The sequence below is a fragment of the Semicossyphus pulcher genome, unplaced genomic scaffold (assembly GCF_022749685.1).
Source record: "Semicossyphus pulcher isolate SPU_LCO1_2020_fin unplaced genomic scaffold, fSemPul1.0.p SCAF_7, whole genome shotgun sequence".
In the NCBI taxonomy this organism is placed as follows: Eukaryota; Metazoa; Chordata; class Actinopteri; order Labriformes; family Labridae; genus Semicossyphus; species Semicossyphus pulcher.
The window spans coordinates 20,231,647-20,373,613 of record NW_027211748.1 but is presented as its reverse complement, the minus strand read 5'-3'; the positions used below and the strand labels follow the sequence as shown (position 1 = coordinate 20,373,613).

Here is a 141,967-nt window from a genome sequence, read left to right as displayed (position 1 = left end):
AAACAAGGTTTCTAGAGCCTGACCAATATATTGTTCTGCCAATATTATTGACTGTTATCGGCCAATCACAGTGATATCGGTATTGGTCTACATGTTTTCCAATATATGCCAATATGAAGATGATTTTTACAGAAAAATATAGTTAAAAAAATGCTTGGAGTGTTTAAAAATTGTGTCAGCCTGTAGTTTGTTATTGTTTGTTATTATTTACAATACTCTGAGCAGACGATGGGTCACATTATCTGTTTAGGAAGTACCTTTTATATAGTCCTATAGGTATGGAAGCGTATTGCTGTCACGCCAGAATAAATAAAAAAGATCAGCATCCTGTTATAACGTGATAAGTTTTATGTTATAACCTTAAACTGCTGTTTGAGTGAGGAAAGGAGTGGACGGACAAATTATAAAACATCATATAACACAAACTATGCTGCACTGAGAGGGAGAGAGCACCGGCACAGAGGGAGGGAGCGGGTGATCAAGGACTGAAGCGATGACGGGATATACAACTTAGTGAGATTGTGAAGCCTGATGATCCTCTACAGCTCTGTGTGAAATACAGCATACACAGCAGACTGGAGTCTCTGTCAACAGTGACAGACAGACAGAAAGATCCACGTTATTAACACAGATCCATGTTGTTAAACATCTCTGTCCTCCACGCTGCATTATTATAAACTATGAACTGATCGCAGCAAACAGCTCCTGCTAGTGTCATTCATCCACAACATGTGGAGAGATGTACTTTATACTTTATAGTAACTCAACAGTAACAGCAGAATCTCGCCGTGTCTCAACCCAAGCATAGAACTTTATCAAATCCTGTAAATGAGCCATATTTTTCAATTTGTCCGTCCTCGTTTCCTCACTCAAACATCAGTTTTAATGTTATAACAATATAATTGATCACGTTATAACGTGATAAGTGTCATGTTATAACAATAAATTATTATGTTATAACGTGATATGTTTCACGTTATAACGTGAAAATATCTTGTTATAACAATAAACATTTCACGTTATAGCGTGATACTGATCTTTTTTATTTATTTCGGGGTGACAGCAATATGCTTCCGTGTAAAGGTGCACAATTCATATGGAAAATGTACATTCCATTCTAGTGCAAAAATGGAGGTACATCTACCAACATATCTGTGACTTTTTTCCTCTAAATTCAGCATCAGTGTTGGTGGGAAAACATCTCTTATTGGTTGGGTTCTACTGGTTGCAGTAAATTCTACATATCCACCAGTTTTCCGGACATGTTGGTTTTGTGTCTCTAGATTAGACCTTAAAGGACAAAGGGAATAAAGAAAGATTCTCTGTGGACAAATTTAATGGTAAAAAGGACTGCACGTATATAGCACTTTTCTAGTGCAGTCAATAGTGTTGGGAATTACAGCTCTTAGAAGGGAGCCGGATCTTATGGCTTCGTTTCTTTCCGAGAACCGAACGAAGCCATAAGATCCAAGGTGAGAGAGTGGTCAGACTCGCGAACATGCCCTAAAATTTACAAGGAAACTGCAGAATAACGTAGGAACAATTAATCAGCGTCATTGATTCGCCAATCATTTATGATGCAACTCCGTACGACTACAGAGATGTCAACAAAAAAAACAACAAACCTGGCGGAGGGTTATAATGTTGCTCACCGTCGCCACTATGTTGTGGTGACATGATTCCACTGCATGTGACCTCGTATAGCAGTTGAAAAAAACTGCCTGTGGTAACTTGGTTCGCGGACGAGCCGTTCAAAAGAATCGGATCGTTCGCGAACGTCACAACACTAACGTACATTCACACACTGATGTTAAAGGCTGCTATGCAAAGTGCCAATCCCCAATCAGTGTCTAATCATTCAAACACAGTCATATGGCCATGGCTGTGCCTTCAGGAGCAATTTGGGGTTCAGTGTCTTGCCCGAGGACACGGCATGTAGACTGCAGCAGCCAGGGCTCAAACTTTTCAATTGATAGACAACTGCTTCTACCACTGCCACACAGCCGCCCCCAAAAACATTAAAAAAAACGTGTCTGATAATAAAGGTGTGGCAATAACAGCACTCCTAATAACTAAGAAATGTTATTAGTTCATGATCTAATTCAAATTTTTCAATGTACTGTTATTCCACAGCTTCTGAATGAGCACTAAACACAATTAATCTCACCACTGAAGTAAATGCAAAAGCTTTTTAATTAATATTTCTTACTTCTGAATACAAAGACACCCATGCTGCAAACGTATTCATTGGCGCTACCACTTCACAGCCTACAAAATAGATGGTTGACCTGACTATTTCCACCGAATACCACAACGTTATCTACCAAGAATATGAGCTCTTCTGACTACACTCGAGCACATAGGAAATATCAGCCTGCAACCACAGAGGCAGAGCTGATGACTGAGCTGCTGCAGACGCATCTACCTACCAACACTTGCTAACTCACTTCCTGACAGCAGAAACATAATTAGAGCATGATGCAGGTTTTAATGTGGTAGGGTAAATTGATAGCCTGGGTTTATAGATAGACAGCGTTTAGCTACAAAGGGCCTATTCAAACATTATCAAGGTTCCAGACGAGCAATAAAGAGCAGGAAATCATTTAGAAGCATCAAACATGTATGCAAAACAGCTCACACCTTTGCTACCACACTTCAACAACTTGACTATGTTAAACCATACATTTAACATGCTGCTAATGTGCACTTATGAAGAGGCATAATTAATCATACTTTAGTTTAGCAATTGGATAGGTTCAATTTTTCTTGGGTTATAAACATAAATGTGATTTTAAAATGAAAACTATTTTGATAACCTATTATTTGTTTGGCTCTTTTTCAAACAGAAATCTCAAACAATTCTTTCAGTTCTTTGTCATGTGGATGGTTAATGAAGAGTCTTTTGGTTTGGGACTGTTGGGTGGACAAAAGAAGCAATTTGAAAAGCTCACTTTAGGTTTTAGAAAAAATGTCAGTTTTTAAAGTAATAATCTTGAAGATTTTCATTGAAATAAATGTCTGTTAAGTCACTATTTACCGCCGAATGAGGTAACACAATGGTGATTGAGCCTATGCCCCATCGAAGAAAGCCTTTGCATTTGCAGTATTACAGACTGGGTGTCTGTGGTGACTTTCGCAGAAAAAAATCACAAGCTGCGCCCAGTTAGTGACGCGTTTTCCATCACCCAGCAGTGGTTGGTCTGTCAGAGAGGGTAGGCGGAGCTAAGCGGCTGCTTTTCTGGTCTCTGCAAGTGTTGCGAGTAAACAGTAATCTACTATGGCTGAACAAACAAAGAAAAGATGGATGACTACAGATACAACTTCAAAAATAAGTGAAAATCCAAAGAAAAAGAAACAAACTCGACTCTCAGATGAAGCAAACAGTCTAAAAAAGGAAAGCGACCGTCAGCGAGGAAAATCAAGAGTTACAACCGGAGCCAACCGTGGACGTCACACATGCAGCACTGTCTGGATATCTGGGAAGTGTTCTCCCGTAATTACCGCTTATCACCATAGGTGCCGCCAAAGAGAACAAAACTGAGATCGTCGAGATTACAACTTTAAGGGCTGTTTTTTTTTTTTTAATGGACCAAGTGATTATAGTGGAAACAACACACCCATGACACAATGCGTGGGCAGTATCACTTACAGCAGGAAAGGGAATTGACAGACGGGACAAAGTCAGTATGGATTATATAGGAAGCATTAACAATGAAAGTCAGTGGACACAACAGCAATTTCAGTATTTAGAGAAATCTCTATGGGCACAAAGTGGTTAAAATTATCTTCACAGGGGCGGCGGTTTAGCTCAGCGGTTAAATCGTGTGTCTCATGTGCAGAGGCTACAATATTCAATGCGGCGTTCCCGGGCATAAAAGGCCAAAAACATAAATCAAAAAGGAGAAAATAAATCTTTATATATAGTAAGAAAAGCACAAACAGATGATGGATCTTGATTTAGTCTGTGGGGGTTTTCTGTGTACTTCTCCTTCTCCCTCCGTCTCAAAAAATGGCTCTGTTCAAGTTCAAAGGAAGGGGCCTGGCTAGAAGAGCCGACAGTCTCCACCGCAGGACGGCAGAAACAACAGATGGCCACTCCTCTGAGGGCCTCCTCCCCCACATCCGTCTATCCTCCTCTGACCCCTCTATTCCTCACTCTTCACATCCCCCCATCTGCATTTAGCCGCGATCCCCCTTTTTCTCCTGCTCGCTGTGGCCTCCAACAACCCGTCATCCCTAATCCTCATCCTCCTCCCCAGTCGGCAACCCCAAGTTGTTCTTTTGCCTTCTTGCCCGCGGCCTTACTGTTCTATGATCGTGCACGCTTACCTCTATAATATGTTTTTCTTTTTTTAAACGCTGCATGTTTCTGGAAAACAAACCCTGTGTTTTTGTTCTCCAAACATTTTCCCGACTCTCGACAGCCTCTAAATCACCTTCTTCTCATTCATCCATAAACTCCTCAAACCTCCTCTCAGACACCATTTTTCACCCTCTTCATCAAAAGCCTTTTCTTCCTTCTGGTTCCTCCTCTTCTCCGCCCTAACCTCCATCGCCATTAATTTCACCACCTTTTTGTTCCTATCCCTGGCTGTCATTCTCTTTGACTTGAGGCGTTTCATCATTCTGCTCCATTTCCTCCTCTCCCTCTGTTTACCTTTGCATTCCTCTCTCTCACAGCAAAAAGAAGTATTAACACATATTTCCATTACTCAACAGGAGGTTACAGTGGAAATTTGCTTGCAAACAGGAAGCATGGTCCAAAGAAAGATGTTGTTTACCTTGATTAAGTGTGTTGAAAATGTACTTCTTTGACTTTGCCTAATTTGGCTTCGGGTCAAACTGCTTCTATTGTATTCCCCTTTACATCAATGAATAAGAGCTATTAAAGATTTGCGATCCAACTCTTAGGACACATTTTTCTCATACCCGAGTTACAAAGCGCACACATTGCTTGCCTTTTAGCTGGCCAACATCAACATAAGTAAACCAACTTAGTTTAGCTAGAATATGTTAGGCAATCATCATAACACTCCTTTCATTGTTTGGTATAGTTTTAAGTGTTTTATAAAGTAGGGATGGGGACGAATACTCGAGTACTCAAGTACTCGTTGTTGATGTCATTATTCGAGTAACGTCACATTACTCGCGCACCTGCACATGTGTTATTTTGGGCTAAAGTAGCTTAACTCAGTTACATGCACCATGTCAGCCGTGACCAGGAAAAATAATGTCTGGAAGTACTTTGACAAAAAAGACCACGCTAACATGCTGTGCAAGATATGTGCTGTTAAACTATAGAAATACTACTTCGATGCTTAACCACATGTGATTAAAGCACAAGGAGATGCCAGCGGAGACAGACAACAGGCAGCCTCGCATCACATCATTTGCTAGCCCTGTTAGCACACGTCGTTGTGATGACACCAGAGCAGAGAAAATTAGCCTGCTAATACCAGACATGATGAGGGGAGATACGCTCCCATTAAGTGTTGTGGAAGGAGAAGGCTTCCGTGAGCTGATGGCGTTTGTTGAGCTGGAGTACGAGCCACCATCACGCCGGACAACAGCTACGAGAGTGGAAAACATGCGAGTTACGTGTGAAGCAACACAGAGCAGAAGTCCATACGGTCCGCTACCGCTGTGACGTTTGACAACAGAATGTTACAATGTTAAGGTTGTTCAATGCATTTGAAATTGCACTTGCTTTCCATTGTTGGCAATTTATTTACATTAATGTAAAAGTATTAGATAGTAATGTTCTCTTACAGGCATATAGCCTACCGCTGTGCTGCTATTTCCGGGCCGGGAGGTCTGAGTCCAGCGTGTTTTTTTTAACGGTAAAAAATACATAATTTGTGAGTACTTACTTGTTCATAGGGTAATTAGATTACTCGAATATTAAGATTACTGGAAATGCCCATCCCTATTACAAAGTGTATATCAGACAGTGTTAATAAGGATGTAAATAAACAGTTTATAGTCTTAAGCTGTTTTAAGTAATGGAGAAATGAGAGTCAGAATGTTTTTAGTGTGGCAGAAAGTTGGGGACATTTTAAGGACAGCTTTTTTCCACCCCAGCAACAACAAGATACTTAAAGTGCAGTTTATAAACAGAAGCTTAACAGCCAAGTAAAATCCAAAGCAATTACTCTAGAGGTGCAACGATTAGTCGACATTGTCTAAAAAAATCGATGATAAATTTAGTTGCCAACAAATTTAATTGTCGAAAACAGTCGGTTACGTCATCGCACGTGTTTTACATGCTGTGCGCGGACATCACATCGTTTACCGGAGCTGAGTTGCTGGGGGTCGAGCCATCTCGCATCCTTACTATCTCTGCTGAGAGTTGTGCATGCAAAACAGCAACGGTGAAGCGACTGGTAAACAAAACATGGCAAAATAGCTGCAGCCGATGCAGCCGATGCGACACCATCGCGTCCTGAAACTTCTGGAAGCATTTCACCCTCAGCGCTGCAAAGAAAAGGATCGCCTGCAGGATTTGTGAAGCCGACCTTGCTCATCACGGGAGCACGTCGGTAGTGCACGAGCATTCGAAGAGAAGGCACGTTGGACTTGATTTGAATTATTTTTTCTATCAGCTCTTTGTCTGTCGTTGGTTTTAAATGGACAAAACTTGATATTGGATTTTTTTCTTCATATTTCGTATCAATAGGAGCCAAACTCATGAACACATCGTCCAGTTTTTACTCAGCCCACTAGCAGGTGTTTAAGAAAAGGAGGACACATTTGAGTAGTGTGATATTGTATTTTTTTTATACTGGATTGATGATCAAAAATAGTTCTTTTAATAATATTTTTAATTTTTAGTTTACATGCCATGATTTAAAATGTTTATCTCATTCATGCAAATGTTGATTCCTTTGTTCCAAATGCAAAAAAAATCCCATTAAATGGCCTTGCTTACAGTATCACAGCATGTAGCAATATTTCATTGTAACCACTGAATTATCAAACATATTGCGTGACCAGATTCTTGTCAATACAAAAGGCCTGCCCCCACTTAGCTGCTTTGGACAGCTGGCATACCCAGAGCTTCATGGATTACAATAAACAAATGACCTAATAGAAGTTTTATATGGCTGATTAAAATAAAGTTTAAAAAAATAAACGTAAACACACTTGCAGAAATAATATTTATTTGCAACGTTTCGGTACTAGACCAGACTTGTTTGACCTTTTCCTCTCCTACAGACTGTTTTTCAACATTGATTAAAATAAAGTAGTCGTGACTTTCATCAGTAAATCAGCCTGGGCCTTTCCTAACCTCGTGCAAAACCCTCCAATATCCCCAATAGCTGTCAGACACCATCAACAGCACAATCGATCAGCCAGCACAAGTTGTACCCTGAGAGACACAATGGAAACTGAATTTCCAACCCGTTCACCAGCCCAATACAAATCTACTGCTAACGTGCATGTGCAGTAGAGGGCTTAGCATTGTACATTAAGACCACACTGAAGACAAACTGAAGCTGTTGTAAACTATAATGACATCTGTAACGACAAATTATGTCAAAGGAAACTGAGCCTGGCTCATCCAATTTGAAAAGGCCGTGTAATTAATTAATTGGATTATTTCCCTTCATGTATGAGACGTCACAACCCTTCCCCCATACAAGTCGACTTTATTCTGTGTGTTAACGCCTTACACATGTCAGGACTAAGTCTTACATGTACACAGTGCTATTAACACAGTCCCCAACAGACACACAAGAGCTCTTAAATACAGCAAACCAACTCAGAACCAGATGCTATCAGTCTATCAAGGCCATGAGTATTTACTTCACGCAACTGCGACTCAGCTCCGTTCCTGGATGAGTCGTCCTTTCACACTGCTTATCTAAGCCAAGCTGAGCCATGCCAACATTTCACACAGTGGTGGTGGCCTTCTTAATACAGCCAAGAAGTAGGGATAAGGGAAAATACCCGATAACTACAACAGCAAACAAGCTTGTGTGACATGCGTGCCTGCAGGAGGAGGAGGAGGAGTATCGAGGTTTGTTTGTGCTTAAGTGTTGTCTTTGAAGTGATAGCAGCGTACTTGACCTAAAAATGTCCAGAGAAGACGAGCGAGTGAAGAGCAAGAGAGATCAGCCTTTGAGCCAGCTACGTGACATTAGTTTCATCACTTATGAATAACATTTACATGTAAGGTACAGGCACAACAAGTTCCCTTTTATATCTGTTATATTCTGATCCACATTATTGCATAAGAGGCACAAGCATGGTTTTGTCACGTAGCAGGGAAAAAGAAACCAGAAGTCAAATGAGTATGTGTGATCTGAGAAGCTGCCTGACCTATTATAAACCACGCTGGGATGGAGAGGGGCATGGAAAGACGATGAGATCTCGGAACAAAATTAAAAGACTGAAAGAGGCAAAGGTCAAGCAAGGGAGGAGAAAATCAGGAACAGACTGAAGATGCAAAGAAAAAATAAGCGGGAAAAACTGTAATCACAGATCTTCACCCACCTTGAAGACATCGGAGAAGAAACCGGAGCCGATCCACTCGCAGGTGAAGTCATCAAGGCGTGTGAGACAGGAGAAGGCACTGATGAGGGCTCTGTAGGATGACGGCCACACCCTGCCCACCTGGAGGAACAGGAACAGGCTGGTATCAGCAGATAGAGTCTTTATCTTTATTATGATGGGCATGCTGTCGGACCACTGCTACAACTTGCACTACAACATACACAGATTTTCTCAGGCCAAACAGACCAAAGGAAGCGTTTAGTCTTTAGGTCCAAAATCCCCCAACAACATGAATTCGAAAATATACCAAAACAATATATTTGAAGATCATTAATCAGAAGTGTTTGTGCTTATTGAACATTTACACTATATAGGTGTTGCTCAGTTATGCTATAATTTGCACTGAATAGCCTAAGCCCACTTAAGTTATATACACTTAACAAAACATAATCAATATGAGCGCCTGTGACCACTAACAGTTTTCTTTTGCTGGCAGTTAAGCTTTTTCAGCGCTCAGTGTCCTCGGTGCAAAAACGCCCTCCCCGTTAGCTGTTTTCTCTCACTTGAAAATACTTTTGGACCACAGCCGCGCTCCTCAATGTCACTTCTCACTCACCGACCAATAAAAATCAAGAAGGGACAGGACTTACGATATCAACTTTGTCACCAACAATGGCGGAGGAGAAGCTAATCCTTTCGTTTTTCGAGGGTACAGTTTCCAGGTTTATAGCTGCTGCTCATGCCAGGACACGATTCCTTTACATTGCTTTTCTGTTTTCTTAAGCAAGTATGCAAAGCTGCAAATATTTATCATACAGAGCAATTTAAAACAGACTTAACGGTCACTACCGAGGACCGCCAGACACATTTGTAACCTAGCAACAGTAGGCACCGTGAGAAGCGCTCTGAAATTGAGGTTGTGGGCGCTGCCAGCGCAAAAAATGCCATTAGTGGGCACAGGCCCTTAATGTTATATAGGAACTAAGACAGTGAAACCTGGATTAACTATGTCACAAATAGTAATAATCTAATAAATACACTTTCACAACAAATCTTTGACTAATAAATGTGATCAATCATTTTAGTTACCCTGTCTAAAAAAATGCTAAATATTTGTTGGCTCTAAATTATGAACTAAGTTGCTCATTTGATGATAAACCGAATATTTTTTTATATAAGACTGTTAGTTGTTGTCCAACCATCGCACACTGCACTATTTCTCCATTATTTGCTGTCTTTGGTCAGGACGCAAAGTCCTTGAACCTAACATAATGTATGACTGTGAACAACAACAGGCCCAGACTTGAACCAACTCTCCAACTTGTCCTGATCAGACCAACTGATAATTAAAGTAGAACCTATGATGATGATCATTCCATGTTCTTCTTTATCGAAAGATGTATAGAAAGTAAAAATATAATGAAGTATCAAAACTATTTTTGTACTATTTGGAGCTGCCAGTGTAAAAATGAAAGAACGATGACTGACCTGTGGTGGGGGACCCATGCCCATCTCGCCGCCCCCTACCCCTCCGACACCATCTCTGTCCTCGCTGACGCGTTCTGTTCGCGTAGGAAACCCAGCGATGGAGTTGCGCTTATTCCGATCCATGGTGATGTGAAAGATGGCGACACCAGTGAAGGTAATGTGGGCCTTTTCCTGTAATGTACCCTCATGACAAGAGGACTAGATTGTTTTAATGATGCCAAGGGCTCCACGGCAGCAGGGAAATGACTCAGTTTGTTTCCTGGGAGAAAATGCCACAAATGCTTCCCAGCTGGATCCGAGTTGTTTCCCACTCGTCCAGCTCCTCACTGCTTGTAACTGCCGAGGTGAGAGGGTCTTCACATGTTTAAAAGATGTGTAGTGAGACCTTGGACACCTAGAGAAAGTAAAGGGAAAAAATAATTCAGAGGTTTCATATTAGGAAGTGTATAACTGAATCATTCTTCATAGCGCATATTTTTGGTGAATTCAATTATCAGAATCAGAAATACTTAAAAATTCCCAGGGGGAAATTCGGGTGTTACAGTTGCTCTGACACAGAGAAGCATAGAGAAACATATGGCATAAAAGAAGTAAGAAAAATGTCAAATATGTGCATTATTATCACAGAAAAAGAACCGAGTTGAAACATAACACATTACAATTCCTTTTACTTCCACTGTAGACAAAAACACTGTAACTAAATCTGCCGCGCTGTTCCCTCTGGAAAAGTTTTGGCTATCTAATAATAGCAGCTGTAGCTGAAGATGGTGCCATGCCTTACGATGGATCAGACAAGCCACTATTGCTCAACAGGCCCAAATGTAATGGCTGTAATAGGGGCCGATTGTCCAATTATGGGAGATTAGCCAAGGAATAGCTCAGGTCCCGGTCCTCGCTGCCATCCAAAACAAAATCAGCAGGGTACAAAGGGTAACAGGAAAGGAGGTCTTTGAGTAAAGGTCTGTTATACACTCGTAAACAATGTGGCTTTCATTTCTAACTTCTAAGAAAACTTCATCCCAGAGAAACATATCTTTGGTTGATAAGATATGTGTAGTGTGGTTATGAGGATTTTTTCTGATACTTAAAGACCTTAACCTATTTTTATAAAAGACACTTATACCAATGTTTCCACGGAGGTGACTGGTATCGTAAAACACAGAAAGTAGGATTAGATAGCAGCATGATAACATTCTTTGACCTGAAATACTCTTTGTCCTGCAATAGTGCTATTGACCTTTTTTGTCAACGAGTGGGTCCAAGTTTTGTTTGCGGATGACACGATACACAGTCCTGCCAATGGTTTCACGCTATTCTCCTGATCAACAGTTGGTGGTAAGACACCAAGATATGCAGCAGTGCCCCAGCAACGACAGGGAAGAAAAGGACTGTAAGCTAGTGAACATGGCTTTCAACAATCCTGGATTTAAAATACTTAAAGACCCCCTCCAGTGAAAATCAAGTGTTTAACCTTGTAAACATCTCCATGTGGTGTTCTTCATGTGCTACAAGACATATCAGGGACAACATAAGCAGTCATCTCCATGGCTGGGCCTGTCTGCTTTTAAACTGCAGTGTACCAAGGACAGGCTGAACAACACGTTTTCAGATTGGCAGGTTTGAGACGTCACAAACCTAAGGAGCCAATCCCGGTAATGGACGGGGTGACGCTATGCATATCATTATGTGTAACCTATGGCAACCACTCCGGCGATGCGTGAGCCAGCTGTAACCGTCATTGTAATTTTTGCAAACTCACGTTAACGTTACTACTAATTACTACATTTCAAGCTAGCTAAGTTTCAACAAGTTGCCACTAAACGATGGCAGAGACGTGTTTTGTTTTCGCAATGGAGGGGGACATTGGAAATATGCATAGTGGGCGGGGACTATGTAGATTTTTAATAAGGGAGAAGGAGGAGATGCCTTGGGAGGATTTTTACAAGCTAATTAAACAGGAAAAACATATCAGACACAATTTATTATTTCAAGCAGAGCATTTTAAAGTCTTAAAACATGACTGGAGCTGGTTTTTAGTTTCGAGCTAAAGGATACAGACAGTGTTAATTTGTTGCTCTGATGTAGCATTAATAAGGATTTCTCTTTGTAGTTGAACTACTCCTTTAAGCACTTGTGTCCCACAATGAGCCCATGCATATCATAAAAGAGTCATGGAGTTCACACAGCCTTCACACAGTTTTTCTACTACAAAGCCTACCATTGTGTCCTCAGCAGAGATTTCCTCCCTACATACATCATTATTACACTGCAGTCAAGAAGTAGTCAGAGATTTATAATGTGTGTGCTCAATGCATAACAGGAATAGTTCATCAAAATGATTCCTATAAATGGGGAGGATCTTGATGGAATGCAGATTAGAAAGGAATACACTTAACTGGCCTACATTAAGGATGTAGAAACACAGAAGTCAATCTTAGGCTCAGGAGAGGTCTCATAAGATCAGATCCTAAAAACAGCCCTGAGATGACACAGATAAATTCTTCCTTGGTCCGTTAGCATTACATCATTAGACTCCTAGTGAGTTACTGTGGACCTACTGGTCTACTTCTGACATCATTCTTTGTCCCAGCCACATCCTTAAAAGGCTTTTTATCCTCCACTTTCTTTTTTTCACTCTTAGACACCTCATTTTCTGCCTGGTTAGAAATGGTTCGGCTGAAATAAAAGCGAACATGCCAAATAAAAGGACGCCCAAAGTGCTAGGCCTCGGTTTTTCTTTCTCATTTTAGTAGATTTCCTGTCCAGGACCGAGAACAGAGACAAGAATAGGTCCGCAAGCAAGATATAAATTCACCCTTGATTCAAAACAGCTAGCAGCAACAGAGCAGGGCTTCTGTTGCCACACACCCACGTCAGTGGTCAAAGCAGCCACTAGTGACTGAACACAAACTTCCTACACTTTTTTTCTTAATTTCCAGTGAAGTTCAGTCATGCAAATGAATAAAAACACTTCTGTTCCGTGCAAGATACTGTGGCTGGCTAAAAATCAAACTTCATTTAAGATGATCTGCCCAGCCTGAAGCAGTGTACTGACCACCTAAATGATTTTCAGCATTCTCCTCTGATGTTCACATTAAAAAAATATCTAGCACCTTTTATATAAAGATATAATCTCGAAGATTTTCATGCAAATGCAAGCAGTATTACGGACTGGACGTCGGGTGCAACTTTTGCCCAGTTAGTGATGCGTTTTCCATCACCCAGCAGTGGTTGGTCTGCCACAGAGGGTAGGCGGAGCTAAGCGGCTGCTTTTCCGGTCTCTGCAAGTGTTGCGAGTAAACAGTAATGTACTATGGCTGAACAAACAAAGAAAAGATCGATGACTACAGATACAACTTCAACAATAAGTGAAAATCCAAATTGGACGCTCAGATGAAGGCAAACAATCTAAAAAGGAAAGCGACCATCAGCGAGGAAAATCAAGAGTTACAACCGGAACAAAGGGAGCCAACCGTAGATGTCTGGTTATCTGGGACGTATGCGCCAGCAATTGCCTTTATCGCCATATGGTGCCACCAAAGAGAACGAAACTGAGGACTTCGAGATTATAACTTTAACAGTCAGAATACAGGGAAAGAAACACGAGCCATATTCACAGTCTAAAAAAAACTTTTTACTAGGAGAGTAACAATCCTTGATAATGATCAACGATTTATTTTAATAACAACAATTCAAAGCGACAACATACACCTTTATTTTGAAATTCCCATGGTCTGTGTCACTGTGTCCATCAAAGCGGCAGGTAGATAATTGCAAGCAGCCAAGAAAAGCCAGATAATTAACCGGCTTGAAAATGAATTGGCAGTGCAGAAATATTTCCAATTTCTGAGAAAGGCGGGTCAGTAGGCAAAGCACATGCAAACAATGCTGCTCTGAGATAAAATACTCAGGAAACACATTTGAACTGGCCTGCCACCTAAAAGAAACACGGCACTGACCCTCAAGCTAGCATAAGCTTTAAACTTTAATGTAAGAAATGTGGCTCAACAACAGAAGTCTCTTTTTTAAAATCTTGATTACAAAATAAACATTGGTTTGTCTGGAAAAGTTCAGTAAAAGACTTAATTTGTTTTAATGTAGCTGCTTTTATTAAGATGCCCCTGTAAAATTGTCAGCAGCCTTTGTTATACACCTCAAAAGATTGTAAAGTTGTCAATACACTCTTGTATCGTCATGAAACTTGTGCCTTACACCCCTACTTTGTACCATTAAAAATATGCTCCAATCACACAGCCCTGCTATGTTAAGCAATATGATAACCATCAATGACCTTTGCTGCTAGAGATTGTCTTGATGGACGTGATTACAAGGGGAAAAAACAGGCAAGCCACCAGTGTTCATAACTATATTTGTTTTCAAACTACTCCCTGTTGCCTATATATCCAAAGGACGTGCATTTAAAACACCACAGCAAAGGGACGCTGCATGAAAAGGGGTGGAATTTTTAAAGCCAGCCTTATGTTGAGTCTTTAAAATGTGGCCTGTTGCTACTTCAAAACAGATGGGACATCTCCCGAGCAGCCTCAGGCCACATGTTTTTAGCAGCAGTTTGGGGCCTGAGCAGTATGCAGCTGTGTCCCAGTCGATTACAGGCTAATAGAAAATGTCAACAATAAATCAAAACTTAAGTGATGTTATAATGATAGGTTGTAGAGAGACTCAGGGTGTCTCTGAAGGACAAGAGGTATTTAATTGGTGTGTGTAAATGTCTGTGAGAAGCAATTATTTGTTCATAGAGAAAGAATGCATCACAAAAGAAGAAAAACCTAAGATCTAATCGTACTGATTTAAACATTAGTATATCTGCTGATCCTTGTAAACTACTGATAACATAATCTCAAAATAATTGTCTGTTTTACTAATCTGCCGCCCTTTCATTGGATGAGTGTTGAGAGATCTCTATTCACTTAAAGAGCAATCTCTGTCAAGCATTTGAGCAAGGTCACATTCAACAAAGTTGAAAAGAGGCCTCTTATCTGCCCTCAATCTATTGTGTTAAACTGCCATGATATTCGAGCTGCTGCATACCTGTCATTTTTCAAGGGTTTAAAGTAATGAACAAGTACTTACAGAAAGCTAAGTGAAGAAAAAACTGCACATTACTTGGATGCCATAGACACCTAATGAGTAAATGCAGCCAAAGGAGCTCGATACAACTCATAGAGAAATGTAAAGTAGAGGTAGTGGGGGGGTAGGTGAAGAATAAGTGGCTCAACATGTTGGTAAAGTGACAGTGAACGCCACACAGAAAATGTAAACAAACAGAAGGAGCAACAGTCAGTATAAGCTTCTCGGTAAAGTTTAGCTTACTTACCTGATTTTATTTCGTTGAGACGTTTGCAATAAAAGTTCAAATTCGGTCCCATGCCTTTCTCGGGTAGCATTTAACGAAAACGACAAGCGCACCCCCTGAAGTTGGAAACGTAGCTAGCTCAGGGACTAGCTGACTGGCTAGTTTGTCAACAAAACTCGAGCCAAACAGAGAGCCAAGATCCCCTGACACACACACACACAACAGGAAGTTTTTTCGTCGCAACGGTTTAAAAGTCCAACGGCTGATTTCTCAAAGTGAGCTCGGGGTCTGTTTCTGTCGTGGTTCTTCCACAAACGAGCAAAGTACGATGGGTTTTTTTGTAACGCCCGGGATAATATTTCAGACGATTGTTGGTGTTTGACAGCTCCGTCGCCTCTCACCCGAGTAACTCCCACTGACCCTGCCCACTCTTGATTGGCAGATAAACGGACCAATCAGTGGCCAGAAATATAATCTGCCCTGGAGGAGCGTTTTAAATGTTCAAACCATAGTTGGTTCAAACTGTTAAATAAAAAGGATATAGATAAGTATAACATACTAAAGACTAATTAAAATTAAGCTTTAACAATTGAATAAATGTAAGAAAGAAAGAAAGTCAAAATAAAATGAATCTAAATATGTTGAATGTATTTGAAATTAGGGAAAAACTGTATTTTGCAAATGCAGTTTAAAGGTCTTCACATGGAGGAAAAAAAGGCATTAAGCAACATTACGGATGAGACATAAAGACAAGAGACTAAAACATACCTCAAGTTCCTCATTCCTGCTGCAGTCAGATTATTCAACCAAGCCTGCTCCCAGTAGAATAATTTAAAAAATTAAATCATTTCTGGTTTGTTCTTTTACATACAATACATATATTAAAAAAAAACACAATACTCATGTGCAACAATACTTGCAATGTGCATTTCCACGTCAAACCATTTCGTGTACTGCTATTTGCAACACTGAAAATGTTCCCTTTCTGAGATCAATGAAGGTTTATCTATTCTGTCCATTCTATTCTAAAATAAATACATAAGGATAATAACAACAAGATAAACATTGCATTATGAGAATGCTGAACTTAATAAAAGGGTAAATTACTGAATGAAATATTTAACATCCTTAACATTTAAGTACAGTTTGGGGCAAAATCTTAGATAAACTTAAACAATCAGGTCTTGGGGAAAAAGTTTCTCTGCAAAGAAGCTTCATAGTTTTGGTTAACAACAGCAGCCTCAGACATTTTCCATCTTTCTTTCCAACCAAAGCTCTTTGATGTGTGGCAAGCTAAAGGCATTGTCTTTTTATTTATTTATTAATAACCTATTTTCTTTTTTAAGTGGGAAGATGGCTTTAACAGATTTTTTCTTGCAAGGGCAAGCACTTTGACCTCTGCTTCTATGGTCACATGGAAATACAACATCATCTAGTGGACAATTTTAGGTAGCACAACTAAGTGGATAATTTTGGTAGTACACATCCCTCTTCAGCAAAAAATGGTCACCCACATCTGCTTTAAACATGTCCTATGTGATAACTTTAGGGGAAATTGAAATTCAAAACTTTTTTTGAGTATTGGCAGATTAAAATGGTGTTAATACAGGATTCAATCATTGATTGATGTGTCATTACTGCCACTTATTCTGTTTGTCTTGTGGCAATTTAGCATCTAATGACAAATATCAACATCACTAGAGATCAAGTCCCAGTAGTTTTTTCTCTTCCATATTATGAAAGCCCATTAAACCACTCATTTAATACAAAGTCCAGCCCACACAGTGTTCCTGTTACTTATGTCACAATTGAGATGATTTTCTCTCTTTCTCCCTCTCTTATAGTAAGCAACAATTAACTAAACGAATTCATATTCATGAATTCATAACGACTTAAAAAAAATAATTTGTTATTGGAAATTAAATCCTGATTTCAACATGATTAATAATATAATGATCAAATTATATAATATTTTTAAGTATAAGTCAGGAGACATGCTTCTTGTACTTCAAGTGGGTTTTACAGATTATACTTACATGCTTTTATATGTATTCTGAATAGTGAAGTAGGTTATTACATGGTTTTATTTGTATTCTGAATAGTGAAGTAGGTTATTAGTAATGTAGTGTTGGGTCCGAGTACTTCTTCCATTACTGGACATTACTGATGTTTTACAGGAGCTGTTATTAATGAAAAATTCATTATTAATCTTAGATTTCTGCTTACAAACTATTTGTTCATTGTTGATAAAGTTCTTACAACGCAAAATTTGGGCGGTTTGTTTTGCTCTAGAGAAATTTTGTCCTTCAATATGTACCGTCCGTCACGTGACCACCAACGTTTCCGGTTACTATTGTATTACACTTCCATGTTTTTCACCTTAAACAGCAACTGTAATGTAAACTTCAAAGGACGTGATTGTCACTTTTGGGTGATTCCTCCCACGTAGAAAGTTATCTTAACGGTTGTCACGACACTAGCTTTACAGCAGGCAGAGGTGCTGACCCCGGGGGGGCAACATGGCGAACTGTGTGGCTTTCCAGAGCAAGCTAACCTCGATCATGGAGATGTTAGCTAAAGCTGCCGTGCTAGAAATCAGTAAGCTGTGGGAGGACGGCTTCACTCTAGTTCAGGTCGAGCTTCGCCGGAGAGAGAACGAAATTGAAGCCCTGAACAGGAAGTTGATGTTGATGGAAAGTGAGCGTTTAACGGTTCTGTCTCAAACGGCTCAGACTACAAATCTGTCCTCATCATCTTCGTCCAATAGAGACCAGCAGAACAAGCTGCTGCCGCCTACCGCTGACGGTAAGTATTACAACTGACTGGAGTATAGATTATAACCATGTTATATGGTTTTATATTGTATTTAATGCACTGAAAACCTTACTTTGGTAAAAATATTATCAGTGTTGTCATTATAACTCGACCTAAAGTATCTCAAGGAAAAGTACCCTGCAGTTAAATTCTCCCTGTCAATGTTTTACTAATATGGTTCCCAACCTGGGGTCCGCCAAAGATCACTGGGGTTGCGTGGGGTGCGTATGGCTTTGTCTGCACTGAGACTGTCAAGATTAGATTTGTACATGTTAAATAAAATCCTTAAAAAAGCACTTACTTGATAATCAAAAGTCTATTCAACTATTAAAAATATATTCATCTATACATACACACAGAAATGCCTACATCCACATATTTAAATTTAAATAAAAAGGGTATTTATTATAATAACTAAAGCTAACTTTGATCAACTAAAACATCAAAGAACTATTTATCTTTGCCAATACAGATTTGGAATGAATCACTTTATTGTTTTGGTGTATGTGTGTACATGTGTGTGGGCTAGGGGGTCTCAGCCTTTCTTAGATACAACCAGGGGGGGCTCCAAGGAAAAAAGGTTGGGAACCACTTCTGTAGATACTGCTGTGCATTAGTCACAAAGCAAAACTATATTTTAAAATGTCTTCTTTGAGCTGTGTGGTATGTTTTAAAAAAAATGCACCTGCTCTGTTGTTTCAGGGCCCATAATAGATTCAGTCCAGACGTTGTCTTCTGAGCAGAGTGTCGGAGAGAAGGCGGACATCCCAGCCAATCACAGAACACCAACACCGCCTCCACAGACAGAAGACAATCAGTGTGAGCCGCTCAGGTCTGACCTCTGTGAGAACGACAACATAGATGAAGATGAAGACTTAATCGTCAAGCTAGAAGACGAGGACGACGTGCAGATTGTGGAGCAGATAGTGGACTCTGATCACTCTGTTAACGACGCAGCAGGTCACCAAGAGATGGAGCTGAACCTTCAACCCGCTCAGGTTGTGGAAGAACAGGAGAGCCAGGAGTGGTCGCTGGTGTCAGTGGGAGACAGCGACACTGCTGATGACTCGGACTGCTTTTTGGAACCAAAGCAGCTTTCACAAAACCTGGACTCAGAAATTCTACTCATTCAGAATGCATTGGACATTTTTGATAATTCAGCAGAGACAGCATACTCTGACAGGTTTGTTAGAGATCACGGACAAGGTGCATCAAGCAAATCAAGGGCTCCTGTGACATTTGACCAGGCTCAGCCAAGTCAGCCTTTAGAAGCAATAAATCAACCAGAGAGAGGAGTTTCCATCAGATTCAACAAACCACAAACTAAAAACATGTCAGCTTTTAACCCCGACAACAGATTCTTCCTTTTAAATGACCCCGAGTTGCACAAAACTATAGCGAGCCGCCGCATAAAGGAGAAATGGTTCATCTGCCCGTTCTGCGGCAAAAGCTTCGACCGTGTCAGCCATCTGGAGATTCACCAGCGGATTCACACGGGAGAGAAACCGTACACATGCGACACATGTGGCAAGTGTTTTTCTCAGAGGAGTAACCTTCGCACTCACCAGAGGACTCACAAAGAGGCTCTGGCCCAAAACGCTGTTTGATTTGATTTTTAAAGGGTGATAAAAGCTAGAAATAACTTTGTGGCATTAATGTCTAGATTAACTAACAAATTCTGTTTGTATTTTGATATTACTGAGAAGTAATGTAGCTGACGGATTTTACTGTGCACTCCTTTATTTTTGGGATAAACTAGAACTTTGACATAGCTTTGATTGTAAGAAGTAGTTTTGGTACTTCTGTATTGTTTGTAAAGCCAGCCAATTAACAGATAAAATATGATAAAACCACGTGAGGCGTCCGGCCCCAAGGACACAACTGGTCTTTAATAATTGCTAATTGATGTGAAATCAGTGTAATTAAGGAAGTTTTTGAGGTCGAACCTCTGGATGTATAACCTTTAGACCCTTCAGCCAAATATGTTGGCCTACAAATTTTCCTTTGACAGGATGGAAAAACTGAAACAGAGCCTTGTATTGCTGCTGAAACAGGGAATTTTAAGTACATTTTATTAATGATATTTTTGAGACTCTTCCTTTTGTAAAGGACAGTTAGATGTATCTAACACAAATCAAGAAGGGAAGCCTGAACTCCTCTTTTTCGACTTGCAAAGTTGCATTATATCGCCATTTTTAAAAAAGCATTTTATCATTTTTGCCTTTTGAGAGACTGAACTGTGGGATGAGGGCAGAGGACGGGAGTCGAACTGTAGCCTCTGTATAAAGGGGCCTGCTCCGCCCACTGAGCTAAACCAGGCCCCCTTTTAGCTGCAATTTTGATGTGTACTTTTCATCAAAGTTAGACTCTTATCAGAGAAACATCTTCAACATTCATCTCCTAAAGTTAATTCCTCTATAGCTCTCTCAAGGGATCCACAGGTGTTCCATTGCATGCTGGGAGATTCTTCCTCTAGGTAGCCTGACGTCCCTCGAATCATCCAAGAGTATCTGCTTTGAGTGGAAGAGCGGAAATGCACAAATTCGCTTTATTGAAGAGAGTAAGATGAGAAGATTGATAACATTCATATCTGTAACGTGCACAAGTGACCTCCTGCAGCTGTTTAGCTTAGCTTAGCACAAAGGCTGTAAATGGGGAAGAAGCTAGCTTGGCTCTCTTCGAAGGTAAACAGCACTTCTTAATTACCAGTTAGCGTGTGATATGTTGGTAATTAATCAGTACAATAAATAGTCCAGCATAGAGCCCCCTGTAAATCCACTACTTTACCTTTTTTGCACTTTAGTATTTGTATAAATTACACAAACACACAACATGTTAATTAGTGAGCCTTAAAAGGGGCTGGTAGGCAGATACTGATCCTAGAGCTAGCTAACCGTTTCCCCTTGCTTCCAGTCTCAATGCTAAGCTAAGCAGCTGCTGTCTGAAGGTTCATAAATATCCTACAGGAATGAGTTGTATCAATCGTCTCATAAAAGTACAATAAAGTTAATAATTTTTTCCCTCAAACCAATGAGCTCCCTGTCACACAAACTGAGACCAGCCACCCTGTGAAAACCCCCGTTTTTCTTCCATCCACGATTTTCATTTTTAAGTCATTACTGAGCTAATGAGGACGTAAGCGTCAGAACGATGATTATCACTATAGTCTAATACAAACGCTTCATTACGGCAGCAGCTGTGATCAATGATATCCCTTTAACCTCATTCATGAGCTTAAAGAAGCTTAATCGTCCCAGGTTATAACAAATAACAGTGACTTTGTTTTTATGCTGTGCTTTTATGAATAAAAAATTCAGCATTTACATGTCAGTTTTTTCTCAGTTTCATACAAAAACACTGAATGGATAAAAAACAAATGTACACAAAGACATATACACAACAGTTCATCTTCTTTACGTTCCACCCAGTCTGTTCACTGCTGTCCACTGATGAGTTAATGTAGACATATAGACATGGTTTAAACCAGGCCAGGGAAGCCAGGTTTGTCAATCCTTGTCCATCCACACCACCCTGGTAGCTTGGTCCATGTCTTTGTTTAGGTCCTCTGGGTAACAGCCTTTATGTAGTTGCAGTTAGCTATTACATAAACACACCGTAGCTGCTTATCGCTTCTTTTTATATTTATACAATACATACATACAGGAATGCACACACTAACTTCTTATCCACAGGTGCACCCAAGCTGAAAATATTAAAGTTTGTAGTACAGTTTGCTCTTTACATTTGAGCTGAGAAATTGTCTTTGATGTAAACAAGCAACTCTTTGCTGGCCATTAAAGGAAAACATTGAGTAACTGGAAACATTCCCTGTATGTTTAGGAAGCGAAAGGTTTTCTTATTCATATGCAATTGTGGTCTGTGAAAGGCAACTTGCAGGCCTCCTTTACATAAGGGATGCACATTTTTCTGCCGATATTTTCCACAGATAAAACGCTTTAATTATGCCTAAATCGATGATTCCCAAAAAAAAGCCAGACGTAATGCTATGACAATAACTTGGCGCAACTGTGCGTGCGCTCTGCTTGCATCACGCCTCTTCTGTCAAGCGTGAAGAAGGATGCAAGACGTCTGCGGTTTGGCAGTATTTCAAAGTTTCCGAAACAGACAGGAAGGTTGCTATTTGCAAAGGTTGCTCAGCATCTGTCATGCGAGGAGGTGCCAAATCTCATTCATTCAACGCTACAAATTGAATCTCAATAATCTGCCAGTGGGCCAATAAAATAAGAGGAGGCATGATACTAATTCCACTACATGGGAGACTTGATGTTCTCTGCAATTAGGTGGAATAAACGTGCCTTATATATCGGTATCGAAATTGGCAAAAAGGGTTGGAAAATATCAGCATATCGGATATTCGCAATAAAATCCAATATCGTGCATCCCTACTTTACGTAGTAAGAACAGATCGACCTGATGGCCATGAGTCCTAAGATTTCTGGTTCATGTCTGGTTGGAAACATCCTGTCATGTCTTATCTGTCAGCTATCTCTACTGTCTTCAATCCAGTAAAGGTATAAAATGTTCCAAAAATGTTTTAAAAGAACCCAATTTTTAAAGGATTAGATTTAAAAAAATCAAAAGGTCAGAAATTTTGGCTCCTTCTTGGGGGTTATTGCCCGCTGTGGTCACTGTAAAAGCACGCAGACTTTCTCTCTCACCTCCTGTTTTACATAAAGAGTCTGTGGTCTAGATGATCTGTCCTCTTGGGTGCAGCAGGATGGCGTTGGAGTGTGGTCTGGGCCTGAGGACCCCGTTGCTGTAGTAGAAGTGATTTGTGAGTGCCTCCGAGATCTGATAAGAGCTGCTGTCTTCATCATCGTCGTCGCGTTCATTCTCTGTCGGCGACTGGGTGGGAGCCCACTCCTCTTCAGGTGGGGAGTCTCCCTCCCTGAGGTGGCCCAGGTCTGGCTCTCTGGGCCCGACGCCTTCGTCCTGCTGGGCCTTCACGGGAACCAGGGAAGAGGGCAGACCTGAGTCCTGGTAGAAATGGATATAGATGCATTTGATGCCTCTTTCTTTAAGTGTTTAAGTTAGCCAATCAGGCCAACATCCAGTTAAGTGGATGGATGGATTTGTTTGAACATATTTAAAGTCCTCTTACTACATTTTCTATTTTCACATATATGCAAGATAATGTTATAATTTCTAAGGGACAGAGCTGCTCTGACACTTTCATAATGAAACAAATCACAGAGGCTCCTTTGTTCTTGTTTGTTGTCCTTTGCTTTGTCTCCATGACAGCGACTGCACCGATACATTAGTAAATAAAACACAATACCATATGACACAATACAAACGAAACTCAATGCATATCAAGCTAATCTCTGAGATGCTGACACATACCAGTGACATGTTGCTGCTCTTCAGGTATGACTCCACCCTCCTCCTGCGCTCCTCCTTCTCTCCGTCCATCTCTGCTCCTCTCAGGCTCTCTCTGCCGTCGTGCCAGACGACGGGACGCCCCAGTTCGTCCACCTCCACCCCTCCAGCAGGCCCCCACTTCCCTTCCAGAGTGGACTGGCTGCCTCTGTAGATGGGACGCTCCTGCAGGCGGGGAGGAGAATCAAACAGTCACAACACGGACAACAAGTGATAAACAATGACAAATGTAGATGTGAATGTCTTTGTATTCTTTTTATGTTATAGTAGACAGCAGAAAGTTAGAGAAAATAGAAAGCTGGTGACTGATGCCACTTTTCACACGGTTGTATTGAATTTGGGCAATTTCATCTTTAATTACTATATTCAGCATTTACCCCTGATATTAATTACCGCAGGGGTGGAGTTAGTTCTTTTTTTTGTTAGCTGGAGGAAAAGCCCCTGAGCTAAATTATAAGGAGACTCAATGTCTCACCTTTGTTTTTATGTAACATCGAGCAAATGTTTAATAAAAGGTGTTCTGATATCCCAGGCCTCAATAACGTCCTGAAAAGATCCTCAGAATGTTGCAGTTAAAACGTTTCGTCTTAGTTTAAGTTTTAACGTTACAAGAACATTATTTGAAATGATAAACGTCCTTAAAACGTTCTTTGAATACGTAATTAGAATCAAACGTAATTAGAACTCATAGGTAATGTTAGCCAATGTTATGGGAACGTTCCCTGCTAGCTGGGTCATCATTGCTCCCTGTGTGCTCGAGTTTGCTGGCCTGCATTGTCCGATCGTAGACTAAATCACTGGCATGTCCTTATTTATAAGGACATTCTTAATTTGCTTCCCTCTTACTTATGTAATTTATTAATCTAAAAAACGCTGGAAGCCACAGTCTTCGCTCTGTGACCCACTCGCAAGACTTAATTTTGCTATCTGTCCCCAAAGTGTGTCCTGAAATGGGGAAAAGGGGTTTTAGGTACGCTGCTCCTGCTGAGTGGAATCTGCTTGAGGATGATTTTGCTCTGGGGGAGCTGATCTCTTTAAATAATTTTAAAAGTAGATTGAAGGCGTTGGAGGAAGATGCATCAGGTTGTAGATGCTTTGATTAAAGACTTTTCGCTATCTGACCCAGAATATGTGGACTTGTTGTTTGTAAATGCTGTGTGTTGTATGTGTGAAACTTTGTTAAAGTGTGCTGCTGCTGTCTTGGCCAGGGCACAAGTTTAATCTTGTCCAAAGTGTAATTTTGTAGACAAAAAAAGACACAAGGCTCTCTTGCTACAATCACAGTGAACTCATTTCTTCATATTTTAGATTTGACTCAGGGAGCATTGCTATGTTTTCTTTTCCTTCCTATCAGAACTCTGTGTTAGTACCTAACAAGTCTATTTTAAAATGAGCTAATCTTGCTAACCTGAATCATGATGCTCGCATCAGAGCACTCTTGTTGCCTAATAGCAGATAGAAGATAAAGCCTAAACTTTTTATCCACTCTACATTTTCCCCTCTGGCCATGTGTGACCGCCCCCCTTGTAAAGACTTAATTTCAGCGGTTGGGGGGGTTTTGCCCCGAGGTCAGAAACTCACCAGAGACATTTCACTGTTCTTCATTCGGCTGTCTACTCTGAGCATGGCGTAATCTTCAGCCTGTAAAGAACAGAGAGAGTGAAAGAAAGTTAAAAAACATGAACACAAAAGATAAATAAAATGATTCACACAGAATGGGATACTAATAATAACTGTGTATAAACACTGCAGGCTATTTGTTTGAAGCTGCAGCAGCCTGTAATCATCGGCCTTTACAGTAGACATGGATCCTGAGTCGCCGGCGGCTCCACCCCGGCTACGCCCGGCCCGGGGCGGGTGTGTCAACCTGGTTTGTGTAAACCTGCGGGGTATTGTTCTCAGCAGGAGAGTGTGTTTTTCTGCGTTAGTATCTGTGTGTATCTGTGTGCGAGTGTGTTTTTACCGGCACTCTGGGGTCCGTGCTCACAGAGTTGAGTCTCCTGAAGGAGGCTTGTCTGGAGAAGCTGTTAATTTCCTCCCTGGGAAAAAAAGACAGCATGAGGATTTACCGATAAACAGTGTGTCAGGGGAGATAATCTAAAAATAGCCATAGTGTTAACAGATTTAATAGCATACAAGCAGTCATCATGATAATGGGTGTGAGCTTACGTTTTTTCATTGAGCTCCCTCTCCAGCTTCTTGTTCCTGTGTCGGTGGTAGCGGTTGACCAGCAGGACTACAATAACCAGCACCATGACCAAAGCTCCAGCTGAAGCCCCAATAATGATCAGCAGCTGATTGTCGATGGGCAGCGTTTGTTTAGAGGTCTCTGCAAGAAAGACGACGATGAATCTCTTGCACAAACACACACACATTGCAGAACAAGTTTCATGCAGCAATTATGACCCTGATTGAGTTTAATAGCCTCTTTTCATGCCTTTAATGCATCACAAGGGGGCAGCAGATCTGCTCAATTACTCCAAATCAGAAGGAGAATTTCCCTCAATGCTTTTTTTTGTTGTTTAAAACTCGAGTAAAACTCATGATTCCAAGTCTCCATCCTCTTATTTCCTCCTTCTAAAATGCCAACAAAGCACACCGTAGCAGCGCAGCTTCTCATTTTAATCCTGTGTGATCTGAACCACCAACAAAGCTGAAATTCTTTGCACTTACCTTTTACTGTCAGTATATACTCCGTCTTTCCTACTCCCACGTTGTTCCTGACCACACACTCATAGACCCCGCTGTCATTCATGCGGAGGGCCCGCCCAAACTCAAGCCGTCCTCCAATCACAGACGCCCCATCCGGCAGAGCTCCTCCCCTCCTGCGGATAATCAGAGGTAAAATGTCAGCATTAATTTGCAATGATGTGTCGCAGAGGTGAACCCGAAGATCAACAATACAGAAGTGATGAGTCACTTGAAACAAAAGCTGTGACTCATTTTTCTGAGGAATGAAACAAACAAAGTGCAAACCAGCGTTAAGGTATTTCTGTGTAAGTGTCAGAGGAGGAAATATCTGTTCTAAAACAACAGCATGAAATTACAGAAGTTATTCGGTTGATTAAACACAACACAGGATCAGGTTCAGCGCAGAGTGTAACCACCAATCTGCCGGGCTTACAGCTGGCGCCCATTGATCTGAATAGACAGAATAAATACTAGGTTTGAGGGATTTAAGCAGGTTCAGCTACAGAGTCCCACACTGTGCAGCTGAAGACATCACAGGCCGCATAATAAAGAGCCAGTTTCTGATCAGGTCCACTGAGAGGGCTCATGTTGCCCCTGGTTTCTGTGTGCTGCAGCAGCCTTTTAAATGCTGCTTCACCCCCCCTGCAAACTGGAGCCGGCTCAGATTTCTGTTCTCCAAACCCCACCTAGCTTCTCTAACCAGCCCTTTATCACGGAGTCACAGGTGGAGATTGCATCTGACACAGAGTAGATGTTGGAAAATGATAGAGATAAGGCGTGTAATCCAGCTTCAGCAGCCAAAACGATTCTACTCAATGCAAGGAGTTGCAGGTCAGCGTATTATGTTACACTTGGGCAGAGCAGATTTAAACTGTAGAGGTTTTTACTCTAGAAATGTGACACAATTTGGCATTTTTTCAGAAGTCAGTGAGTGAATTATTGTCCCATAACACCATGCACAAAGGAAATGGAGGTGGTGCAGCTGCTTGTTTTTAAAATATACTTTAATGATAAAGTTCTTATCATTGTTTAATACAAAGCTTTATCTCTGGTATTTATTTTGTCTATATTGTTTTTAATTTGATTACAAACATTTTATTGCTTTTACCGTAGTGATTTATTTTTTATTCATTTTGTAATCATATCTTTTTAAGATGATTACTTCCTTACTTCCTTGTTTTAGTCTAAAATTGTATTTGTTGTTGTCAATTTCTCTTCTATTTTTCTGTCTGTTTGTCTTTGTAAAGCACTTTGGGTTGCATGCTTGTGTGTATGAAAGGTGCTATATAAATAAAGTTGAGTTGAGTTAATAGATCGTGGATGATGGTTAAGAAAACAAAAAAGGTATTAAAATATTTAGAGAACTACTTGTTACTTGTCTTAGAATATAAATTCTCAGTTAATGTGTGTTTTTTATTTGGATCCTCAACAGCTGCTACGAACTGAACAACTAATCTTCCTTTGGTCCAGGTGTAAATATGTGAATATGCATATAAAAGTAAATTCAAGTATTACATACGGATGAACGCCCATAATACATGAATTTACATGCAAAACAGGAAACACATATACAATTCTAAAAAATTTTTATATTGAATGAATCATATAAAATTTTCTGTTTGTAAGAGAAAAGTGCAACGAAAGAACAAACTATTAATATTAGTATTTTATCATGTGCATACCAAATGCCAAGTAGAATGGATTTCATACAAGTGAAATAGGTGTCCCAGGTGGACAGTCAAGTTTTTTGAATTTGTATTAAATACAAGATACTTGTGCCCTAATAATGAGGATAAGCGCTCAGTGAAGAAACCCCTCCCCCTGTGCCCTCATCCCAGTACTTATAATTAACCTTCCACATGACCCTTAGTGCTCACCGCAACCCAAGCAGCAATGCCACAGACTCTGTTCATGCGAGCTCAATGGACTGACAGTGCCGATACTACCTACTTTACCTACTCTACCTACCACATGGCTCCTAATGGACCCCACAACCAGTGTTGCTAAGTCTGCGGTTTTCCCGTGGAACTGGGCTACTTTTGAAATGTTGCTACGGGTTGAAATTTTCGTCCGCTAGTTGGGTAGACCTATTTTGCATGCAAATAACATGAATAATATCTATAAATAAAAATCCTTTATTCTTATTCTGATATTTTAGATTACATCATTTATCTATACCTAAATCCTTTATGAACACATTTTATGTTGCACGGTTGAAGGGAAGTGGCATAATTCCGAGAGGGGTCTGGCAGCAGACCGTTAGTCTCAGGCCGGTTCCTTTGCAGGCTCCACTGTCAGGCCACCTCCACTGTGAGGACAGGAAGTGACAGACTGATAAAGAGCGCGTTTTAGCAGCTGGGGGCTGCTTTGTTGTCATTGTTTTCAATGACAGGGACGCTTTTTGGGCGCTGCTTTTGCGTTGCAGAGTGCCTCACGTTTTTCCATTCTGAGCGCCTCGAGTTGAAAAAACTTAACTCAAAGCAGAGAAGTGCCCGACGTCATTGGCGTTTTTCTGATTGTCCAATCAGATGAAAGGAGAGGCGGGCCTTCTGTCAGTTTACAATATAACGGTTAGGTTAATGACAGCTAATGATTCGGTGGTTGCCTTAACAACAGTGGAAAAAAAATGCTATTTTTTTTAACAGTAGGCTTCAACAAAAAAGACGTGCGCCTCGAGCTGGAACGAGCTCAGATCCTTTTTTTTTTCCAAACCTCACTGTAACCAGCCTTTTATCAAAGAGTCACAGGTGGAGATTGCATCTAGCAAACAGAAGATGGTAGAAAATGATAGTTATCCACCTTCAGCACGCAAATAGATTCTAGTCAAAGCACCAAGATGCAGGGGGGTATATTTTGTTACCTCTGGGCAAAGCAATGTTAACTGTTTCCCTTTGTTTCCTGTCTTAATGCGAAGCTAAACAAGTGTTAGCTGTAGCTTTATATTCACTGCACGGACATGAGAGTGTTATCAATTTGCACATATATTCTCAACAAAGTAGATAAGCACATTCCCTGTGATGCTGAAGTCTTTCTGGTTGAGGTTTTAATCCCAAATAATGTTAATATTTCAAGATATTGTCTCGTGTGAAATATTTCTCACTCAGCACACAACATTCGATCATTGTGTGTTCAGTCGCAGCTGTAATGGCTGCAGCAGTGTCTCTAATTAAAGTGCAGACCCTGTGTTTTAGCAGGCATTACAGTGATATTTAAAGCATGGCTCTATGATTAAGTGCTTAACATGTGTCTCCTGCTCTTCCTCGTGTCGCGTACTCCCTCCCTCGTGTGAAAATATCTCCCTTGCTCTTTTTCTAACTTCAAATTGCGCAACATGACACCAAAGCTTTTATTCTGCTGTGAATGGAAGTAGGGGAGAGGGACACCCATCTTTACATTCAAGCAGGTGTGTAGTCTGCGTGTACGTGTTAGCAGTGGCTTGTGTATGATTCGAGACACATTCCAGTGCCATGTAAAGAGCAATTTAGCAGCGCATATAGCGTTACAGTGGGCTGAATTAACATGTAATTGTCAGGTTCTTGCTGGCAGGCAGACAGATTTAAACTATAGATATGTGTGAGCAGCAGACAGGATGATGACGGTACCGTGTCCAGGTGATGTTCTCAGGTTTGGGATATCCTCCGCTGCTGCAGACCAGCTCAGCTTTCTCCAATCCTGCAAACCAGTCGTCTGTACCAGCGGAGATGGCGGCATCAGGGGGGTCTGACACAGAAACACAGACATATGCATGCAGTGAGACAAAATACTCATCCATTGACAGCATGTTGGAGCAAAGAGAAAAACTTGGATGTTGTACGTATTCAGAGATGGACATTAAAAGAAGTTACTTCACACTATCAGCTCCAGATGAGGCCACTTGACAATGACTATTGTTATTTCAACACTCATCTTCATTGTAACTCTGATTAAGTCTGCAAAGTCACTGTTTTGAAAGTCTCAAGTCTTGACTAGTTCACATTTAAGTCAAAGTACCAAACTTTGTGTTTTGGATCTTAAAGTTATAATGTTGAAGATCTCAGTTTCATTCTCTTTGGCGGCACCTATGGCGATAAACTGTAATTGTGGGAGCACACTTCCCAGATATCCAGACAGTGCTGCATGTGTGACGTCCACAGTCGGCTCCGGTTGTAACTCTTGATTTTCCTCGCTGACGGTCGCTTCCCTTTTTAGACTGTTTGCCTTCATCTGAGCGTCGAGTTTGTTTCTTTTTCTTTGGATTTTCACTCATTTTTGAAGTTGTATCTGTAGTCACCAATCTTTTTATTTGTTTGTTCAGCCATAGTAGATTACTGTTTACTCGCAACACTTGCAGAGACCAGAAAAGCAGCCGCTTAGCTCCGCCTACCCTCTCTAACTAACTAACTAACTAACTAACTAACTAACTAACTGGGCGCTGCTTGTGATTTTTTCCGCAAAGTGGCCACAGACACCCAGTCTGTAATACTGCAAATGCAAAGGCTTTCATCAGTGGGCCATAGGCTCAATCCCCATTGTGTTACCTCATTCGCCGATAGATAGTGACTTCACAGACATTTATTTACATGAAAATCTTCCAGATTATCACTTTAACCTTGAGCCTTTCAGAGGAAAACTTTTGACTTGACTCGAAAACGAATCTAAACTCAATCCAACCCTGTGGTTTTCAAATGTTTATTTTTTGTTCTTAAACACCTGCTTCACCCTGCTTTGGCACAAATCAACCTGTCACTGCTTTGACAGCTGTATCAGCTGCTTACATTATGCATGACAGAAAATTATTTACTTTTGGCAAAGGCTGATTTTAGGTGTTCTTTGTTACCATGCAGTTTTGGAATTTTTTATAGAGGTTAACGCAGTAACAAGGAATTATGTTACAAAACAAGTTGTATATGTACACTACCAGTCAAAAGTTTGGACACATTTTCTCATACAAGTGAATGGGAAAGTGTGTCCAAACTTTTGACTGGTAGTGTAGTTCTCGATCTTTTCTTTGTTTGTGCAGCCATAGTAGTTTGCTGTTTCTGTAATCTGCTCTGAACATAGCTGGCTCAACAATTTCACAAAGTTCCTGTATGAGAAATCTCATACAGTCACTTTCTCTCCATGGCTGATGCTGAAACACTTTGCTTTTATCTCATCTATACTTAACTATTGTAATACACTTTTCTCCAGCCTACCAAAATCAACTACTGGCAAATTACAACTTTTTAACAGATTATCACTTTAATCAGCACATGATTAATTATGTCTATTGATATATTATCATTTCTGTTTTCCAGAACTATGCGATATGCTTAGTGCACATTAGCAGCATGTTAAATGTGTGGTGTGGTTTAAAATAGTCAAGATGTTAAAGTGTGGCAGCTAGGCGTGAGCATGGCTCTAATCTGAATGTGTGCAACTGTTTTACATGTACGTTTGATTCTTCTAAATGATTCCCTGCTCTCGATCGTCTGGAACCTTGATAATGTTTGAATAGGCCCTTTGTAGCTACAGGCTGTCAATCTATAAACCCAGGGTATCGAAGGCTTTCATCAGTGGGCCATAGGCCATAACCATTATGTTACCTCATACGGCGATAGATAGTGACTTAAACAGACATATCCTTAAAGTCTGCACCACATTAAATAAGATTTCAACAGAAAAGTCAGTGTATGATATTAACAAAAATAAGCAGTGTTTTCTTTTAAATATTGACTCATCTTCGCTGTGAAATGGATGGCAATGATACTGGTGTTAAAGTGCTAACCATGTCGTCCTACTGTGACGCCAAGTCCAGTCTAAATGTATCAGAGGCATGCTTAATCTAACCCGCGTCCACTCCTCTGGTTGCATTGACACTGCATAAAGAGTAGTTGTTGCACAGAAAGAACTGAAGTTGTGGTGCCTTCTCTCCAGCTGCACCAAGAGTGACAGAGGAGGAAGCAGCATTACGCACACACTTTCCCAGCCGGGGATCCAACCTGTCAATATTGTCTAATGTTTAGCCTACTGTTACCCATTTATTTTCCCAGCAGGAAGGTTAAGCTATACAAATATCTACAGGGAAGAAATAAATGTTATTTGTTAAATTAGCAATGAGCAGGAGGAGCTTCTGTGTTAGTACGGTAGTTGTGTTCACACTATAAGAGTCACAAAACTTGGAATCCTCAGTGAGAGAGAAGTGAGAGTGCACACCATTGTCCCAGAAAGCCATGCACAAGGGAAATGTAGGTGGTGTTCACAGCTGCAAACAACAGTGTGCTATAAAGATTAGTATCTTGTGTACAATAATTATGCTGTATTGAGCTGAAGATGGTGGCGAGGCAGCTCAAGGAAGTATTAAATCTTTGGGAAAATCTTTCTCTTTTACTTTTAGCAAGTTTGATTGACATGCACATTCCAAAGTCAGATGTTTGATGTTCAACTGCAGGCGTTATTTCCGCATATTTCCTGTTAGTACAAAATGTACAAATACATTGATTTATTTCCTTTATATCTTATTTAATTCAAGTTTCCTGATAATAAATTGCACTACAACTATGGTTGGGTCTTTGGTTCTTCCCACTGATAGTTATTTGAACTACTTAGATTATGTCTGTGCCAAGACAAGTTCATCATTTAAAAAAAATAATTAAAACATCCAATCTGCTTCACTTCTTTTCCACTATTGGCCTTAAAACACAGCATCACTATCATCTGTACTCACACTGAACCACCAGGCTGTTTGAGATCCTGCGCGGCTGCTCCAGGCCGGGATGCCACACCAAGCAGTCCAGCTTCTTCCCGTTCATGCTGCGCAGAGGGTGCAGGGAGTAGTAGCTGGACACAGACCCGCCAACATTGGTGCGGTTTGTGGACTGGCCCGGCAGGTCGGTGTCCCAGGTGAGGCGGGGAGGCGGAAGGCCCACTGCTCGACAGGAAGCGGCCACACGGTACGACTGGCCCTCCACTAGTAGCACAGGCTCCAGGGAGGAGATGGGTAAAACTAAAGAGGAAGAGGAGAAACAGGTGAGTTTAGGGTTTCACGTTCTTTGAAGCGTTAAAGACTTATAGTCCCTCTTCACTGAGAAATGTGTTTTAATTATTGTTTCTTTGTTTGACGCTTCAAAGCAGTTTTCACATTCTTCAGTGAAGCAGGAAAGTTTCTCAGCTCTCCTTTAACACAAGAACATTCATTAGATGATGTTTTCAGAGCTGGTTGTGATACAATACAGAACCTCCAGTGCACATAAACTGAAAATAGACTTTCAATAAATATGTTGGTTTAGAGAAAATAAGTTCAACATCAAGAATTTGACCCTTTGCAGTCGCACCAACTTTTTGTCTTCAATTTTTTTGTAAGATTTGTATTCAATGTTGTACTTTAAATCTTTTGCACGTTGTATATAAATGCACTGTACCATAGGTTATGGTTTTCAGAGTCTGTATTCTCAAGTTCTACTAGTTCAAGTTCTACTAGTTCAAGTTCTACTAGTTGAAACCACAGTTAAAGCAGTATTAGTATCAAAAGTAGTGATCCAAAAGGCTTATGTAATCCACCTTCCTTACAATTAGGCATTGTTACTGCATAAAGACTTAATTAATACTTCCTTAATCACGCCTTAAGCTTATTTGACTTCACCAAAAATTATCTAAGGTGACAGTAATGTTTTCCATTAAGACTATTTGTGTCATTAGTCATTGTCATTTTACGTCAGGGACAAGTTTGATCGAAAATCATTGCAGCAAAAAGGTTCAGATAAGAATATTGTCATACACCTCCATGTAAAGAAATCTCTTTCATATTCAGACGTTGGGTGTGGTGGTGACGCATTTTTAGCTAAAAACATCAAGTCAAGTCATTATTGTGCAAGTTGATACCCTTGAAAGATCATGTTAAAAGGTGATATTGTGATCAACTTACACAATTCAGTTCATAACCCCGTGCCCTAACTGGTTTGACACCAAGGTGATTCACACCTCACTCATCACAGTCTTCCCCGTCGTAAACACTCAGTGCTGCCTGGTAAATTTTTCCACTGGTGTTTGGATTATTAGCGTAGAAGACGAAACAGGTAGTTAGCATTAACTAATAGCCATTATGGATTAGAAGACAAAGAAAAGGGCACCAGCTGTAGAAGCTTTATAAACAGGAACTCCACAAAGACATGACCTCACAGTATTAGAGCCTTTGAGGTGGTATATGGGAAGTGATTATATACACTACCAGTCAAAAGTTTGGACACATTTTCTCATACAAGTGAATGGGAAAGTGTGTCGAAACTTTTGACTGGTAGTGTATCTCAAACACTGCAGAAAAAAGCCCAAATGAAGCAATCTTTTAATCTGTTAAATACAACTGTCCTGTTCTGGTACCATTTTCCTTCCTAATACTGATTCAGACACCTAGACTTGAGTATTGGCTAATAGCAAGTGCTCTCTACTAGTGCGTTAAAAAAATATACATATTATAAGCATGATCTAACTTTTGTTGGCTATACCACTCACCCTGTGTGGCTATAATATGATTGAGTTAATTGAATTATAGTTATGCTCAGTACACTGAAGGAATCCTAACCTAAAAACCAGCTAGAAACAAACTAAGCTAACGTTAGCAATAGCTCATCTCACAGCTGCTTCTGATGTCCTTTGTTTATAGAATAGAACTGAAGACACCCTGATTTTTAACATGAAACTGCTTTCTTTTGTGTTTGTACTGATTTAATTATCATAACTTTAAAGACATTTTAAAAAATACAGCCTTAAAAATGCGAGAGGGGGAAAACACTGATTGCTAGCATTTAGCTAGCTTTGGCTAAGGTTACTCTCCGCTAGCACTGCACTGCTGTTATTTTCTATTGTTGTATGATAATCTACTTGATATCAGCTCTTCTTTTCTGCTCTAAAACAGTAGTTGTTAGTGTCAGCCATAATATTTATCACTGCTGTGTAGGTTTCTGTTTTGGAGAAGAAAAAAATAAGTTGATTTGTTGGGGCTTTTCTGATACTGGGGTTGGTATTGGAACATCTACTTTTAAAAAGAGATTACAGTGACCCAAATAAATCCAGATACATAAACATTTTGTAAAATTACGTGGAACGTTTTATGGTTAAATGTTTGTGGTTTAAGGAGTGGAGAGAATCCAGTGCTCCAGGTTGTCAGTTACTGGTCTGTGTATTTCTGTAGGTTTGCTCTGATCTGTGGCGTGTTGAGACAAGCCGAGCTGTCACCAAATGATGACTGACAGCAAACTGATAAAGTCATTAAGAACAGGTAACACGATTGCAGGTTTACCTTACTGCAGGAAGGATCAATTAAAAAAAACTTTCTCACAGTTGCTGTTCTGGCTCCAATGAAAGCGTGACATAATAAACGACGAAGAATGGAGAGCCAACATAGTTTGTCTGTTTTGGAAACAGGTGAGACAAATATTTGGACCTTTTCCACAGAGAGAAGGCTCACTAGTTTCTAGTGCTAACAAGAGCTTGGTAAAAGTTGCCTGACATCTTGTGTGATCCATATCTTTCATGTATTTTTGCACTGGGGCTGCATGATATGAAATAATAACCATATTGTAACTAATTACCCCGAAAGTACGATCCATTCACAATTAGTAGGAATCATTTTTTTGTACCACAATTTTATATTAAGGGGGAAAAAATGTTAAAATAATGATGATGTGACATTAACTGATGTATCTACCAAACTAACACTTTATTACATCTGGAGGACAAAATCTGTAGACCAGAGCATTTGGATATTTCCATTTCAGTTTTATTTTAATTATTTTTCAGTTATTTTTTAGCTAATTAATTGCACTCGTTTGTACTTTATTAAGATAATAGGCTGTTGTAACATTTACCATGTATGACACCTTTTGCGGTCTTTTTGTTGTTACTCTTTATTTTTCCATTTAATTTTTTCCAGGTTAAAAGGGATTTTTGGGGAGTTGACGAATTAATGCAATAAGTTAAAGAGGTACCTAAAGTGGTACCTAGCGGCACCTATGGTGATAAGTGGTAATTGTGGGCGCACACTTCCCAGATATCCAGACAGTGTTTCATGTGTGACGTCCACGGTTGGCTCCAGTTGTAACTCTTGATTTTCCTCGCTGACCGTCGCTTTCCTTTTTAGACTGTTTGCCTTCATCTGAGCGCCGAATTTGTTTCTTTTTCTTTGTATTCTCACTTATTTTTGAAGTTGTATCTGTAGACATCGATCTTTTCTTTGTTTGTTCAGCCATAGTAGATTACTGTTTACTCGCAACACTTGCAGAGCCCGGAAAAGCAGCCGCTTAGCTCCGCCTACCCTCTCTGGCAGACCAACCACTGCTGGGTGATGGAAAACGCATCACTAACTGGGCGCCGCTCGTGATTTTTAACACAAAAGTCACACCAGACACCCAGTCTGTAATACTGCAAATGCAAAGGCTTTCATCAGTGGGCCATAGGCTCAATCACCATTGTGTTACCTCATTCAGCGATAGATAGTGACTTCACAGACATTTATTCTAATGAAAATCTTCCAGATTATCACTCTAACCCTGAGCCCTTCAGAGGAAAACTTTTGACTTGACTTGAAAACGAATCAAAACTCAGTCAAACCCTATGGTTTGAACCTGTTTATTTTTGTTCTTAAACTGCTTCACCCTGCTTTGGCACAAATCAACCTGTCAGTGCTTTGGCAGCTGAGATCTAACTGCTTACGTTATGCACAAGCTGATTTTGCTTTCAGTTACCTTTGCAAACTTGCAGTTTTGAAGTTTTTACAGACTTTAAAGCAGTTACAAGGAATTATTAAAAATATTAAATATTAAAAAACCACCACAACTTCCACAACTATTTTTTTGCTTTTTCACCCCCTGAACATGAAAAAAAAACTGTCTGTGTGGAGTGTTTTGGCCACGTTGGCATACCCACTTTGAGGATGATTACAGTTTAAACATCATTACAGCAGCTCGGATTGGATTAAGTAGGAGTAGGCAAGAAGGAAGAAAAAGAGAGAGGAGGATGATATCTTACTCCAGACGGTGAGTGTGATGTGCCTCTCAAAGTTCCCGTTGGGGAAGGTGGAGATGTGGCAGGTGTAGCTGCCCTCGTCCGACTCCTCTGTGCTCGGGATGAGCAGAGCCGAGTTCTCTGTGGGACTCCCGCCCTCGAACCTCACCCGGCCGGAATAACGCCCGAACTCTGTGACACAAAGAGTTCCATCATCCTTTACAAAGCTGGACAAATAAATTAAGCTTTAAATAATGTGGGAACAATGAGGAATGTTCAATCAACGGAATTAACTCTAATAAAGGAGATCATATTATTAGACACCAGGAACGTAAAACAGCATTTATCCAATGACGTCACATCTCCACCCAACAGACAATAATCCAGCTGCAAAGCTTTACAGGCTCCAGGTATGATGTCATTTCAAATCAAACTGTACTGCAGTGTTATCAGATTCCTGGACATTTACACCTTTTTAATCACAAAGCTCTGATGCAATAATAATTTGGAGAATTAAAGATGCAACCTGACATTGCTTGCACCGATTTATTGTATTATAGCCTTAGTTTTAGCGAATGGAAGCTGTCTAAATGTTTCAAAACGTGGCTCAAATTATTAGAAATCTTCCCAAAACAATAAATCCCTTTAAGATTAAAATAAAAGAAGCCATTTATTTACATCTTTCATTCTATTTCCCTTGAGAATTTATATCGTACACCTGGAGAAAAAGTGGCACTCATTGTCGGGAAATCTTACAGTGTTAATGTCAAAATAATTGTTTTAATATTAAAAAGGAAATCAATTTCTTGGCTGAGTGGTCTAAGAGTCATGAATTAATGTACCATCCCAACCAACAAGATACTTAATCCACCTTCAGTCAAACACATCTGTGAATGTATCAATGAAACAATCTGTGGTTTATCTTGATCTTAGTGTAATTTAATAAAAGACAAAACTGATGTATGATCATCCACGGAAAGACCGCTACGTGATGGTTTTGTTGTGTTTGCTGTCACTGAGGAGGAATAAGTTTAAGTGTTTAATCCTGAAACTACAAGGTTAGGATTTAAGGTGGGACCAATAACTTTTGTTCCAGCAAACATACCAATACACGCTACCAAGGCCTGGGAATGGAAACTCCTAAATAAAATGCAGAATCATAAATAAGTAACGCCTGTGCTTCTCCAGCAGTATCAATTCCTTAAAATATCATACAATAAAGTAAAAATCATATTAAATATGATTTGGATTTTAAGCATTTAGTTGTTATTGTAACTGAGATGCTTACTAATGCTACTAACATGCTACAAATAGAAATAAACAGTATATTTGAAATTACTTCCATTTAAGAGCACAGCTTAAGAGTAGTTTTTCTAATTATCGAGATAATTTTTACTACTATCCAATAATATTCAAAGGAGTACTTGTACTAAGATATAAGTCAATTAACAAACAGTCCTATTTTAGTAGAAGAACACTGTATTATTATTTGGTTAGAAGATTGATGTAACATGTAATACTTAACGTGGCACATCTCCACATCAAAAAAGAACTCTCCTCTCTGTGAACCCTCCGTGCAGCCTACCTGTGTGTCCGTCTCTAAAGTGGGCAGTGATGATGTGCTCCTTGTTGCCGTCTGGGAGCTCCTTGAACCATGTGACCTGCACCACTTTCTCCCCGGCCTCCACCTGGTACCAACAGGGGAGTCTGGTCTGACTCTCGGCCATGGAGCGCAGGGAGGTGACGGGCTGAGGAGGCTCCACAAAGGCCCCCTGTACAGACACAGCTGAGGAGAGAAAGAGAGAATACCATCAATTGGAAGAAAATAATGCAGCTAATCAATTAATTGCTATTGTTTTGACAATAACTCATATATAGACCAAATTATTGATACAATAACTAAGGGATGAGAGTGAAACATATATTAGCTAGTTATAATTCAGTGGATAGTCAGAGATTAAATGCAGCATGTACAGCTTTAAGTATGAAGCTGTTTTTAGCTTTTACTATCGATCAGTTTTAGTACTAAAACACTTAGCTGATTACACATAATGAATCTGATCATATCATTGATTTATCAAACAATAAAACGTTGAGTCTCCAGTGATGCAGTGACTCTCTCTGTGGCTGTATAAACAAAAACGCTTTCAGCTAAATGCTAATATTAGCATGCTAACTTGCTCACTAATACAGCATCACAATGCAGATGATAGGCATGTAAAATGTTCACCATGTTATCATCTTAGCTTAGCGCGTTAGCATATCAGCATTTGCTTATCAGCACTAATGTGCAGAGGAGGCTGATGGGAAAAGAGATGGAGATATCTCGGTTCTGGTCAAAGCGTTGAACTGACAGACTCACGCTGCGAGCATGGCTAACAAACACCTGCTATCTTCTTAATATCACACCTTCTGTGGAGTGTTTTCTGTAAAGACTTAATATTTTCGCAGGTTTTGTAAGATTGTAAGTTTGGCTTTTTACGTGGGTTTTATAGAATTGATCTGAAGACGTCACCTTAAGCTCTGGGGAGGTGCTACGAGCTCTTTTATTACAATATATTGACTAAAGATTCATCAATGAAACAGTAATAAAAACTGATGTTTATACAGTAAAACAGTGTGCAGCAGTTTCCTACAAGAGCACACCTGCGATGTAATTTATGTTAACATGAGAACACGTTGAATTCATTCTTTTACTTTGAAAGAGTCCACATAGACTTTATATTGTCAAAGATAGCAGGACCCCTGACCTTATCCCATAATGCATTGGGCCAGGTGTCTGGTAAACTCCAGACAGGTTTGTTTTTCAGACAATAACATTCAACACCTGAGGGCCGTCACCACTTTAACTATCCTTATTATGTGTTGACACACAGAAATCATGCAAACTCCACAAAGGAGCTTCATGCTGCAGGGCGACAGAGCAAACAGCCCGAACAATGGTGCTTTTATGTCTGTTAATTATTTCTTTGAATGCAGAATTTGTTTCCTGTTTTTGTGAGGAAAGGTGCTTAGAGAGCTACTGTGACACAGAGGACAGATGTAATATTTCATTATGGTATTAGGGAGTTTTCAACATGCAATTGAAATTTTGTTTTATCTACATTAGATTAATAACTTTGGTATTCCTGGATAGAAAATGATTTGGTTGTATTTTTATGTCCCAAAAGGTTTGCTAAGGAAAAGTTTGATTGTTTATCAAAGGTTGAAAATATATATCAAGGTTTGAAATGAGTGTTTTTTTCATCACCTAACCCCTATTTGAACTTCTACAATAGGCGAGGCAAGTTTATTTATATAGCACATTTCAGCAACAAGACAATACAAAGTGCTTCACACAAGACGACACAAGCAAAGAAACACATTGTAAAACAAGACGTGAAAATGTGAGGAAGAATTTTCTGGGAGTTAGTTCCTGATATACGGAGCATAAAAACTGAATGCTGCTTCAGCTGATAAAAGACCTTAAATCACAAAACTCTGATCAACACGTGAGAATAAAATGAAGCATTTGCCAAATTATTTTTATGTCTTTAACAGCGAGGTTTTGCGTGAAAGTGGGCCATCCAGTGCAAAAATAACTTAAAAACAAATGCATATAGTAAATTATAAAATTTTGTATTTATCTAATGTATCTGACTCCTTACGGCCCACCTTAAGTACCTTTAAGGCCCTCCAGTGGTCCGCAGCCCACACTTTGGGAGTCACTGTTCTTGATCTTTAAATATAATTCTCCCAATTCTGCATGTGGTGATTGAAACGGGTGCTAGATATCTGTCTCTCTTTTTAAATGTTACAGCCTTTAGTTTAAATATAAAGATGCTGTTAATGTTTTTAATTTGATGCACAAAAAGAATGATTCATTGCATTACCAAAATAAAAAAATTAGGGGCGGTACTTAAAACTGTGTCCCCGGGTTTCGACTGCCACCCTTGGCCTTCGCCGCGTGTTGTCCTCACTCCCTCTATCCCTGTTTCTGACACTATCCACTGTCCTCTCTCTCTCTGAATATACGCACTAAAGGCCAAAAAATAAATGTAAACATTGAAATTAAAAATTAAATAAAATATATGTAGACTTAAGTATTCAGGAATTTAGTTTCTCTTGTACACGGAAAGAAGTCATAAAAGTTCAGCTTCCACACTCTGCCTTCGTAGTCTCATATCAGAGATCTGCCTATCAACTCTGTCATCTATGCCAGCTACAACGACTAAGACTGACTGTACTTTTATCACACCTGGTTAAAAGTCTACATCTAAGCGTGGGACAGACACACAAACGTAAGTGAAACGTGTGGAAGAGGAAAAACCAAACATTTGCCCTTTGATACCTGGGGTGAACACACTTTTTTTTCTGTGGTTACTGATTCATGAGCTCAATTAATGATTACACTGCAGCTAATATGGGACATGTCAGACTCCCACAATCCCACACAGTCAATGCAAGGACACATGGACAGAGTGGAGACACAGAGAACGAGGGGAAAGGGGTCTCTGCGCACACACAGAAGGCTTACATGTAGTCGACAAAGAGCTACAGTGCTGGTGACCTAATTGTGGAGGAAAGACAGGAAGAGACAGAGGTTAAGAAAAAGTAAGACGTATTTTAGATGAAGAACAAGATAAATAAAAAAGAGGTGAGAGTGTGAGTAAAGAGAGATAAACAGCAGACTGAATGAAAGAGTTAAACACTCCTCACACACTCACACTTTAGACAAACACAGCTTCACCTGAGCGTCACAAGGCTGCTCTACAAGCTTTTCCTGTTCACTCAGGATGACAGTAACTTAATCACACTTGTAGGTGCAGGTGGAGAGAAAAACATAGCAGTCTGATACGTGCGTTCGCTCTTTTAATTGGAGCAGCGGCGTGCTCCAGTTTTGTCAGAGTTTAATCTCCACCGAGGAAGGAAACAAAAGCAGCAACAGAATTAGTCACAAAAACAGGAAGACGCAGGTTGGGCAATACGTTCTGGTTAACGTTTCCGAAAAGTAAGAATGTGACAGAGCCGCATTCTGTTATGCTGCGTGTTTCTCCACACCTGTGGGGACAAACAGACGCACCGCGGGGTCAAAAGGATGTGGACACCACAACAATACACCCATATGTGACTACTGAACATCTTGTTTCAAACTTGTGGGTATAAATGAATGTATTATAATAGCCTTCAATCTATGAAAGACTTTCTATCACATTTAACAATGGCTGCAGATATTCGGCCCCATCCAGCCCCTTCAGGAGTATAAAGTCGACTTTTCTAATCCTCGAAGGTGTTGGATTGGGGTTGAGGTCAAAGCTCTGTGCAGGACAGTCAAATTCTTCTACGCCAAACTGGGAAAAATACTTGTTTATGGAGATGGATTAGTCCACAGGACATGGCTACAAAAACAAGCGAGGTCTTTCCCCATCTCACTACAGTCTAAAAATATCAAGGTATACTGCAGCACTTAGATGTCCTCTCCATGGGTGTTCAAATACTTTTGGCCAAAAAGGTTAAACTCTATTCATGAAACACCATTTACCTACAAAAAAAATACACCTCCACACTCCACAATGAAATAAGAATGCACAAAATCAGGGGTGTCCACAAACTTTTGGCCATATAGAGTCTAACTACAGGCAACTATAGCGTTTAGCATATAGCACCATAGCATTTCCCTGGAAATACAGGCCTCATTCAAACCAGGTAAAACAGCCGTAGACTGATGTAACAGTAGACATTGATGTCCAGACACTTTGGCCAGAAAGTGTGTACTGTATTAATGAAACAACGCCTGAAAGGTTTGGTCATTTATCTGCATAAAAAAGGAAAATAATACACTCCCACACATTAAAACATACGATGGAAACGCACAAAATCTGGAGCGTCCACATACTTTTGGCCATGTAGATCAACTAGCGAGAAAAATATTTACATAAGAACTACTGACAGATCTATGCAGTAGCCTACATATAATCAAACATGTACAATAATGGTACATACCAAAACAGACAGATAATTATATTAGAATATGTCTACCACACATAAACATAGGAATATGACAGATATTAAAGGGTTTTGTCCTTTTAAAGTACCCAATAATGACTATAGCCTTCGGATGAAGCTATAGTGTTTTTAAAGCAACAGAGTAGAATATAAAAGTTACTGAAAAACATATGTTTGCCTTTTTAAATGTATTCTTTTGTTTTCAAGTTTGCAACTTTGCTTGGAAAGTTTCTGGCTTGATTGTGTCCTTTCAGGGATTATTATAGAAAGAAAAATCATATTAGTGACTCAGTAGATCATGAATAATACTCAGGATTAAGTGTCAGACATACTGAAACTCTATTGAAGACTTTAAAGTCACTTTTTGAGGCTTTTGACAGCTTTAAAGCAGCAGCAGGAGTCTCAGAGTGACAGCACAGACAGTTGAGTGTTCTATAAAACGGTGAATTGTCATGTAAATGAATGTAACAGAAAACTCACCAATTAGTAAAAGCAGCGCCAGACACGTTGCCCTTTGCCCGGACAGCTCCATCATAAGTCCAAATATAAAAGCTGGTTCTTCTTCTTCCTCTTAAAACTTTTCTTATTAAGCTTTCATTATCGATATCTGCATTATGTTCAGACAGGCAGCACAGTTCTCAGTTCCCAGCAGGTAAGCAGGCAGGTGTAACAGGTGTTTCCTTTTCAATTCTGTTATAAAATGCTTAAAAAAAAGAAGCCCTCCACTGTGGTCAACTAATAAGAATTGAATATTGATTAGTGCAAGTTGTAAACTGCATTTCGACTGCCAACAGAAGTCCTCTGCAGCAGCTGGAAGAACGACTCGGCAGCAGATGTGAATGTAAACAGACAAACGGAAACACAAGAATGTTACAGCTAACACTGAAAAGAAAAATAAAGCGTGTATTAACCAAACAGAAACCTGTCCCGCTTGTCACGCACAGGCAGGGGTACATAAAACACAGGTTTGAGCTCTACACCTGTCCTGACACTGCCCAGCCTCCAGCGACAGCTAGTCCCGCCCACTTCATGATGCGTTCGCGTGAGGTTGTGAAAGTCGTTATTTTTACTTAAACAACTTGATTTGCTTTTTTTTAAGCATACAGAGCAGCCAAAAACAATATATAAAAAAAAAGAAAAATTATGCCGAGATTTTAATTAATGGGCAGTTTCATAAAAAGAAGGAGAAAGAAGACTCTAATTTAAAAACAATTGAGTAAAAGTAAGTAAGTCAAATGATTTAGCAGCCAACTTATATCAACTGTAAAGAGCTTTTCACAAAGCATTGGGGAAAGTGACCTGAAGAAACAAACAAAATAAAAATCTATTAACATATAGTTAATAAATCATCTTGGTTTTATAATACATTTGAGAAAATAAACTCCAACAGAAGCTTCACAGTTAAAGACCAATGAGTAAATATTTTTAAAGATGAATCTCATATAATAAACATAAAGGCCTCGTCATGGTCTTTTTTTTAAGAGCTTACAATGAGACACTCATAATTTCCACCAATGTATGAGTATTGAATGCTAGTTTTTCTGTTTATTTATGTTGACAGTATTTTCTCTTTGCTTTCTGACTGTGTCACGCAGCTTTGAACCATCCTTCAGCCTATGCAGGACATATTATAATTACAAAATCAAAACTTGGAAGCGTAGAGTTTGTAATGTGAAGAATAACAGGCACTGCACCTTGGTAGTTTAAAAAAAGTTTAGTTTTTAGTTCTTGTACCAGAGAAACTTCTGGTTATAAAATGTTTACCAGGCATTAAATTAACTTACCTACAACATGCATTTCTCCAAAATGTTTAGTGCTGAAGTGGCTTTGCCTGTTTTTACACACAACATGCGGTACTAACAATTCTTACATTAGGGAGCTTGAAGTTCCCGGCTGGGCTTGAACATAACACGGTTCCTTGTTAATATTTATGTATGGTTGTATAGATACATTTTACATGGCTTTTTCTCCCTAAACTATACAGTATATACTGCATGTTAGAGTAAAACACCTCTTCAATGGCCATCCCCTTAATCATCCTGTATGGCAGTAACAACTTAATACTTCAAATTAATCTGTGCTGAATTTTACACCATAAAATGAAACGTTCATAGAGAGTGTTCAGATAGAGTAGGTCAGATGCTCCTCAGGTAGATGAAACATTAAAAAAGTGCACTCCAGGGTGCAGAAATAATATGATGAAGTGCTCATTAGGGCGTCCTCTAGTGTAGAAAATATGATTAAGCTCCCTACAATGCCCCCTTCAGGTGGAGAAAACGCGATGAAATAAACTCATGGAAGCTATATACTGGAGAAAATGTGACGCAGGGCCATCGATGATGCCTTCAGCTAGAGAGAAAAAAATTGCTGCTAAGAGAGATGTACAAATGGAAACATTTTATGGAGTGCCAAGAAGGCGGCCCCTCTAGAAGAGAAATGTAATGAAGTTGACCTATGTGGTGCCCTCTAGTGGAGAAAACGTGACCCAGGCCGCAATAAATGTTGTACTATGTACTACATACTACATACTATTTACTATGTACTATATACTGCATACTGCGTTTGGTGGTAGTACGTAGTATGGAGGCGCTTTTCAATTCATTTTGCAGTATGCTACGTCAGGCGTAAGTAAACAATAACCACCGCTTCTTTAGCTATAGCGCCCCCTTCTGCTGGAATGCTGCTGCTGTCCGTCATTTCAACTGCTGCTGTGCCGTTCCAGCGCTTTGCATTGTGGGATACAGTAGGCGAGGTAGACTGGTCCGATGCATATTAGAGATTTTTTCCGAATCAGTACGACATCCAGGCATTTTTGGCATACTGCACATTTGCTTTTGTTTGCATTCTGCATACTACACTTTGGCCAAATCATTACGTACTGCTAGTATAGTATGGCATTTCAAACACAGCACCAGTTCGCTTGATGGTGCCCTCTAGGGGAGAAAACGTGACCAAGGTCTCTTGATAGTGCCCTCAAGTGGAGAAAACAAGATGAATAGGCCTCAAAGATGCCTATCCAATGGAGAAAATGTGATGCAGCACCATCTAGGGTGGAGCTGGAGAAGAAGAAAAATGATAGAGTTGCCCTGTAGAGAGACGTGCCAATGAAAACATTTTATGCCCACTATAGGATGACCTTCCAGTAGAAAAAACATAATGTAATGTACTTTAGGTTACTCATATTCATGGATAAACAAGATGCAGTGCCCTCTAGAAAGCCCTTCCTGTGGAAAAAACATGATGAAATGCCCTTTAAGGTGCTTCTCCAGTGGAGAAAATGTGAAGGAGAAAGCCTGATTTGTTTATATATTAAGATCCCCATTAACTTCAGTCTTTAACAGAAGCTACTCTTCCTGGCGTCGCCATCATTTCATTAACAAACATTTCATAGCTGGATTACATACATCCATAACATTTATACTCGCAATACAACAAAAGTACAACAAAAACAAACATAAATCCATAACGTTCATACTCACGGTACAACAATATCAACACAAGCTCCAAAACTGTCTTATACATGCAATCGCTCTCCATAATCATTGATCTCTTCAATAGTAGAGAAAAGAAAGCACCTTAAAACGTATTCACTAAAAAGATTGGATCAATAGCCTGAAGTCCACTTCCAACGTGCATTTCAAATCTTCCAGATCTTCAAAAGTATATAATCTATAGTGTTCTACTCGATTCCTTTAGTAAATACATATAATCTTAACTTTTTTTATCCCTTTCAAAAATCTAAAAACTTGAATTCCATGCCACCATTGCTCAATAATGTCCTCTGTATTAAACTAGTTCTACAGGGAGGCAACAGAAAACGACTCTCTGATGACTGTCGAGTAGAGTACTGATGTGTGTCTGAAAAAAAGGACAGTTGTACTGTACTGTAAAGTATTTCTGGAGTTTCAGTTATAACAATATTTCTAATAAAACACACTAAAGAATAATGTAACCTACTTTTAACACTTAACCAGGCCAAACTATTATTCACTGAACTTACTCTTGTTCTGTATGGGCAGCGAAGAACAATGCAAGCTGCTTTGTTCTGAGCTACTTGCAGTCTATTTAAGTTGGTTTCCGTTGTCCATCTTTCCATCCATTATCTATACCGCTTATCCTGCGGGGGGGCTGGAGCCTACCCCAGCTGTCACTGGGCGAAGGGCGGGGTACACCCTGGACTGGTCGCCGGTCAATCACAGGGCTGACACATAGAGACAGACAACCTTTCGCACTCACATCCACACCTATGGGCAATTTAGAGTCACCAATTAACCTTACAAGCATGTCTTTTGACTGTGGGAGGAAGCTGGAGACCCCGGAGGGAACCCACGCATGCACGAGGAGAACATGCAAACTCCACACAGAAAGGGCCCACCTTGCCCAAACCGGGGTTTGAACTGATGACCTTCTAGCTGTGAGGCGGTTTCCGTTGTGTTTGACCAAATAACTGAACAATAATCTAACTGTGATAAAACTAATGCCTGGACTAAGGCCTGATGAAGTGGACCTCTAGAACCCCCAAACCTTTATACAGGTTTCCTTCCATAGACTACCTGACGTGTTTCTGAAAAGTAAAATAGTTAATGGTTCCCTGCGTGATTTCCTGACAGTGGTGTAGTAGTTATATTAATCTGAGTCACATAATAAAGAAAGACTAAATAATAGTAAAATAATCATAAAATAAATAAACTAAAATAAATAATATAAATTCAATCTTAAACAGGGTTCGGAACTGCGTAATAGAAAGTCGTGTTGCATAAATATACAATATGACTGCATGCTGGTTCCTCAATAATGCAGGTGGTGCCCTCTCACTGGTCTCACTGTTCTCACCACTGTAGCTTCTTTTTGAGCTCAAAAGCAGAAGCAGTCAGAAAGAAAACACAAGCCAAAAAAAATGTAATTCAGATTGATTTATTGATTTGTTGCCAATAAAAAGCAGGGTGTTAAAATGGAATCTGTGATAATGACATGATATGATGATCAATAACAACAACATGTATGTACACTGGTATAGGCTTTAAAAAAAAGTATGGTTTGAATATTAAATTCACAACAATAAGGTTGGTCTGCCTGCTGGGAGAGGGAGTTTCTTGTGTCGTTTTAAAGAGCCTGAGGGGAAACAGATAACAGAGTGTGTTCTGAAGACACTTCCAGTTGCGTTTCTCTGTAAGTAAGCTGGTGAGACTCTAAGTGAGGATCCGCTGTCACACAGGAAGAAGAAGACCTCAGAGTGTGATGTCCTCTGCTGCTAAAGATGTCACTGTTACCAAAGAACAAATTCAAGACATGATAGGAACTGTCATATTTACTGTCTGGGTGCTCAAACTGAAGACTTTGATCTCTCCTTACTCTGGTTAAGTGCAATGTCTTTTGAGATGATATTAGGAAACAATTATAATGTAATGTTAAAATATTGCTGTTATACATAAAGCATGTAATTGAAATCTATGGTGAAAAAAGTGACATTTAGCAGTGATCAAATGTTTACAAAATGGAACAAACACTTTAATTAGATAACCAGCTTCACAATCGTCTGCAATAAACAATCAAGTGACTTTGAATCAACTTGAGGATTTTCATATTTTAAGAAAACAGATTTAATCCAGTATTTTCCACGTAAATCTAAGATATGTTTACCAACTGTCATGGGCTGCTTCACCCCTTAAATCACATGATTTGGACAAATCAAAACAAGTCCAAAAAATATCCATTAAAGACGGAAGAGTTACCGAGCGACTGGTCCAAACATCTGTGATTTTAAGGAAGGGGCTTTAAGATATTTTAAGAATCATTACTCATATTTTAAACCAGGATACAACATTTTAAAAAAAGATCACATTAAGATGAGTTAACACGTTGAATGTTCAAAGAACAAGCACTTCTTAATTTAACAAAAAAAAGGGAACACGTACAGGAACAAAGGACACACTTCGACTTCTGCTTTCTTAGAAGCTTGCGCACTACGAGTTGTGAAACAGAGCGCGACATGCAAGTTAACACACTGACGTAGCTTTCATTGGTAAATTGTTAAATAAAATTAGGTTTAACATTTAATGCACGCAAGACAAAATAAAAGCAGTTTTTCTACAAAAGAAAACAAGTAGAGAAAAATCACAAAGGAGGTTAAAACAACTTAATTTACAGTATAAAGCTTAAAGAGATGTGACACTGAGCTTCTGCGCTCAGCATCGTCTCTGCACCAAGTCTTCTTTCATCACACGATCGGCTTTTTATCCATCCTGATGGTCTCGTAGGTATCAGTGCTGTGAGAGGTCAGACCCTGCAGGATACACATACACACACTGTCAAAACCACCATCAGTGTAAGAGGTAAAAATACTTCTCTAGACAACAGCGTAGTGAGCATTTCTTGCCCCTCTGAGTCGATTTGGCAAAAGTCTTTCTAAGTGTTTAAATGAGAAGTCTCACCGCATAGATGCCTCCCTCTGCGGGCTTCTTCTGTAGGACGGAAAACATATAAAGGAATTATCATGAGAGCTTCAGTGACAATCATTCTTTAATAAAGCAGCGCTTCGTGTTCCTCGTTGTTCTCTGGGTCTTTAAAGCCTGACAGATGGAGTATGTTCAGTGATTTTAAGATTTTACTATCAATTTGATGTCCTTGTGCATGTGTGTAACTATTCACAGGAAGTGGGATCAGACACAGTTGTTTGCTGTGAAAAGAAAAAAAACACCGACTGGAAACTGTGACGGTGAATAATAATGTAGGTTGGTGGTCAACTCAAGCTTACAGGAAATGATAATGTGGGGTGGTTTAAAAACAGAAGTGCTGCTTTTGAGACTGAATACTACAAAACTAAGCTACAGCAATAAAAAACATTTCATTAAAACAACTTAGTTATTAATAATATGTCTTATTAGGTAGTTTTATTACATAATAATATAAATATACATTAGCTTTACCTCAGGGTGACTGGCAGGCGCTTTTTTGGACGGCGTCATCTGTCAAAAATATGTCAGAAAACTCAAATGATTGATGGATTCAACTATATTTATTGTGCAGACTCTAATGAGTGAAGTAAACACTGACAGGTTAAACAGGATATGAAGATATCTCTTCTAAAATTAGCAAAGTAAAAAGTTAAAAGAACATAAAAGTAAAACGACTGCATGCAGGAAAATATAGAGGAAGTCTGGCATCACGTACAACAGAGTAATGAAAGTTTTTAAAAGCTGGTGGAACTTCTTCATGAATTTTCTCAGGAAGTTTTCATAAAATATTCTATTTTCCGAGCGTTATAGTTCTGAAGATCGTCAATACAACCTAAAGGAAGAGTTCTTTCTAGTTGTCAAACATTCATCATGCTGTGTGTGTGTGTGTGTGTGTGTGTGTGTGCTGTTCCTGTTTGTCTTACCCTCAGTCTGCAGTATAGGACCGTTAGAATGATGCCGTAAAGGATGAGAACCCCATCCAAGATGTAACATACGCTCATGTCTCCAATGGCCTCTGAAAACAGAAAACGCAGCGTCTTAGTTTTCTTTAATCCAAAAGATCATTGATACACCCAGCAGAAGTTTTAAGAAGTTCTGCTGCTTTTCATCCACCGACAAGGCGTCAAATCGTCCCACAAGAATAAGCACAAAGAAACATTTTCCTCTCCTCACCGGTGCAGGTGGGATTGATCATCAGAAAGGCAGCGAGGAGCAGCGTTCGCACCATCTTACCGAGTGGGCTGCAGAGAAGATGGGGGTTTGTTTTTTGTTGTTCCTTTTGTTGGTGAGATCTCTTCAAAAAAGTCTCTGAAGTGAGCTCTGTGAGCAGTAGAGAACAGGAAGTCCGGGGCTCTCTGTCCGTTTTTTTTTAAGCTGAGAAACCACACGCCTACCCACAATGCCATCTCCCCATCAGTTCCTCTAAAACTCATCTAAAACTCGACTTATCTGTGGTTAAACTCTAGTGACTCAACGCTGATGAGAAACAGAAACCGTATCCAGAATCTGAAGGGATGTCACAAGAGCTTCTGCATTTTCTTCCTCTTCTTTATAAACAAAGCTTCAGCATCAACATCCCTCACTCCAAAATAAGCAACAAAAAGATGTAAGGAATAAATGGTTTAATAATGCAAAAATGCCTAAAACACTATACAAGCTACAAGTTACCAAAAGGAGAAAAAATACAAGACAAATCTACAATTTTTTTTACAAGCCACTTAGTTTTTCAAAAGTAAAAACATTCGGAAAAATTGCATCATCATAACTTAGGCACCTTCAAAATGATAGAAAACAAGTTATTATAAAAACGTCTGTGAGCCTGAAATAACTCTAGCATGCAGTTTTGTAGAAACAGCTCCGTCACACAGATCAGACCTGGTATTTGGAGATTATCTGGAAATGTAAAGGGCTTTTTAAATCCATATTTTCACTGGAAAGTAAAATCAAACAGTCAGTCGTGTTGTGGCTCAACACCAGGCGAGTTTCAGCGCTACAGTAAGTTTCAGGACCTGGAGGAGAAAGCAGGACTCAGGCCTGAGGACACATGCACCCCCCGTCGCTGCTCCTCCACATGTGGAGAGTAAGGCTGAGTGATGGAGGCGGCGTGGTCACTGTGCTTGTTTGAGCTGGCGGCACAAGGCGAGGCGGTGAGACGCTACTGCTGCAGAGACGCTGCAGAGAGGAGGTACAATCACACGTCTGGTTTTGGGATCTTTGTTGAAATATATAAAAACAATTCAAACCATAAAAGTCAGCTGATAGTTTGGCTACAGCTTCAGTTTACATTGTTAAAAAGCCTGCAACAGAGTGGGACCCCATTCACACCTGGTATTAACATCTGATCTGCACCTGCAGGAGGAAATTCTACTGGTCGGAATTCTGCCTTGTGATTGGATATAAATATGCACGTTCAAACATAAATTGGATCCCTATAAAGATTGACACTTTATGTTTTAGTTAATATATATGTTTATCTGTTTTTATAAGTTTTCTGTTGTGTGACATTTGGTTTTTGCGTGAGAATTTTCTATTTGCTGGAAAGTTGTGATTTTTCTTAATATCTTCACATAAAAGGCCGATCTTGATAAAAAAAAAAAAGTTGTATGAACTTTGTAAACAGACACAATGATGGGAAAGTCCAATTATGTCACATGATAACAACTAAACCAACACAATGACAATAAAGCAGCTCCATCCAATGAGGAAGGCCTGGAGCCAAAGCTTTGGAAACATGAGTCAGGTGGACCTTGCGTCGACCTTTGAAGGCAGAAAGTGTTGCCATTAGGTGAACTTCTAACTTGTTGGGTAATTTTTCTTCTTTAAAGGGGGGGTACTATGTTAATTTCAAGCTTCATATTTCACTCTGTGATACCTGTGGAATAGCTTAGCATAATTTACAGTTGAAAAAATGTTCTCACTGGTGCTCTGTGCAGGCCCTCATACAGCCTGAAACGACTCAGTCAGCTCTGTCCCTTTAAGAAACCCCGCCCATACAAGCCCACTTTCTTCTGATTGGCCAGCTCTCTGAAGCCTGCTGAGGCTGCACTCAGTGTGACGTCACAAAGTGTGTAGAAATAACTGTGTGAAACCTGGCGTTCACAGCATCCTGCAGACTGAGCTGAGCAGCCTGAGGATTACTCCAACATGCTTTTACCTAGGGATTTGAAACTTCACCCACGTTTAGTCTGGATATCCAACATTGTAACATTATATATGTCTTAAAATGTGAAACACCATAATACCCCCTCTTTAAATGAAGCAGAACTGTAAGCCCAACTGACTTATTTCCAACACAAATCAATGCAGGCCGCCTCCAAACCCATTTTAGCCCATGTTTCTGAATTTCTCCTGTGTGTGTTTACATCTCAAGTCTGGTGATATTCTCTCTTTTTCTTATCCTCAGTAAGTCCCATGAAAAGACAAACATAAACAATGAACTGATCTGCTTTCTGAACTAATAAGAAAATATTATTATTACTCAGCTGCTTGAAATAGTGCCAGGTAGATGCATTAATCACACCTTCTATAGCAGTGTTAAAAGTACCATCAAAGCTGTTTTAAGAAAGAATTTTCAAAATAAAAGTTTGTGAAGAATATGTTTTTAAAGATGTACAAGTTCAGGAGACATACAATGTAATGAGAGACAATTTTCTTGTCTTTTTGTGAAAAATTCAGATCACCACCAGGCTTATGCTCTGACATCTTTATCCAGATAAGATGCACAGATATGTTAATACCAGGTGTAAATGAGGTCTTAAAAACTTTAAAATGAAAAGCTAAATCACCAGTGTAGAATAAAACCAAAGCTGCATATTTAGACAATCGTGAATATAAAAAGAGTGGAGTAGCAACAACTGAGGAATGTTCTTCCATTTTTCTTTACAGTGAGAGAAAAAGACGTTTTGGGCCTTCAGGCCGCAGAAAAACCACGTGTTAATCCACCGCACATACTGCTACATTCTGTAAGTACAAAACAAAAAGTCACACTCTGTAGTATAAAAACAGTCCTCATCCTCTCAAAAAAAAAACACACAGACAAGGAACTGAGGGGCAGTGGTAGATCAGTAGATCAGTCTGAGCCGTCCGATCAGGTCTGTTTCTAAGACTCGCGAAAGAGGAAGTGACACATGTGATGTAATCCCCCCCTCCTGTGGCGTCTGTGTGTTGAGTCAGCACAGTAAAGTAGTCCAGTGGTTACAGCAAAAAGAAGAGGCAAAAAGAGAAAAGTCCCCTTTAGAAAAATGTTTTTTTTACACTGTGTTGTAAAGACTGAACACAGAATGAGAAAAGGTCAAGGCATCTGTCTGATTCCAGGTTCGGACAATCGTAGAGCTGATCACAGTTTGATATCAGAGCGAGGAAGGAGCACTCTCCTCGCGTTGAATCTTTGACACACATGGGGAAATTATTGGATTTCAGAGGAGCACGTGGCCTCCACATGTCCCGCCACAAGAGTCAAATCCAGCCAGAGCGAGCACAAAGAGAGGATGGGAGAAAAGGAAGGAGGCGTCATTTTTTTTACACGGAGGTCTCTGATTGCAGCCTCATGACAAACTTGTGGCTCTTGGGGTCGATGAACTCCTCCCCGAGTCGCAGGAAGGGAAGCGGCGTCACCGTGACCACCAGGGAGAAGTCGAGACGTCGCAGGGAGAAGACCAGACCCTGACGCAGGGCCGAGGTCACCGGCTCCTCGCTCACTAGAGTCCACTGGCGCCCCCTGCCGTTCTGCTGCTGGTACTGCATGGTGGGGCCGGGGGAGAGGTAACGCTCCAGGAAAGCCTGACAGGGAGGATGGAGGAGGTTAATTATCACAGAAAACCAGTTTAAAAAGGTAAGCATTTTGTTGCCGTTTTAAAATATGTAAATTAATCTACATTTTAGTCAACAAAGATGTGTCAGCAGCTCTGCTTTTCATTCCCAGAACTCAATTTTAACACTTCCTAAAGGACTTCACAGCTCCGGAAATAAATAACAGTCCACTCCTAATGTTCCTTAACTAAATAGTAGAAAGAAAAGAGAGAAACATATTTCTGCAGTCTCTTTTTTCCGGAGCTGTTTATGTTATTCACGCTGCTCCATCAGTCTTGAACATGTATTCAAAACTGAAACAGCCAAATGTTTTCCTCCTTTTATTTCATTTCAAATCATTGCAACAACTGTGTCCTCTGGTTGCTGATGTTCAGCTGTAAGTTTTGGACTGATGTTTATTTAAAGGTTTGAGAGACAGTTTTATTTTGAAATGCCAATGAGAAGAAAGAAAGGAAGGAAGAAATCTTTAACATAATTGTATTTTTCTTGATTTTATAACCGCGGTTTAATTTTGTCTTTGTGGAGCATTTTGTGGGGTTTTTTCTCCTCCTGTTTGTCTGTAACTCGTTTACAATGCAGACATGTCTCTCTAGAAAAATAAATCCTGTAATTTTAATGACTTTAATGACTGAAAGTTTTTTTATAAAGTAGAAAAAAATGTTTTTAATGTAAATGACATTTTGTTGTTAATTTCAAACAGCAGGAATGCTATTTTTTTAACCCAAAAGATAACACAATTTAATCGCGAGTAGCCAAAGAAGGTAGACTCCTTTTAAGTAATTGCAATGCATCACACCATTTGTGCACATTTATGGTCTTTTCAGACGGTGGTGGGGGGGGCGATTGACGCGCCTAGTCATTCATTTTTAATGAGAGGTGAGTGCACAGGTGGGGAGGCAATCTGACAGGCAGAGGGACAAGCAGGCGCAATCGCCCGCCGGCTGCCATAACTGAACGATTTTCTCTGCGACTCACAGTCGTAACCATAGAAACCACAATGGATAAGAGACTGATCCTTGCTGAATGTGAGTTCCCGGGGATATATAACCACTTTATAAACAGTTACTGGGACATAAACAGGAGACTGGATGCATCAGGCAATGTAACGTTAGTTACCTTAAGCCAGGCTATACGTTATGTTAGCTGGTAACTGTTAAGTTACAACTATGCTAATTTTGCTAGTTGTTATTGCCTATAGAGAAACTACAGCTGCACCGGCAGGGATACAGTAGTGCACATTGTTACCACGTGTACAGCACCTGGCGTTTACTGGCTTGTGTGCCTGTCTATTCACATGAGGAGTGAATGCTAATCTTGTTGAGTGTGTAAATTGCTGTTAGAGCTGTAATAAATTAACTCTATTAATAATACTTGATGCAAATACCTGCATTCATTTTTGTTTTATTCAGTTTTCATAAGAAACTCAGGGAAGAAATTTAAATATTAAGATTTGAAGACGATAATAATCAGCCTCAAACTGCAGATTGTAACAGTATTAAAAGCAGCTGCTTTCTGTGATCAGTTGTTGATGAGGTTCAGGTGTCCTCGCTCTCCTCACCTTGGGCGTCATGTTGTGTGTGATGCAGAACTGCAGGTGTGTGAGGATGCTCTCCATGCTGTGGAAGGCCTGCTGCCTGGTGGTCCTCAGGTATTTCTGCATGGCGCGCGCCATCGGGGCGAAGATGGCTTGTGCCGCCTCCCGAGGATCCATCACCTCCCGAGGGTGTTTGGGGGACGAGGCGACCTCCTCTTCGTGGAGACGCTTGATGTGTGTGAAGGCCTCTTCCACCGCCACGACCAGCCTAGAGGATGGAGACAGTCATCATTATAGACTCTGTCAACTGTGTGGTTATTACTCAGGAGGAAATCAAGTCAGACTGCACATTCTTGGTTTCTCAGACAGAAGAAGCTAAAAGCCTTGACAGTAAATGTTTTGTGTCATCATGATTGGAAGCAAAGGGATAAACAAGAGCATATGTTGGCTCTGCTCTGAAGAACAAGCAAACATTACAGTAAAAAATCAACAACCCAACAGTCAGTTTTATTACTTACTTACTGGATAAACTCTTTTACACAGACACTTCTAAGAGTTAATTTTTATATACTACACTATCCTCTGAAACAGCTAGCATTTAACAGTGTACTTTAGAAACTGTACACATTTTAAGGCAGGCAGTCCAATAAGTTACCCAGGAGAGCTTCAGAAAACTGACAAGCCCAGTTATTACAGTGTTATTATAGCTTCACAAACAGCTCTTACAATTACAAGATGTAAGAGGCAGTGCCTATTTAACTATTTGGCAGGCAAGTTAAATAAAGGCAAATTAAACTTAATACAAGTTAAACCAGTTGACCTGCTGTTCACCCAGGCTGAACATTGAGAGTTAGAGAGACATGTTTTAGCTCTTCTCGTGTGTTTTTGAATCACGTTGGTAAAGTTTGTTTCGTTTTAAAAATGGTAAACATATTTTAATTTAATCGTTTTTCTGAGCCTCTTCTTCCTCCTGAAACGAACAAGCCATTCGTTCAAAGGTCAGACCTTAGCCACGATTGGCTGACAGTATTTGGAGTGAACGCGTAGCCCCTCCCCCACGTGTGTTATCCCTCGTGGGGGAGGGGCCACACTGCGCTGTCACTCCAAAGATGTAGAAAACATGGCTGCTCTGGGGTCGGGTATTCGGCCTTATATTTACAAGCCAGAATCGCCTGAAGGTATCGGAATGGTAAGCTGAAATCGACTTGACTACAAGCTAGTGCAAGAAGGCAGCCTGAGGTGAATAATAGTGAATGACCATTGGTGGACTTCAGCGAAAGCAAGGTTCCACGTAGAAACCTGCTGCTGTTCTGAACGGCCCGTTTCAGACGCTACCTTTTTAAAAATGTATTTCTGGAAAAACATGGAATTATGCAGTTTTTCACTGTGAACAATAAACTAAATATGAGAATATCCATTCAAAAGATATGGCCAAGCCAGAAACGGATTTCTAAAAATATATTGTTTAAGAGCCAGAGGATCAAATGTTCACAGTCTGCCATTTCAAAACTGACAAAAAAAACCTCTAAATTACAGCAAATGTATCTCTGGAATTTTTGCACGAGATTTATCTTATACTTATAAGCCAAAACTCTGATACAAGAATGTCTGTGAAAAAGCTAATATTAGCTCAGGCTAATTATTGAGTTTTTTCTGCTGATATTTAGAAAGTAATTGTTCTAGTTTCCACTGAGAAGCAAAGGGACAAACGTTTAGTCTCAGGTCACCGAGGTCATCCCGAACAAAAACACAACCTGTGATATGTTCCAGTGTGACCATTGTTTTGCCATTAAGGTGTAAATTATGCCTGCAGTCAAACTGAAACAGACAAACATTCTTATTATGAGTCAAGTCACTTAAGTCATGAGTTTCCTTGACGTAAGTGTTGGTAAATCTCTGTGCACAGACAAAGACTAATTGTCGACTGGCAGCCTCTCACTCATTTTCATTGTCTGGCTCCTGTGACCACAGATTTGTTCGTCTGCTGCTCAACCACACGTCACCATAAATCCCCAGTTGTTAGATAATACCGGGAATACGGGAGTTAGGAATATTTATCTGACCTGGCCTTGCGTTTGCGGACCCTGCGGTCCATCTCTGCCTCCTCGTAGTAGAACTCGTTGTGCGAGTTGTCCCTCCTCCGGGCAGCGGCTGCTATCATGGCTCGGGACTGTCCTGTCGAGTTATTGGTGGTGTTTTCTACAAGACAACACATGCAAGGGGAAGAAATTAGTAGATATTAAGCTTATGGAGTACACACAGTCAGGTAGTAGTTTCATATAAGTTCAGTTTTAAGCCACAGTATTTGTCACGTAGACAAACAAATAAGGCTGTATTTACCGTCCAGCGAGTAAACCTTGAAGCCCGTCATCTTCTTGGACAGGATGGACTTGGGCAGGTTGAGCAGAGCGGGGTTGTAGACGGAGAAGTCGCTGTAATAACGGTCCAACACCCAGACAGCCGCCCGCTGGATACTGAAACACAGCACGTCAATCATCACTGCCACAGTAAGTACAGGTGTAGCCTAAGCTGCTGACTGTGCAAGGACATGCTACAAACTGTACTTTACAGACATAACATGATAACAGCAGGTCTGTGACAGCTCTCAGTGTCTCGTACAATCCTTCAGCGTCAATATGAGACACACCTGCAGCATCATTAGACGCTCAGAGCAACTGTTCAGGAACACCTTCTCATCCCAGGTTGTCGAATAACAAATATCTCAGGGTTTAATATTAAACTTTACAGCTACAAATAGCTACACTCATTACATCCTCTACTAACCTGAGGTGGCCCACGTTGTAGAACTTGCTGGCTCCGTCCGTGCTCCGGACCACCTTGAGACAGAAGGCCGGCTGCAGGTGTCGGACCTCCAGCAGCACCAGAGCCAGGTACTGTATGAAGAGCAGAGCGTCCACCAGCGAGGCAGCATACTCCACGATCCCCCTGTAGTCCCTCTCCCGGGGCTCGAGCACCCGCACGCCGTAGAACAACCAGTACGAGGCCACGAACAGGAACACCAGCACCATCAGCAGGCAGCGGAACACAAAGAAGCGCGGGAGTGTGGCGCGAGGAGGGCGGAGGAACAGCGCCCAGGAGGAGATGAGCAGGACCAGGAGCTTGAAGGCCAGAGAGACGTAGAGGCCTTCGCAGGGCGTGCCGCAGGGCTCGAGGGCGTCACGCCACAGGACCTGCGGGAGGATGAGGAAGGCCAGAGGTGTGACCAGGGCGAAGAAGCTGAGGCAGCCTCCCAGAGCCGGGCCCACGAAGCGCTTGCACTCCAGAGGAGTCGACTCCTCCAAGTCTTTGGTGACGCGGGTCAGGTCCTCATTGGAGATGCTGTGTTCTGATGTGCCGGTGACGACTGTGGTGGTCTCGCCCCAGTTATCATCCTGTCAGACAAAGAGAGTCAGGAGTGTTTGAGGTTCATTTTCAGCTTCCTTAAAACATACAAAATAGTGCTAACTGATGACTATAAGCTCTCAAGAGCTTTAATTTAAAAAGTTAGAAGCTTATCTGAGCTTTTATGCAGGTTTCACTAAAATATATTTGCTCTTTTACCAGATACCTGAATAAAATCATTAACCATGTATAGCTTTAACAGGGTAAATATTATTTTTCTATGAATTAATGAAGGGAATAACTCCCTCGACTTCTCTGTATCCATGAGGCTCGTTGTACCCTTGAACTTTAACGCAAATGCCTCTCTATTATTTAAAGACCGACGCCTCTCTTTAATATTAGCATGCCTTTCAACTCAATATAATGCCTCTTGAATATTTTATGACTCCATTGTACAAATGTCAACACCTGCTCTTTCCCAACCGTCTGACAACATGGGCAAGGCTTCATATGTAGTAATGCACTGCCTCTTAAAAATACACTAGAGACATCAGAGGAAGGTTATAAATCACCTCTAAAGGAGAACAATGTTCTTAAAGGAGCAGTTCGCCCCTGGAAAAAGTCAGTCAAAGCTGGTATTCTCTGTAATCGATAGAAGCAATAATATTTGAAATTGGCGCCATGGCTGTGGAGAAAGTTGTACAAACAGCTTGTGGTGTCAACCATTCTACTTTCCTACAACACCCAGAGTGCATTGCGCCTCTTCCTCTGAAAGGAATGGTCCAGCGAGAGACGCTGGAGTGAAATACTACCATTTTCGCTGCAGGCAGTTTCAGAATCCGAAATACGACAAGAATATACCAGCGGATCATCTAAAAATCTTCGGGACTTCAGGCTACATTCAAACCTGACGATTTTGAACGAGACACGACTCAATTATAAATGTGGAATGTCTGGGAGGGAAACAGGAGAGCAGGCAGAGTTTCGAGGCACCTCACTGAACAATGCACTTTACGGTATGTGGTTTTTCAACTAAACACTGCTGACATCGGAGGCGGGCGTCGTAGATTGAGGAAGTGTAGTTTAGCGAGCTCCCTGGCCCCGCCAGATGATGCGTTTTACGTAGTCTGGCAGAGGTTTTCCAGGGCCCATTGAAGAAGCGGATAGCGTCCTCCAAAGGCACAGGGACAAATTGCACCATAATGACCATAATGGCATTAGCTTCCCATAATAGCATGATAGGACTGAGGTTGAAAATCGGCGAACTGGCCCTTTAAAAAGGATCAAACGTGCTAGTTGGTAAAGGAGCTTTAGTTCCTAACATCCCAAAACACCACAGGCCGACATTCAGAGGTGATAAACTGTCCTTGTAAAACTTTTAAGTAAAGAGAGTAGTGTGACTGACCCTGTCGTCTCCACGGGTCGACTCTGCATCCAGCAGTGGCTCTCCGGGAGTCTGGATTGTGACTGATTTGTCTCCACGACTGCTGCTGTCTCGGCTCTTTGAGCGGTGGCGATCCCTCCGTTCCCTGCAAGACAAACACACAAACAGCGACATTGCAGGTTTATTGGACGTGCAACAGTGCTGACTTTCTTTTTAACTCTCCCTGTGAGAAGATGCTAAACTATATAATCCCTGTGACCTGTGTTGTATTTACCTGTGCTTGCGGGAACTCCGGGAGTGTGAGGACTTGTATGAGTAGCCCGAGTACTGCGACTCGTTGTCCATGTCTCTGGTCGGCGGTGAGCGGGCTTTACGAGCCCCGCCTCCTCCTCCTCCCGCCGTGCCGCGCTGCTCGCCGACTCCTCCCAGCTGACTCTTGCGCTCGGAGATGGACTTGGTGGACAGAGCCAGGGGCAGCTTGAGCAGGTCAACCTTACTCCTGAGGGAATCTATCTTGGAGGCCAATGAGGAGGGGGCAGGAGAAGGGGAGGCGGGAGAGCGGGGAAGGGGGGGGCGTCAGAGAGGAGGAGAGGGATGGGAGAGGAGAGTCGCAGCAGGGGAGAGCTGAGGTGGGTGGGATCTGAAAGAGATGGGAAAGAGAGAGTGATGGTTAAAACTTTAAGTCTTAAGGGTCTTCTCATCACCAGTTACCCAAGAAGCATCTGATACACATTAATCCAATGCAACAACTTCATATAGTCCAGTCATGTCAAGTCATCCATTATAGAGTCGCCTAGGGCTGCTTCTTTAAGATAGTTGTGCAGCTTATTTATGAGTTGTATTGTTTAGTAGGGGTTTTAATACCCCTAACCCTACACCCTATATGTAAGCCACAGTTTTCCACCACAACTTGAATACATTTAATCTAGGTTGAAAACAATCTTAAAGAGGGGGTATCATGCGGTTTCACATTTTAAGACATATATACAATGTTACAATGTTGGATGTCCAGACTAAACGTGGGTGTTTCAAATCTGTAGATTAAAGTAAATTGGAGTAATCCCCAGGCTTCTCAGCTCAGTCTGCAGGCTGCTGTGAACGCCAGGTTTCACACAGTTTTTTTTCTACACGCTGTGACATCACAAAGTGCAGCCTCAGCAGGCTTCGGAGAGCTGGCCAATCAGAAGAAAGTGGGCTTGTAGGGGCTGGGTTTCTTAAAGGGACAGAGCTGACTTAGTCGTTTCAGGCAGAGGCTGTATGAGGGCCTGCACAGAGCACCAGATGCTAGGTATGACAGAGTGAAATATGAAGCTTGAAATGAGCATAATACCCCCCCTTTAGCTTTCTCTGTTTGTCTGTTAAATGATAAAAAATATCCACTCAAAAGCACAATGTGCCATCTTAATATTGCACGTTTTCCAGCTAATAGCCCAAAACCCAAATATATGTCATTCACAGCTTCATAAAACAGAGAAAAGCATCACATTCTTAAACTGACAAGCAGGAACAAATAATCTTTTCCACTGTTCCTACAGCTTTGATGCACCATAATAATCCCCTGGTATGAACCTTTAGAAATATTGGACAAAAAATAGTCCCTCAAAGACCATTAGTATCAGGCATATCTCTCTGTTTAATTCTAATATAAGATGACATGATGTAAAGTGACCCTTCAAATTAAAAGTCCATGTATGATGTAGTTCTGACCTCTCACCCTGGCACACTGAGCGCTGTGATCTCCCCTCCGAGTGTCTCTAACACACATTAACCCTCCAAACGGAGGCTTCACTTTCAGCTCTGTTCTTATGACACGTCTCAGCCGAGGTTAATCATCACACGACTGTATCTCCTCTCACAGCAGAGCGAGCTTTAGCCGCCGTTAGCTCGGACACAATGGCGGCCATATTGGATTACTGTGTTTTCACAAAACTTGTTTGCCCTCTCCCTCCCTCTCCCCGTCTCACATTCCCTCCCGCACTCCCCCCGTCCCCTGGGAAACGGGGCCTCTCCGCTGCCATGGCGATGAAAGAGGGTGTTCAGCTGGAGGGGGATTGTAGGTTGACAGTTGCCGTGGAAACCTGACCTCACGCCGCCCTCTGAGAAATCGCCAAAATAAAAGTGTTGGCATGACGGATGTCGGGCTGTCATATGGTGGTTAATTGATAAAGGGTGGGTGAAGCTGGCTGGCTTTGATTGGACCTTTGTGGGAAATTAAGAGGGACGTTTTCTTCCATCAATGTCCTACAGAGTTTGACTTAATGTGTTTTTTCTGCTCCAGCACCACCATTCACCATATTTACAGGGTGGCCATTTTCCTCTCTAGAGTGGGGGGCTCAAATGCTGTCCATAATGTTACAATGCTGTGTTAGCAAATAGTAAACATTTATTGTAAATGAAAAGCAACTGAAAAGACAATGACAAGTAAAAATCTGGAGGGACATTAAGCAATATTTCAAGATAAAATAATTGATAACCCTTTAGCTACGGCTAAACAACAGCTAACGTTAGCAATAAACTACTTCCAAGTTAAGTTTAGTTTTTCATGGTGTTAAACGGTACAATAGGAAAGGCTCAAAGCTAGCAAGGCGTTATGTTACCTAGCTGTCCTAGCTAATAGCTAGTGGTTACAGTAATGTTAGCTTAACATTGTTGTTAGCTAGCCGTGCCATGGTGATAAAAGACGGTGTTCAGCTGGAGGGGGATTGGAGATTGACAGCTGCCGTGGAAACCTGACCTCACGCCGCCCTCTGAAAAATCGCCGAAATAAAAGTGTTGGCTTACATTGCTGTTAGCTAGCAGTTACAGTAATGTCAGCTTAACAATGTTAGCTTAACATTACTGTAAGCTAGCTAACATTGCGATGAGCTAGCTTACAGTAATGTTAGCTAGGATTTTGTTGAATTTTAATAGCCGACTCCTTGGATATTGACACCCAATACTAAGCGACTTTTTATTATGTTTTGTTATTGAAATATGGCACAATTTCCCTCCATATTTTCATTATCCATTGTCTTTTCAGTTGCAAATGAATCATTCACAAATGGTGACTTTATATGATTTGCAAATCTGGAAAAGATCAGAACAACAATAGGCCATAACTGTATTTGAGCTTCCCACCCTGAGTGTAGCCTCAGAGGAATATGGCCCTTTAAATAAATCCACTTCCATTCAAGCCAAATCCAGTGAAACAACAAAGAATCTGTCTGTGGCAGTTCTGCGAGTTTGTCATTGTCATATCCTTGGTTCAGCAGTCTTTAATTCCCGTTTTGTTTTAGGAGGAAGAACCAATAAAACCACTAAGTTTTAACAGACTACAGAAGCTTTTGGCTCCCTGCAGTCATCTGCAAAACCTCAACAGCATGCCTTTTCCAAACCACAAAACTCAAATAACTAACAGCCTCTTCTTAGCGTATCATTGTAAGCTTTTATCTTTAGTAATGGCAAAGGAATGAGCATCTTACCAACAGTCATGCTGTGCTTTTACACCATATAAAGTGCAGAAAACGTGCATGTTTTATGCCAACCACATATCTCTACAACAGAGAGGAATCTGGCCTTTAAATGTCACACAACATGAGCAAACACGTGTTTTAGATATTGCTGCGTGACATTACTCTGAAAAAGCACATTAAAGAAAGTTAAGATCTGTCCTTCTCTGCTGCTTTGAAGCTCCCATAGAGCAGATAGTCGCTGCAGATTCACAGGAAGACGCAGATTAAAGCAGAGTAACAAACCATATATTTCTAGGCTGGCAATATAATGTAAACAGTGTTTGATGTAATAGGTGTGGAAGTTTAGCTGGATGTTACCCTTCCAGACAGAGAAATGATAGCCAAAATAACAATCTGAATTCATCTGTGGCCTTCAATTTTAGCCCTCAACTTCACAGAAATAACAATTACATTAAAACTGTTCAGATTTCAAAGTAATGACACAGCAAGAGGAGTCGTTCAGATAATGAAAAGCAGCGCTCGGTGATCCTGTAAACTCTGATCGCAGCAGCTGATACACTGCTCCGCATCGCTAACTATCACACATGAAATCATACACAACATAGTTGAAGTTTCACGCACACAACCATATCGAACGTTTATCTTCATAGCTTTAGCAATAATAGGCTAAGCAACACAGTGCTCATATGTGTCCAATGGTCTTGTAGCGCAGTAAAAAGGACCAAAAGTAGAGGTTTTAATGCCTCCATTGAGTGCCAAAGCTGCAATACAAATATGTTCAATATTGTGATGATAACTTAAGTATGTTTTAGTAGAGTATATTTATTTTTTTGGCTGGACAGTGGATAGAGTTTGAAATATGAAAAGAGAAAGTGGGGCTGACATGCAGCAAAGGGCCGGGGCTCAGAGTCGAACTCAGGGGTGTTGCGTCGAGGGCTTCAACGCCTTCACTCGTGAGCTAAACCGGCACACCGATTAGAAGATATGATTTGTGTAAAGTTTACACTCTGGTCTGGGCTGGATGAAGTCATCAGAGTGTTAAAATGTTAAGATATCCTCTAGACATCAACTGTGAACTACAGGGTTATCAGCCTGTTAGAGTTCCTCTGATGAAATCTTAGGCCCAATGGTGGCATATCTAGTAAAGTCAGGTGAGGGTGAACAACAAAGGGAAGACAATTCTTCCTCAGGGAAGCATGAATACACACAGCACATCTGAAGCATATAGTGCAAATGGTTTTTGAGATACAGAAGAATGATCAAAATATTAGGTCATGGAAGATTTTGCCCTGATGGTGACACTACAGATCAACTAACAAATGATACATGAATCCTCTGAGAACATGAATATCTATAGCAAATCGTAGGTAGGTATTCATGAGGTATCCGTCAAGGTAACTTGAAATCTGTCTCATGATGTAGGATTACTTAAAAAGCCGACTGACCTAAGTGATACTGATAAGCAGAGATAAATAATCACAGTCAAAATAAAGGACAAGACAGATGCATCAACAGACTTCTGTGTCCTAAAACTGCTGGGTTTTTGGCTGTTGGACGGACAAAATAAGACTTGTTTGTACAATAACTTGGGTTTTAAAAAGTAATGATGGACCTATTTCACAGTTTCATAGAGCAAATGATTGATAAGTGAAATATTTAGCAGAATAAAAACGATTATTAAGCTTTAATTGCTGCCCTAACCATCAGACAGATACACATTCTTACAATGTGATGACTAAATTAAACAGGACGTCTATTTTGCTATAAGACTTTTGTGATGGTATGGTGACTACATGATACATTACGGGTACTAGGTTAACTTAAACTAGGTTAAAACTGTAAGGCTGCAATGCATTCTGGACTTTTGGGTCTACAGTGCATGAAGAAATCTGAACCCCTGCAGGTTAAAATATTGATTTTAGATATATAAGTGGAGATCTCGAGAAAACAACTCGTTATCAAGGAGTTAATAAAATGTATGGATACATGTCTGCTTAGGGCTTCCGTAGGATTTCTCTTTTTCAAAGCTGAATTTTAGTGAATAAAAAGGCTTTACTGAGACACTCCTGCTTTCATTCTAAGGGACTGACATAAGCTGTTAGCCCTGACCTTCAGTTTAAATAAACATTTTAGTTATATCATGTCAACATGACATCACAACACCTACATTTGACCTGCTATTAACATAATGAGTTACATATGGTATGAAGGGCACATGAGAGTGGTTAAGGGGATCTCCTGAGAGAAACAAAAGCTTGAACAGAGCAAAGAAACTGGTTTGAAATTCTAGCTGTGAATATAGACAAGAGATTATATGACCGAAAATATCTAGGACCACAAAAATTACCATAACTTTTTGGAACATTATCTGTTTATAATAAAATGTCCTTTCTTGTGTCGGCCTGTTTATGATACAGCATCACCCTGAATGACCAGTTAATGATTGTGAGCTTGCAGACTGGATTTCAGACTGATGTAATTGATTGTTAGCTCGACTCCTCATGGTTTCAGTTTTATAAAATGTTAACTATTACTTCTACCATTTTCACACATAAAAATACATTTATCAATAACAAATTTGTGCTACCCAAGTAAGGCTACTTAGCCTATGAAACAGTTGTGTAGCATTATCCCAACTTTGGCTTAGAGAGTCCTTATTCCTAACAAAGATTCATTACAAATTGGAGATATTTCGTATTTTGCAGGATATAAAGGAGATGAGAGATGGGTGCTGTGGGTTTGATTTTGACCACTCTTAAATAAGTCTTTATAAACATTGCTAAACTTTCTGAAAGTTAAATACAGTCAGGTATTATTGTTTTTTTAATGGCATGGATTAGTCGCCATTAAAACAGCAAAGACCAAGCTAAATAACAGTCAAGCTGTATGTCTAAATGATCGGTCAACTCTTGTCAACTACTTTTTTTGAGTTAGGATTACACAAATATGACATAACATCTTAATTAATGACATTAGAGGTGCAGCAGGGGGGCATGTGGTTGTGTTTTAACAGAGCCAGGCTGGTCTTTAAGCTAAACTAAGCTAACAAACTGATACATGTATTTTCTTCAGTAGTATCCCTTAACCTGGTCCTTGAGCAGCACTGAGAGGGTAACACATTCACTATACAACAGCTATGCAGCTTGAGATGAGCCTGTCTGTCTCTCTTTCTGTCTAACTGTTAGTGACAATATAACACAAAACACTTGATCTTCAGAGGTGTGGTCCAGTGTTTGGATGGATAGTGTTTCCTATTCATCCCAGTGTCCTATGGCCTACTTAATGAGCCTCAGCAGGACTCTTCTTATTGACTCCAGTCAGCAGCATGAAAGTTAAATTAACACACAGAGGATTAAAAGATCTGCCTGAACACAAGAGAGAGCTTCGGCCTGATCTGTAAAGATCTGATGTATTTGCCTCGTACATAAACACACCCGTTTGTTTCTTTTCGTCCTATTCAGTTACTCTTCCTGGAAAAGCCATTGTTCACCAAACAGAGGTGTGATTTAACAGCTTATTTCCGGGGTCTTTTTTTTTTACACATAACTCGTCATTTTTTACAACCCTGCCTCAAAGTGAAAGTGTGATTTCTGAATAAAGAAAATCACCCGCTCCACTCCAGGCTGAATTTAACAGCCAACAACAGACCAGCTCAGTAATCTGTGCAGGTGTGTGGTCTGAGATTAAACAGTTATAATGTTAGGCTTCATGTCTGCTTATTTCATGGCTGAATGCTTTTATGGCTTAGGCCAAAGGGAGTGTAAAGCTATTTAATATCTATCATTGCCTGGTAGCAAAGATAAGTGTTTTCTGTACAGGCTAAGGCGCTAATGCTACCTTATTATGAGCACAATAGATACCTTACGGCCAGCATATGAAATGGTTGACAACCCCCAAGCAGAACAAAGTTTAATGTACCATTTTAAGAATCAACATATGTTGTGTATCCGTTTCATAGGACAGGTGCGCAGGAGAGGAAAAAAGATCTGTCAAAATTGCAAGTAAGCTCCCACACAAAGTCCAACTTGCAGAAGATACAGGCCTGATGAAGGTCAAGCACCGAAACGTTGCAAGCAATTAAATGTATTTTCTGCAAGTTGGACAGTGTGCGGGAGTTTACTTGCAATGTGTGTAACTGTAAAATATAAATTTCTTCATGTAATTTAATTAACCAGAAGAGAAAAAGAGGATGTGACCTTGGTGCTTTCAATGGCAGCTGCTCAGGGACACTAAACTGTAGACTACCCCTTAAATTGGGAGTACTTCAGTACACCTGTGTACTATATATTATGATAAGGGACCCTCCTTGGATTGAAGTATGTTTTTGGTACCAACAGGAACGCGTCTTAATCGAAAACTCGGGTCCTAAAAACTGGCATTGGATCAAGATTGTATTGTTTACCTTTTCCTGCATCAGCTTTATCCTGAATTAAAAGCTCATTTTGTTGATATTTAAGTCAATCTTACTAAAGCAAACTCACTTCTCAGCTGTCTTTAGTCCGGGGAAAATTTAACATTGATGCTTTTGAGAAGACATCATCTGTATTTTTAAATAAAAGGGGCCTTTGTAGAAAAAAAGGTTGCGATTTTCCAAAATAAAACATGAAAAAAAGTATTGTTTTTATCATCAGTACTTGAACGATTGAAGCTCTTTTACAATTCTATCTTTGAAAGTGGTATTCACAACTAGAGCTACTGTTATTTCTAATTAAATATGTTCTGTTGCAGTTGAAAAATGTTTGTTGTCCACTGATATTTGACTGAATCTTCATCATTACCTATTCAGGCTGCACCTTGGTGTCTTTAATACCTGCGTTATTATGTCCCCTGTGCATTATGACAACCCCTCTGATGCTTTTAGGTAATAAATGTGCCACATAAAGAAACTAAACTTGGCTAAACAAAATGAAGATGTTGATATTGGATCCAAAAAGGTCATAAGTTTATTCCGCCCTATAAAGTGGCTCAAAGCATCATTTCTAACTAATAAAAGGCTGAAAAATGTATCAGGAATGTTGTTGTTAAAACACAGCTTGAGTCACGTTAAGTTTAAAAACAAGCAGATGTAAGATTTTACAGCCTCTGTTTTCCCAGAGGCAGAAAGAAATCAAGCTGTCATCGAACATTTCGAGCTGCTGGCGCTGAGACGGCAGCTGTCAGGGTGGAAAAGCAATCTGGGCCATCTCTGAAATGACCCGCTCCATTCAACGGCCATTTGAGGCCTGATATACCAACTGTGAAAATAAGCGTGCAAAACACACCCAGGGTCCGGCAGGGGAAGAGGCTCATCACTGTTACAGGGCCACACACACACACACACTGGGCTGACCACCACCCACTGCCGCCTGCGACGACATCAGTAAAACCAACGAAAAAACAAGACAACTGCTACTGTCAGCCTTCTACACACATGGCCAGCAAACCGGAGCAGGTGTGTGTGCCTGTGTGTGTCTCTCTGTGTGTGTGTACAAATCTAACAGGATACAGTTGAACCAACAGACATGTCCTCTGCTCAGCGCTGTGATTCAAAAGAGACCCCTGCACACAGTCGGTCTTCAAATCCAAACAAAGAATTAAGGAGACAGGAAGTGGCTGAGCTGGGATAGATGTGGTTCAGATTCAGGACGCGGGTCCATTAGACAGCGAGGGGGCGTATAACTTTTCTTTAATCCAGTGAGACAAACATATGAAAGGGCTGCCTCACATTAAGCATCAACAATAAATCCCAGCTGCTCCTAAAGTGGTGTCCATATGATGTCAGTTTCATGCTGAGACTTCCTAGCCCCGTGCGAGTATTAAGCTTTAATTAGTGCTCCTAGCGGCATTCAAAAATGACATTTAAACGGCTAAACATACCTTTTAAGTAAGAATTCAGTTTTCATGTGGAGGTTATCTTCTTAGCGTTAAAAGCAGTCCACACACTGTCAACATGAGGCATCAGATAATGGAGATATCTTAGTTTACGGTGTGTTTTATCAGCAACGATGATCAATTGTCTCGATTTTTGAACGTGATGATTTTAATTTACATATATTTTTACGTTTGTCTGACAGAGATTTATGTTCAGTGATGTCTGCTGTGGCTTTTAAAGATCATTACATTTCTTAGATATTTTGGGGGGGCATATAAACCAATCTGTTAATCTGTTACATGAAATGAATGGCTTGAATCTAACAATGTTACTAAACCGATGTAAACTACGATTGCCTTTAACCTTGTCTGCGTCCTGTAAAACTTGTTAGACATTTTGCTAATGATATCATTTGGCAGCTTTATGTTCCTTTATTATACTTCTTGCGACAGTGAATAAATTATTTAATCTTACTAACGTTTGAAGGACTTTATTATCCTTTAACTGACGATAAAGTAAATGAAATCAGTTTTCTGTGGTTTGGGTGAACTGTCCCTTTAAGGATGAGGTCAGACAGGCCAACTATAAGTCAATTATATGTTTAGGTTACTTACTTAGCAAAAATGTCTATAATGTGCTGCTTCTAGCTTCTTAAATGAGAACTTTAAGCTATCTTTTTGTTTTATATCATCAAGAATGTAAACTGTTTAAGTTTAAAGGAGCTGGTTTGAAAAATGAAGCAATTACTGGAAGTCTGCTTGATTTGTCACGTAAAAGAAAAACAAAAGTTAGTTATTTTTAGCTAACTTAAACGCTACAATAATACTCTTCCAGGTGTTCTTCTCAATCCATGTGTGTCAATAAAACCTTTACAGTGAACTAGCTCTACTCTTCTTTGCTATGACTGTAATGTTACGTTAATACAGTGATCCTTTGATAGTTTATTTTATGTGCTGCCATCACTGTAACAATCCCACTGGAAGCAGTTTATAGTTGCACTGTAGTTTATACACTGCTACAAACACTCATTAGAGTGATAGTGAGCTTTTTCTTTCATTTCCCCAATAAAACAAGGACTTTAAATGCCAGCATGTATATCAAACAGTAACTACAGCATCGGGAATCAGGGCCTGTTGCTACAGCAGTAACATCACACTGTTTCACTTTTTACATTTACAAACGGCGATACAAAGTAAAAGCCATTTTGGACACATTTCAGCTTCACACTGCTGCCTGTGGTAACATGGATCAGGAGTCAAGCTGCATCAATAATTCAACAATATTGTACACGCACAAAGGGCTACCAAAAGGCTAACTTACTGTAAGGGACCGGGAGCATTCAGGGCGAATATAAAAGAGTTGTGCGACCTACAAAATGAAAAAGGAGGGTGTTGTAGTGCGGCAGGACAATGGGAGACTCCCAGGCCCCACTGCTCGCGTCCTGATGCCAAATTATCCCAGAGCTCGTTCCCTTTCTTCCTGCTTTCCTTTTCCAAACGGGACGCCCTCACAGTAAATGAATGGACGCACTCAAATTCCCACCAGTCCTTCAGCAAGGAGAAAATTCAAAATCCTCCGGCCTACAATCAAACTGTACGCGTTGCTCCCTCCACGCGCATCTCATCCTCACCCTTTTAGAAACATGTAGAAACATAACACTCTTCCTTCCACGTTTGAAATCGCCCCACAGAGCTACGTGGCCTCGGTGAGAACAACAATAGAGCCGATGAGGGTCCTAAACTTCCCTGCGGTTTAAAAAAAAGGCGACCATCGCGTCCTAGCGACTATTGTTTGTGGAAACCGGAGATCTCCGGCGCCTCAAAGCCTCCCCTCTGTCTCTCTCCGCAGCCCACATGCACACATATCTTACCCGGTCGTATAAAGAGACATTTTACACTGAAAAATACTACTTACTTATTCCAGATTGTCCATTCAGGTATTTTCTCACTTTCCACTTTCTTTCCACTCAGCCGTAGCACGGTGCGCCCCGCCTCCACCTCCACTTTGGCCCCTCCTCTATCTCTCCCCCACAGGGGGGGACAAGGCCTGAGAAACGGTGTGGTTCAGCCCTGTACAGTTTCTGGGTTCAACCACAACTCATTTATCATCACTGAGATGTTTCTCTGTGTGTGCAGGACAGAATAATGTCACAAAGTAGATGGTTCATTTTCTCATAAAACATGAGGGCAACTAATGGAGCTGCTGATGGGAAAAAAGCTCAAACCCACCGCAATCAGATGATTTAGATTCAGTCTGACCTTTGTGGAGCTGTAAAGAAACACTCATGAGTCCTGACCAGCAGCATCACAGGGCATTTTGATGCAAGAACTTATCTCCTAACCAAAGAAACATTGGAAGAAGTCTGCAAAAAAGCATTTGTTTCTTACATTTCTTGTACAACTTACATTTCTGTGTTGCCTAATCTCCTGAGTGTGTGTCAAACTGCAATTTAGCTGTAATCTATGAAGCTTCTATTAATGTAGTTTTTAAGAGAGTAAAGGTGATTAAAGTTAACATTCCTTCTACAATACAAAATATGTTTTTTCATAATCTATGATGATTTTTCTTAAAGCTCCCGTGAAGAACTTTTGGTTGCTATTGATTTTGGCGCCCCCTGTGGACAGAGCTGTACCTTTCATCTCTTTGCTGATTTTATCCTGTACATGCTTAAAGCTCCTGTAAAGTTTTTCACTGGTTATAAAACAGACAGAAATTAGTTCTTATAACTCTATATGACCTACAGAAGCAAACCAGACCATCACTGATTATTTCTATGTAGTTACTTTTAATGCCTGAAACTGCTGGTGGGCGGGGGGTAGGTGTCAGACGAAGCCGTTAACTGCACGCTGCCTTTGTTTACATTTTCCAGGGCAAAAATTTAAAGTGAGTGATACATATGACTGTTGAAGAAAGCAGGGTGAGATTATTTTTTTAAACCACCATTTAAGCATGTACAGGACAAAATCGGTAAAGAGATAAGAGGTATGGCTTTGTCCACAGGGGGCGCCAAAATCAACACAAACCGAAAGTTCCTCACAGCAGCTTCAAGAGAAAAGATGATTAACATTCTTTTTTTAAGCTGGTTAAAATCATTTAATGTGCTCTCAAAATGACTTTCCAAGTTTTATCAAGAACATTGGAAGATTTTTTTTACTTCTAATTTGAATGGGATCATGATTTTATGAGATGGGATGATTTCTCGTGGTTTCTCCCTAGTTGTCTAAATTCTTTGGTAAAATAATTTTAGATTAAAATTAAATTAAGAAATTATTGGTATTATCTATGATATGTTATTTTGGGGGGTTTACTGTGGAATCTGTGGTTCTAAACCTGTAGTTTGGGACCCCTCCAGGGAACACACAATAAATCTGAGCAGTTTAAATGGTCCGCACTTATATCGTGCTTTTCTAGTCCTCCGACCAGTCAAAGCGCTTTTACACTACATGTCACACTCACCCTTTCACACACACATTCATACACTGATGGCAAAGGCTACTATGCTAATCTCCTATCAGTATCTATGCACATTCAAAGGCATCGGGAGCAATTTGGGGTTCAGTGTCTTGCCCACACTTCGACATGTGACTGTAGCAGTCAGCTGCCCCCTTGTTACGAGAGGATTAGCAGGATACTGGATAGTTTTACCCTTAAGGGTCCGCAGCCCACTGACATGCTGTGTTTAAAGGGGATTGCATTTGGATTTCTTGGTGTGATTGAGATGCTATAACAAAGTGACTGAACATAATCCCAATGGTTTGGTCTCAGTTTACCATGTAATATCTTATGTTTCTACTTTTAGGCAAACAAATATTCAGATGAGTATCATGAGAGAGATGACTAATGAATTTTGTTTCTGATTTATGAAGACAAGTTGGCAACTCCCCAACAAACACTGTGGGTTAGGGTTCACCCTCTTATTCTCTTCTTCTAAAATAAAATGGCAAACTGAGGCGCTGTTACCTCACAGCTCGAAGGTTCCTGGTTTGAACCCTGAAGTGGACCTTTCTTTGTGGAGTTTGCATGTTCTCCCCATGCATGGGTGGGTTCTCTGGCTTCCTCCCACAGTCCAAAGACATGCTTGTTAGGTTCATTGATGACTCTAAAATTGCCCGTAGGTGTGAGTGTGAAAGTTTGTCTGTCTCTATAATTGAAAGGTTTCCAGTCCAAGGTATACCTCGCCTCTCGCCCAATGACAGCTGGGATAGGCACAGCCCCCCTGAACAGGATAAGCGGTATAGATAATGGATGGATGGATGGAAACTGAGGCCACAGGAATGGATTGATCACATTTTCTTTGGGCTGCTACTTTTTATGTACGTTTGCTCATTAACAACCTCTTTATTGACACAAAAGACAAACTGGAAAAGAAGCCATGTTTATTTCCTCATCAAGGCATCACAATTGGTCATTGATTCCAGCCATTAAAACACCCATCAACAAAAAAAATGAAAATCTTCTCTCGTGTTGTCACAATTTTCAGAAGTTATCATTAAAAGAAACCTTGTGAAAAAGGTACGAACCAAAACGAGTGCACAGCCTGAGTACCAGCGCTTTTTTCAGTTATGAAACACAAGATTTTCCGACTGGATTTTTGGCAGCTGATCGATATGCAGTAAAGTGTGTGTCAGCTGCGTCAGGGAATTCTTCATGTCCACACAAACATCACAATATGTGAAATTGCAGTGGGTCTACAACTACATACATGTGTAGTCATATGTGTACTGGGACTGAACAATATAAATATTGAGGACTGTTGTCATCTTCCAAGGACCTACAACTTATCAAAATACTTCACCACACACTTTTAGATTTTGCAAAACCTTAAAATTTAAATGTTACTACTTGTTCACCGACTCAAAAAAGTGGTTTCTTATCATTAGAATTGATTGATAAGTTAACTATACTGACAGAAGACAGCTACAGTATTGCACATACCATTGCAATCCTCACGCAAAGTTCACACACACGCGCACGCACTCCTAATTTTTCGTACATACTGAATCCCACAGTCAAACACTCACACGCTCATTCACATTTACATATTCACAATTACACACGCGCTCAAAATAATGCTCCATGTTTAGTGCCTATCCCACGACACGGTAAACAAAGGATTCTTTGACAATAAAAAGGGAAAAAACAAAACTTAAAAAGAAATATTAACATCTTTTCCACTGGCAGGGCCTGCTGGTGCCGGACCAGTGTGTTTCTGGCCCCTGATGAGTCCACATCCATCCAGGCCGATCCAGTCCGGTCCAGTCCTCATGCCATGTCTCACCTGAGTGAGTCCATAAACATGGAGTCGTCGTCATCTTAAAAAATTAACCCCTCTCTCTCTGCTGCTGTGGCTAACCTGTCTGTGTACCTACTTGTGTCGTGTGTTAAAGAAAAGGGGGCCGGTCCATGTCTGGTTGGGATAGAAGTAGTAGTTGTAGTAAAAGTAGTAGTAGTAGTGGTCGTGGGCCTGTGTCGCCTCTGCGTGGATCAGTAGGTGGCATTGGTGGGCTCCCTCCCTGAGCTGAAGAGCATGTCGGCCTTCGAGCTGATGAAGTACGTCAGCAGAAGAGATGATATCAACACGCCGAAACCAACGCCTAGCGTCAACATCTGAAAGGTAAAGTCAAGGTAATTTAAAAGGTTGATTTATCAATACGTACAACACAACATTATATCACAGCTGATTATTTGAGCTACTGGGGAGAAGTTGAACAAGCTGTAAATTAAATTCTTATCACACTATTATGTTGATATTTGAAGCTGTTAGCAAACAGTCTCTTATTTACACTTGTAGCATACACAGAGCAACATTTACCGTAAAGTTTGGACTAAAGTCGCACCGGAATATAAGACAAAGTTTGTTTTGGGGGGTATCCAAGAGGGAAAAAGGTTATTTCAACACTATTTCAATTTTGTTTAATTTAAGCACATTCAAAAGACAAATTAAAGTCTACCATCTGTTTTCACCATAACCTGTGCAGTAGTTCAGCTCAGCCTACGGTAGCATTGATTGTTGTGAGGGTGGCGGCTGCACTGGCGATCATGACGAAGCTTTGGCTCGATTATAGCACCATCGTCTGGGTAAAATTCCATAACACAATAAAATACCTCTGTCTGCATGTTATACTAGTATATCGGTCGCATCGGTCTCATACATCGAATTTTTATGGTATTTGGAGTTTTTGGTGTAACAAAGCTGCAAAATGTTCCACTTTGTTCAACAGCTGGTCCATTACTTTGTATGTCTGCTGCTGAGCAGGTTGTGTAAAGTGGGTTTAAAAGAGGTTTTTGTTCCTGAAAACAGCTATAGCTGAAAGTGTCACTGCTGGAAGAGCTGAGAAAAAAATGCAGGGTCTGGTGATTATTAACCCTTACAAAAAATATATTTAAGTACACACAATAAGCAGTTTATGGGATAAGCATGTGCAGCAACTGGTATGGCCTTTTTACATGACAAACAGATCCGATTTGAATTTCAGTTTTCGTTGTTACAAAGGTTTTAGTTTTATAAGAATCGAGACTTTTAACGGCAAAGTCTTTTCTGTAACAGGACCCGATCAATGCTTATTTAAAAGTTAAAAAAACAACATTTCTATTGTTAGGTTATGCTAAGTCTATAAAACTAATAAATATATAAACAATAATGCTAATTAATTTTCACTGTTTGAACAACTTTCAGCTCTGTCCACTTCCTGCTTTGAGAGAGAGAAACGTGTACCAGCATCCCACTACATTCAGGTAATGTGTAAATGTCAGACTTCCTACAGTATGTCAATAATCAAAACTCCATTACCTGAGAAAACCAGGGGGAAATTCCTAATTATACGTGTGTGTTAACTCAGAGAAGGGCAGGTTTACCTCCAGTTCGTGGCTGGCCACCAGGAATATGCGTCCTTTGATGGTCTTCCATCGGGACTCTGTCCACGTTGAATAATCTGTGGAGGTGTACTCCCGCAGGTCGAAGGCTGGGGACAGCGCTTTGGAGAGACGGACCGTGGAGCGGACGCAGAAACCCTCCCTCTTTGTAGCGTTGGGAGGCGCCACGCCTTGAACCCACATGTAGGTGTACATCTGAGGGAGGAGGAGGAGGGCGGGGTCAGAGGGCGTTGGACACAGGAATGATTACATATATGTAGAACGTGTTAAAAGCTGCCAATGTTGCAGTTTAGTATCATTCAGAATGTACAGTTCTCTGTACTTTTCTAGTATGTTTGTTCTATAATTTTTCATAAACAAATAACTGTCAAAAGTCAATTTTCAAGATGTCGTCTTTGACTTGTGATGGATTTACAAATATTCAATGAAGAGTGTTTACAAAGGAGATAAAACAAGAGAGATTAAAGTTACAATTTAAGATTTAAGTTACGTTCTTCTGCCTAATTGTATTTGTTGTGATATAATTTGTCTGTGATTAAATTACTAAACAAAATTAAACGTACATTAAGAAAAGTACAAATGCTGTAGGTCTTACGTGTTTGCTGTCCGTGTCCTTCTCATTCTCCCTCTGGTTCTGGCAGTCGTCCTGGGTGATGTTTGGGGTGCTTCCTGTCAGGTTAGCCAGCAGGTACTGGACCAGAAGAGTCGGTTCGCTGGACTGCTGGGCCACGCCGACGTAGAAGTTTGTGGGCCTGTCAGCTGAAGGACAGAGGACGGGAGATATTAAGTGTTGTGTCTGGACATAATGAAGCAACAATGTCATCATTCACCAGCAGCTTCAAAATACAACATAATTAATGTAAGCTCTGTCTATGAAAGCAGTCTAGTTAAGAAAATAGCTTGCATTCTCCTCTGCATCTTACCCAGATGGCTCATGAGGTCAGATGGGAGAAGTTGTTGGAACCAGGTGTTATTTGACCGGACCAGGAAACCGTACAGCAATCCTGTCACCTGAGGGAGAGAAAACAGGCAGACAAAGACGATCACTTCCGCTCAGTTGCAAAATAAAAAGACCCACCAAGAAACTAATCAACTACAAAGGAAGTCCAGAAAGTCAGCAGACAAACCCTTGAAGAAAACATTAATCACGACATTTTAAGACTTTTCTCAGTCTTGCAATCATTCACGCACAGCTGAGCAGAGCAGAAAAGAGAGGGTAGTACCAAAGTATGAGAAAGGGACAGCTTGAAACACATTCAATCCCAAAACTTAATCCAGCAGTCTTACTATTTGAGGGTCTGCGTTGATGCTGCTCAGCTGGGCTTCTGCTCCTCCTGCCTGCATGAAGAGAGCCCGGGCAACCATGGTGGCCACCTGAGTCAGAGCCTGAAGAGAAATGCAGAACATCTTATTTGCATCCTTCCCAACAACAGAAAATGTGTTATTTCCTGAACAGCTGCTTTTATTTTTCAGGCTGAAAATCAGAAGCAGAAGAAAGACGAACAAGAAGCCTGTGCTGCATCCATCTAATCAGATACAGAAGGGTTTATAATCATATTAGAGCAAAGAAGAAAACTTTCCATCATCTGAAATCACATGAAATGACAGTCTGTTTACAGTGAGTGCTGCAGTAGCTGTGCCTGCCTGACCTTGCCAAGTTAATATATAAAAACATGGTGAATGGTGATGAATACTTGGTGATCGGCAGACGTACCTTTGCCGTGTCGGTGACAAACTCCAGCTGCTGCTCCGGCGTCAGATTTGCCGGGTATGAGATGTTCAGGTACTCTGCATTATCGTACATACTCTCATAGAACCTGCACCGAGAACGGAAAATACATTTAGAAAACATGCTGATTTCTTGAGTGAACCATACTGACGTGTAATACTAGTGTGTTTTTAAAGGAACCCTGCATCACCTGCTGGTGAAAGCAGACTGGTGATCTTCAATAACAACACCAGGGATTGGCCGAGCTCGCAAGAAACGCTGGAAGGACGAAGGCGGGAGGGGCTGGGAGACATTCGGCTCCTCCACCGAGACGTTTAAACCTGTGGCAGCCGAACGCAGGTTATCAATGAGCTTCTGCACCTGAAAGAGAACAGTGAAGGGATTGTAAATATAAATAGATATTAAACATAGAATAATGCACCAACTGTTAGCTCAATATGTATGTCTGCTCTGCTTCAAAAGTAGTGATCGGTCGGCCGATTAATTACATTTTTAGATAATCGGCCGATGTCTGCACTCACAAGGCCGATTAAACAAAACATGTCTGCATACACAGGCAGCCTCGTCTGTGTGGCTGGCTTGAAGCATGTGCTTCACCGAGTCTGCTGCAGGTACTTTCTCTACACAGTCTACACTCACTTCCCGTGACAAACCTGCCAGACGTCACGTTCACACGTCACACATAAGGCCACCGTTCTTAAAGGGTAAGGCTCCGCCGTTAAACACCTACCTCAATAACAATAACTACAATAATGTTGTTTATTTATTTTTTATGTAAGTTTATGAGTTTTTGTTCTCTCTCAAGTGCACAAGTTCACATATATTCCTTAACTTTCTTACAAAGTTGAGTTTTTTGATGACCAGTGGACGTTTATTAAGTAGATATATTTTCTTATCTAAAATAAGTGTACTGCAGACAGAATGCAGATCTACTCGCAGATAATGCAGACAACAATGTTAATACATAAATAAAGGTTTAGCAATTTTGTGTTTCTTTTGTTATTATATTAAATTGTTGTATTTTATCAAATGCAAAAATAAGCAACAACATGATATCGGCCTCACATATCGGCCATCGGCCGCCCTGCCCTCTAAATATCGGCATCAGCCATTGAAAAACCATATCGGTCGACCACTATTCAAAAGTGTCTGCTTTTACATCCAATACTGCTCCAACGCAGTCGTCTTATATCCTAATTATTAAACATATTTTGCAAGATGCATTTAATTTCATTGCATTTAACATGTTAATAGTTATGGATAATTTACTGTTGTTTTGTATCCTTTTTCATATAATAGGAAGAAATTGAATTACATTTTTTTGATTCAACACATTTTTACATTTATATTCACTTCTTCTATATTTAATTTTCCTGTACATAGTAGATGTTTGAAGGGTATATGGTACCGTAGTTCACCTCTATCATCTAAACATCTGTGTGTACTTAAATCTCCCTGTGTGGGATCAACTAAGTTTTATCTTATAAATCGAGTCATCAATCCAAACGTCTTTGTTGTGGAGCACTACTTTTTTGAGAAGAGATGACACACATCTATCATATTATCATAAACACACAGATACAAACCTCCTCACTGACGCTGCCATTCTTCCTCGACACAGGATCGGAGTGAAGCCACAGCTTGGAGTCAGCACGAAGTCCCACCTGCGGGAAACAATTGAAACATATTCATATAGCACCCACACGTGAACATGTATCCATTATCTATACTGCTCATCCTGTTCAGGGTCCCTATCCCAGCTGTCATTGGGCGAGAGGCGGGGTTACACCCTAGACTGATCGCCAGTCAATCACAGGGCTGACAGACAACCTTTTACGCTCACACCTACAGGCAATTTAGAGCCACCAATGAACCGAACAAGCATGTCTTTGGACTGTGGGAGACACCAAAGTACCTGGAGTGATACCAAGCATGCACGGGGAGAACGTGCACACAGAAAGGTCCACTATATCCGAACTGGGATTCAAACCAGGGACCTTCTAGCTGTGAGGCGACAGCCCTAACGACTACACCACATAATGTTCACCAAGTAAAAAACTTAACTTGCTGTAAGTATTGTAAAATATCATGCAACACTGTATGAGCAATACAGTCAAGTATTGTCATCATACCTGCTTGGGTTGATATGTAAAGTACACAAGAGATCATAGAAATAGTCTACAATACACACCTGTCCAACCTCCACCACTGAGTGAACATTGTCCAGGTCCACGGTAAACTGATTGTTCTGCATATCATACACCATCCTCGAACTGCCAATGTAGTCAAAGGTTTCCTGAAATCAAAGAGTCACAAAAATGTTCAAAAATCACGAGCACTGCTGACAGTACGATATTTCATCGGTGCACACAAAGCTGTGGAAACAACTGACCCCTTGAAAGAAGGTGTAGAGGATGGTGCGGTTAGGCTGGAACTCCTGGGTGGCATTTCGCAGAGCGTGAGCGGCCGCGAGCAGAGTGACAAACCCGGAGACCCCGCTCTCTGCTCCTGGAGCTATGTCGAAGAAGAAGGACCTGCTGTCCAACTGAGGAGAGGAGAGGAGAGGAGAGGAGAGGAGATCCATCAAGCAGAGATAGCATCTGGCTTAAGTTCAACTAGCCATGACCTGTTTCTGTCATAGTATAAATCAAACGGAGGCCTAAAACTGTTGAAGCCCATTCTGTCTCTGTCAAAAGTGTTTTTTGACATAAATGGTTGGAATTATGCTGAACACAGACAAATCAATAAACAATAATGAAGTTGGAAGCAGAATTAAATTGCGGTTTTTTTTTAACTCGTTGCCATAGCTCTTGTTCTAAATAACATACAGTAGGAAAATATTTACACAGGAAGCAAAGCCAGATACCCTGCCAGTAACACAGACTCTAACTATAACTGTAACATCACATGACATGCATTACAAAGCAGCTTGTAACTAGCTTGTAAGTGGCTTTTATACTCTTTTAAACTGAGTAACATCACAATAGATACTGGCTAAAAGAGGCTTTCCTGAACTAACATAAGTTTGCACTGCAGTGAGTTACTTGTGTTGGCATATTTGTATTATTTAAAGGAGAAGTTCGGTATTTTTAAACCTGGGCTCTATTTTTTACAAATTTGAGAGTCAAAATAACTCCTTTGGAAAAAACCTTTGGAATCGGTCCAGTAGATGACATCCGCCTGCAGCCTGGAGGCAACATAATCCCCTGGGGCAACTGCGCCCAATCACAGTACGTCCACTAAAAGTGCTTGTTTTTGCTTTTTTTTGCGGGTGGTGAGACGTTACCTGAACAGGGGTCCGTTTGACAAAGCAGGTTCAACAAACTCTGAGTCTAACCCTGAACTCTGAGTCGATCTACTCTGAGATAGGAAACTCTGAGTTTTCTGTTCCAGAACAGCTGATCAGAGTTAGTTCAATCAACTCTGAGTAGGTTCAGCCAGAGTTAAGTGCGTGCACGCTGACTGTAAAAAGGCCAGCATTAATGGAGCCCCGACACCACGATTCACCATGGCAACGGTACACAAAAACAGGTCCTCCTACGTCACACCAGCGGAGCTCGAAATCCTCATGCGGATTTACGGCGTCTTATTTGAGTGCTCTTGGCAGTGGTGGTGGAAAATCTAAAAATGATGACTTTGACACAGATTTGTCATTTGATTTTTTTCATCATAATTATAAAAGACTTTTGCAAAGGGGTCAGAGCAGCACAGAGACGCAACATTTATTCTTTTAATTCGGTAACCGCTCAAACACACGCGTGAGACGGGTTGAATAAATGAGGAAGACGAATGAGGGTTTTATATTCTAGAGGGAGGAGAAAACCTGCTCGCGACCAGGTTAGGTTCACAGACTCAGTTACCATAGTAACCAACTCAGAGTTAAAGTTACCTCTCTTTCTGAAACGGCAAACCCGAGGTTTCCCTCATTTCAGAGTTAACAAACTCGGGGTTTTCACTAAACCCGCTTTCTGAAACGGACCCCAGGACGGTGGAAACATGAGTTAGAGTTGGAGAGAGATTTTGGTAGAGATTGTTGTGTTGGTGTACAGAAAGCGTAGGCTAGTGCATTTGTTTTATCCTCCTCTGCCTGTTGCCCCTCTCGCTCTCTCCTCGTTTTCTCTTCAATTTCTATGAGTTCTTCGTCCGTATACCCCGGCTCAAATGTCATGCAGTCAATCTCACCACCCGCGAGATTTCAGAGCGAGACTTCTCCTTGAGCGAGACTTCTGTTTCTGGTTACACAAAAAGGATCTTACTCTTTAAAAAAAGGACGATATTTTTAGGGATCATTAACGTAATGTTGTCGGAAACCTGGAGTAACAATCTGAGCCTGTCAGTGGCAAAAATAAGCACTTTTAGTGGACGTACTGTGATCGGGCGCAATTGCCCCAGGGGAATATGTTGCAGCCATTGCGGCCATATCTCGGCTATGGCGGAGGCCATCTACTGGACCGATTCCAAAGTTTTTTGTTCCTATGAGCCATTTCGACACCCAAACTTGTAAAAAATAGGGCCCAGGTTTAAAAATACAGAACTTCTTTAAGTTTATATTCAGAAGATAGAGGATTTGTTTTGGTAGCTCACCCTGGCTGCTGCTATGACGACACTCTCCCACATCTTGTGGCCCTTAGCTGTGTTGTTGAGAGGCCTGGTGGAGGCCCAAACATTATAGTCGCCTAATGGGTCACAAACCATCTCTAAAGGGAGACACAGAACAAGAAATATAAAGAATTAGGTTTAGGTTAGAACATTTTAACAAGAAGGAAAAGCATTTGTAAAATCTACTGCAACTCATGTGACACCTTGAAAAGAAGACCAAACAGTAAACGTTTTCGTGTTTACATAGTTCTTCATGTTGTGTAAATACCTGGGCTGATGCTGAAGTTGATGTCATTCCTCCTCATGCAGGTGGCCGTGTCGGTGACGGCGGACATGTGGGAGTACAGCTGCATAGCGCACAGAGGATACTGAGGAGTGCTGCCGTTTACAGCACGGTTATGGTCCATGTAACACTGCAAACGCATATACAGCATATACATCCATTACTTTTTTGTGTGTGAGTTTGTTTTACAAAACACAAAAACAACATTACTGTTTTTTTTGGTGAATCTCAAATATTCAACCTTGAGAACAAGTTAGAACAAATAGGTTAATGGCTCTTGCTCAGGGGCACACTGGAAGGTTTTGGCATGGAAATACTCTACTGCTCCGACACTGTCAAACCTGAAACTGTTGCTTTACAAAAAAGTTTCACTCGTGCACCCTGCTATTCATCTGAGGCAGCAAGGAACTGCAAAGCTTCAATCAAATAGACAATAGCATGAAAACAGGCACGAGATGAACTCATTTAAGTGTTTCAGAAACACAAGAAATCACAAAGACAGTCTTTTACCGATTGATATAAAGAGTTTAAACAGGCAAGTTTGAATCTAAAGGTCGTTATCATCCGTGAGCTGAAACTGGAAGCTGAGATAAAACAGAACTGAAAGTTGCACGTTATTTTGAACTCAGCAATGTTAGCTCTATTTCTTGCAAACGTGAGGCCAGCACAGGGAAGAGAACCCCAGGCACACGAGCGCTGCATCAGAAGAGGCTTATATAAAACCTGTAATATGAGCTGTCTGTTTTTGTCGCATATAAAAGGTGGAAGAGCGGCTGATGGTTTGTGGCTTCTTCTGACATATGACATCATGTGCCCCAACACGTTCAGAAATAAGACGCTACTGAAACAGCTTTACTGGCATCCTAGTGCAAACCACTGCCGGGACAAGTTCTGATCAGATTTATAGCAACTGTTTTAACACCAGAGGCAACTAGAGAAAATAAGACAGTGATGTGACAATAAGAGGAGCAATGCAATAACTGTAAATGCAAAGTAGTTGTAAAATAATGCATTACCTGCCGTATGACATCCGTGTCATTGTCGTCTTTCAGAGAGAAGATGGGGAAGTCGTACTCCTCGTAGGACAAACCGTTTCCCAAAGGGTTCCACACCATCGTGTTACAATGGGCCAGGGCTGGATCGTAGGTCTCCGTGTACACGCCTGAGGGAAATGCAGACTGTTTATTAGCAGGCATCACACTAAAGAAGGCACTCGAGAGGTCTTATTATTAAAAGTGATTGTACATAAACGCAGATATGCATCTAAATAGTCTATTGCAAGAATCTATTAATTGTGGTATCTAGAGTTGTGTGCCAAACAGTTGAACAAAACAAAATGTCTAAAATACTAAATGCACTTTCTCCAGAACCCACAGCTCCTCCATCTAAGCCGTGCTGATTACATTTGCATCAAAAACATCGTATTAGGAACTGTTGCATTGTGCTCCCAGTAAGCAAAGTAATTGTGGTCAAACATACAGCCTGAAATGTATTATACTTCTTTGATACTTCACAATTAAAAAAGAAGAAGAAGAAGTGTTGCGACATAAATCTGTGCTGTATGTCGAACATGACGTTATGGTGCCACTATAATCTTGCAGAAACTGTTCACAGATCGTAAAAACTGAACCAACCACAGGTTGTAATTACGGGAGCTGTTCCGTCTGAGAATCATAAAACTACAATTGATTTCTGTATCTGTTGTAAGATTGAGGGACAAGCCTGAGCAGGCGAACCACCACCCACCTGTGTTCTCGTTAGGGCAGGAGGTGTGCGGCGAAAAGCCCTCTGACGGGTTTGAGTTTGGCGCCACAACCGCAACGCCGGCCACCCTGCTGGAGCCGTTCTTCAGCTTCATCATGATGGACCTGACGGACAGACAGACGGCACGGGGCAGAAGGAAATGATACAGGTACAAATACAGGTCAGACATGGGTTTGAAATGGGGTTTGAGTTTCTTTCCTCAGGGTCAGAAACAGATTTGCAAAATGTACTTTGTGTTAATAACAGCTAATGATAGATCGAGTTTTACAGCCTTTTTCTTAGGGTATAATGTCGCCCCTTTATCTTAGTCTAAATAGAAAATATATCCTGTAAATTAAAGAAATACTTAGGATTAACTCGTTTGTATTGATAAAACACAAACTGTTAGATTTAAATTGTGAAAAATAAAACCACTTCTGTTCAATCTAAACAAAATCTTACACCTTCACAATGAACATCATGTATGACCCGGCATCAGTCTCATTTAGAACAACTGTAGGTACTCCCTCTGCAGGGTGAGATATACGCCAACTGTACCTGGTAAAGAGCGGGGACTCCAGGATAACCAGATACGGAGGATTGGGACCAGCGCGCAGGACCCAGTCCAGGTTTGCCTCTGACTCGAGCACATGGAGCACACCAACATCACCCGACAAAGAGGCTAAAATCCAAGAGTGAAAACTCAATATCAGGATCCGTGACAGAAGCATCAGTACAAAATAAATATGCCCTAAAAGCTTATTTATAAAGGAAATAATGACACACACACTCTACGTGAAGGAGGAACAAACTCTAGCAATCATTTTTACTTGTCACGAGTGCCCCAGATACAGATTTGAGTCTTGTGACAAGCACAGAGCGTCACTTTAAAAGATGAATTACTCACACTGGCATCCTATTTGATGCGTTGCATTGAGCAGTCGGACACACGAGACTGTGTAATTGAGATGCACATAAATCTTCTTTTCCACTGAATTACAGCTGACACCTGCAAAGGGAAAAAGCACTTTAATAAGTGAATAAAGACAGGAACATCACATTAGGTTAAAACTGTTACATAAAAAGGAATTTGAATTGGATTTCTGTCACGAATGATTATTAATTGTTCAAAGAAAATAAAATCCTCTTTCAGTTTGTTTCACCTGTTTTTCCAACAGCCTAATCCATAATCCATAATAAATAACTGAAACCGTTTTAACTCATAAAAAGGTGCTATTAGGGTTCATCACATATATTCCGAATTCATTCAACACATTTTAAAGTGACTACAATTTTGCTTCACAGGTTTCACGTGATTGGTGATAATCAAATTAGGGATGGACGATATTATAGGCACGTTATCGATATCTGCAGATAATGGCTTGAAAATGATATATCGGCATTGGCAGATGTCTACTGTATGGCAGTTTTTCAAAGTTTACGAAACAGAGAGCAAGGTTGTGTTCAGCATCGGCCATGCGAAGAGGGGCCAAATCTCATTTATTCAACACTACAAATTTAATCGCCCATCTTAAGAATCTGCCAGTGGGCCACTACAATAAGAGTAGGCATGATATCAATTCCACTATATGGGGAGACTTGATGTTCTCTGCAATTAGGTGGAAAAAACATGGGCCTAATATAACGGTATCGAAATCAAGGGTTGGAAAATATCGGATATCGGCAAAATGTCCAATATTGTGCATTACTAATGCAGAATTCAAGAAAAAGAATTTGAATTGAATTTCTGTCACAAATGATCGGTAATTATTTGTTCAAAGGAAAGAAAATCCTCTTTCGGTTTGTTTCATTTTTTGTTCCAACAGCCCCGTCCATTCTATCACTCAATGTCTACCAAGTGTAAAACTGAAGCCGTCTTAACTCATAAAAAAGGTGCCATTGGGGTTCATCACATACATGCCGAATTCATCGGGGCACCAAACACATTTTAAAGTGAATTTACAGGTTTCGCGTGTTGATGATAATCAAATCAACACTTAAAGTTAAGCCTTGTGTGGAATTTGGCGTGATGATCTTGCATTTAATCCTCCGGGCGGCCGCAGCGGGGGAATCACGAGCAGTCACGCTGATGCTGACTAGAGTCAAGAGGGCAGACCCAATCTGACTTAGATAAAAGTCTACGAAAATACATATTTTAAGTAGATACATGGTTACTTGTTAACTTCTATTTGATGGTAATTGGTCTTAAACGGTTACGACACTGAACCCCATTGTAAAACTTGTATTAAAACACCGTTAGATGAGAGTAAAGCCAACCGGGGCACTGTTTGCTAGCGCTGACTAGCCTAGCATTCGGCTAACTCCGAGCACAAAGAAGCCCATCAAGCTAGCCGCCTGAAACAGAAAGACACTCCGCTTATGTACAAGTACGTGTACATGAAAGTTCAACTATGTTATAATATAACTTACCGACGAAAAACCAACAAACTAGCAAATTAAGAATCCATTTGTTCGACAACAGATCCATCTTCCTGGTTTCAAAAGCAGGAAAACACAACAGTAGGTGTTGACATGGAAAACGTCCGGGTTGGTTCGGTGGTTTGGTTCCGCTTTCCTGTGAGGTGTCGGACTCAGTCAAAATGGCAGCTTATGCAGTGGCAGTAACGTTTTTCTATAATTTAATACTTCAAGTCTGACAAAAAAAAGAAACAAAAAAAAGATTATTTACTATAAATTAAACTGAACACTTACTTGGTTTTAAAAGGCCAATCGAATGCTAACCAAGGAATGACTCAACAAAACTTCACACCCTTTCTGACTCAACCGTGTGGTGCACTTTTGATATTCATTAACCTCTTTTATGCGACTACAATAAAACCATACTCTTCCTTTAATATGGGCCACTAAGCTTTGCCCACAGACCACATGAAAAAAAGACAACATACGCCTTGCGTTTCCATTTATCAACAGGCATTTTTATTTTATTTTTATTCCCAGAAACTCCGACCAGTGCTGCTTACTTTTAATTATTCATCTCATACAAGTCAGAAAAAATCAGAGAGACATCAGTGAGCTTCACAGCTCTAATAAAGCCACAGCACAGAGATGACACAGGACAAGAAAAAGCTTTATGCAGGATAGGTGATGCATGGAACAAGATATTTAAAAGGATTAAAGAGGTTTAACATCATTGTGAGCAAACATATATATCTCTGCTTTTATTTCTCCTGTCAATATTTCTTAGTAATTCTACAGAGTAAGTGTGGATGTGTTTGAACTGTTCTTCTTTTCTTCTTCACTTCCTTTTAACGGAACTGAAGGGGGCTCACACGCAGGCCAATCACATCCTTTCCGATCTCAGTCACCTAGAAAACAAGTGAAATTAAAAGGTTAGTGGTTTTAAGGAGGGGACAAGGAACTAGATAATCACTGATATATTGACATTGGAGAAACAGACATTTACACAACCACCAGGAAGACAAGTGAGCAACTGTACAACAGGCTGTAGTAGTTCTTCTTTTACCTTTTTTTTTTCATTAACTTGAATTAATCTTTTTGCAGAGAAATAAGTCTTAATACTAGTGACATATGTGTCTTTCATGACCCACAAATAAAAGAGGGTTTTTTCAAATGTGTATGATGATTTGTGATAAGATTGTGGTCACTGTTCCTCATCCAAAGATACCATCCAACTTGAATTAATATCAGTACTTTGTACATAAAATTAAGTTAATTTAGTCAGCAAAATTTGCTATTAAATTGTCTGTTTTCTTAATGCTATTTTTTTCCATACTTTCGTGACTCTGGCAGACTTGAAAGCTTGTCGTATAAAGTATAACTGAACTAAAATCAACTGTTTCTGAGAGCTTTTCAGGTCGATTTGTGTTGTACATACCTGTGTGACCCTGCAGATCTGGCCTTTGTATGTAGGACAGTAGCAGGCTCCAGACAGAGGGCACTTCTCAACAGGACGTCCACGGTACAGAGGAACAAAGGAGGCGGCGCACAGGTCAAATGGATTGTGGGGATCGTAGTTCAACTGGTGTGCATCTGTGAGGGTCTTCTCACAGGCTGCCAAAATCTTGCGGGTCTGAACGGTAGAGAGATCAAACATGACAGTAAGAGATGAGAAAGCAGTAGAGTGCTGTCCATTTAAAACAGAAGACTATAATGTCAATCAAAATCCTGTTAAATGAAGCTACTGCAATGTTGCACAACAAACCTGCTGTGCAACGTCTGGCTTCGGCCCAAGCTCGAGGAGGCGTCGGGCAAAGTTGGCAGCTGTCTTGAAGTTACGCAGCTTGAAGAAGAGGTTCAGAGCTGTGCGCAACACCAGCACCATGTGGACCGGCTGGAGATTACAGTGGGTGAAGTAAGCAGCCATCTGGAAGGAAAACACACATACATGAGAAACTTAGGCTTAGGAATGAAACGGAAGTATGATCACCAATCACTTGATCACAGTTATTTACCTCACACAGCCTCTTCTGCTGGTCCAAAGTGTCTTTAGGCAACTTCTTCCTCTCGGTCTCCATGGTCAGACCCACAATGTACTCTCGGCAAATGGTGATCAGCTGCTGAGCCTAAAACACACACACATCCAAATTGCACGGGTCAACTTCAACCTGGGGGTAAATTTCATTCGTAAATTGTAAGGTCATATACCAAATGAGCAGCTTGTAGCTCCACTTTAGTTTGGCGCATTAAACTGATAGCTCACCTCTGCAATCTCCTGCTTGTTATCAACCACCAGCAGAGGCACAGACAGAAGGATGACCCTGAAGCGCTCAACAGCTTCCTCAAAGCGCCCAGACGTGGTCAGCTGGTAGCACTGCTGCAGGCGGGCGATGAGGTCAGAGAGGCGCAGGCCCACAGCTGGCAGTCCCTGCTTTGCACCGCAGTCCTAAAACCAATATTTGTGTATTTGCAAATTAATATTCACTGTGATTGAAAAAAGAAGGACAGATGTAATAAAACAAGCATTTTTTTTTATTATGAATTAAGCTAAAATTAACTTCTCAAACTGCTGAGTCTCAAAAACATTGAAAGTAAATCAACTGCTTTACCTTCCAGTTTCTCTGGGGATGGCCGCGCAGGCAAGGCAGGGAAGGCAGTCCCAGGTAACAGGTGCGGCCTCTGGACAGCGTCTGCATGAACAGTGACTTGTAGGGGCCGAAGCTCACGACTCCCACCTGGTCGTGGAGCAACTGTAGTACGGAAGGTGGGACAGGTTATGTCAGTGGAATACATGAACTAAAGCTGTCATTCAATCAGTGCCACATCTCAAGCAGACAAATTCAAGAAATTAAAATCAAGCTGTTTACGTACTCTCATGGCAGTTTCATAGGAGCCAGCCAGGATGTGGTCCACAGGCAGCTGGGAGTTGTTGCACCACATCTGAGTAGGACTCATGCCCTTAGTTGGTGGGACAAAGAAGCCATCTTCTGCTCCTCCACCTGCAGCCGGTATGTCCTGATAGTTGGGAGGAATGACATTGTTATAACGAATTTAAAATATCAGTTTAATTTATTTTAGCTAAATGCTTGTCACCTCAAAAAGTGCTTAACAGAACAGATTTCAAATCAACACGTTTTTTTGTCTATGTTTTATTGGCTGTGGAATTTGTAACAGTGTAGCTCCTCTCACCAGTTCTGGAGGAAGGTCCAGGTCTTCCTCCACCTCCCAGCCTCCTCCCTCCTCTTTGCCCGCTCCTTCTTCCCCTAATCCTTCCTGGGCATCCATGAAGCCATCTGAGAGACAAGAGGAAGACAGGGAAAGATTAATATAAATTCATATAACTCACTAAAAGATCAGTTTTTATGATTAAAATAATCTCCGTAGCTGAATGTACCTTCGTCCAGCTGAAGCTCAGCATCGTCTCCCCAGCCCTCGCCTCCTGGGGCCTCCATGTCCAGGTCGGCAGCCATCTGACCTGCCTTCCCTACAACAGGAAAACACTGTTCTCACTCTGGGAAAGTCAACTGCCACATGTTTCCATTTTATTTTGATTTTCATCACCTGGAAAACATCTGTCGCAGGTTTATAATAGCAGGGCTGTAAACTGTGTCACAACTGACCAATGGTCTTTATTGCAAGGAACATTAACACTCTAATTAAATGAGACATATGTGTGTGTGTTTGTTTGTATCCATCTAGACTTATGACTCACCCTTCGCTGAAATGGCTCCCTCAAAGAAGCCCTTCGACACAGTGAGAAGTGGCCAGTTGGTGTCCAGAGGGTTGATGGGTGGAGAAGGCTGCAGCAGCTGAGCATTGGGATCAACCTCTGGCACCTACAGGACACAAGATCATTATTTTATGGAAATTACACATTTATCCACAAACATTAGAGGGATTTTCTTGAAGCATATGGAGTGTTTTCTCAACCCACCGTCTCCTTTTCAGGGTCAAAGGTCTCCTTTAGAGCCTCAGCCTCTTCATCCAGCCCGTGCGTGGCTGCAGTCAGGTAGGCCAGAGACTCTGGAAGCACGAACAGAAACAGTTACACATTATGGTGTTTTTAAATTCAATTGGAATAATTTCTCAGGTAAAGGTGAACTCACTCTGTCCACAGTTCTTCAGGATGCGGACCCTCTCACTGACATCTCCCAGGTAGAGAGCTGCCTGGTAGTGACCGCTCATGTCCTTCCTGATCTCAGCTACGAACACAAAAGATAACACAAAAATAAGACATACGTACAGCAACTAAAGTGCAAGACAAATTAACTGTCAACCAAATCTCTTACCGATCTTCATCATCTTGCGCAGCTTGGCCAGGTTGCCAGTGATGAGGTAGAGGAAGGTGAGCTTGTCAAAGTTCTTGGTCCTCTGGTAGCACATTTCCACGACCTGGTGGTGACCCTGCAGCAGTGCTGCTTCACCCAGACGCTCCCAGCAGCTGCGCTCATCCAGGGCCTTGGCTGCCTCCAGAGCAACCTGGAATAAAAAAAAAGAGAGAAAGGTTAAAAAAAAAGTTTACTTAAAGCTTTGTGTCATGCAAAAATGAACAAGACAGTAGAGGGAGAAACCAAGCTCAAGTTTATCAGAAACACAGTAACAGAATCAACACATATATTGTATAAAACTGCACATCATATATTAGAAACAGTGTCCTGATGCGACAGTTTGTCCAGCAGCAGCTCACCTCGATGTTTCCACACTCCAGAGCCAGACTAAAGCGTGTCTTCTCATCTTTGACAAAGTGCAGAGCCACCTCAGGGTAGCCCTTCTTCTGCAGGTAGGCAATGATGGACTGGCCCACCAGCTTGGCATTACGCACCATGTGCAGAACCTAGAGGGACGACAGTAAGAGAAACAACGTCAAAACCCACATTTGGGAACTAAATGAACGTCAGCGCTGAAGCATCACTTTGCTATCCATGTTCACCGTGATCATCTCAGACTCACCTCGTCATATTTGCGGTTGACCAGGGCCAGTTTGAAGCGGTACTCTGTGGGGTCGATGGTGAGGACACGGGGCCTGCACTCCCGGTCCAGGCAGTAAACACTGTTTCCTCTTACACGGGTTACATAGATGGGCAGGTCCAGGGTCCTGATGATGCCGTGATCACTAGAGGGACACACACAACGTAAGCACAATGTTAGATGTTTCTGCCTACATACTACCTCACGATAAATCAGTATAGTATGGCATTTCGAGCACAGCCAAAGTCAAGCAGGATGCATTACGGGTGAAAGAAACCTAAACGCACCTCCTACAGATTGCATATTGTGCAAGTGCATTGGTGAATCCTGTGCTGCTGGTTGCTTTACACTATAAAACCTGCTTTCATCTTTGAAATCAGGTCACAGCGTGGAACATTTGTGCCAACCATGAGTCTAGTACACCTCCCCACACTTCCTGATAACAGTTTAAGTAAGAATATGATAAATGTGTTGCGTAAAATTGACCGTTTTTTAAAAGCAGCACATACCCAGAGGTGAGGGCGTATTTGATGTGGTTGGAGGTGGTGTAGATGAAGACTCCACTCTCGTCCCAGGCTCCACTCTTCACTCGGATGTTCTCGTGAATGTTGCACAGACTCTCCAGTTTACGGTTGCAGATCATGATGGCTGAAGGAGGAAAAAGGAAGCAAAGAGATTTAGACTCCGAGTATCACAAGAGATACATGTCAGGTTTGGGCTTCAGGTGGTCGAGACCGAAATATATCTTAGCAGCCTCATGATAAGCAGGGGTTAAATCAAATCAATGCCTGCCCCTGATTATCCTGATGCTCTCCAAACAGGGCTTGTGTCTGAGAGATATTTCAGAGCCTCAGCAGAGGCAACATGAACAAGAAGATTACAATGTGACTCTTTGATTAAATATCCTTCAGATATTCATCTCATCTACCCACCGTGTTTCGCCAGCAGAGCCACGTGGCTGGTGTCGGCACTCCACACCACGTACTTGACCTTGGCGATCTTGACGGTGGCCAGAGAGCGTTTCTGTTGCACGTCGAACAGCGTGACGCCGTCGGCATCTCGCAGAAGCAGCGAGCCCGTCCCAGCGTAGAAGATCTCCTCACAGCTCGGCACTTGAACTTTCTTCACAATTTCATTCTTCAGGTTCTTAATCAGCAGCTATAAAAGAAGGGAAAAGGTTATTTGAAGAGCTCACTTCAAGTTCACGAATGTCCCCGACTCTTTTATTATAAATCACATAGACCAAGACTTTTCCTCTGTTTTTTGGGGAAAAAAGGTTTTCTAAAGCCATTTATTAATGAAGTTATTTCAACATTATTTCAATTTATTTTCATTCAAAACACATACAAATGAACGCCTAACATCTGGTTTTGCCATGTTGAGTTTGCAATCCTGCTAGCTATCAGTGCTGCAGCTAGCAGTATACGGTAACGTTGATTGTTGTGAGGGTGGCGGCTCAAATGGTGATCATGACTGTGCAGCTCCGTGACGAAGCTTTAGCAACAATCAAGTTCGTTTTCCTAGCTTAAAACAGCGAGGAAAACAGCACTGCAGCATATTGTAAATAGGAGACGAAGCTGCTTGGCCCCGGAAACAGTTTAATGAGGAGATGTGACATCACCACTTAACAACCGACAATTTTAGCTGGATTATAGCGCCATTGTCCGGGTAAAATACCATAACACAATACAATACCTCTCTGCATTTTATACTGGTATATTGGTTGCACAGGTAAATAGGACGCAGTCCACTTTTTAGACGAAAAAAAAAATCTTTTACACCAAATTTTATGGAAATATCAAAATATGGACGTTTTATCAGACATTTCCAAAATATTCACAATGAAATTCTAGTCAGAATATTACTTTTCAAAACATTTCCATTATTTCTAGACCTACAGAAGGACTTACAGAGTGCATGCGGTCCAGGACGGCAAATCTGTTCCTGGCCACCCAGACTGCAGTCAGGCCAGAGGACCTCTTCCCCTCCGGTGCTGAGAGAGACGCAGATTCTGTGTTACTTTAGTCGCTACAAACAGCTTATTTAAAGTGATTCAACTTGTTGGCATCTGATCAACAACTATAACAGTGCAACAAAGTTACAGCAATGACAAAATAGAAAGCAGGACGTGACATTTAACCGCACATAAATATGATAGAAAACGACAGTATGTAAAAATGTGAGGAAAACTTTAGTGAAGTGTTTCATATTTACCGTCAGGGTTCTGGGAGTCACTTTCTTTTGGAATAGAGTACAGGTCATAGGTGCTGTTCTCCAGGTTGGTCGCCCTCTGCAGGAAGTAAAGAGCATTTAATTAAATATATGGAAAACAATTAACTCAGTAAGGGGTGTGAATGCGTTTTAATTGAGAGATACTCACAGTGCAGAGCAGGACAGCGTTCTCAGCTGGGTTGTACGACATGCTGAACACCGGGAACTTGGACCCACTAGGACAAGATAATGTATAAAACACAGCATGTCATACCGATTATAACCAAACGCCTCAACAAAAAGCATTAAATTGCTGAGAATAAGGCGGGTATGGTGGCACCACATGTCACAACCACCAGAATAGACCCGTTACCTGCGTAGCTGCATGACAGCCGTGTCCTTGCTGCTGTTGAAGTCCAGCTGGCGGAGGAAACGGTCCTTGACGTAGTACAGCATGTTGCCGTGCACAGCATATGCCGGACGCTCGCGCTCCAGCTTGAACACGATCATGCCGCTGTCGTGACCTGAAGGAAGCACAGACAATCTCTCAATGTAACGGTCACATATACATAATTGCACACCTCAGGTTTAAAGTCCCTCTGCTGCAGCAACATGTCCGACATGTTGGAATCCTGCAAACAGATGCTTGAAATGTTATATTACACTTACCAGCAGCAAACAGGTTCAGGTTCGGGTGAGCCCCCAGCACCCAGAAGCGATCATGGTCCCTGCGGAAGGTCTGCACTCCGGTCCTCTTAGACATGTCCCACACCCTGATGCTCTTGTCCTCGGAGTTGGACAGAATAAGCTCCTGGCGGGGGTGGAAGACGGCACAGGACACATTGTTGTAGTGTCCACGGCACGTATCCAGCTCCCATGCCTTAGATTCTGGACCGTAGGAGAAGGAAACCATAGATTTAGACATTAATTCAATATATATAACAGAGAGCAGCATTTGCAGTAACCTGACACTCTGCGGTGGTGTAATTCCGGCACATTAGCGAAATAAACTCACTATGTTATTGTGTAACCCAGCAGTAATTAAATCATAGATGCTTCAAAGTTCCAAATAAGCACTTAATATTGATGTTGTGATGAAATAAAAGATGCATTTTAACATTGTTTTTTTTTAAGTGCCAGACTGGGTCACAGGTATGTTTTCAACATTTACTTTGAAAATATTTCAGAGCTGGAGTTGTAAAAGCTTCAACAGAAAAGGCAAAGATGCAGTGCACCTCGTTCCGTCTGATCGGCGCCCTAAGAATGTTAACTAGTGTCTTCTGAGTCCCTCACCGTTCATTCTCCAGATCTTGACCTGCCTGTCGTCAGCACCTGACACAATGAGAGGCATGCTGGGATGGAAGGCAGCCCAGTTGACACCGCGGTCATGACCCTGGACACAGATGCAAGAAGTCACACGAATCCAAATTAAAGTCCGACATATATCGGCCAGGCTTAGGCCGAGGACCGAACATTCTCTTAACATTCAATCGGTATTACTTCTGAACACTGAGTGCACATTTTGGGAAAAGGGTTCGAACTTTAGTTCAAAATAAAACTAAACTGTTATCCTGCAGTTGTCATTTTTTTCCATAAATAGAATCAAATTTGTGAGTGTTTATTAAAAAGAATAGAAAAGGTTTGTTTGGTCCTCTACTACACTTCCATCAGAAATGGTGTGTCTGCCTGGTTGGGTCCCAATTTTCCACTGCTGTCACTGGATGACAAACCACAGTTAATGATGCTCAAACCAAACCCAGGTTCGTAATTCTACTTCCTTATTTGTCCTTGAAGAGTAGTAACTCTGGAGGCATAGACACACAAACCTGCCTGTGTTTGCTACAGTAGCACGAAAAACAAAAACATTATCATTTTCCATGAACGCAGCTGAAAATTGGACGTCAGTGACGATTTGGAAAATCTCTATACAATGCTGAGCTTGTTTCTCTTTGGCTGTTCAGTGGAAGGGTAAAAATGTTGCATAATTTTATCACTATTAGTGTTATTAGAGGAAATATTATAGCATGAGGCATAAGAGCATTTCAGTGAAGAAGTTTTTTTAAAGGGCATGTACAAGGAACATATCGAATTTTGTGGCTCACCTATAAACTTAAAGATTAATCAACTCAAAAAACAACATACACGTGAAACTGAGTCATACACACTGCTCACCTCAAGGACATGCTTCACAACAGCATCCGAGGCACCGAACAAGTCGACACCAGAGATGCCGCGCACCTCCGTCTCCACAGCGCCGGGAGACAGGTTCTTCTTCCTCAGACCTGGAACCAACATTCAAGGCAACGCGTGCAAGGAGGGAGCCATATTCATGTTACACAGGGCACAACCACAGTACAGGGGAGGAAGAAAAACGTGATACATTAATAAGATAATCAAATATGAAGCAGAACAAGAAAGGCAACTGAGGGGGATTATAAGGAGGGAGATCTGTTGGACTTCTGAACACACACAGGGTGGAAACACACCAACACAACCTCTGCTCTCTCATTTCCCGCCAACTTAAGTCTGGAAACAATCATGGCTGTAGGAGAACTGTTGATTGGGTTAATGAATCACTAGCGTACAAATGAATCAACTCATGATTTGATTGGACAGCAAAGCAAGACACTGATTAGCTCCCAGACTCAAATAAAATCAGGAAAAAGAAAAACAATTGAGAAAACACAGCTTGCATTCATGATTCCTGTCCGTTAAAACAGTGGTGAACAGAAAGTTCAACAGCATGAAGGGGGGGAAAGAAATGGCACTAGGAACCCATGTGCAGGTGTGGATGTTTCCAGGGAAAGCATGGGATAAGGAAGACGCAGGGAGCGCGTGGACTTGGCGGATGGGGGTGGGTCGGTGGGTGGTGCTTGGCGTTGTAAAGACGTGCTCTGATGGGGCGTTGGATGATAGGAATATGAGGATGTTTTTTTCTTTAGAGGCTCATGCATATTTCTCATGCAGAGTTAAAAAGAATCAGACATGACATAGTTTAAAGGTTGTTATTACGTTGCAAATGTCATGCCAGGGGGAGGTATACGAACATTTCTAAGTATCAAAAAGGTTAACTTTGTTAAAGGTACAGTTTCAAACCTGTTAGTATTAATGGTGTTTTTTTCTTGATGCAATTTAAACATGCAAAAAAATGTTAAATAACAGTATGGGAAGCAGCATGGACAACAGTAATTAATTAATCGGTATAATCGACAAGCGTGCAAAGGAGCGTTACTATAATAAATGGGTGCCGTGCATTTAACATCTAAAATTCTACACCCTTTGAAGTGCAATCTAGGAGCTCATTAACAACTGTATGTTTGACTGCAATCATGCTTGATGCCAGAACAGTTCAAAGCAAATGTATGCCCAGGACAGGAGATAGCTACAGATCCACATCTTATGCATATTCACATGTAAGAAAGTGATAGTACATGAGAGCTAATTAATGGTTTAGTTTTAGAGAAGACAGGAAACAGGAAGTAAGAAACACAGTCAACAAACAAAGCTTTAAAGAGCATGCAAAGGCACAGAAAAACCTCTCCAACTTCCTATTTTTGTTGTTGTTTTTTTTAGTACAGCTTTAACCTATTTGTATGTTAACTATTTATAGCAGAACATGCCTCTATAGTACAGTATTTCAAAAATGAAATACCATACTATAAACTCGTTCTGACAGCCTTTCTGTCTTTCCTACAAAGAGAGGTGTTTCTGTAAACAGCCCACAGAGATTTGTCCTCTACAAGTAGGAGAGGAAGAAGAGGCGATGAAGGACTTGGCCTTCATCGTCCTTCCTCTTCCTCGTCCTTCATACCACTCTGCCCTCCCACCCCTTCCTCAACCCGGCCCACTGTCCTCTAGTCCGCCGTGCCCAGGCCCTCACCAGAAATATCCCACACCCGCACGGTCTGGTCCAGACTGGCTGATACCACCAGGTCCTCAGATGGATGGAACTGGGCACACATCACGTAGTGGTTATGGCCCGTCAGCACACTGCAGGGGAGAGAGAAAGATTTTAGAGCATAAATCTTTTCTTCAGGGTTTATAACATTTATCATTATAATGCTTACACTGGAAATGTAAGCAGTAGTTAGGGGGGTGCATTTTATTATTTGTGCAAGATATGAAATCAAGGTAAATTTCCAAGATTTTATTATTTGTTTGTCGGTTTAAAAAAGTGTATCTTACCAGACGCAGGTCCTGGACTGCCAGTTCCAGATGCGAATAGTCTGGTCATCTGAGGCGCTCAGAATCCAGGGGTACTCCTACAGCAAGGGAAATAGTTGAGTTCATTGATTTTTGTCATATGACCAATACTGAGAGTCTGAGATGAGAACAATAGGAAGCGGATTTAAAGTTGCAGAACAACTCACATGGTGAAAGAAGGTGGTTCTGATGTAGTCGAGATGTCCGAGGAGGGTGAAGAGGCAGCGTCTCAGCTTGTAGTTCCACACCTGGTTATAACAGGAATATTTGCTCATCACATACACATATAACATAGTAATGTAACCTAATAAAACATACATACCAGTACATACATAATAATACAATACCTATTTTAGTAGAGCTTAGGGGTGTGACAAAATATCGATATCTCAATATATTGTCGTCCCGATTGGTGTGTGACAATTGTTTTAATCTTAAAGAATTCAGCGCTCTAAACAGATCTCCCTGCCAATTTGAGTCCCTGCATCATTGTTTATCTCAATTTGTGTCAAAATCTGTGAAACTGACACCCAATTTCCATGAATAATACATTAATCTGCATTTCACCTTTTTTAGGAGCACGTTGTATTCTTCAGTTAATCAGATATCTGGATGTATCATTATATGATTGTCTTGCAATATATCAATTATCGCAGAATTGCTGTATCGTGTGATATTATCGTGGGCCGCGTATTGTATTGCAAGTAACCCTGCGACTCCCACCCCTAGTAGAGATATAACAAGAAATATCAGCATCATAAACATCAAATTTCAGACATCCAATGTAAATATTTCATGACATACGTTTGGCAACATACAAGAGCAAAACCAGTCTCACCTTGATCTTGTAGTCATCTCCTCCAGACACAAACAGAGGCTGCTGTTTGTGGAAATCAATCCCTCTGACCGGACCTTTGGACAAAGACAAATAACATTAACATCACATATGTATGAAGAACACAGTGTGGATGTTGAAAAATTAATACTACATCAGCCACGTCAGTGTCTTACCATCATGCTCGTCAAACTTGTCAATCAGTGTGCACATCCGATAGTCCCACAGCTGGATGACTCCGTTGTGCAAACTTGCAAGAACCCATGGCCTCTTTGGATGGAAGCTTAGGCCTGAAATGTAATAACAGCTGATCAACTATCTCATAATATCAGCTGAAACGATTAGACTATTAGCCTATGAAAAGATAGCTTTCGATGTCCGAACAATCAAGTGGTCAAGTTTAGCTAAACAGTGCATTTCGTTAAGCAAGCTAGCTAGCTAGCTAAAGAAACGTACAGGTGGTGTCTGTGCACAATCGTTTAATTTTACCATTAGACTAGGAATATACAATAAAAATTATGAGTATGTGTTACAATAACCTCTTAGAACAAACACTGATTAATCAACAGGAACAATTATAAAAGGATGACTAACGGACATGGTTGACGTCAGCTAGCTAACTCTAGCTCGTATGCTACCTGCAGCTGGCAACTCTTACCTTTGACACGGGCCGACTTCGTCTCAAATTTTGTTAACATCGTCACTTGACAATGTTAAAAGACTTAATTTTAAATCTGTGGTAAAAATATAACTCCAGATGAACCAATAAAACAATAAAAATAATCCAAACAGGTGAGCTCAGGCGGTCTGATCGCCTTCGCCCATTTAGCTGATTCTCCTTTTCCTGACACGTAGCTCGTTTTGTCTTCCGGTTTAGAGCAATAAAGTTTTGCAGCGTAAATCTGACGCAGAAAGCTCCACGGCGGCGGAGGATAGAAATACAACACATAGAGATGATATTTCATAGGACCTATTGGAGCCGTGCTTACTATATAATCTTAAATAATCTAAATACTGTATTTCTACAAAGTCTTGCTCGAGAGACGTATTTACAACGAATTGACCAGACAATTTAACGTGTAAATGTTTTAAATTAAGTAATAAAAAATATTTCTCCAATGCTACTATGTCCAGTTAGTAGTTATTTAAGAGCTTTTAATTATTTCACATCCCTCTGTTGTTGTTGTTGTTGTTGTTGTTGTCTTTGTCTTTTATGTATTTTTATGTATTGTGTCTTTTGCTGATACGGGACTACAGTACGTGTCAGAAAGTAAGAACATCTTGAAATAAAGTATAAATGCTCAGAATGAAAATGTAGAAACTTGGTCATCTATATTATGACATCTGAGTTAACTCCATCTGCTGATAAAGATCATGTAGTATGATGAAAAGCTCTAAAGGACCTTAAGGGGGAGACTGTTCTCAAACCTCATGTTTCTGGGGTCAAGAGTGACTCTTAACAGTTTCTGTAATATTACTAGCAGTGGTACAATAAGTATTACAATGTTAAGCATGTTGGCAAGTTCATCAAGGAAAGAAATAGAAATAAAAAGAAAAAAATTACTAACTCAAGGTCAAGCAACTTTTCAGAGGGTGCATAGCATGGTTTTCATCAGTGTTTGGAAGTGAAAAAAATCTTCTCATGTAGCAAAATCTGGGAAAACAAAACTGGAAACAAGTGAAAATATTTCATAAGGACAGTATTAATATTCTCCACTGAAGTAAAAATAAGAATAAAACAATACAATAGATCTGACACACCAAGCTTCTCTCTTTCTCTTTCTCTGTATCTTTGTGTGTGTGTGTCTCTCTCTCTCTCTCTCTCTCTTGCTCTCTCTCTGTGTCTCTCTCTTATATTAATGCATCTTATTAACTATGTATCTTCTTGCCCCATTAACATTACTAACCATATATCTTCCCAGGAGTTCTTGTGCTCTCTTGTCTTGTAGGTTCCTGGGGATCGTGGACCTGCTCGACTCAACAACTATTGATATCAGTTTTAGTATCATTATTGTTGTTGCTAATGCTAAGAGTAGACCTGTTGACTTCAACTGTTACAATTACTATTATTACAGCCTTTATAACTACTATACTGTTCTTGCTAATTCATTATTATAAGCCTGTTATCATTGCTATACTGTTCTTGCTTATTTATTAATATCAGCCTTTTATCATGACTATGCTGCTCTTGCTAATCTCTACACTTGTGTACCACTATTATTGGTATCCTAACTATAAGTATGTATTATCTGTTGTTGTTGTTGTTGTTGCTCTCTTTGCCTGTCTCTATCCTGCATCTCCTTCTATCCCATTTTTCGGCCCATCCAGTCGAGGCAGATAGCTGTTCAACATGAGTCTGGTTCTGCTCGAGGTTTCTGCCTGTTAGAACGCTTTTTTTCGCACTGTGCCGAATGTTGCTAAGTGCTACTCATGGTGATTCATGTTGGGCCTCTCTCTAAATAACAAAGAGTACGGTCTAGACCTGCTCTTTTTGTAAAGTGTCTCGAGATAACTTATTATGATTTGGCGCTATAGAAATAAAATTGGATTGATTGATTTGTTGAGGTAGACCAAATTAGAATAAATATACACATGTAAACTGTGTCACCTACATGATTTTTATCACCACTGTCTACATGTGTATAAATACGATATTAATATATGTAAATATAATTTATTTTATATTTTCACAGTACAGCAAGTACTTGTTTCTATCATAAACTTGTAACATTATATTCATGTTGGATGTACACAACCACTTTGTTTTGCTTTTATCTTGATGCTTTTGTTTCGTTTAATATATTTCCAGTTTTATGTTCTAATATAACTGAAACACTTCTTTTTCTTACTTACGAATAAGCTTTAGTTTTTAAATGTAAAATCTTAATCTGCAATGTAATAAATTCCCAATAATACAATAAAATCGAAATTGCACCGTACCTGAGTAAGTGTAAATATATTCTCTCACTCAGTACTTCAAAATGAAAGCTTTAAAAGCAATGATGAGAAATAATCCACAGCAACAGAAAAATAATTCCAATTATATCATCATTTTATTTCATATTTACAAAACCAAACAAAATAGTGTCAAATAAGAGGTTGCACTTCTTTAACCGTGCTCTGGGCATGTTTACGTCGGCCCTGAGAGTTGAATAGACTGCACCCCCCTGAACCCCCCCTGCAGTGACAACCACAGGCCTTTATGCACCTCCACATCAGCGTCCCCTCAGCTGTGTTTCACGTAAATCTGAACTCTATTCAGTGCACGGCTGACTGAATCCTTTCACAGTACCCCTTTATTATACAGTTATTGATGAGCTGATGGTCGTGTGAATTCTAGAGCTCTCGCTATAGTTACAGCAGTGAAATTTGTCTACTGGCATCAGCAGCGGGTGGAAAGTGGCGGTTCGAGTAAACAAACCACGAACTAAAATGTGCTAACATCAGGCTGTTCTTGCCCACCTTTTCTGGAAAGAACATAATGTACTTTTAATTGAGGGCACAGGACATTCGATCATGTTATCAGGTGGTAAACAGCTCGTGAAAGCCACTGTAGTGTTCCTAGCAGGGACCCCACACCAAAGAAAACATCACTCTGCACATTAAAAACACGGGGAATCACGAGGAAAGCACTTTGCACAGTAACTCTACACTATAATGATCACTTTAACCACAGCAAAGGCATCCGGAAATCATCATAGCAATCATTTTAAATCCAGACTTTGGTATGGGGAACACCAACAGGGGAGTGGGTCTCGTTTCTTTGCCAAGTTAGTTGGCTAGATTACAGTAGGTGGCAGGAACTTTTAATCCTCTTTTTAATTCTCTAATAATTAACAAATGTACACTCGGTTATTTCCATTTTCCTTACATGTTAGTATGTGGTTAATTTTTAATTTAAAGCCTATACAGACTGTACAGAAACAGAGTTGTTGTAAATAATGAGGTACCAAAGAATCATCACTTGCTCGGTGTAAATCTGGGATGATGTTGCAAATTCATTTTAAAACAATAATCTCAAGTGCTAAGCTGAATGATAGCAAAATCTGTACCTTTCAATAAGACCTAAAATAATAACTTAAAAGTCATTTTGCAAAGGCACTGTTTATACCCGTGAGGTGGTGTGATAGATTTTTACCATGAGGCTAAACAGTAGAAACACAGGAGGGTTGCAGCTGTATTTTCTCAGTAAAGGAATGATGCTAAAATTAACCAGTTAAAGACCTAATGTCAACCTCTGATAAGCTAACACAGGGGTGTAAAAATGTTCTCCGTTGTGAGGTCAGTGATTTGAGACAGAAGAGAGTGTATTAGTGTGTGTGGTTCCTGTTAGTTTTCATGCATACTCCTGTTGTTTCTGCACCCACACACACACCTTCTGCTTGAGGGAGAACAGTGTCGACGGTCGGGTCACACTCCTGCCTGACGTTGGCTTCACTCTCTGTCATGCTTTCCTCATTCAGTTCCTGCCTGATGCTGACGCTCACACAGAGTGTCCCTCTGGCTCCAGTGCTTCTGATGGACCGCACCGCTCCCTCTTCACATGATGGAGCACTGCTCTGCGGCTCCGGCCCCAACGCCCCCTGGGAGATTGAGGGACTCCATGTCGAAGTTAAAACCCGGAGGCTAAAGGGGAAGAAGAGAGAATGTGCACACGTGTCAGCTAGGCTCGGGTGAAACGACAACACATGCCAGCAGACAACATCAATTTGTAAATAGATTTTTCCACACTGTTTATACAGTGACAGTATCACATAGCCAGACCCTTCTCTACTTTTCATTTTAGTGCTGTGCCAGCCATGGAGAGTGGTCTGGCTGATCCCATTATAATTCCATATTAAAGCAAAACAACTCTGGGTTGGTTGCATTTCTTTAAATAAATCACAATCATCCATTAGCATTAGCATTAAATTAGCTAAATCCAAGCAAAAGAAAACACCACATGAAACAGCAAAAAAAAGGTATGTCAAATTTGTGATGTGTCTTTGTGAGAGGTCTTGCTTGGAATATCAATTTTTATCTATAAGTAGTTGGCAAACATTGAGACACATTGTTAGAAAGCAAATGTTCTAATATACGGGACCTTAAAGGGCCAGTTCGCTGATTTTCAACCTCAGTCCTATCATGCTATCATGGGGAGCTAATGCCGTTATGGTAGGAAAAAAATGCAATTTCTCTCTGTGCCTTTGGAGGACGCTATCTGCTTCTCCAATAGGCCCTGGAAAACCTGCGCCAGATAACGCGCATTGCGTAGTCTGGCCAGGGAGCTCGCTAAACTACACTTCCTCAATCTAGGACGCCCGCCTCTGATGTCATGTCTCATTCAAAATTGTCAGGTTTGAAATGTAGACTGCAGACCTGAAGATTTTTAGTAGTGAAATGGTAGTATTTCACTTCAGCGTCTCTCGCTGAGCCGTTCCTTTCAGAGGGAGGGGCGCAATGCACGCTGGGTGTTGTAGGAATGTAGAATGGGCGAAACTACAAGCTGTTTGGACAACCTTCTCCACAGCTATGGCACCAGTTTCAAATATTATTGCTTCTATCGATTACAGAGAACACCAGCTTTGACTGACGGTGGCTTTTTCCAGGGGCCAATTTCTCCTTTAAAGAACCAAGCACACTTGCCTCATTGTCAAGACTATTTTCAACATGTACATGTCCATATTCACAACATTCATGTACTATACGCTACACATGTTGACTGACAGCAGCTGAAAACTCACCGCATCACCTGCCAGCTCTTTCGGTGGTTGTCCCAGGTCTTGCAGCTGTAAGTTAAAGCATTTTAAATAAGCCTCAAGTCTATTCACAATAAACAAATCAATAAAACTGTTTCAGTGCTATGCAAACCAAAGCCAATGTAATGGGTCAATTAAGTGTATTGTATCAACATCATAGAAGCACTTCATCAGTGGCAGTAACAGTTGATTTGTACTTCAGAGTCTTTCATGTTTAACTATCCAAAACACCAGGCGATTAAATGCAGAGTGCGTTTACCTTTTGCATCAGGTCCATGATGTTCTCAAACGTGCCGTCTTTATCTGCTGCCCCCTCCTCCTCCTTCTCAAAGTGCTTACAGATCTCTCCCATAATCTTGGCCTGCTGGCCATAGCGCTGGTAGTCCTCCGGGCTCAGGCTTGGCTTGTTGGTATCCAACCATTCTGGGTACTACGAGGGTGAAGGAGTTTTATGAGTAACACTTTGTAATGGAACTTGAGCTAAACATGATTGATGGTAAAAGAGATACAAACCTTTGCAGTGATCTCTTTGAGAGATGGATAAAGCACTTCCTTAGAGAGGAGATTTTGCATGATAGACTGCATGATAGGCAGGATGTTTCCATCATCACCACCTCCTTCACTACCCTCTTCTAGTCCCAGGCCTTCTAGAGCCTTGACGAGGTCATCTCCAGCCAGTCCTGACGTCTTTAGAAAACAACACAGGTAGTCTGTAAACTGCTTCCATCACTCTGAACACTTTCATTTGATCGATTCTAACTTTACCCACCTGCAGGTTGTCTGCATTTTTGGCCAAACCCCGGAGGGTGTCTTTAAGACAGGAAGTGAATTCTTGTTGGGAAGCGGTGTCGGTGCCTGTTCAGAATACACATATGACATTGAGGCTTCAGGAACAGCAGAGTGAACGTATCAAAACCACAAATAATGTAATCTCTAGGCCTTACCAACTTTGCCTGCAGCCTCCGACAGTTTATGGAAGTGCTGCAGTAATTCTGGCTCCTCTTGGGCCAGCTCGGTCATGGCCTTCTCCCACTCCTCCTTGGCTTGGGTGGCCATGTCCCCCTCGAACAGAGTCTCGAAAAGCTTGCAGTCTTCAAGCAGGGGTGGCTACAGAGGCAAAAGAACAAGCTTGTTAAGAACATTCTAGATATCTTTGGGGGAAGGCTGTGAACACCAAACTGTAATAAACCTGCTGTAAGTGGCAGGTCTCATTTTTGGAAGTGTTTGTATCGACAGAAAGAACAATCTATGCTACATAATACTTGTACTAAGTTTGGTACTACCTCAGAAACAGTCCCTGAAAGTAATTTGAATATGCAGTGAAGTTTTGGTGGAGGGTCTGAACTTTGAAAACTATGTAGGTTACACAACAACCAACCAGCTGATTGACAAACAAGCCAGCAGTAAATGTAAAAAAGTCCAAAACAGAATGATGAACTGCTCAAGTCAAGGACTAAAAACAGACATACACAAATACATTGACTCTCTCAGATTGGAAACCATGACCTGAAATAGCCTGTACATATCTATTGCACCATTGAGGACGCCAAACAAGACTAAGAGCTTGAAAATCACTCACAAGCAGCAACCACATAACAAGTACAGTTCAGTTAGGAGAGAATATATGATTGAATTAAAGTGGAGGCTGTTATCATCTAATTCTTTTAGAATGTGCAACAAAACAATATGTGAATACTGAAGCAGCACAACCACTATACAAACACACCTTCTCGGCACCGCTGGCTGAGGAAGAGGCGGCTGCAGGCTCAGGGGCTGGAGGGGCTGAGGTCTTGTCGAAGTCATCCAAGGCACCTGAAACAAAGTGATAACATCAGAACTATGCCAGTTAACATTATATAGTATTGTAATGTAACAACCCTAAGGTACTATTCAGACTACTCATTCATAAACAGGTTTAAGCTCTAACTGCAGAAAAGGTATAAAACAGCTCCAGCAGCATATTTCAAATAATTCTGCGGTGTCAAATACCTTAACAGTTAACCCCTTTATGTATCCTATCTTACTCACTGGTAATGCATGTTTATTTGTTTTCGTTATGACAATCAAATGGATGCTTTTTGGGTCTTTTAAAGTTATGAACAACAACAAAGCCCTGAGTTTAATGTCTTAACTCATAATACAGTTGGCGACATACTGATTACTTTTAACTTGTCTTAAAGAATAGGAATGCCAAGGAAATATACATCTGCCAGATTGTTAGGTACACCTCGCTCAAACGAATGCAGTTTAATGTTACAGTTCTGCAATAACATTACAATGTTACTGTGTTATTGTTGATCATTTTGGAAGCTGTAGTTTGTGGCGTATCAGTCAATAAGATTCAGCACTTTGTTATGCTCCTGCTTAAATTTACACGATTCATTTTACTGCTAAACTTTGCACATGATCCATCTTGAATATGCAGAACCACTTCATCATTGTTAGGGATGCACAATATGCCGATATTTACCAACCCTTTTGATAACGACATATTAGGCACATGTTTCTTTCCACCAAATTGCAGAGAACATCAAGTCTCCCCTGTAGTGGAATTGATATCATGCCTACTCTTATTGTAGTGGACAGCTGGCAGATGCAGAAAGAACATAGTACAGTGCTTTTTAAAAATGCACACATTCACTGAGCAATATGAGAAAAGGACTTAAACTTAAGTTATTCACAAAATGCCATAGTTATTTTTTATGAGACATTTTTTTTCAAATAAAACTGTAATATTTGTCAAGCTTTTTTAGGGAATCATCGAGCATTTAAGCATAATTAAAGTGTTGTTTTATCAGAAGAAACTGTAATGGCACATTAACACCTTAAATCGCTGTATTTGCACATTTGCACATTAACAACCTATATACTGTAATTGCACATTTACAACTGTGAGGACTGTATGGTACATTTAGAGCTCTACCTCCCTGTAATGTCTGTTTGCATTTTCAATTTATGTCAATTTTAGATTTCAAATTTACTAGAGTAGGTCTACCTTTCAGTTATATGTTCGTTAATATTTAAGATTCATATTCCTGTTAGAATTTCTGGATGTATATATTCCTTTCTTCTAGTGTTAGGGTTATGTTTACTATCTATCGATCTATCGATCTATTTATCTATCTATCTATATCTGCAACACAATCTACAGTATCCAAAATCAAATTAACAACTTTCCACACAATTTCATTAAAATTGGAAATTGTAACCTTCATAAAATTCTGATTTTTGCAGGATTTTTGTATGAGACTGCATTACTTTTAGCTACGTATACCCAAAAATCTGGCAACTTAGAGGAGGCCTATCTCTAGTTACAAAGCAATATGCATAACACTATTAGCTTTACCAAACAGAGATTCCCAAAGGAAAGAAAATAAAGGCTGACGGCAGAAACACTCATTTAACTGACAGCTCAGCCGCCATGTTTAATCATCAGATTCATTAAATCTAAAGCAAACTCGTCAAAAAAATTCAAGGGCAAAGGCATTATGTGTGAAAACTGCTCGCTTTATATGGCTCAAAGCTAAATTAGCAAACATTAGCAACCATAGATTACTTTATCAGGCAGCCGCATGGAATGAAAACTATTCTTGTATTGTTTTGGCCCATGATATGACAGGCTGTCAGCGTTCACTTGAGCTACTTGTCGATATCTGGGATCCAAGCCGGAGGTCCCATCAAGCACACAAGCTAACCAAGAGATAGGTGTTCCCAGCCAAATCGCGGTATCGTTTTAGACAACAGAACACACCGTGTCGGATAAAAAGCGGGTCCCTATAAATAAATAATGTCCACCCTTACTGTCCAACAATTCGTCCAATTCAGCATCGTGTCCGGTGGACGGTTCTCCTGCTCCCGACGCCATGATGCTACCTTCTCCAAACACCCACTGAGCAGGTCCCCGAAAACTGACGTTTCTGACTGTAAAAATGTCGCGGAAACGGTGACGTCACTGCTCCAGGCTGAAATCTGGCGCCATCTGGTGGCAGCAACCAAAAACAAAGAACACAAAACAAAATTGGAACCAAACAAATAGAACCATTGAAAACACCTATCCAGCTGCTGACTGTTGCACTTTTTTTTTACAGCTGAGATTTAATAAGATGTATTACTTTTTTGTCAGCTTTTCTATTTATGCTTAGTCACGTTCAATTTGGCAAACTCATTATATCTGATGATGTATAAAAATCAATAATATTTCATTTGATTCAGGCCTGTTAAAAATCCTCTCAGTATTTTAATACCTATAGTTTAATTGTATTATGTAGAATTTAAATCCTCTGCTGTTTCCTGTAGTAACAAAAGCTGAAGTAGTTAATAGTAATTAATTTATTTAAGTAAACCCTCTTTAACAGTATTTTTTCTACAAACAGAGAACACCAGCCAATCAAGAAATTACTTTACTTCAGTATTTTTATGCTATTGCTATATGCTATTTCTATGCTATCTTAAACTTCTACTCATACATCTAAGGGGTTAATATTGTACTTTTTACTCCACTGTGATTATTCGGACTCCACTGTGTTTATTCGGATTATTCTAGTTATGAGTTACCTTGCAAGTTCAGCATGTTAACCAATTAATAAATAATGATGTATTATGACTATTCCAACCTTGGTCAGCTGCAACATAAAAGCAATGCTTACATATTCATGAATTACTTTTTTAGAATCTGATGGCTTACTTTTTTACTTACTTTGACCATTCTGGGGAAGAATAGTGTAGGCTATGTTTCAATGGCAATTTTTTTGTACTTTTACAGAAGTAACATTTTAAATTTTACTTGTAACAGAGTTATTATTAGTTCGTTTACGTCATTTATGGAGTTATACATGTTTGTTTATTAACATACTGAGGCAAGAATGTGCAGTGATAGCAGACTTCCGTCTCTTCCTTCCTCTACAAGGCAGAAACGGGTCGATATTTGAGTAAATAAAAAACGGTTGTCAGGGTTACAGCTGCTGTTGCTAAGGGACACATACTAATAATTTCAGAGTGCGATGAATCACACAAGAGAACCGACAAATACTTGAGAACATTCTTATTACTCATGTTTGATTGAGGGGGGTTTCCAAAATAAATCGCTCACTTTATGTAAAACTCACAGAAATTTTGCAAATTGCGGTACATAGGCTATGCTATTTTTTATTTTTATTTAAAACCATTGAAGGGCTTTAAATAATTTCGAGCTTAGACATTCATTTAAGGATTCAAGAAAGTTTTATTGTCAGTACAGAACATGTAAGTAGAAAGAAATTAGGTCCCGGTATAAAATAAAGCAATAATAGAAAAATACAACAATTTAAAAAAAAGATACAGACTCTGTGTAGAAAAACTATAAACTCTAAAAAAAAAAATAATAATAATAATAATAAAAAATAGTCGTAGGCTACTTAACCCGTTACGTAATTGATATATAAAGTTGTTAAAGGAAGCAAAAAAAGGAAATAATGTTTCGAAGAGGAGGTGAACTCCAGCTGCACTGTGTTGGGTGTGTTCAGCAGGTTGGAGTAGGAGAAGTAGGCGAGTCAGACAGATGTGAATAACGGTGCAGACATCTGATGCCTTATTTGGTTTGCTGGGCGGGGATCTGCCCCTCCGAGCTGCTGTGCAAGTTACAAGAGCTGAGGAGTTACAATCTACCACTGGTCGTCTGAGAGAACAGAGACTATCCGAGGCCGGGAAACAGAAAGGTAACCAACTTCTGTGTAACTCTCATTTCATGCTGTCATTTTGCAGACCGTGAGTGTGCAAAAAAAAAAAAAGACTTAAGCTACAACTTGTTGCATCTTGCTTTCCCGCATGCTTCATGGGAGAAATGATAACAGTCAGAGGGCAGAGTGTTGTTATGTTTGCACGTTAGAGGACTTTTATTTTTTAAAGAATTGAGCTTTTATTTTGTAGCTAACTCTGAGTCCACACTTGAAAAAAGATTGGAAATGTGCCTAAATAAAAAGCAGTTAGAGCAGGAAGAAAATTTGAACTAACATGTGCTGCTTTTTTGTTAGTATTTTTAAATATTTCTGCTTACTATTTTGTGGTGAGAAAAATCAGAAGTGGCCTGATTTTTTCTAAACTGAATTACCAACAATATTCTTGAAGAAAAATGCAGTTTAGGGGGCATGTTTTTCTGTGTTTTGTGTCAGTTTGGTGTGGTGGGAGCTGGGTGCGGCAGGCGGCACACCCACCTTCACTGTCAATGAATGAACCTCAGCGGGAGCCTGAACACGCAGCTGTTACAGCGACACACACACTGCTTTATGGGGACTTTTACTGTCATTTTCGAGGTTTTTGAGTTGCAGAAAATGTTACATTCTTACAAAAACAAGCTTCTCATTGTCCTTGATTTAAATGCAGATAGTTTCCCTCTTTGATTAGTAGGTGTGAAAGGTCAATATGGCTCCATAAAGGTTAAGATTCCTTTAAAAAAATCGCATCTGTGTTTTTCTTTAGAGAGAGTCTGCATCTTTTGAGGGCCTACATGCAATTTCAAAATGTTTCCAGTCACAAAAAAAGGCAGTCTGGTGGAAAATGCTGACTACATATTTGGTTTGAAAAAAAGTTGTAATGTTAAGGTACATTTTGCCTTTCGAAAATACACAAGGGTTGCTAAATAAAATGCTAACACACACACACACACATACTGGGATGGTTTGAGAACAGAGCTCTTCCTGTGCCTCGACCCACGGATCCCCTGTAAGTGGATTATGGGTAAAATCAAGTTAGGGATGTTGTGTCATGACAACCAAACAAGCAGCGCGCATGACCTCCCTGCCCGACTCAAAACATTTGTTCTCTAAGATTTCTGTGTGTCTCATGTGTGCAGGACAAACTCCCCTGCTATGAGTGTGCAGAGGGGTGTGATAGTTTCACATCCTGTTTCTGTCCTGCTGCCATCCTTAAGTGTGAAACCTATTTTCAGCACCCCTTCCCCTGTTTTTTGTGGTGCTGTCGTGTTTTCCGTGCTGAGCTGTGAAAAAAGGACACATTTTCCAATCTCTGCTCCTGTTTCACTCTGCCATTTTCCTCTCCCGTTTCTTTCCTGACTTGATTCCATAAGCAGCAAAAGTAACGGCGGCAGGAGTGGCGAGATTGATTTTTCCATTACGACCCTCCATATACGTTTATTTTGAGTGGTTTACATGAGGCATAATTGGTACCCTGACTTTAAAGCCGGAGTGGGAGTATTGAGCTGAGGAGGGAGGGAGAAAGGGGACGACTGATGGAAAAGAGAGGGAGTTGCCGCCAAATGACACTATAAGGAGGAAAGGAAAGGAAAGAAGTTGGCAGATGTGACAAAGTTAGCAGTTGTTCAGCAGCAGCCAGACTGCCGCACATCTGGAACGCATCAGTAAGTTGGAAAATCTTACAAGAAATGAGGGAGACGGGCGGGGGAGAGAAAGGAGGAGTGGTGAAAGAAAGGGGGCCCGGTGGTGACTCACTTCTCTGCTATCCACTCCATCACTATGTTTAAACTTTGTGTCCTTCTGCGGCCGAGGCACAGGGCTTCCCCCGTGTTCTTTCCCTTTTTTTCACTCCCCTCCCTCCCTCCCCTCCACTTCCCGATGACCTCAAGTGAGTCGTCCTGCAAGGAATTCAGGTTCACTTTTTCCATGTCTGTCTTTTTGCCCGCCCCTTTCTGCTCACACCACTCCACAAGTTCAGCTTTTCCCCTCCCCAGCCTCGCTGTTTTATAGGTGTCTAATGGGACTAATGTAAACAGGCCTTTTCTCCTTGTTTATAACTGTCTCTCTGTGTAAACTGAGGACAGGGAGCGCAACGCTGCTGGAGCCAAGTGGGAGATGGGTGTCAGGAGGGGCGGGGCAGAGGATTTATTTACCACAAAAAATCATATTAGTATTACTGCTGAGTTCTTGAAATGTTGTTTGATTTCAGAAACATTAGCCGCTGTATCCATGCCTCAGAATCAAAGATCTTACATAGGCTCCATTATGCACCAACATTCAGTTAAAATCATCTGTACAGTACTAATAAGTTTCACAACCGGTTGTGGTTTGAGTAATTTGTATTACCTGGAAATCCCTCCGTGTGCTAAAAATTCGGTACAGCTGTTGGCAACCATTTCCTACCTGACCTCATGTCGCTATAGGGCTTGTTGAAAACATGACACATACATAATAAGTTTTGGACAGGATGTAATTCAGTCTGGAGTTGAGTTTGGTGCCATTTTGTCCGAGCCACATAATCAAAATTAGAGGTTGAAGCTGAGGTAAAGCAAGCGACGGCTTGAGTCAGTGTTGCATCCTGAATGACATCCGTTAAACAAGCAAACAAAACAAGAGCTGAAAATATGTTCAGTAATCAATCATCTCGTAGCAAATGCAGGGATTTGCTTTTTGCTGTTTTATAAAATTGAAAATGCTGTACGTTTTGTGACAAAACAATTCAAGTTGGTTTTTTGGGCTCTTGGAAATTCAATGGCATCTTTTTTAAAATCATTATTGACATTTTAAAGTAGTAATCTTGAAGATCTCAGTTTCGTTCTCTTTGGCGGCACGGTAAGACAGTGTTGCATGTGTGACGTCCACAGTTGGCTCCGGGTGTAACTCTTGATGTTCCGAGTTTGTTTCTTTTCCTTTGGATTTTCACTTATTTTTGAAGTTGTATCTGTAGTCATCGATCTTTTCTTTGGTTGTTCAGCCATAGTAGATTACTGTTTACTCGCAACACTTGCAGAGACCGGAAAGGCAGCCGCTTAGCTCCGCCTACCCTCTCTGGCAGACCGAACATTTTCTGGCTCAATCAATCAATGGTATCAAGGGTTTTGCCACTACAGCCTTATTTGTTCTGGTATGACCAGTAGCTAACGATGGCTAACGTTAGCTAATATTGGTAAACTTAACATGGACATTGTGTAACAGGGATTACTTTATGACTCTCCTCCACTTGTGCAAGTAAAAAGGAATCATGACATTTTCTCTTACCTTGTACATGCCGCTTGTGGCAACAATGACAAACAGCAGTAATTCTTACTTTTTAAGTGTAAAAGTAACATTTTGTGTTTACTGACTGAGAGCATGGCGTCTATTCCTCTCTACCATTGAATATTCCCGACAAGTTCAGAAGAAAACATGTCTACATATCATTTATTAAGAGTTTAGAATAAAAAAAAAACTATATATAAATGGGGCACTGAAGTATATGACAGCACCGCTTTCCAGCTGACCCCCACCCATTGCAGTGTAGATGAGGTCTCTGGGAGTGGCAGTGCAACAAGTGAGGAGGGTCATGATGAGAGTATGATGACAGACACGCTGTAGGGTTGGTGGAGGTTGTGGCGCCACGCCCGTCACAGAAGGCATGAGCATGGAGGAATGTCCAGCGTGAAGCAGTCTGCACTCAGAGCGCAGGAATGCTGTTGGTAAATCGGTCTGGGGTTTAATATGAGGCACATAATACCAAAAAGAAGAGAAGCAGTGTTCACCAGATGATTTGACAAGATGTAAATGTGCTGTGACGAGTGTTTCCACAGTGCACTCTTTATTCCTGATATAATTGTGTTTTCACGGTTTCACTTGTTGTTTCAACCATTCATAAAAACACAATAACATCATTGTGTGTGTCAGAAAACTCAAGTGGGAGTGAAGAGCCTGTTTGCGCATACTTGCAAGCTGTTGCCCTCATGTGGTCGTATCTTGTGCTTCATCTAGACTCTCATAGAAATTACATCACTAATTGTCTTCTATTTCTTTTCTTCTTACAGTTTGAGTGACTATCAAAGGAATCCTATCTAACAGGAACCCTCCTCTCATCACCTCCTAAATCTCCCAACATGGCTATAGTCCTGCAATCTAGCCCCCTCCTATGGACGCGGCTGGCAGCCCTGGTCTTCTCCTGCGTGGCCTTCTCTGTGGCGGTGCATGGCGGCAGACTCTTCCACGGCACCGGAGACTGGTGCATCTTCTGTTGGGCCTTCAGTTTCGCCGGGACTCTGCTCGTCCTCCTGGTGGAGCTGTTCGGCCTTCAGACCAGAGCCCCTGTTTCCTGGAAGAACTTCCCCATCACCTTCGCCTGCTACGCCGCCCTGCTCTGCCTGTCCGCCTCCATCATCTTCCCCCTCTACTACCTCAAAGGCTCATCAGGCCCGAATGAAACGCGTGACTTCCGCATTGTATCGACCGTCTTCTCCTGTCTGGCCACTATCGCCTACATGAGTGAGGTGAGCATCAGCAAGGCGCGTCCAGGCGAGGTGGCCGGCTACATGGCCACAGCCCCCGGCCTTCTGAAGGTCTGTGAGACCTTTGTGGCCTGCATCATCTTCGTCTTCGTCAGCGACCCTGTGTTGTACGACCATCGCGATGCTCTCAGGTACTGCATGTCCGTCTACTGCATCTGCTTCATCCTGTCGGCGGCCATCATCCTGCTCTGCATCGGCGAGTGCACCGGCTGCCTCCCCTTCCCATTTGCTCGCTTCCTGTCCGCCTACGCCCTGCTGGCTGTTGTCCTCTATCTGACAGCAACCATCATCTGGCCCATCTTCAACTTTGACCCCAACAATGGTGGACAGAAAAATAGGCCCTACAACTGCAGCAGCGCGATGGGTCTGTGTACGTGGGATAAGGTCATGGTGGTGGCTGTGCTCACCGCTGTCAACTTCATCCTCTACCTGGTGGATCTGATCTACTCGACCCGCCTGGTGTTTGTCAGCGCTTGAGGGAAGGGAGGTGGTTTTAGGCCAGCAGTATGCTCCAAATAAAATTTAATTTGGCATGTTTGTAAAGGAAGTGCTCTCAAACACTGTGCTGCCAGCGACTCTGGTCTCCTGGTTTAATGGCATCTACAAAAGCTGGAGGAAATTGTGCTCGTAATGGGAGCAGACTGTTGACTTATACCGCAACTGGTACAGCTTACTGTTGATTTGTAATCTAGTGTGACTCCATTTGTTGTTTGAATTTTGCTCAGTCAAATAAAGGATTTTACTGTAGATCTGGTTGAACAAATAAAGGTAAATGTGGCCCGAAGTACTTATGAAATGGCCGACCCGGGACGTATTGGGGTTACCGCTTTGGGGGCAGGCGACAGTGATTAAAAAGATGTGTTTCTGCGAACTCGCCAAATTTGATTTTGTGTAAAGTATACTGCCAGCCTGAGGACCACAGAGCTAGAGGAGAGGGAGAGGTCGACGTCAATGGCTATGTTTACACGTACAGCAATATTCCCTTAAATTACTGAGGCTTTCTGTTCATGTGTTGGAGCGCATACATTTCAAACCTTGCTTCTAGAGACCTGGATAGACTCTTATCTTGATTATGAGAGACCTGAATGTGAGTGCTGGAACATGCTGATATTAAAAACCCGTCCATCTGTTTTAATGGCACTAAAAACACAAGATTTGGTCATGTATACAGATATTATTTTGATCTGAATATATCTGAAAAACAATCTCAAGCTAACACTTATAATACTATGTACATGTGAACATAGTCTGTTATGACAAGCGGAGAAAAACCAAAGAAAATGGCGGCTCATTTTGTGTTTTTGTTACTATTTTTTGCATATTGTATATGTCAGTGCTCTGCCTTAAGTTTTTATTCAATTTGATATGAGTTACTAAAAGACTGCCAAGCAGTTTTTATGTTTTTCAGTTCACAAAACGTAGTCAAATAAAGAATATTAGCTTGAAGGAACTAAAAACTGTTGGAGATAGAATGTAAACAATTGGCGATCCAAATTATCCGACTCCAACTTACATTTCTGTTTTGTTTGATCAGATCATCTCCAAGACTTGAAGAAGCGCTAAATAGCATATAATGTTGCTAGGCTACATAATGAAAGCTAGGCTAACTTTTTTTTCTCCTGTTATAATATATGTGTAAGCTTCAATGAATGGCAAGAATATATATGTAAAAAGAACAATATGCAAGATTGTGGATTTTAAAAAAAGCATGTTAAAAGTGCACTTAATATTAGTATAGTAGTGTTTCAATTTCTGGTGTCTCCAAATATCAGAGTGTCTATAAACACCAAACACACACCACTCATTTCACACACATTGTCGATTGGGTCTATTGGCTTTGTACTGCTGTAAGAAATACTCAGAGAAGGAGACCACAAAGGATGCTTTTCTCTATGTTGTGTTATATTCAACTTTTTTTATATTCCACTGTTCGTGTTTCAAGTGTGCATACCACATCAATAAAAAATAAAACCACATGTAAACGACGTGTGCGTGGTTGTGTTATTGTAGATTTGTGAATTTATTGTGTTTATACTGTGTATTTACTTGTTCTTGATTTTAGCCACGCTAGGAAGTCTCACTGGACTTATTCTCTGAGGCAACCACGGGGTAAATATTTTCAAACGTCTAGTCAGTTACATACTTGTGGCTTTATGTCATTACCATCATGAATGTTGGTTTGCTAACAAGCTAAACTAAAATGGGGCCACTGGTAAATATTAGCTGCTGAGCATAAGCACATTAGCTTTGATGTTGTGATGTTAGCATGCTAACGTTAGCGTTTAGCCTAAAACACAGCTGTGTCTGAGTACTCAAATATACAGTATGTTACTTTTAGGAGTAAAAAGAGTATTTACTGCTGATACTAATGAGAAGCAACACACTGAATCCTTGCTCCTTTCAGACTTGTATAGCCCATTGTTTTAATAGACAGACAAAACCAGCACAGTGGCTAACACAAGCTGTTAAACTGTAAATTAACTAATTAGCCTGATAAATCTGTCAATAGTGATATGAAAACTGTCTGTAATTGTGCAATATACATGTAAAAACGTTCAAGTGTTATAAATGAATTCATAGGAAGATAAGCGCAATACTGATTGTTTGAAATTAAAGTAAACAAAGTGTAACTCAGCATCTGCCCTCTGCACACTATTTATACTTTCCTGTTTACTTTATCTTTCAACACTCTTCCCCACCTCCTCCTCCCTCCTTTGCCAGAGTTGCTCCCGCTCTCTGCAAGACCCAACTATACCCTGCAGGTTTGAGTACTGGATACCACTGCTTCTAAGAGGGGAGTGGAAATAAGTAAACATCTCAGTCTCCTTTAAATCAATGGCCGGGAAAGGAGGCGACAATGACGCCCAGTTCTGACACAACAACATGTCACAAGGTTTGTTTTGTTTAAGGCAGGGTTGCACCCTTTGGCAGAGGAACATGGCTACCGCAATAGCAAGCCCAACCACTGGCATGTTAGGAGTTAGTGTACATGGATTACAAGGCAGGATCACCACATAATTTTTATGAGTGTTTTCATCAGTGTTAAATTACCGGAAAATAAGAATCAATGTGTCTTTTATTGTGTATTTAATATCTAAAGAGGGAGCAGGACCTCTTCCTTTGAGTCTACCATGTTGCACCACCATGTATCTACAGTGGCCCAGAATGGACAAACAAAACAAAGAGGCCTTTTCGCGTTTTCTTGGCCACCGTTGGTTTTGGAGGAGATGCTGCTAAATTCAACACACTGGTACTTAATGCGGACACAGAGGGTGTTTGACTGCGCTAAAGGCTTATCCTAAATATACAGGGGCATAGTATATTTAATTTGTCCAAATTATGTGTGTTCTTCTTTGTTTAACTTATATACAGTTTAAAGTTATGTTTGCGGTGTGGCCTCCTTTTTTTGTCTAGCTGTTTGTAATGCTATCATACCTTGTGAAACCTGTGGTCGCTTATGTATAACATTTAAGCAATATAACATGAGAGGGAGATCTGAATATCATAACGGATGTGATTTGGTCGTAGCCAGGAGGCTGCAGGCAACATAACTGAAACTGGACTGTTGTTGCTAAGCAACCCAAACATTCTGATGCACTCTGTGTCTCCAGGTTACCACAGATCAGCTTTTTATCATGTATATTTATCTGTTTGTTTTAATTCATCATCAACCAGTGAAATAAGAGTCTGCTGTGTGATTCAGAGGTACCAGCTTGATCAGTGTAGACATACACGGCCTGCTGTAATGTTAATAGAGTGTATTCACAACATGTGGCTGAGGCGGAGTGATACATGGAGTGAAAAGTCCCAGTGATGTTGTACTCAGCACTCACGGAATGCCTCTTGTCCAATCAGATTACTTGGTCGGAACTAACTGTTGTATATCCTTTAACATATCAGGACTGTCCAGCTTAAAACATGTTATATAATACCAATCATATTTCATGTTGATTATAAACTTTCCCATGCAGCTGAGAAAAATATGGTAAAATGAACAAGGTACTTGGAGTGATAAGTGCTATCAAGACTGAATGTCAGCGTCTCTCTAAATCGTCCTGTTTTTCTGTAGTCCCTCTCAGTGAAGATGTTGACTATCATTCCTTTGAACTTGGCCTCTTTAATGTTAATTTTGGTAATCCGATCTCTGCTGGCATGAGATTAGTTTTCACTGCTTATATCTGTTCTCACACCATCTCCCAGTGAGCTTTGCTGCTGTTGTATACAGCAATAAACCCCATGTGGGGAGGGGACTTTCTACTAGGCTTAAGTTAATTCGCAACCTTCCCACTCCGACCCATAAAAAGAACAAAGAGTGTAAGTCATCAGCACTACAACAGCTTGATACAATCTCACAAGAGGAGAAAGAACTCTGAGTCAAATGCAACATCTTGTTTCGAATCTTAAAGCGGATGTGTTGTACTGTGTGTAGCAACAAGTGCATTTGAATGACAACTCAATACATGACTGAAAGCGCACTAATTAAAACAGACACAGATATGTGGAGTGGTTGGACAGGCCCAGCATTCCTTCAGCGCTGAGGCGAATGTTTCCTCATCTTCCCACAGATAGAGCTTGTAGCTTCTCTGTTTGGCTTGAGTATGACCTTCTCTTTCCAAACCCTGAGAGACTCAAAGGCAAACAGCTGTGCAAGCTGTTTGTGAGCTCCAAGTCAAGTAATGTTAGAGGTTCCGTAATATGCTTATTTTGAGTCATTTCAACACATTTGTGCCCCCTGACCCTGCACTGACCCTTGGGTGTGTTATAATTTGTTGCTTCCAGTAAAGAATCCATGATATCCACGTGTTTAAAGAAGAAGTTCACCCTTTTTCAGGGGGAGATCTACTACTTTTTTTTTGGCCCTTTTTATGCCTTTATGAGAGAGAGAGAGGACAGTGGACAATGTCAAAAACAGGGGAAGAGAGAGTGGGGATGACATGCTGCAAAGGGCCAAGGGTGGGAGATGAACCTGGGGCTGCCGCATCGAGGACTGTAGCCTCTGTATGAGGACGCACGATTTAACCGCTGAGCCTAACCGGTGCCCAGTGAAGCGACAAGTTGTGGTCTCATGGGGGGTCACTTGTGGGACTATTTCTCTGGCAGAGGCAGAGACTTCTTCTCTGCTGGTTGATTGTTGAGAGGCGTGTCCCTGGGCTCCAGTATTGTTAGTTATCGCGATTATTACCTGCAGATGCTGGGAAATGTCCTTTAAACACGTTTATATCTGCACTGGTGCTCTTTGGTGCGCCTTTTATGGTTTCAATAGCCGAGCAAACCAAGGAAATGGCATGACAATTATTGCATAACCAGGTTAGTGAGAAAGGCCACAGCTGAAATCTATAGCAGTCAGTGAATCAGCTAATTCTTACAGATTTGATTTGATGGCCAAGCCTACCAGGGAAACAGATAAATATTGCTTAATAAGGTCAGTGAGAAAAACTCCAGCTGAAATCTAGTCGCAGACATTGACTCAGTAAGTCCTTACCAGAAATGGAAAGTCGGCCTTGACGTGGCAGATCATGTGGAAAGTAAACAGCACAGTCTACCAGCCTGACAACTGGGCGCTGCCATGACGTGGCGATAGAAAAGATGCGACCTATAATGTTGTCTAATTTATAATAAGGAATCTTACGTTATTAAAATGATACATTTTGCTATAACTCCATGGACACAAGATAAAGCAAGTATGAAGTTTCCTCACTTGTCTGCCAGTGACGTTTTCCTTTAGCTTGTAGCTCTGAGCCATATGTATCATCTAGTGGTCAGAGATGGTATTACACTTAGCGAGACTTAGCTATTTAGATGCTGGCTGTAGCTTCGAAAACAGGATGACATTGGTGTTCTCATCTAACTCTTAGCAAAGAAAGCAAATAAGAGTATTATTACCAATAAAAATGTAAACTTTTCCTTTAAATCTGTCCCACAAATTTGACAGACAATCATAATAAACTCTTGAAATACGCCCACCACTCGCAACTCTGTCAGTCCAAATACTGTACATTGTTGGTCCACATATCCTCTAGTGATGCATTAAATAACTCTAATGTGATTTGTCTGTGTTTTCCATTACTACATCTGTCGTCCAGAGCTGATGCTGAGAGCATGACAGTGCTCCTGCACCTCACAGGCAGACTTACAGCTGTTTGAAAGTATCTCTCTGCGGATCATCTCTCTTAGCCAAATTCTCATATTCATTTCCGGATTTAAATATCGTTCCTAGCTTTAGCATCAGTGTTAGCAAGGTTTTAATATGAGTGCAAAGAATAGAACTAGCATTAGCATCATGTTACTTTTAAAAGAGTCAATCACAAGCAACCACAAAGTACACAACTTATAAGTGAAATACCAGTATTTCAAAAAGCTTTGTGGGAATAAAGACAAAATTAGTTATAGTCATTCCTCAAATTTTTTCCTAGCCTTAGCATCAGTGTTGACAAGGTGTTAGCATGAGTACTGAGAATAGAATTAGCATTAGCATTATGTTACCTTCAAAAGAGTGTAGTACAAGCAACCACAAGCACAGAGAGAAACATAATCCAACTTCTAAGTCAATTTAAAGTCAAAATATGGTAGATTAATGTTGACTTCAATGCTTTTCAGTAGTAGAGATATAACTAGGCTACTTCTTTTACTTATGTATGCTAACATTATAAATTCAGGACTTTTACTAAATACGTCTTCCACTTCTCACAGTCTATACACAAGTGTATTAAGTCAGCAAACAGAAGCAGCCTGCTCTGTGTGCTCCCACATACCTCAGTCTTCCTATAGTTAGCTCATCTTTGGGGACTCCAGCTTTCCACTGTGAAAGGACAGGTTAAGACATAATGGTCATTCTGTTATCACATGCTTCTGATCTAAAGGGGGCTTATCCATTTGGGGACCAAATGGCGGCTGTTTCATGAACCTGTAGGTGTCAGTCAGGCTGACTCAAAGAGCTCACAGTCTGATGCTTGGGGTTATACCTCCCCCTGCTGACAAAAGAAGCGTATTAAGGAGAACCATTTGTTCCAGAATACCAATACAGGAACGTATTATGTCAGAAATAATATTCAGGTACAATAAAGCCACATTATATTTAGGTATCTGATCAAGTTATTTAAAATGATTTGAGGCAGAGTTTCCACGTGCAGGGCTCAATTACTAACATATAGAATCAAAATACACGGCAAAACATTTTTTTCTCAAACATGGTTTCTGTCATTATAGTTAGTTATTATCGTGCTGTTGTGTTCAGTTTACTTTCAATTAGTTATTTGATGCTGTCAAGATGATGACAAATGTTGACAAATGCGGCTCCTGCAGCCAATCAGTTCTGGATTAGCAGAGTGGAGGACGAACGGTGAGAGGAGACGTAACAAAAACAATCACTACAGTCATTGAAGTTTCCATATCTGTGAACGCTAACCTCAGACCAACACAAAGAAGCTGTTCTGCTGTTAAACACGCTGGCGTGCGGGATCTTTGCTGTTTTTTCGGTAAGTTGAGTGTGTGTTTTGGTTAGCGGAAGTGGCTGTGGCGGCGCCACTTGCTGATCTCTACTGCGCAGACTCTGGCTCCAAATGACGTCACCATCGCAAGATGGCAGTGCTTATCACAGGGGCTATTTTGGCATCCTTTTCGTGCAGTGGGAGCAAATGGAGATGCTTCGTCCATCTACGTATATATACAGTCATTGGTTTAAGCTGACAAACAGAAGGTAAGTCGGGGCCAGGCGGAAATTTGAGTGTCTGGAGCTGGAGCCAATCCCAGCTGTCATTGGGCGAGAGGAGGGGTACACCCTGGACTGATCGCCAGTCAATCACAGAGCTGACACAGACAACCTTTCACGCTCACATTCACACCTACAGGCAATTTCAAAGTCCCCAATTAACCTTACAAGGGGGAGGAAGCTGGGGTACCCGGAGGGAACCCAAGCATGCATGGGGAAAACATACAAACTTCACACAGAAAGGGCCCCTACATGTGAACTGGGATTTGAACCAGGAACCCTCTAGGGATTGACATCCTTCAAGAAGTTGAGCTTGGATTTCGGGGTCACATGACAGAGGACGGAGAAGGAAGGAGACAAGAAGGAAAGAAAGAGAAATGAGACGAGCCTCAAGATGTGACTTCCATTTTCCTTGCACACGCCAAAGAAGGCAACTGAGATGACACGTCAGCACATTTGTTGACATCGCCAAAATAAATGGATGACTTTGGTTTAGCACCACAAACAAAACAGCTACTTGGAACGAATTTAAGGATCTATTTATAAGTGGAATGTATTAATAATCTCAGTAAGTGGTCTGAGCTTCCCTTCTATTATGTTTGCCACATTCACCTCTCATACACTTTCCATGTGTAACAACCTCTCCTGAGCTGCCGCCAGAGACAAAAGCAGGAGCTGGAACTGGAACAGTCGGTGTCATGAAGGAGTTACGGCTGCAGATTCCAGCAGAAAGTTCCCTTAAAAGATGTTCAAAGCTCCACACCAGCTATATCCATCCCTCTCCATTAAGGCTTTTTCTGTCTCTAGCTCCCAGCATGCCCATGTATGGCCGCACTGAACCATTTGAGACTCATAAAACTGTCAAGAAAACATATAATGCTGCTTTAGCGTCTTTTTGTTTCATGTTGTATTTTTACTGCCTTTACTGTTTCACTTCCTGTCTTTTTTGGAGCCCCAATATTTTTTGTGGAGAAAGAACACAGGGTATAAAATCAGACCTGTGAAGTTTTCCAGCAGATTGAGTGAAATCTCAAAAACTTGCTGATGATTCGGGGCTGTTGAGGCGTCCTGAGTTCCCCCCCAGGTGGCACTGTTCCTCCAAACAAACCTTCTCTGTTTAAAGAGGAGCTAACAAACTATTTCTCTTACAAACCTTTCAAACAGCTTCAACACTCACAGCCGAGGCACATCAGCCTTTAGTGAGGTCAGACCAGCTTTTGTATCAACACTTCACACACCTTCACACCAGCCACAGACTCAAGAGCTAATAAGATGCATCACATTCTTCTTTAGCGATCTTTATCATTTGAGTCTCCTTTTCAAAATGTTTTTTTTGCCTTTATTTGATAGGAAACTAAAGAGTGACAGGAAATGTGGGTTAGAGAAAGTGTGGATGACATGTATCAAAGGGCTGCAAGTCGGATTTGAACCCACGGCCGATGCGATGAGGACACTGCCTCTGTAAATGTGGCGCCTGCTTGTATCGACTGAGCTAAACCAGCATCTGTTAAAGTTATAATCTCGAAGTTCTCAGTTTCGTTCTATTTGGCGGCACCTTGTGGCGATAAAAGGCAATTGCAGGCACATATGTCCCAGACAACCAGAGGTCAACGGGTGGCTCTCTTTGTTAGGGTTGTAACTCTTGATTTTCCTCGCTGAAGGTCGCTTTCCTTTTTAGACTGTTTGCCTTCATCTGAGCGTCAAGTTTGTTTCTTTTTCTTTGGATTTTCACTTATTTTTGAAGTTGTATCTGTAGTCATCCATCTTTTCTTTGTTTGTTCAGCCATAGTAGATTAGATTAGATAAAGCAGCTACCCTCCGCTAACCCTCTCTGGCAGACCAACCACTGCTGGCTGATGGAAAACGCGTCACTAACTGGGCGCTGCCTGTAATTTTTCCGCGAATGCCACAGACACCCAGTTAATGCTTTCATCAGTGGGCCATAGGCTCAATCACCATCGTGTCACCTCATTCGGGGATAGATAGTGACTTAACAGACATTTATTAAAATAAAAATCTTCAAGATTATCACTTTAAGTCTTCTTAAAACTTTGAGATTATCCCTGTTCAGAGGTTTTTCATAAAACTACTTATAAATGTGGCATGTGAGAGTAAAATCAGATATAAGTGCTGCTGTTCGGTAACACAGGATCCTAAATCCCGTCTCCATTACTCAGAAAATTACCAAGATTTGAGCAGAGAGTTCTTACCCCAGGATGGATTAATTTTCTGCTCTAATAAAGACTCATTCAGGAATAAGCAATAGCTGTGTCTCTTTAAACAAAGAGAACTTATTTATGTAGTTATGGATTCACTTTGTATGAGTGTTAAATTTGGGTTCTGCAGGACAAACACACCAAACCCGATCACTTTCTTGTATAATTTATATTGAAAACATGTTAAAAACATTAGTTTCCCTTTATAAAACCATAACAGTTACCTGTGGTCATAATTACAACAGTGTCCTGGTGATCAAATTCCCATCAATATTGACGTAACTGGAGCGATAAATCCTAATATCACGTGCATAATGGATTTTAAATTATGCTGAGTACCGAACAGGAGTGATGAGCCGGTCGGAGCTCAGTTTTGCTGGTTGTCCATCTGTGAGACTGACTGGTACGACTGGATGTCCTCCACGATGAACTCTGACACTGTGGAGAGAGAGAGAAAATTACAACACTGTTCATCAACCTCAAATACTGAATGTCACTGGTACAGTTTGTTCTTATGCACAGCTAGAATAAAATGTAATCAGCCTGTATGTGTAAACAACAGACTTTGACGACATGACAGCTCCCTGAAAGTGAAGCTAAAACATCTCTGTCGCCCCCTGCTGACTGGCTGCAGTACAGGTCATAAAGCCTGCCTCCTCCATGTTAACAGATGGGATATGAGTGAAACTATAAAATCAAAATACATGTCACAGGGTACGGAGACCATCTCCAACCATTTTACAATACACTCATATAATCATTATAAGGAAATAATGATTCGGAATCAACAGGAAAAAATATATAATAGTTATTAATCCTAAATCCTAAAAGTCAGTCTTTGCCGTATTAAACTAATCAACAGCTAAGCAACAAACAATCTTCCATCCACTAGTCAGTTTGTGATTTAAAACATTCATCCTCCCACTCATCCATACATAAATACTGTACATAATAACAGCATTAAAATGACTAATAATTGTAGTTTTCGCTAATTTTTTATCTTATTATTTTAGTTCATCTATCAATAGATTGTTACACATTTTAACCACAGACTGTATAAAAAGATGGACGACATGACAGCTCCCTAAAAGTGAAGCCAAAAACTCTCTATCGCCCCCTGCTGACTGGCTGCAGTATAGGTCATATAGCCCGCCTCCTCCATGTTAACAGATGGGACATGAGTCAAACTATAAAATCAAAATACATGTCAAATATATTTTTCTCAAACATGGTTTCTGTCATTATAGTTAGTTCTTATCATGCTGATTTATATCCAAGTGTTCATTTTTCTGATAAGTTTCAATTAGTCATTTGATGCTATAAAAGGGGGTCTAACGCCATGATTGACAACTCTGTTAACAAATACGGCTCCTGCAGCAGATCTGTTCTGGAGTAGCAGAGTAGAAGAGGACCGGTGAGAGAAAACATAACAAACACTAGCACTTTAGTCATTGAACTTGACTAATGACTCTGCAGTAGACCTGGGTAATTATCGCCTTGGCTCCGATCGGCATTGATCGGAACACAAAACCCGTGTCGACACGGTAATCTCCGCCCCCTCTCCGGCGTGATGCTATGCTCTGTCGGTAGCTTCTGCGACTCCTTGTCATCTCAGCTACAAATTCTGCCCGTCTCCGTCTGAACATAGTTCCAAATTTGTCAGCGCCGAGTTTGATAAATAGATTGAATGAGTAATAGATACAATAAAGACCTAACCACCGTAACATCTTCACTGTTTACTAACCCTGTTTCGAGCGCGTTTGTAACATCAGACGGTGACGCAGCAGAAAAGAGACCGAAAGGAGTATACGGAGTATATGGAAACGCATCATCCATCCTTTTATACAGTCACTGATTTTAACCTATAAAGATAAAAATAAATGCTCACCTTCTTCAAATGTGATGTGGTGCATAGACGCAGAGCTGGTGAACTCCAGGGGGCACTCCTGGATCTTGGCCTCCCTCTGTCCCCCGTGTCCCGTCCCCAGCATCCTCCCATGGGGGTCCCAGCCATCGTAGTGGGAGTAGGGCGCTGGGCAGATGTCCTGATACGAGCTGAGGTTGGAGGGCGGGGAGGGACACACCTCCTGAGGATAAGCATGGTACTGGGGGTAAGGTGAGGTGGGGATGGGAGGCAGGGGGGAGGTGGAGATTGGACTGCCAGTGGGAAATGGGCTGAGAGAGGAGGAGTGGGAGGGAGAGGGTGAGGAGGACAGGTAGGGTGAGTCCAGCCATGGGGAAGGGGAGGGGGAGGGAGGCTGCGGGCCTCGGGGGTACAGGGGGGGAAGGAGCTCGGTGAAGCCCAGCTCCAGGTTCTCAAAGCTGGGGTGACGCTCGGACAACGCCGCCCTGGACCCGCCAGGCTCCTCTACTACAGCGTCAGGTTTAGAGCAGTACTCCTCATGGTAACCCATGGACGGGCACGGGGGGGAGTAGGTGGAGGGGTAGGGGGGCAGGTGGAAGCCCAGGCCTCGATCGTCAGCCATTGGGTCGCCTCTCATGTGGAAGCCCCTCTCCATCCTGGTTTGACCCCCAACAGGACACGCAGTCCCCCCGTCCAGAGGCAGGGCAGAGGGCCGGGACAGCAGCGGGTCCTCCTCTTTGAACATAACTGTGAACAGAAAAGAAAGTGTAAATAATATGAGGAGTTATTGGTTTTATTTATTGTTTTAAACATTAAGCTTATGAAGGCATTACAGAAATGTATTTCGCTGCTATTTTCAGTACTTTAAAATGTTTTTTCTCTCAGAAATAAAGCAACAATACTTTTATTTTCACATTTTATTATTACTATTATTATACTTTTATTAATGTGTTAAATTTTGGTTTACAGGAGTTCACTGAATATGTTTTTCTACACACGGGTCTGTATGTGATTGACTGACTGACTGACTGAGGTACTTTCACAGCTATAGAGAGAGAGCGGGGCTGCTCCTCCGCTGTCCTCACCTACGTCCGCAGCGCGCACCTGCTTTCAAACATCGTACTCATACTGAAACTCATAAGGACAGTCCTTGTAACACATTGCCCACAAAAGCGCACATTGACCTGATGCGGTCAGCCACACACTAGGCTTTGACCTAGTCTTGTTAACATTTTGCTGTTGATATATTTATTTAAACTCACAAGAAAAATCCACAATATAAGAAAAACTTACTAGAAAAAGACAATAAAGAAGTTAAAGGTTATACACGTTATATAAAGTTATGATTAATATACATATGTAGGTCAAAATTAGATAGAGAAGTAGAATAAAATAATGTGTAAAAAGTTTTCAAGTCTTGTGTTTATCACAAAAGTGAGATGAATTTTAAATATTTTGTTCGTGCTCTCTTTCTTGTTGTTGCTTCAGTGTTTGCATTTACACATTTTGGAGGGACATACTGTATATAAATGCATTTTTATGTCTTTAAATATATATGAATTTGTTTATTTGTAAATGTTTTATTTATCTAAGTAGTTGTTTGTTTTGTTCTTAGTTTGGACTGTGATAAAAATAAGTCTCAGCGATGCTAGCAATACCATAAAAGTGTCACCCACAGCAGAGACAAGAGATCTAGGAACCCATAAGCTGTAGTCTGACGACGATAAAGCCTCTGGTGAATTTTGTGGACACACGTTTATTTAGTGTTAAGTGATAAGGACCTCCAGCCAAGACTTCCTTTTCCATGTGCTGCATTGTTTACAGTCGAACTAGCAACTAGAGAAGTGGCTGTGTGTTCTGATCAAAAGTGAAGCGAATTTCGCCCCTCCAGATATACGTCTGCAAAAACGGTTGGTTCATTCTTGGTTCATCACATTTCCCGGAGGAGCGCCCAGTCATCTGTTTTTGGTGAGCCTCAGTGTCACTGTAAATAGTGAGTTAAACAAAGGCTGCACTCTGCTTTACTTCAGCGGTATGAGCCCAAAGAGGACAAGAACTTGATTGTTGAACGGAGGTTGGATCGAGGATTTTTGATGCATTCGAGGAAGTCTAGGAAACATCAAGTTGAATTTTTGATCTAGATATCTGATTGTAGAGATTAATAAAAAGCTAAAGCATCGTCAAGTTAGCGCTGATGGGAGTCGGGATGTCATTACGGCAGAGTCTGTTCCGCCTGCTTTTGCTCTCGGGACAGTTTTTCCTGCATACACAGAAGCCTGCTGATACGTGATTGGTCAATACAACTCGGACTACAAGCATACTACAAACGGGAAACTTCCCGTACTAAAAATACACGCCCCTCCCTACATATTCTACATTTCTATGTAAAATCTGTGAAGAGAGATCAGGTGAGAGGTGACACTCACTGGGCAGATACTTGAAGCAGTGAGTGCTGCTCCTCTTCCTCTTCCCGTTGGAGACGTAAAGACTGACAGACACCGGCCGACTGACGGAAAGGTCGCTGTAGGCTGGGACCCTCACACACAACAAACACTGTAATGAAAAAAGAGGGAGTATACAGATTAAAGGAGATTCATCAGATCCTTGAGGGACGAGTGATGTTTTTGGACATACAAAATTACCTCATTGCTGTTGTCTCGGTCCACATGAGCCTCCTCCTCCCACTGCAGTTTACCATCTGATAGGAACAGAAGAGAGCGTAGCCAGCATGAATACACCTTTAGACACAGTCAGTCGGCATCAGCGCTGTGAGAAGTTATGAGATCTTTTAAGTAGTAATACTGCAGTATAATAATACTCTGTTTCACGTCTGCATTTGAACCCTTCACCTTATTTTTACCATCCAAATATACTTCAAGCAGCAAAAGTACACAGCAGAAGGAAGCCATGTGATTTCAAAGGAACTGCTTGTTTTGAAGCATAACATTGATTTTAAAGCATCTTTTTTCTTTTTTTTAAGGATTATTTTTTTGCCTTTATTTCACAGGACAGCTGAAGATAGACGGGAAATGTTGGGAGTAGAGAGCGGGGGATGACATGCACCAAAGATCGGCAGACCGGGAGTCGAACCTGTGATCAGTGCGACGAGGACTGTGGCCTCTGTACATAGGGCGACATAACACGGAACAAAAGTAACAAGGAGGTAACAAGAAGGTGCTACAATTTCTTTTAGTGTTTTATGGTTACCATCAATGCTCTAACCTTAATTGTATGAGAATCACTGGTTTGTCCAAGGATTTCCAAAAGGGCTGGATCAGAAACGAAGAAGAACCGTGGGAACAGGAGCCTCTTTTTCTCAAGGTAAGGTGCCAACTGAGCTAAACTAGCGCCCCAACATGATTTCTTCTTGTCTAAAACTGTCCTTGTCCTCCTCCACTTTTTTCCTGCCACTTCACGTCAACAAATACACTAAAATGTGATTTAAAACGTTGTGTAGTTAGCATCCTGAAACCCTTGACTGTCCCTCTGAGACAGTATAAGCCTGTTTTACAATATGTTTCCTACTGATATCATGTTGTCCCACTTCATTATGTAATGAGACTCTGTCTTATTAGCCTGGGAATTTATAAAAAGTGCAGATTTAAACAAACAAAACAGAGCAACTTTTGTCCCCGTCTCATTTCAGTATTTTTTAAGTGGCTACATTTTAGCGAGGAGCCTTTGTGGACCTTTACCTGTCCCCCTTTCCATGAAGAGGACTCTGGAGATCGGCAGGAAGTTGGTGCCGCTCAGCAGAAGCTCCTCCCCTCCCTCCACAGAGCAGGAAGTGAGACTGACGGACTCGATGACGGGCAGCTCCTGAGCTGAACGCTGGGCTGAAGCAGGGAGAGTCAGACAAACAAATAAATAATAAATATTCTCCAAATTTTAAGGAATATTAGGTTATAAAATGTGCAACTTTGGCGGCCCCAAGTGGAAATGTATGCCACGAATGTCATTCACAACGTGTTTTGGTAAGAGTTACGTAAAGGTGTTTAGTCTCCATAAAACTGCATCTGACAAGCTACTTACAGCATTCGATGGGCAGAGAGGCGACCTGCAGAGCCAGGACTCGACCAGGCGGTGCTACAGGTGGCGCTAGAGGAAGGTGGGTACGAAAAACCAAACGGACACGCGTGTTTTTCCGTCCCACGTCTGTTTCTCCTTTTCTCAGCTCGATGTCCGAGTTCCTGAGCTTAAGAATCCCAGCACAGTCGATGCTAGAAAACAAAGATTACAACTTAAGATAAGATTAGCTTATTTGAGATAAGATACTTTACCGCCATTAAACACAGCTTTTTAAACCAGACATGAATCACACAAAAGCAAAATGAACTTTCTAGACAAGAGAAGCAAAAAACAGTTTTACAATTATACATTTAGAAATGCAAGTATGTATGTGTGCAATACTTCTGTCGGCAACTGAAACGCTCTACCGATATTGGTAGATGTTCAGTGCCTTGCTCACTGGCACTTAGCAGTTGTTGTTTATAGTTGCTTCATAATATTTATAAACACTGTTGCAGAAATAGACTAGTGTGCATCTTAAGTACTGCGGCCTTGAACCTGGAGTACAGGACTGACCAACATGCACAAATAAAACAACGTTTGGCTTGTGAAGGAAATGTTTCTCTGCTCACAGTGCGGTCATGTTGTTCTCGGGATTGAGTGGGATGTCGAGCAGTTTGGTCCCCGCCTGGACGCTCTCGTGACTGGCAGTACCCACCATCTTCCCCGTCACCCTGAGAGGGCAGAGACAACTGAATTAAATATCCCCTTCATATATAGTTTTATAATTAACCAAAAGCTCTGTGCAATATGAGCGAGTGCATGCAGCATTATGTTTTCCTTAATGGGATAAACTTTTCCAACTCCATTTTCCCGTGTTAACAAGTTATTTCTCGTCGTTTTCTCGAGATCTTGACTTATCTATCACGTTATCACGAGATAACAAAGCTGCACCACCGTAAAGTCCCCAGAGTTGTAAAAGCACAAAGCAAACATAGAAACAGCCTTATCTTACCTCATTAGTGTGGTAAGATGGCATGCCCTGGTCCGTTATATCACAGTGACCAGACTATTGTTTTGTCTTCTAGATAGCCGGAGAAAATTATCCCGTTATCACGAGAAAAACAACATTGTTATTAGAGATAATGGGCCAAATGAATCCAAAAATAAGTCGAGATCTCCAGAAAACAACTGAAATCAACTCGTTATCACCGGAAAACCAGTTTTGTTATCCCAAGATAACGGGAAAAATTTGTCGAGATCTGAGAGTTAATAAAATGTATGGATGCATGTCCGCTAAGGACTTCCGTATACATTTTTGAAAAAGAACAAATAACAATGTCGGAAGTAAAATGTGAAAAACAAACAAATCATATGCTATTAATGTCCCCAAATATCCCATATGTGTCCGCGGAATAAGCAGAATAATAGCATAAAAGGAGGGCACATAGCAGCTACATCAGTTTGCTCTCAGGGTTTAAATGACTCTAATGTGCCAAATCTCATTCACAAATTTCTACATTAAGCTAATGTTCTTAAACAGAGCAAGCTGCATTGTGAGCAACTGGTGCAAGAAATTTCCTGGACCAACACTAGAAGCAGCTGGTGGTTAAGTTACGCAATGGTTAAAACCACAGCGGTCAGAAGATGAATATACAGCATGTTGTGCTTCCTCAAATATTAATACGTGATAAAAGTATGCTTGGTAATACACTTTAAAATACAAATACAGTTCAGTACCTGTGTATCTGATAGAAAGGATGAGGCCTGATCGATCTGTCGTCAGCTGTTCCGACGAAAACCTGCAGGGAGAGCGGCTTCCTCTCCGTGTATCCACACAGCTGCACAGAGACACAGTGTGAGGGAGGAATCAAACTGTGAGGAGGCCACAGCATGTGTACAGAGACTTCAGAAACACCACAATCATATGACATTTCTCCTTCAGCTTCAAACCAATTATATTTAATACAAAATAGTCAGAGATGTTAGAATAATCTTAGTATAAAAGCCACTACTCTATAAATATGCAGGTTTGTGCAGCATGTCTGAGCCAGATGTCGGTCAGGAAGAGCTGCTCTCCATTTTTCAACAGGTTTGTGTTTCACCTTGACAATAGGATGTCCTGTTGGCGCAGCCTTGACGGCTCCTCTGCTCCCCTCTGTCTCATAGTGGGCTCTGTGGTGTGGGCGGGGCTGCACCTCGATACGCAGCTCGTACTGGTCAAACTGGGACGGCAGCGGCCAGTCGAGAGGCGGCAGGGCATTAGACCTACAAGTGTGTTGGATCGGTAAAAAATTAGACGTAGTATAAGTTGCACTGAACATGGAGGGTGCCCCTTAGATGCCGATTAATAAGAATTTTGTGGGCCAAAATGAAGAGATGTAAATTTAATTAACACATGCAAACATGACAGGTAGAGAGTCGTGTACTTCTTGTGGGAGATTGTACCACCTTAAGTTACATTGGTGTGTTAAGTTAAGGTGTTCAGTAAGCAAACTGGGTGTAAAAGCGGCTTGATTCTCTTTACTACATACTAGTGGACCATTAAACGAGATTTAGCCAACCCTTAGACATCATCAGCTTAAAATATATCGCTTATGTGTTGGTGTGTATTCTTGCCTGAACAAAGGACTGTGAGCGCTGGCTCTCGTCCGGCCCCAGGCTAGAGCAGGGGGCACAGAGAGGTAGTCCATGCCCACTGAGGGGGGCTCCCTCCTGGTCTGCTGGGTGTCTGGCAGCAGGCAGGGGGAGCTGTGGCCAGGAGCCTGCTCCTGATCCACCTCCCTGGGAGATAACTGGAAAATAAAAAGTATGGACGATGTAGATTCCTTCAATTGTTAATCATCTTTTAAATGGAGGTGACGTCTTTACCTGTTCCAACGACGTCTTCCTGGTTTTCTGAGGGATGCTGAGCTCACAGCTGCTGGGCGGAGCTTGTGACAGAGTGATGGAGTCTCCGCCCTCCATGTTGCATCCCTGCAGCTCCTCTGAGTAACTGCCCCTTCGTGAGGTACAGGGGGAGGCCAGGGGGGAGTTTCTACGCTTTTTACCCCCGGGGGAAGTTGGCCTGGAGGAGGGCGAGAGCCCAAAATTGATCGTCGCATCGTTCAGCTCGTCCTCCTCCACCAGCAGGGAGTCACAGCTGGAGGCGGGGCTTAACCAGCCACGAGAGGAGGGGCTGGAGGCGGGGCTGGGGCTGAGGGAGCCAGGGCATCTGTCGCGGTAAGAAAAGGGGTCCAGCAGGGGGAGGTAGAGGCGATCGCGGTCCCAGCCACCACCACCCATGTCCCAGTAGCTAGACATAGTGGGTGTTGGGTCGTCTTCAGGGGAGATGGTTGTTATTTGGATGCTGGGACACTCGACCACACGAGACTCTGAAACCTGGAGGAAAAGATTAATTGATTAATCATCAAGCAGAATGTGAAATATTTACTCTTTCCAGCTTCTCATCTGTCGTTTTGGTTTATTCATGGAAGAAAGAAGCAATGTGATATATACTGTATGTAATGTTACAATGTTGGATGTCAAGAAAAACGTGGGTGAAGTTTCAAATCTGTAGGTAAAAGTATGTTGGAGTAATCCCCAGGCTTCTCAGCTGGCCAATTAGAAGAAAGTGGGCCTGTAGGGGTGGGGTTTCTTAAAGAGACAGCTGACTGAGTCGTTTCAGGCAGAGGCTGTATGAGGGTCTACACAGAGCACCAGTGTGTGAAAATTTGTGTTTTTTTTACTGTAAATTATGCTAAGCTACTCCACAGGTATTAAAGTGAAATATGAAGCTTAAATTAGCGTAATAGCCACCACATTGACCCAACTCTTTTTGCATGTATGAATTACTTCAGCTTCAATTTTTTTAATGCTTAATAGCCTCGGCAAATTGTCTTCAGCAACATTCAGTTTTACTTACTGCTTGTCTAATTTAGCATGACCATTATTTGCAAAAGAATCTAACACTGGGTGGCACACATTTTTACACAAAGGGAGCTAAATGCAACAATAAGAAGAGAGAAGCTGAAAGTTAACACAAGAAAAAGAAATAAAGCAACTACAAGTAAATGTCGTAATGGATCTGTCTGATTTAAGGACTTTGAAAAGCTAAAATTAATTCTGTGTTTGGCTGTAAGAAATCCACCAAGGACACTTTGTTGTAATTTCCAAACGTCTGCACTAAAGTGGGAAAGGCAAGGCACAGCGATTTATAGAGTAAAATTGTATAATGAGTAACAGTTCCTACAGTTTAAGAAGCAACTTTCTCAACGTTAACCTTGAAAGAAGTGTACGTTTAAGTAGTTTTAGCTGTAATAACTTACATGCAAAGTCAGTGATAAAGACAGTAAACACTTTATTGGTGAAGGACTCCATCCAAATTTGTTTCCAATGTGGTAAAACACAAAAAAGAAGCAAAAACGTTCATAACTTAAGGTTTTAAGGTTGAAGCTGCCTTCATATAAGCAACCTGTATACAGTCTCACCTGTACAGAGCGTGCCGGCAGGCTCTCGTAGGTCCCGCTGAACTCTCTGACGGGGGCTCTGCGTGGAGGCGGGGAATGCATCCCTGCCCGCTGATTGGCCGAGGGTGGCGGGCTGGGGATGCTGATCGAGTGTCCTGCATGATTGGCAGCCAGGTGGTTATCTGTAACTAATAGAAACATCAATGGCTTCACTTGAGAGGAACGACATGTTCTCATTGGCAAAAGAGTTTACAGTGTGTTCATTTCCCTAATATACACCTTTATGTCCACATGGAAACAATTTATTTTCTGGCTGCTATACTTTTTTCTTTTTTTGCAAACACATTTTCCTTTCATATCATACAGCATGTTGTGGTTTCTTGGGTCACGTGACCTCACATTAATCTATTCAAACCGCACTCTGACAGTAAGCTCTTAAAACTCGCTGTTCTTTTACATGTGGCAGGAGAAACTCACATTAGATGTCAATCAAACTACTATAAATAATACCTGTGGTCAGTTAAGATGAGTTTTTTTATCCTCAACATACATAAATCATTCGTAACATAACAGTTTACTGATCTGTAATTGCTGCCATGTGGAAAATAACATGCAACTGGAAATTTGCTGAAGAGGTTAATGTCTTGGAAGCATGTGCAGGATTTTTTCATTTAAAGATATAATCTCTAAGATTTTCATTTAAATAAATGTCTATTAATTCACTATCTATCGCCGAATTAGGTAACACAATGGTGATTGATCCTATGGCCCACTGATGAAAGCCTTTACATTTGCAGTATTACAGACTGGGTGTCTGTGGCGTTTTCCATCACCCAGCAGTGGTTGGTCTGCCAGAGAGGGTAGGCGGAGCTAAACAGCAGCTTTTCCGGTCTCTGCAAGGGTTGCAAGTAAACAGTAAGCTACTATGGCTGAACAAACAAAGAAAAGATCGATGACTACAGATACAACTTCAAAAAACTCAACGCTCAGATGAAGGCAAACAGTCTAAAAAGGAAAGGGGCCGTCAGTGAGGAAAATCAAGAGTTACAATCGGCGTCGCCTCGTCAAGGTGGAAAGCACTGAAGGAAGAAAAGGGACTGAAGGCAGATATAGATGAAATTCTACTCAACCTAAATTGTGGACATTTGGCACAAATGTAACACTGTTGGAATATCTGGGAAGTGTGCTCCCGCAACTACATTTTATCGCCACAGAGAACGAAATTGAGATCTTCAAGGTTACCTCTTTAAATAAGGAGTTGTTTATTATTTAGGGCAATCCATGTATTCAAGTTCTTTCTGTGAGTTTGTTGTGAAGATGCCTGTCAAAATGACACTGTGATCTAAGGGGCGGTTGTGTGCCACGTTTCCACCTACACTAAGCTAAGCTAACCTAAGCTAGGCTAGGCTAAATTGCTGCTGGTGTTAGCTTGATATTCAGACACGATAATGCTGATAATCTGAACATGTAACTGTCAGCAATACGATTTAACTATTTCTACATACGTTAATAGATTGAAAAGAGAACTTGAGTTTTTATTGTTATTTACTTCACCTCAACTAGATGAAGATATATTTAGGTCATGGCAACACAGACCCTTTTGGTGAAAGGTTTAACAATGATAAACCATGTGTTTCTAAAATCAGCTCGATAAATAAAGTGACTGTACTTTACATCAGATTAATACAGCTATGGCTATCTGTCATTAAAAAGCTGTAGTACAAAGTAGGAGTTGTTTTTATGTTCCATAATCTCACACAGTCATATGGCAATGATTTACTAGACACTATTTTAAGCTCTACTTTTGAGTTTAAAGACCTGTTAAAATACATTTTGTTCCATGTGTAACAGTCCCAACTAGTACAGTAAAGGGAATAAAGGTGGAATTGTAGCCAACGTTTCCTGTTGCCTCACTGATCCAAATCTTACACTGCTGAGAAGCACAAACCCAACTCTGCAGCTTATCTGCACCTTTATGAAGAAAACATTCTTAGCTAAACTTTTCTGACTTCACCGAACAGTCATCCGAAAGAGACCACAGTCAAGGCCGCAGTCGTCACCACAACGTTTCCCCAGCGTGGTGTGGTCCTCCGCCTCATGCAGCCAAACAGTAGTTACTCTGTAATGAGCGAGGCTCCATCTCATCATTGTTGCGCTGCAGTGGCGTGCGGCCATACAGGCAAATTTTGGGCAACATGGACACACAACAGCAACTGCCAGCAAATTAAGAGTCGGGATGAAAAACCTCTTCAAATGTTTCCTGGCAACAGAAAATATTTCCAAGTGATTAAAGCCGCAGCGCCGAGGCAACTTTTCTTGCTGGTGGATGAAACAATGATTTAGATGTTTGTGAGCAGACCAGCAGAGAAGTTTATGAGCCACAAAACGTACCTAACACTTATTGAACACAATAAAGCTATTTTCAAGTGTGCTAGATCTAATGTACTGTACTATTTTGTTCTGTCCTGAGCTGAACCTCTCACAAAAGGTGTGGTTCCCAACCTGTGGATTAGGAACCCACACAGGGTCGCTAGATGATTTACAGGACAGAGAAGCAGAATGGACATGCAGCTACAGTACTTGCTGCACTGAATGTGACTTTCCTCCAGTTGTTGCTTGGCATAATTTAAAATAATGGATAATTTTACCTCTTGATGCCTCTTATAACTGTCTAGAAACAATAGCGTATTTTAAATCGTATAAAAATGTGTTTGTGAAGACCTTCGTACGTTCTTCTCAAGCCACTATCTAGTTTCAAACTAGTGATTTATCAAACAAGGTTGCACCTGTAAAACTTAAATGCTACATATATTATTATACAGAGCATAGATACTGAATATTAATTTGTAAATAGGTTACTAGGAGACATTTGCAGCACTGTCCAATCAAAAGCAGCCAGTTCTGATTCCAATGGCACCATACACGGACAGATTGTCACAGCCCTCGTTGTGTCATACAGACCGAAAAGGTACCTGTTAGCGTCTGTATGAGATAGGACACAAGATAGATACACATAGATAGATACACAATAGGCTTTCATCTAGCTATTCTAGCTCTACCCTATTTTTTAGAGAAACTGATGTTGTACAATTACCAAGAAGTGGTTTGGGGCAAAGGAGGGCCCAAACAACACAGGACCATTTCCTAGAACACTGGGGATCAAGTCTGATGTGAAACAGTTATGCTATTGATTAAAACCACCCCGCGATGTTTATGCTAACCATAACGATGTTGTTTTAATTTGCTTAAACTCAACCAAACAGACTGTTTGGTGTAAACATTGTGTAAGACAGGAAGAAACAGACGCTACCATGTGCTTCTGTATGATGGCAACAGACACTACCTTCGGCGCAATCACGAGATGCAAGATGATACCTTGTACGCAGTTTCTAGTGTTAGCCAAGTGTAATATCTCTTCATAAATTGTATGCACTTCAAGCACTTTTGGTTTTGTATCAATGGCTAATGGTTAGCAAAATAAAGGTTGAAGCTGCTTGAGACACAGGTGGTTGCCGCTAGCTGTCTGCTAAGCGTCAACTAAGCTAACTTGAGTCACTATATTGACCTCTTGGCTTTGTTTGGGGTGTTATCGCCTGTTTGGACGATTTTACAAGCACATAACTAACAGAAAACATGGCTGACTATGTAGTTATATTACTAACAGACCGTCCAAGAAGTCAAACGTTCAATTAATCTCTTGTCTTACTGTATTTAAATGTAAGCACTAATTAGCAGGTATCACTATCTCTCCAAAGCTAGCTTGTTAGTTTAGCTTGTTAACTTGCTTAGTAACCAGCTAGTTAATTAGCTTTGGGCAGAGACTGTTTAACTGTAGAACTTTTAAATAACTAGGTGTTTGCTATCCTCTGAAGCTCCACCCTCTTGTCTAAGTAAAGTCACTTCTGGCTTCAAAAAACAAAGATGGCGACGCCAAATGCCAAACTCTAGGCTTCAAATCAGCAGTCCTCAAACCAATTTGCGACATCAACGTGGCTGCATCCCCTATTTTAATACAAATATATACAACAGGGGTGGCAAGTCGACCTTACTTTGTTTTAAATTTGTCCCACTGGTTTACATGCTCTATCAATAAACATGCAGAGCTGAGGACATAAATCTGGACACCAGGAGTGACACCAAAGTGTCAGGAGAGCCAACAACACACTTCTGTGATGGTAGGCGTACATGCTCTGAGAAGTTATCACAATGAGTGAAGAATTGTTCTCTTGTTCGTCCTGCAGTTTACTTTCATGCCTAGGGTGTGGTGATACAACTGTATGCCAGTGTGGGCGGGAAACAAATGAGAGAGTGGATGTGAGGATACGAGGTGTGTGTGTGCAGTGAAAAATGGGGGAGATGGAGGTTGAGTGAAGGAGGGAGGTGTGTGTGTGTGTGTGTGGTGCGTGTTCAGTGCACAGAGGTTGAGGTTCCTTCCCAGATGGCAGCTGTTAACTCTGCTCACACGCACAGCTGATTAGAAACACATTGAGTCTGAGGGCTGCACGCACACATGCACAAACACACAAATGCACTCACGCAATCAGGAATACACTTAGATATGCACACAAAACAAACACACAATAACAATGTGCTCACATGCTTACAGATAGAGGCACGCACACATTTTACATGCGAGTTCAAACACACACGAACCACTCACTTCACATAAGGCATGCACATGAAGGCCCTCATTAGAGCACATGCAACTACACACACACACACACACACACACACACACACACACATAGAGAGAATTTCCCATTTATTGAAGCCCCTCAGCCCTGTGTCCCTGTACTTCTAACGTTACACATTCAACCATCCAATAAATGACTCTAACCCAGGCTGCTGCTGTTCGATGGCTCCAGGTGCAGCAGGGCGCCCTCACTCTCCTCCCCGGGAACAGAGCTCTCCGGCTCGGCTGCGCGCGCCGGGGATGGCCCCTGGCTCTGCCGGAGCGGCGGGTCCTCCTCAAACACCAACTTGAACTCGAACTCGCCCTCCTCCCAGCCCGAGCCCGGCGCGGCCCCCATCGCCCCCCGGCAACAAGGACAGGATACAGAGAGTGATACGAGCTTATCTTTTCGAGCGACTTTACCGTCCTTGATACGCCTCACGTAAGGAAGAGATATTCCCAAAACTTTTCTCCTTTCTTATGTGCGCGTCATTGCGCAAATCTCCCTCCTCTTGGAAGGCTTTCATGAAACTTTAGCAACTTTTCCACGCGATGAGGTCTGCTTCTTACACGGATGTTTGCAACTTTTTCAGCCTTCATGCCTTGCGGTCCAAATCAAATATTCGCTCATGAAATCACCATCTCTGTCGAAACAGATCTCCAACATACAGTCCGGTCCTTCATTTTAACTCCGTCGCCATCCATGAAGCGTCTTCTTCTTCTTCTTTCCCGTTCAAGTCAGAGAGAGGAGGAGAAAAAAAAGTTTATCAAATATTTTTGTCGTCCTTTACCCTTAATTGCCTTTGGGTGGGTTTCCCAGCTCCAGTTGGTCCGTTACTCATTCCCCATAGGACCTTGGGTCTGTCAGTCATGAATCCCCCCTGCCCAACCTCCAGCCTCCCTCCTCTCCCCCTCTGCCTCTCTCACTCCGGAGGTTTCTCTTTTAGTCACTTAACATTTACTAAATAACCAAAACACATATGAACCCTGCACATTTGGATGTTTTTTTTTAAATTACAGTTTACATCCTTATTTGCATAATCACTTTCCCGATTTCTATTTCAATAAGAGATGTTCTGTACATCACCCGGATCATCATCAATAACTTTTAGAACATTTCAGCCCATTTAAGCCCAAAACAATATAATTATTATTCCAATCATGAGCAGGACTCATGGCAAGCCACTCACTGTCTTTAAAACCTGCCATTGTAGGCCGGCTGCACGGCCACCAGGGCTGTGATGTTAACTGTCAGCTAGTGAACATAAGAGGGCCTATTTCC

General features: G+C 41.0%; 10 protein-coding genes across 13 annotated transcripts in view; 2 read left to right on the top strand and 8 right to left on the bottom strand.

Annotated features, from left to right (window-relative positions):
• Window positions 1-15,659, bottom strand: part of tesk2 (testis associated actin remodelling kinase 2) — a 40,877-nt gene extending 25,218 nt beyond the window's left edge. For both annotated transcript variants that reach the window (XM_069684628.1, XM_069684629.1), the window contains exons 1-3: window positions 15,320-15,659; window positions 9,985-10,378; window positions 8,497-8,616 (exon numbers count right to left, since the gene is read on the bottom strand). In XM_069684628.1, the coding sequence (XP_069540729.1) occupies window positions 8,497-8,616; window positions 9,985-10,107 (243 nt within the window). In that variant the 5' untranslated portion in view covers window positions 10,108-10,378; window positions 15,320-15,659. The remainder of the gene's footprint in view (window positions 1-8,496; window positions 8,617-9,984; window positions 10,379-15,319) is intronic.
• Window positions 15,660-17,681: 2,022 nt separating this feature from the next.
• On the top strand, window positions 17,682-21,397 carry LOC138611487 (uncharacterized). The gene is made up of 2 exons (XM_069684636.1): window positions 17,682-18,103; window positions 18,815-21,397. Exons 1-2 carry the CDS (start codon window positions 17,818-17,820, stop codon window positions 19,717-19,719), a joined length of 1,191 nt encoding a protein of 396 aa, XP_069540737.1. The 5' UTR covers window positions 17,682-17,817; the 3' UTR covers window positions 19,720-21,397.
• nectin4b (nectin cell adhesion molecule 4b) lies at window positions 21,340-44,078 on the bottom strand. Of its 2 annotated transcripts, none has more exons than XM_069684630.1 (11): window positions 43,625-44,078; window positions 38,745-38,945; window positions 37,184-37,351; window positions 32,889-33,167; window positions 29,806-29,923; window positions 26,186-26,337; window positions 25,682-25,841; window positions 25,476-25,551; window positions 25,094-25,153; window positions 23,477-23,677; window positions 21,340-23,110 (listed from the first exon to the last, which is right to left on the bottom strand). In XM_069684630.1, the coding sequence occupies exons 1-11, from the start codon at window positions 43,677-43,679 to the stop codon at window positions 22,820-22,822; spliced, it is 1,761 nt and encodes a 586-aa protein (XP_069540731.1). In that variant the 5' UTR covers window positions 43,680-44,078; the 3' UTR covers window positions 21,340-22,819. The 2 variants fall into 2 exon arrangements, with proteins under 2 accessions (XP_069540731.1, XP_069540732.1); XM_069684631.1 differs by having other exon boundaries at window positions 21,340-23,074.
• A 3,964-nt stretch (window positions 44,079-48,042) lies between these two features.
• On the bottom strand, window positions 48,043-50,948 carry fcer1gl (Fc receptor, IgE, high affinity I, gamma polypeptide like). Its single transcript, XM_069684924.1, has 5 exons — window positions 50,773-50,948; window positions 50,523-50,614; window positions 50,071-50,109; window positions 49,576-49,605; window positions 48,043-49,427 (listed from the first exon to the last, which is right to left on the bottom strand). Exons 1-5 carry the CDS (start codon window positions 50,825-50,827, stop codon window positions 49,362-49,364), a joined length of 282 nt encoding a protein of 93 aa, XP_069541025.1. The 5' UTR covers window positions 50,828-50,948; the 3' UTR covers window positions 48,043-49,361.
• A 251-nt stretch (window positions 50,949-51,199) lies between these two features.
• On the bottom strand, window positions 51,200-61,102 carry LOC138611715 (vang-like protein 2). Of its 2 annotated transcripts, none has more exons than XM_069684923.1 (7): window positions 60,943-61,102; window positions 60,690-60,813; window positions 58,727-59,334; window positions 58,279-58,416; window positions 58,006-58,134; window positions 55,967-56,210; window positions 51,200-54,378 (listed from the first exon to the last, which is right to left on the bottom strand). In XM_069684923.1, exons 1-7 carry the CDS (start codon window positions 61,011-61,013, stop codon window positions 54,118-54,120), a joined length of 1,575 nt encoding a protein of 524 aa, XP_069541024.1. In that variant the 5' UTR covers window positions 61,014-61,102; the 3' UTR covers window positions 51,200-54,117. The 2 variants fall into 2 exon arrangements, with proteins under 2 accessions (XP_069541024.1, XP_069541023.1); XM_069684922.1 differs by having other exon boundaries at window positions 58,006-58,141; window positions 58,283-58,416.
• Window positions 61,103-74,330: 13,228 nt separating this feature from the next.
• ncstn (nicastrin) lies at window positions 74,331-87,711 on the bottom strand. Its single transcript, XM_069684695.1, has 17 exons — window positions 87,629-87,711; window positions 86,106-86,207; window positions 85,757-85,880; window positions 85,202-85,323; window positions 84,472-84,617; window positions 83,441-83,585; window positions 83,158-83,270; window positions 80,966-81,118; window positions 80,765-80,869; window positions 80,160-80,237; window positions 78,764-78,933; window positions 78,559-78,661; window positions 78,132-78,230; window positions 77,768-77,855; window positions 77,440-77,603; window positions 76,827-77,039; window positions 74,331-75,578 (listed from the first exon to the last, which is right to left on the bottom strand). Exons 1-17 carry the CDS (start codon window positions 87,684-87,686, stop codon window positions 75,456-75,458), a joined length of 2,106 nt encoding a protein of 701 aa, XP_069540796.1. The 5' UTR covers window positions 87,687-87,711; the 3' UTR covers window positions 74,331-75,455.
• A 407-nt stretch (window positions 87,712-88,118) lies between these two features.
• copa (COPI coat complex subunit alpha) lies at window positions 88,119-100,672 on the bottom strand. Its single transcript, XM_069685060.1, has 30 exons — window positions 100,492-100,672; window positions 100,010-100,123; window positions 99,837-99,910; window positions 99,166-99,246; window positions 98,981-99,057; window positions 98,676-98,785; window positions 96,968-97,077; window positions 96,089-96,188; window positions 95,465-95,683; window positions 95,169-95,319; window positions 94,965-95,031; window positions 94,799-94,874; window positions 94,495-94,577; window positions 93,517-93,742; window positions 93,094-93,232; window positions 92,567-92,729; window positions 92,304-92,450; window positions 91,906-92,095; window positions 91,723-91,818; window positions 91,551-91,639; window positions 91,329-91,452; window positions 91,011-91,100; window positions 90,806-90,909; window positions 90,488-90,631; window positions 90,226-90,366; window positions 89,880-90,062; window positions 89,632-89,742; window positions 89,382-89,543; window positions 89,055-89,249; window positions 88,119-88,524 (listed from the first exon to the last, which is right to left on the bottom strand). The coding sequence occupies exons 1-30, from the start codon at window positions 100,529-100,531 to the stop codon at window positions 88,465-88,467; spliced, it is 3,666 nt and encodes a 1,221-aa protein (XP_069541161.1). The 5' UTR covers window positions 100,532-100,672; the 3' UTR covers window positions 88,119-88,464.
• A 2,204-nt stretch (window positions 100,673-102,876) lies between these two features.
• On the bottom strand, window positions 102,877-109,455 carry pex19 (peroxisomal biogenesis factor 19). Its single transcript, XM_069684873.1, has 8 exons — window positions 109,373-109,455; window positions 107,298-107,383; window positions 106,516-106,678; window positions 106,341-106,426; window positions 106,085-106,258; window positions 105,831-106,001; window positions 105,557-105,601; window positions 102,877-104,459 (listed from the first exon to the last, which is right to left on the bottom strand). Exons 1-8 carry the CDS (start codon window positions 109,434-109,436, stop codon window positions 104,373-104,375), a joined length of 876 nt encoding a protein of 291 aa, XP_069540974.1. The 5' UTR covers window positions 109,437-109,455; the 3' UTR covers window positions 102,877-104,372.
• Window positions 109,456-111,222: 1,767 nt separating this feature from the next.
• Window positions 111,223-117,745, top strand: myadmb (myeloid associated differentiation marker b). The gene is made up of 2 exons (XM_069685165.1): window positions 111,223-111,264; window positions 115,296-117,745. Exon 2 carries the CDS (start codon window positions 115,365-115,367, stop codon window positions 116,244-116,246), a length of 882 nt encoding a protein of 293 aa, XP_069541266.1. The 5' UTR covers window positions 111,223-111,264; window positions 115,296-115,364; the 3' UTR covers window positions 116,247-117,745.
• An 8,121-nt stretch (window positions 117,746-125,866) lies between these two features.
• nfatc4 (nuclear factor of activated T cells 4) lies at window positions 125,867-141,406 on the bottom strand. The gene is made up of 13 exons (XM_069684529.1): window positions 140,851-141,406; window positions 136,035-136,201; window positions 134,437-134,946; window positions 134,185-134,360; window positions 133,671-133,833; window positions 133,306-133,406; window positions 132,198-132,299; window positions 131,590-131,777; window positions 131,253-131,393; window positions 130,200-130,255; window positions 129,984-130,110; window positions 127,582-128,304; window positions 125,867-126,131 (listed from the first exon to the last, which is right to left on the bottom strand). Exons 1-13 carry the CDS (start codon window positions 141,041-141,043, stop codon window positions 126,061-126,063), a joined length of 2,718 nt encoding a protein of 905 aa, XP_069540630.1. The 5' UTR covers window positions 141,044-141,406; the 3' UTR covers window positions 125,867-126,060.
• Between the last annotated feature and the right edge of the window lie 561 nt (window positions 141,407-141,967).

Bases quoted from the DNA above. Each gene is read 5' to 3' on its own strand.
- LOC138611487 (XM_069684636.1), top strand. From the start codon at position 17,818: ATGGCGAACTGTGTGGCTTTCCAGAGCAAGCTAACCTCGATCATGGAG. The intron at 18,104-18,814 runs GTAAGTATTACA...CTGTTGTTTCAG, and splicing joins GCTGCCGCCTACCGCTGACG to GGCCCATAATAGATTCAGTC.
- nectin4b (XM_069684630.1), bottom strand. From the start codon at position 43,679: ATGATGGAGCTGTCCGGGCAAAGGGCAACGTGTCTGGCGCTGCTTTTA. The intron at 29,924-32,888 runs GTGAGTACAGAT...TTTCTGTGTCAG, and splicing joins AAACAGCCTGGTGGTTCAGT to ACCCCCCTGATGCCGCCATC. The intron at 26,338-29,805 runs GTACCGTCATCA...GATTATCCGCAG, and splicing joins GAGAACATCACCTGGACACG to GAGGGGAGGAGCTCTGCCGG.
- fcer1gl (XM_069684924.1), bottom strand. From the start codon at position 50,827: ATGGTGCGAACGCTGCTCCTCGCTGCCTTTCTGATGATCAATCCCACC. The intron at 49,606-50,070 runs GTAAAGCTAATG...TCCGTCCTACAG, and splicing joins CGCCTGCCAGTCACCCTGAG to AAGAAGCCCGCAGAGGGAGG. The intron at 49,428-49,575 runs GTGAGACTTCTC...TGTATCCTGCAG, and splicing joins CAGAGGGAGGCATCTATGCG to GGTCTGACCTCTCACAGCAC.
- LOC138611715 (XM_069684922.1), bottom strand. From the start codon at position 61,013: ATGGACAACGAGTCGCAGTACTCGGGCTACTCATACAAGTCCTCACAC. The intron at 58,417-58,726 runs GTTAGTAGAGGA...GCTGTGTTTCAG, and splicing joins TACAACGTGGGCCACCTCAG to TATCCAGCGGGCGGCTGTCT. The intron at 58,142-58,282 runs GTAAATACAGCC...GTTGTCTTGTAG, and splicing joins CAAGGTTTACTCGCTGGACG to AAAACACCACCAATAACTCG.
- ncstn (XM_069684695.1), bottom strand. From the start codon at position 87,686: ATGGATCTGTTGTCGAACAAATGGATTCTTAATTTGCTAGTTTGTTGG. The intron at 86,208-87,628 runs GTAAGTTATATT...TTCCCTTTGCAG, and splicing joins AGTTTGTTGGTTTTTCGTCG to GTGTCAGCTGTAATTCAGTG. The intron at 85,881-86,105 runs GTGAGTAATTCA...CTTGGATTTTAG, and splicing joins GCATCAAATAGGATGCCAGT to CCTCTTTGTCGGGTGATGTT.
- copa (XM_069685060.1), bottom strand. From the start codon at position 100,531: ATGTTAACAAAATTTGAGACGAAGTCGGCCCGTGTCAAAG. The intron at 99,247-99,836 runs GTGAGACTGGTT...TGTTATAACCAG, and splicing joins GAGATGACTACAAGATCAAG to GTGTGGAACTACAAGCTGAG. The intron at 98,786-98,980 runs GTAAGATACACT...TCTCCCCTGCAG, and splicing joins CAGTCCAGGACCTGCGTCTG to TGTGCTGACGGGCCATAACC.
- pex19 (XM_069684873.1), bottom strand. From the start codon at position 109,436: ATGGCGTCGGGAGCAGGAGAACCGTCCACCGGACACGATGCTGAATTG. The intron at 107,384-109,372 runs GTAAGGGTGGAC...ACTTTGTTTCAG, and splicing joins ATTGGACGAATTGTTGGACA to GTGCCTTGGATGACTTCGAC. The intron at 105,602-105,830 runs GTAAACGCACTC...TTTAACTTACAG, and splicing joins TCATGGACCTGATGCAAAAG to CTGCAAGACCTGGGACAACC.
- myadmb (XM_069685165.1), top strand. From the start codon at position 115,365: ATGGCTATAGTCCTGCAATCTAGCCCCCTCCTATGGACGCGGCTGGCA.
- nfatc4 (XM_069684529.1), bottom strand. From the start codon at position 141,043: ATGGGGGCCGCGCCGGGCTCGGGCTGGGAGGAGGGCGAGTTCGAGTTC. The intron at 134,361-134,436 runs GTAAAGACGTCA...TTTATTTTCCAG, and splicing joins GGAAGACGTCGTTGGAACAG to TTATCTCCCAGGGAGGTGGA. The intron at 133,834-134,184 runs GCAAGAATACAC...ACACACTTGTAG, and splicing joins GCTCACAGTCCTTTGTTCAG to GTCTAATGCCCTGCCGCCTC.